Source organism: Culex quinquefasciatus, chromosome 3, assembly GCF_015732765.1.
Source record: "Culex quinquefasciatus strain JHB chromosome 3, VPISU_Cqui_1.0_pri_paternal, whole genome shotgun sequence".
Lineage (NCBI taxonomy): Eukaryota > Metazoa > Arthropoda > Insecta > Diptera > Culicidae > Culex > Culex quinquefasciatus.
In genome coordinates this window covers 176531669-176658155 of record NC_051863.1, presented here as the reverse complement: position 1 = coordinate 176658155, position 126487 = coordinate 176531669, and the positions used below count along the sequence as shown (strand labels likewise).

General features: G+C 36.0%; 4 protein-coding genes, 1 long non-coding RNA gene and 1 other non-coding gene across 7 annotated transcripts; 5 read left to right on the top strand and 1 right to left on the bottom strand.

The window, feature by feature from the left end:
• Positions 1-13546: 13546 nt before the first annotated feature.
• On the bottom strand, positions 13547-32961 carry LOC6049012. The gene is made up of 5 exons (XM_038265547.1): positions 32721-32961; positions 22046-23180; positions 21646-21985; positions 21443-21584; positions 13547-14237 (listed from the first exon to the last, which is right to left on the bottom strand). The coding sequence occupies exons 1-5, from the start codon at positions 32785-32787 to the stop codon at positions 13768-13770; spliced, it is 2154 nt and encodes a 717-aa protein (XP_038121475.1). The 5' UTR covers positions 32788-32961; the 3' UTR covers positions 13547-13767.
• A 980-nt stretch (positions 32962-33941) lies between these two features.
• LOC6049008 lies at positions 33942-85071 on the top strand. Of its 2 annotated transcripts, none has more exons than XM_038265549.1 (3): positions 33942-34073; positions 60185-60348; positions 83449-85071. In XM_038265549.1, the coding sequence occupies exons 2-3, from the start codon at positions 60229-60231 to the stop codon at positions 84667-84669; spliced, it is 1341 nt and encodes a 446-aa protein (XP_038121477.1). In that variant the 5' UTR covers positions 33942-34073; positions 60185-60228; the 3' UTR covers positions 84670-85071. The 2 variants fall into 2 exon arrangements, with proteins under 2 accessions (XP_038121477.1, XP_038121476.1); XM_038265548.1 differs by lacking the exon at positions 33942-34073 and adding an exon at positions 51997-52468.
• LOC119770876 lies at positions 38205-38368 on the top strand. The gene has a single exon (XR_005279035.1). It is a non-coding gene; the product is annotated as a U1 spliceosomal RNA (small nuclear RNA).
• Positions 85072-90462: 5391 nt separating the features above from the next.
• On the top strand, positions 90463-91357 carry LOC6049009 (serine protease SP24D). Its single transcript, XM_001865807.2, has 2 exons — positions 90463-90730; positions 90785-91357. Exons 1-2 carry the CDS (start codon positions 90519-90521, stop codon positions 91293-91295), a joined length of 723 nt encoding a protein of 240 aa, XP_001865842.2. The 5' UTR covers positions 90463-90518; the 3' UTR covers positions 91296-91357.
• A 5070-nt stretch (positions 91358-96427) lies between these two features.
• Positions 96428-97313, top strand: LOC6049010 (serine protease SP24D). Its single transcript, XM_001865808.2, has 2 exons — positions 96428-96682; positions 96750-97313. Exons 1-2 carry the CDS (start codon positions 96465-96467, stop codon positions 97273-97275), a joined length of 744 nt encoding a protein of 247 aa, XP_001865843.2. The 5' UTR covers positions 96428-96464; the 3' UTR covers positions 97276-97313.
• Positions 97314-105377: 8064 nt separating this feature from the next.
• LOC119770051 lies at positions 105378-106296 on the top strand. Its single transcript, XR_005278631.1, has 2 exons — positions 105378-105892; positions 105951-106296. It is a non-coding gene; the product is annotated as an uncharacterized LOC119770051 (long non-coding RNA).
• The last annotated feature ends 20191 nt before the right edge of the window (positions 106297-126487 follow it).

The following is a 126487-nucleotide window of genomic DNA, read 5'->3' as shown; positions in this document are numbered from 1 at the left end:
CATCGTGTGATGCAATGCTCAAAGCCTCGCTTTTCCATATTCTTTTTTATAGACTTATATGATGCATTATCAAAAGCTCCTTCAATATCGAGAAAGGCAGCGAGGGCAATTTCTTTTGCACTCATATTCTTTCCCAATCTTGAAACTAGCTCGTTTAATGCTGTAACTGTCGATTTGTTCTGCTGGTAAGCAAACTGAAACCTACTGAGAGGTTTCGTGTGCAAAAACTTTGATTTAATATATTCATCAATTATCTTTTCCATTACTTTCAGCATTGTGGATGTGAGACTTATTGGCCTAAATGATTTAGGAGCCGTTTTGTCTCGTTTTCCAGCTTTAGGTATGAAGACAACGCGTGTTTGACTCCATATCTTTGGAATGTGTCCTAATTCTAGACTTGATTTGAAAATATTCGTTAAGCATTCAATCAGTTTGCCACCTCCTTTTGAATAAGGGCGGGAAATATTCCATCTCTGCCTGGAGATTTGAATGGTTCAAAACAACTCACTGCCCAAGCAACTTTAGCCCGCGTGAAGATGCTTTTCGGTACAAAAGATTTTTCCATGGTCGTGTCACGGCCATAGTCAACGCTTTTCGTTCCGAGATCTTCGTTTGCTGCCAATATTGATCCTGGAAAGTGGGTTTCCATCATTATTTCCAGTGTTTCTTCATCACTCTTAGAAAACGATCCATCATTCTTTTTTAAACTTCCTAAACCATTTGAATGATCCTTCGAAAGCACTTTCTGTAATTTTGCCGCATCTGGGGTTTTTTCTACCTTTTCACAGTAGAACCTCCAGTTTTTCCTCTGGGATTTACGCAATTCTCTATTGTAGGCTGTAAGAGCTTTCTGATACTCTTCCCATTGCTTTGTTTTCTTAGCTTTATTGAAAAGTTGTCTACTTTTTTTCCTTAGGTTCATCAACGTGTTATTCCACCATGGAACATCACGGTTTGAAATTTCATTCTTTTTTGGACAGCAAGATTCATAGGTTTTCATTATTTTTTCCGTAACCTGCAAAGCTAACTTGTCCAACTGATTCTTAGTTTCAATTACTTGAAAATTCAGAATATGGTCTGATTTAATCATATTTTCATATATACCCCAGTTGGTATTCCTAGGATTTCTATACGAAGAAGTTATCATTTCACCAGAGTTGTATTCAAAAATGATATGTCTATGATCAGAAAGTGAAATCTCATCAGAAACATGCCAATTATCTATGTGTGTGGTTAAGAAAGGACTACAAAGCGTTATGTCAAGAACTTCTTGTCTATTTTTAGTTATAAATGTAGGATGATCTCCTTTATTACATAAATCGATATTATTCGAAGATATGTACTCATAAAGGCATTCACCCCTGGCGTTGATGTCGGTGCTTCCCCAAATAGTATGATGGGAATTTGCATCGCACCCGATGATAAACTTTTATTATTCTTTTACAAAACGCAATGAATTCAGCAACACATAGTGGAGGGACGGAATCGTCATCCCCTGGGAAGTAGGCCGATGCTATGTAAGCTTCAGTCGTCCCTCTAGCGGTTGGGATTACGATTCGTACTGCAACTATGTCCTGTGATATAAATTCTGTTATCGGCACGAATTTGATGTTCTCTTTGATTAAAATTGCAGTTCTTGGCCTGTTAACTGTTTCATCATAAATGATTCTACTGTTTTTTAAGCTCATTCCAAAAATTCTACCCTTGTTTGACCAAGGTTCTTGCACAAAAGCAACATTCATATTTTCTTTAACAAATCTACGACAAAGTACAGCTGTGGCACCCTTTGCATGGTGAAGATTTATTTGGATAAATTTTATATTCTTGCCCATTCCTGTATCATTTTTTTCCTTCCATTTATGATCTCACGCAGAAGGGCTAATATTGTCCCTTCCTCTGAATTCCTTTTGGTGAACCATTCTTACGCCTTTGCTTCGAAGGGTCAGAATTGCTCCGGTTCGCAGAGGACCCAGAGTAATTCCCTTGCTTCTTAAACGTTGGCGGATTTTGGTTCTTCCCTGGCACAAAATAATTCTTATTTGTTGATCTCCCATCACCATTCTGGTCCAGTGAGTAGTTCAAGCGTCTTCTGTCGACCAATTGGTCAGAGCTATCACGACTCGACTGTTCCGAAAAATTTGATTGGGTACCTGATATCTGTGTAGTATTCTGGATGGACTTTCTTTGGGGGTTGCTCTTGAATGCCTTGCTCAATCCTTGGTCCGCTTTGGGCCCAGAGGATTGTTTGTTTTGGTTGAGGTGACTGGTTGATTCTCCTTCGGCGTTTGACTTATGCGACTGACTTGTTCCCGGGACTTGTTGCTCTTCTCGATTCTCCAAGAGAGCGTTATTCCCAGGACTCATGCAGATCACATTGCCGGTGCATCCAGAATCATCAACCATGCCGACCTCCTTACCTTTTTTATTCTTATCATCATTCCTTTCTGCGACTTCACCGATATGCTTGCGGATTATAGTCTGACCGAACTTGTAGTTGAGCACGTAATCGTTGTCCTTGAAGAGCCGCATAGTCGCCTCGTCCACGGTGAACAACAGCCGCACGTGCTGCTCGCGCAGTACTTTCCGCTGAATCACCCGCCAGTTGCCGGTGCTAAGCCCGTCATTTTGGCTCTCCAAGTACACCATGATGGTGTCGTTATCCACTGCTACGCTGCGGTAGAAAAGTCCCTCCATCACCTCCAGTCTTGGGATCACGTCGGCATCTACAGCTTCGAGTACGGCACCCTCCCATGGCGATAGGATTGCCATAAGAGATTCGAGCCATTCTGCCGTCTCGACGTCCTGGCAGTTGATGATGAGGTGGCCCGTTCTGCGCCAGCAATTCATGAACTTCGGCTTAAACATTTCCCTTCGTTGCTGTGTGACGCGGAACAGGATTGTTTCCTCCAGAATGTCCATCTGCTGAGCTGTGAGCTGCTTTTGCGGAAAGCCGACTGGAAGGATTCCCACCTGCACCCACTTCGCCACTTCCCCGTACGTGGGTTGATGCTGCTTGGCTGCTGGCACTGTGGCCGGGCGGCCATCTCTGATGTTCTGCAGGCGGTAGTTGACGGTACCCCGAGCGGATGAGTCCTTCTTCCGTTTCGAATCGGGATTATCGTCCCCGCCCCCGCTGTTGTTGCTTTCGTTCATGTTCCTCACACGCTTAGGAGTCGAAGACGAACCTGAGCTTTGGACCAACAAAAATGCATCTGCTCTCGATAGGCCATCCTGAAGCAGTTTGGCAAACCGTTTCTTCTTAGCACCGCTCAGCTTTCCTTTCTTCTCCTCCATTTGGTTTGTCGGGGTGCTGGCCGGCACCTCGTTCGGAACCAGTGGACGGATTGTGACGTTGATTCCATCGTTGTCATCGTCGTCCCCCAGGAGGAGAATTGAAGAGGACGTGGACCCGGTTTGTTCGGCGGAGCTGCTCATCAATAGCTGCTCCTCATTTTCTTCCCCAAGATCCATTTTTTCCGGACGTTTGTCCTCCCCATTTCCTTTTTCTCCGGCCATTCTGATCACTTGCGACAATTTCTTTCACTTTCAACACGAATTTTAGACTGTCTACACTTTGCTTTTTTCCCACGGCTTTGCAGTCCAATATACCGCGTATTGAATTATGGCAAGTGCACTACCACTAATCGGCGAGTAGCGTTACCAACGAAGTTTATTCCGTGTGCGTGCGATAATGACGCCAAAGCGTCCACGCGCTATTCCTCCGCCGTTCTTCCCCCTTCTTCACTTCGTCGTCCAACTACACAATGCCTCTCGAAAATCACTTTTAATATTCACGATTTAAAGCAATACGCGAATAATCTTCACGTTCCCGCAACTGAACTAATAGCACAGGTGTTTCACCGATATTTTCCACTCGATTTCACTCTAGGAAGAGTTACTTTTACGCGAAAAACCCAGAAAATTAGGGAGCGCTATAGAAAATCACTTGCTTCTATTCTTCTCACCAACACTTCAAACCGAATACTCTGGATACCTATAAGATATTACCTTACTGATGCATTAGCCAAATTAAAATATCTAGATCGTCAAGTTATCACTTAATGCAACAGGGAAGATTGATTGCAAATATTCAACTGCCAAGGTTTAGTAACCGAACATTATTTCAGTTACACAAACTTTGGATTTACCATGTTGTTTCATAATTTTATTGTTTTTTAGTAAAGAAAATATTGCTCGGATTTTTGTTTCCAAGGTGAAGCCGTTGATCATTTCCGAAGAATTATTATCATCTGTATTGAATTCAATTTAACGAATTTCTGCACCAAAATGAATCAACATTTGCCGGTTGATGCCTTCTTGAAGCCACTGAAAGAATTTTTGATCTTAATCAAATGTGTTTTGAAATTTATATAATTTTGTGATGCAATCATTGACGTCCTAGTTGGCAATTAATGACGATTTCCATAACTTTGCAAGGAATGAGATAGTCGTTACCAAAAGGAATCAGCATGTGTTGGGCACTATTCTAAACATTTGTAGAAGAAATTTTGTCAAAATATTAATAGGGGCTTTGAAAGAAAAATCATGGCAAGTTATATTCGTTAAGTAATATTCAGAAAAAATATAAGCCTTCAAAAGGGTCTAAAAATTTTAACTGAATTAGAGAACTTTTCATCGAAAACATAATATATTTATTAGCTTAATGATTTTTCACACTCAAAAATAGGAAATTTCACGGGGACCATGATTATGAAACACAAAATTTCACGAAAAATTCGCGGTACGTGGAAAATGTTAAAATAACTCTAAAAATCTTATTTTAAAATCACAGAAACTACTAATTTCCAAAAAAGTTTCCACGTGTTTTATGGATGGGCTCTTTGAATATTTTGAAACGAAAAGTAGGCCATGCATGTTCTCATTTATTCAACTGCTATTTGAAATATTCGACTTATTAGATAACAAAGTTTTCACTGATTTGCATACATTTTATCCATTGAATTTCATATCAAAGCAAGATTAAACAATTTTGTCCAGCCAAAATGATTAAAATAATATGAATTTTCTACGACACATATTTTTTAAGGGTTTTATCTAACTTTTCAAAGACTTTATCAAAATTAATATTCCAACATAATTTAATCTTTAAAATTTTAATCAAAATCGGAACAGAAAACAATAAAATGTGGTATTTTATTAACTTCCACGGGAAACCCTAACAAACAAAAAACGTAAAAAGTAAACAGGACTCAGAAAAAACTGAAATTTTTCAAAATAAAACTGTCTAATTAATAAAAACCTGTGGAATCTTTCCGAAAATTGTCACAATATACGTGTCCACACTATCCACTTTTGGCTAAAACGAGATATTAGCACCAGGTGGTAGAGGATGTTCCAACGCATCTTCTGGAACTTGAATTTCACTGAAATAGTGTTTAGACTTGGCTGCCGATGCGAAAAACCAAACGGCTAATATGCCACTCTTATGGGAAATTGCCTTGACAGAGATTTTGTGACAAACACTAAAACGCGTTTTTCTCGGAATACTTGATTTGGCATAATAGCCGAATTTTCAATTATGGGCAGTGGAAAATTGATTGATGTTATCTTCCTTATGATAAATTGATGATCCTAGAATATGTTTTTTTTTTTGAATAATTTTTGTTAACATGAGTTTAGTATTCGCAGCATTCACTTCTCAGTATTTTTGTTGTTAGTGTATGTTTGGCAAAAAAATCTTCAAATGGTTTATATAACGCTTTTCAATAGAAAACTAATATAATTTACATAAAAAGTCTTTATAGATAAAATTTTAATTGTGTTGTTTTTTCGGAGAAGAGCAGTTCTCTACGGAATCGGTCTTTTTACTTTGATTCTAATTTTTGTATTTTTTAATATGGCTGAAATTCTTTTGGTGCCTTCGGTATGCCCAAAGAAGCCATTGTGCATCATTAGTTTGTCCATATAATTTTCCATACAAATTTGGCAAAAAACAAAAATCTGTATCTGTATGGACTACACTGAAAAAAAAACACGGTAAAAAATCATTTGATGATTTTCAATTTCACTTTTTGTCACTAAAACTTGATTTCCAAAAAAAATACTACTTTTATTTTTTTATTTACTGATATGTTTTAGAGGACATAAAATGCCAAATTTTCAGAAATTTCCAGAATGGGCAAAAAATCTTTGACCGAGTTATGATTTTTTGAATCAATACAATTTTTTTCAAAAGATCGAAAAAATGGTCGCAACATTTTTTTTCAATTTCATTTTTCTGTAAGGAACTGTAAGGAAATTTTGATATAGATCACCGCTTTCAAGTAACTTTAGGTAACTTTTTTCAAAATAGTCACAGTTATTCATTTTTTTTTAAATTAGTGCCCATGTTTGCCCACTTTTGAAAAAAATATTTTTGAAAAGCTGAGAAAATTATCTATATTTTGCTTTTTTGAACTTTGTTGACCCTTAGTTTCTGAGATATTGCCATGCAAAGGTTCAAAAACAGGAAAATTGATGTTTTCTAAGTCTCACCCAAAAAACTCACTATTTTCTAATGTCGATATCTCAGCAGCTGATGGTCCGATTTACAATGTTTTAAAATGTTATTCGTGAAATTTTCGAAAATATTCGAAAACATTATTTTAAAGAAGAAATTTTCCGATCTTTTCGAATACAGTATTTTCAAAAAAAATTAAATCGAGACTAACATTTCGAAAGAACCAAACATTCAAAATTATACTCTTTTGAAATGTTAATCTAGATTTTTTTTTTGAAAATACTGTATTCGAAAAGATCGGAAAATTTCTTGAATGTTTCATATTTGAACATTGTAAATCAGACCATAAGCTGTTGAGATATCGACATTAGAAAATGGTGGGTTGTTTGGATGAGACTTAGAAAACATAAATTTTCCTGTTTTTAATCCTTTGCATGGCAATATCTCATCAACTTAGGGTCACATCAACAATGTTATAAAAAGCAAAATATAGAGAATTTTCTTAGCTTTTCAAAAGTATTTTTTTTCAAAAGTGGGCAAACATGGGCACTAATTAAAAAAAAAAAACGAATAACTGTGACCAATATTTAAATTTTGAAAAAAAAATCAGTATTGATTCAAAAATTCATAACTCGGTTAAAGATTTTCTGCACAACCTGGAAATTTCTGAAAAGTTGGCATTTGATGTCCTCTAAAACGTATCAAAAAATGAAAAAAATAAAATAAAAATAGTGTTTTTTTGCAAATCAAGTTTAAGTGACAAAAAGTAAAATAAAAAATCACCAAAAAACTTTTACCGTGTATCATTTTTTTCAGTGTAGTCCAAATCCATACCTACAACTTTGCCGAAGACACCAAATCGATCATAAAATTCCTTCAAAAGATACAGATTTTTGAATTTTCATACATCATTTTTGTATGGACAGCTGCCAAATTTGTATGCAGTGTTGCGTTCCTCACGCGCTCACGCGCTCATGAGCGCTCACTTTTCGCTCATTCGTGAGGAGGAGCGCTGCGCGAGCTAGCTCACGTTTGCCCGCGCTCACGTTTGCTCCGATTTTTTCAGCTCGCGTTTGCTCCACGCTCGCGCTCGCGCTCATATTTCGCTCACGGAGCGCTCATTTTGGACGTGTCGCTAATCATTTAACGTTTTTGAGAAAGTTTTTTTTTAATTCTAGATGGATTTTTTGCGTAAGGTGCAGTAGGGCTGTGGAAATATGACTTTGTGAACAAATTTTATGATATATGAATTGGAATAGCTTATTTTCATCAATCATGTTTTTAAATAAAAGGTTGGATTCGCAAGGGTCAAATTTTTTTTAGACTTACAGTCGAATGTATAAATATTTTAGAATTTAAAGGCCTTATTGTAGCAGAGAGGGGCGGAGGGGTATAGACGCCTAAATAAAAGGGCCTGTTAACCTTAGAGTAGGAGTAGGAATCTCGTAATCGAGAACGCCAAGGCAATGCTGTAGAGCGAATAATTTGATTTTTTTTTTTTTTGAAACCTTAGAAAAACTTACAAAACAATGAATGGATTCAAGAGGATTTATGCTTTGGTAAGTTCGATTCAAGGTTAAATGCTTGGTTGATTAAAATATAACTGTAAAAGGTGGAGCGGCAGTAGAAATAAAACCGCGTGTACGTTTGTCAAAGTTATATTCGAGAGTGTTTACAGCAGAGTGAAAATATCTGACAGGAGTTGAGCTACACGCTAAAGGGCGTTTACTCATTTCTTCTTGTTTACTAATCTACCACAGACAAGTGGACAGCTTAAATCTCCAACACACCTCCTTAAGCTGATCCGCTGATCCCCATCGCTGATCGGTTGCGCTCCAGCTTGATCCGTTCCAGAGACTTTGTCAGGCCGTCCGCCGTCTGTTCGTCCGTGCTGACGTAGGTCAGCTGCACGATCTTCTTGTCGAGGGCGTCACGGATATAATGGTGACGAATGTCGATATGCTTGGTACGCGGCGTGTAACCTCCATTCTTGGCGATGCAGATGGCGCTCTGGTTATCGCAGCGTAGCTCGATCGTTTGCTTTCGTCCCAGTTGAGCCAACAATCCGTGCCACCACGAAGCTTCCTGAACAGTGGCAGCCAGAGCCATATACTCGGCTTCACAGGTTGACAGCGCGACAGTCGGCTGTCGTTTGCAGCTCCAAGCAACTGCACCTCCTTGCAGCATGAAGATGTAGCCACTTGTTGACTTCCGGTCGTCCAAATCCGATGCCCAGCTTGCGTCGGCGTACCCGACTAGCTCTGTGTTGCCGTGCTTCCTGTAACGCAGTTTGAACCCGCACGTGCCTCGTAGGTACCGGAACAGGTGTTTGACTGCTTCCCAGTGCTTCGGCCCAGGATTTGCGTTGAAACGACTCAGTTGGTTCACTGCGTGCATGATGTCCGGCCGGGTACAGGTGGCCAGGTACATCAGACTTCCTACGGCTTCGGGGTAGGGAACTCGTTTCATCTTCTCCGCCTCGTCCGCCGTTTTCGGCGCCATCTCCTTGATCAGCTTCACGCACGGGTTCGATGGTGTCGACACGGGCTTGGCGTTCTGCATGTTGAACCGGGTGAGCATCGATTCAATGTATGCTTGCTGGTCCAGCGCGACACAGCCTTGTCCGCGGGTGACGCGGATGCCCAGGCAGCTGCTGACAGGTCCCAAGTCCTTCATCCGGAATGTGCTGCTCAGCTTGGCCTTGATCTCGTTCTTCACCCCTTCGTCATTGGAAACGATCACGACGTCGTCGACGTAGATTGCGACGAACAGTATCTTTCCGTCGGCGATTCGGTTGTACAGGCACGGGTCGTACTTCGAGGAATGCAGACCAAAACGTTTCAGTGCGGCGTCCAACTTTCCGTTCCACACTCGGCTTGACTGCTTCAATCCGTAGAGCGCTTTGTTCAAGCGGCAGACCAGGTTGCGTCTGGTCGGGTCCTCGAAACAGGGTGGCTGCTCCATGAAAATTTCCTCTTCCAACTCGCTCTGCAGGAAGGCGGTTGTGGCGTCCATCTGGTCCATCGACAAGTCATATCTGGCGGAGAGCGCGAACAGATATCGCAGGGAACTGTGACGTACGACTGGCGAGTAGGTTTCGTCATAGTCTTCCCCTTTCGCTGCGAAAATCCTTTCACAACCAACCGCGCCTTGTGCCGATCTACATTACCACTCGCGTCGTGCTTGGTCTTGAAGACCCACCGACACTTGATGGCCTTTCTGCCCTTCGGTAGTTCCGTCAGCGTCCAGGTGTCGTTCGCCATCAGCGCCTCGTACTCGTCGAACATGGCCTTTTTCCAGCTTGCAGAGTCCTCTCGAGACAGCGCATCCTTGTGGGACAAGGGATCGCCGTCGACTGCCAGACTCCTGGCTGTGGCCACCACGCAGCTCGTGTCGCGACTCGGCGGGACCGGGTCATCGGATTCCTCCGGCGAGTTGTCCTCGCTGGCGTCGTCGTCGCTGGTATCGGTTGATTCGACCGCCTGTAAGGGATTGGGACGCGGCAAACCTCTGAGCGAAACATGGAAATCATCGTACTTGCCTGGAAGTTTGTGCTCCCGACCGCTGCGCCTCAACTCCGGTGACAACGGAGGATTTGAAGATGATTGCGGTGGGAGCACGGAGGTCACGTCGGTCACTGAGCCAGCTGTTTCCTCGAACCCGAGAAACTCGTCCTCGCTGTTGTCGACATCCGGGACACAGTCCGTGTCGGGATTCTCCAGCTCGTTCTCGGCGGCGTCGTCGATTTCCACAAAGCGATTCGGCGAACCACTTGCTGTCGGCGGCACGTACGGTTCGATGTCCAGCCGCACCACTTGCTCTTGACGTTGATCCTCCTGCTTCTCCAGTACGCCTTCGTTGATGAAGCGGACCTCGCGGCTGCTGAAGACTTTCCGTGACTGCGGGTCGTAGAACCGATACCCTTTCACGTGTTCGTCGTAGCCGACAAAGATGCACTCGTGCGACTTCGGGTCCAGCTTCCGTCGCTTCTGTTTGGGGATTTGGACCATCGCGTTGGTGCCGAAGATTCTCAAGTGCGACAAATCCGGCTTCTTGCTTGTCCAAACCTCTTCCGGCGTCGATTCGTGACCTTGCGTGGGAGACCGGTTGAGCAGGTAAACAGCTGTGCCCACGGCTTCCGCCCAGAACTTCTTCTCCAATCCAGCTCCGAACAGTAGACATCGAGCGCGCTCAACAATTGTGCGGTTTCCGCGCTCGGACATGCCGTTTTGTTCTGGGGTGTAGGGGTTCGTCGTCTGGTGCACGATGCCGTGCTGTTTCAGGTAGCTTCTCATACCGTTGTTCACGTACTCCTTCCCGTTGTCACTTCGCAGCACCTTCAGCTTGCGCTCGGACTGGCGTTCGACCATCAGGTGAAACTCCTTGAAGGTTCTCAAGACTTCCTCCTCCGACTTCGTCTTCAGGAAGAACACCCACATCTTTCGGGAACGGTCGTCCACGAACAGGATGTAGTATCTGCTTCCAGCCATAGATGGTACTTCGAACGGTCCGCAGATGTCGGTGTGAACCACATCGAGCATCCCGGTAGCGCGCGAACCCTTCTTGTTGAACGGCTGTCGTGTGCTTCCCCATCGGGCACACCTTGCAGTCCTCCTTGTCGGTTCCGACGATCTTGATCCCGTTGGCGAGTCCACTGGCTAGCTTTCGAACGCTCGGCAAATTCAGGTGTCCCAGGCGCTGGTGCCAGACCTCGAGACCAACCGCAGACGAGCAAGCGAGTGCGCTCTTCGTTTCCTGCGATCGCAGATCGAGCTTGAACAGTTCCCGGTAACGAGTTCCAGTTGCCATGACGTCACCGTCCGAGTTCAGCACCTTCACTCCAGCGGAGTTGAAGATTACCGTGCAGCCTCGCTTCACGATCTGGTTGACTGACAGCAGGTTCGATGACAGCTCCGGGATGACTTGCACGTCATTCACGACGATCGGGGAATTCGGGCAACTTTTCGGGGTGAGCTGCATCCGCCCCTTCGCCACGACCTTCATCGCCCCTCTGTTGGCTGCAACCACGGTGCCTCCACACTGCTGAAGATCCTCCAGCATCGCGTCCGACTTCGAAAAATGGTTCGATGCGCCGGAGTCAAAGTACCAGTTGTCATCCTCCTCGTTGAGTGCCGACAACACGGTGCACCTAGCACTTCCGTCCTTTTTCGGCTCCTTCATCTTGCAATCACGAGCGATGTGACCGTAGTTGTGGCAGCGCCGACATTTCGGTCCTTTGGATGTGCTCGGGTGACTGCTGGGTGGATTGCTCTGGTGACTTTTCGTCGACTTCTTGTGCTGCTTGTTGCTGGCGAACGCGGCCCCCTCCGACGGAACAGACACTTCCTGCAGCAGCTTCGTCTTGATTAGATCCCCTGTGATTGCTTGGCCGCAATTTTCCAAGGCCATAATCATTGGACGATACGATGCTGGCAATCCGTTGAGCAGGAACGATCCGACCCACTCGTCCGTCACGTCAAAGCCGATTCCGCGCAACTGGTGTGCGGCATCCAGGATGTCGGACACAAACGCTTGTATCGACTCGCTGTTGTCCAGCCTCGTCGACGTCAGTTTGTTGATTAGCGCCATCCGTCGAGTCAATCCGGAATCCTCGAAGACATTTTCGAGCTTCGTCCAAGCTTCCTTCGCCGTTTGCACCCCCCTGAGGTGGTGGAAATTCGATTTGTGGACCATAAGGATGATCCGCCCCTTGGCCAACTTGTCCATCACCGGGTCGACCACGGCGCCTGCTGCCGGTTCAACTGCGTCCCAAAGGCCTTCAACCTCCAACATCGTCTGCACAGCGAACTTCCAATCCGGCCAGTTTTCACGGCCCATCAGGAGCTCCATCGGCGGCAGATTCGACAGGGTTTGCTTTGTGGCAGCGCGCCCGGGAGCATCAGCTCCGTCTCCGCCCGTGGACATTTCGATCGCGAAACTTCCGAAAAAACTCGCGGCGAAAACTTTTTAACTCGAACAAACGCGTTCGAACAGGCCCATAACCTGTAAAAGGTGGAGCGGCAGTAGAAATAAAACCGCGTGTACGTTTGTCAAAGTTATATTCGAGAGTGTTTACAGCAGAGTGAAAATATCTGACAGGAGTTGAGCTACACGCTAAAGGGCGTTTACTCATTTCTTCTTGTTTACTAATCTACCACAGACAAGTGGACAGCTTAAATCTCCAACAATAACATTAAACTGTTTTTATGTACCTAATCAGTGTTTCCAGATTGCGGGTCATAATGAGCTACCATTAAAAAAAAGTTGTTCCGTTTATTAAATCTTTCAGTGATTCAGTGATTAGAAACGGCTAATCATTTTTATAAGGTTAGTCTCTTTTTGGCAAGCATTTTAGAAAAAGGGTAATATTTTTGAAACAGTTCTATTTTTAAATATATGCCTCAAAATTTCTAAGGGTTGAAATTACCCTTTTAACTCAAATCAAATAAATTGTCAATATTTTTCACCACGAAAAGGTTGTTTCTACTTCCAACAAGTGGATTTTATTGAACACTTTCGCAACCAAACCTCTGAAAATATTCAATTACAAGTTATATATGATTTTTTGAACATGGATGATTGTAACTGTTTAAAAGATTATTTAAAAATAAATAAAATATACATAAATTGTCAATATTTTTGTACATAACAACAATACAATATGGTCCAATATGGATTTGATTTGTGAACAAACAGTTCATCTCTTCACGTAAATGAATGTTTACATTATGAATTTAGTTTTTTGTTCCTTGTTCGAAAAATGTCTAGATTTTAAATAGAACGTAAATTTCGGTTCACTGATCAAATCCGTTTCTTGTTTGTTTTTGCTGTCTGTGCTGAGATAGTTCTAGAAACTTTGTTTCAAACAGACAGATGCTTCAACAGGAAAAAACAACTACCTACTTTGGCTCACCGGCTCACGTGAGCGCAAAACGCTCCGGTGAGCGTGAGCGAGCACGAGCTACCTGATAAAAACTCACGCTCCAGCTGGAGCGAGCAAGCTTTCCGTGAGCGCTCGCTCATTCGCAACCCTGTTTGTATGTCAACTTCGTCGTGTTGCTTTCGAAGATAGAAAAAAACATCGTGTTTCAGTTTCATTTTCATTTTATAACTATGATTTCAACAGAAATTATTGAAACACATTCAGTGCTTATTAATGGATATCAAAAGCATTACCATGTTTAATCGAGCAAGATTTTACAAATCCTTTGTTGGTACGGTAAATTCAAATGAATGTCATTTCAAGATAAGGAAAAAACTTAACAAAACAGCTTCTGACTACAGCTACCACCCGCGATCCCACCCCTCTATCTCATCGGCAGATTGAGCGCCTCAACGACCGTGAACACCCTGGAGTTGATAAAATCCGACGGCAGTTCCAGCTTCATGACGAACCGCTGAACAAAGTACCACGGTGCGGACACTTCCTCCAAATACCGCACCCCGAGGGCCGCCCCAATCTTCACGCACACCTCGATCGCTTCCGGCAGTGACTCGAACCGGTAAAAGGTGTCCTGGATGACGATGTAGGCTACTTCGATTGTTGAGATGGTCGGTCCGATGGCCACCACGGTCGGGTTGATGCGTTTCTTGAAGCGTTCCAGCTGCTGCTGGCGGCGTTTTAGGGCATCGACGGCCTCGCGGAATTCACGGGCGTACAGGACAAAGTTGTGGCAAACGTCCAGCCGGGAGGGGGCCCACTTTTTCTCGTTGCGCTTGGACATCTTGAAGAGGAGGGGGAGGATGATCAGGCAGGACGTGACGATGTCGGTTTGGACTGTGGAAGGTGATTGAGAAAAATAGAAGTTATTATTTTTGAAGCCATTCTTTGATGTATTTAATTTTTGAGACCCTACAAGTTACAAGCACCTATGGTTGAAATCGGAGAGGGTCCGGTACAACCGATTCCCTATTTGGCACGGAATTTCTCTTATATATATTTTTCAATTGATCGTGAGAACCACTCTTAAACAATTTTGTCATTATATACTTAAACAGTCTAAATAGACAAGAAATACATATGGTGACACAAAAGCTAGCTCTCCAGGTTTTTAAGCGAAAATGGCGTTCGAATGGTGAACGCCCGAAATGTCAAAATCACGCAGTAAAAAAAACTAAAAAAAAAAACTTCATCATCCCGGTACGAGAATCGAACTCACGACCTCTGGATTGGAAACCCAGCACGCCGTTAGTCGAAACTCATCCCCTACCGGTCAGTATTCCCAGTGAGCAGATTTGCTCTTTGAAGGGATCTGACTTTGCCGAGCCAGACAGGAATCGAACCCATCACCTTCCGCTTACAAGGCGAAACCCGTAACCTCACGGCCACGGAAGCTCGGCAGTAGCACCAACATTAGAAAAAAATGTGGCTGTCATGTCATTGCACACTTTTTCCGTAATGTTGGTACCACTGCGTGATTTTGACATTTCGGGCGTTCACTATTCGAACGCCATTTTCGCTTAAAAAGCTGGATTGTTCTATCACAGACAACAGACGCAGCAGCTAGAACAAAATAATTCGAAAATCTAGTGTAAACCATGGCGGGTGATACACTAACGCCATCTCGTAGTCTATTACCACTTGCAAGAATAAGCCTGGATGTAGACTGCAGTGCACCACAGTTTTCGCAGGAGCCGTATTCTGATTCTCACCAACTTGATTTTGATGATGCTAAGTTTTTTTTTAAATAAATTTAATTTTATTCTCTGAAATTAACTAACACTTATCTGAAGCGATACTCAAAATGATTACTTTCAACATTTCAAAACTATTTTTGATCTATACATCAATTTCCTCGTCGGGACCGTGGTGTAGGGGTAAGCGTGATTGCCTTTCACCCAGTTGGCCTGGGTTCGATCCCAGACGGTCCCGGTGGCATTTTTCGAGACGAGATTTGTCTGATCACGCCTTCCGTCGGACGGGAAGTAAATGTTGGCCCCGGACTAACCTAAAAATAAAGGTTAGGTCGTTAGCTCAGTCCAGGTGTGGGAGTCGTCTCCCTGGGTCCTGCCTCGGTGGAGTCGCTGGTTGGCAGTTGGACTAATAATCCAAAGGTCGTCAGTTCGAATCCCGGGGTGGATGGAAGCTAAGTGTAAAAAGAGGTTTGCAATTGCCTCAACAATCAAGCCTTCGAACACCTAGTTTCGAGTAGGAATCTCGCAATCGAGAACGCCAAGGCAATGCTGTAGAGCGAATAATTTGATTTTTTGATTTTTGATCAATTTCCTCGACGAAAAGAGGCATGCAACTTTTGATGAGAAAGAGAATAGGCCAACCACGTGCTTTCCAATGTTGTTGTTTACACAGGAGAGTTGTCAAATCTCCTCTGCGACGACAGCGCCACAAATGGCTTGCCATTCTCAATAAAACCGTTGCATGTTTTTACACAAGGTGGTGATCGATCCAAAACGTCTGGTGTCTGTGGTTCTATATACATCGTCAGATCTTAAAAACAAAAGGCGACGAAAAGATACATTTTAATGCAAAAAAAAATGTCAAGACAACATTTTTTCGATGGATCAACTATGGACCCCTTGGCAAGAACTGTCAAGTAGGACCTTTCCTGTCAAGAAGGACCGCGAGGTTAATTTTTCACAAATGATTTATAAATCCATTTTGAACTCTTTGTGGTCGTACTAATGGCCTATCTACAATCACTTAGCTTAGAATAGTTAAGTAAAGTGAAACTTAGAAAATGTACACAACTTACGGCCGTCATCCACAAACAACTTAGAAAATTTGCTGGGCTGATATACGTTGCTATGCAGTTGTTTGTTTACCTTTGATATGGAAACGTCAACTTATAGTAGATTTTGAAATTTTCCAAACCATACGTCAAGTTTCTAATTTTATTCCTTTTCATTGTAGAAGATCAGATTCATTTTCATTGATTCAAACTCCTAAGCTAAGTGAAATTTTCTAAGTTAAGTGATTGTAGATAGGCCATAAGGGTCATTGTACTCAGAAAAATAAGCTTTATCGTTGTGAACAATAATATCAGCAATCTTAGCTTAATTTTTGGACCAAACTGGTCGTCGTGGAAGAAAATTTAAATCCCAAAAAATTTTATTCGTTCATCTCTTTTAATCTGTATCAAATGCTAACGGTCTCTTTTAGGCTGCAGGGTTTGAAGACCAGCTGGGCCAATCCGGTTTTGGAATCTATTGTTTGTCATTCCTAGACTGGTTGATCAGATTGATTTTTGATTATTTTGGAGATGTTTTTGCAGAAACAATTGATATTTTAATCGGTTTTTTCAGCAAATTTGCTTGTTTTAAAATTGAAATTCGTTGTTTCTGTGAGATTTAGCATTTTGAAAAAGAGCAATTCTATGCATTGTTTTTTTTTCTTTATTTTTTGGAATATAATGCACCGCTTTAAAGATTTTCTTTACCTGAATGTATCCAGTTTCTCGATGTTTTTAAACAGTGTCTATGTATGATTCCTGGTTGTTTTTTTCGTTGATTTTTTTATTTCTTTATTTTCTTTTACCCAAGCTCGCATCTAAACGGGCTTCGAACCAAAAAATCGCTAAAAAATCAATTTTCAACAAATTCTGATCTCCAAAAGCGTTGGAACAAAGAACTTTTAAACTTTTTAGAAAAAAAAAATTTGATTAAAAGTTTAACTTATTGTATGTGACTTTGTCACTTTTGTTTAGGGCTTTGGCTTTGGCTATGTTTTTTACTAAAAGTTCTTTGGTTTAGGTAAAAATAAGTATGCAGTAATTTTCAAAGTGTCCCACACTATGCCTCTAAAATGCGTAGAGACAATTAGAATGATAATATTATTATTCTATTGCTGAGAATGTGAAAAACAAGCAAAACATTGAAAAGGTGACTGTAAAAATATGAAAAATACATAAACTAAACAACATAAATGCAAATTAAAATACTAAAAATTAAACAAGAAAAGCATAAACAAGAGAAGTACAGTTTTTCGTAGAAAAAAAGTTGCTCAAAATTACCTCCTAAAAAAGGGAAATATAAAAAATTTCGAAAAAAAAATTTGAGCAGTAGAAGGTTAACATTGAATAAAGGACCATTGCACAGTGGTCCAGATCGCAAAATTAAGTGGAAAATGGACTTTCCGAAAAAGGTGAATTTTTGGAGCTTTAGTGTTTTTTCAGAAGAGTTGTTGTAAATGAATGGGGGCAATTTTTGGTTTGGTTGAAAATTAGGGTGATTTTGAAAATCTAACATTTCAGGAATATTTTTGGGATTTTTTGCCTTCAAAAAGTTGTTGGACTTGCCAATCCAAGCAATTTTGTCGAAGACACGAAAATTTTATCTCGTAATCAACGCCTTCTACTACCAAATGTAAAGAAATCATCTGTTACAGCCAGGAAGGAAAAAAAAAGATGCAAATTTAAAACTTAAATATCTCGAAAAGGCGCAAGCCAGGTTATATTTGAAAAAGGATATCCAGGACTTTAAACGCTGAAAAAAATCAGGGGTATTTTTTTTTAAACTCGAGATATCTTCATTTGATAAAGTCTTATTTTCAAGGTAAAAACATTTCTGTCCACCATAACGAAATTTGAAAATTGCCCAATTATATGTCTTTTCATGAAATTTTTATGTTTTATAAGTGCTCCGAACATCACTTTTCTCTAAAACGTAACCCTGAATTCACGTTCAAAAAACTGATTTTTAAGTTTTGCTCAGACACTATCAATACTTTTAGTCGTAGACGGCGTAGATTACGAGATAACATATTGGAGTCTTGAACAAAGTTGCTTGGATTGGCAAGTTCATCCTAATCGTGAACCACCCTAATTTTCAAGCAAACCAAAAATTGACCCTTTTTATTTACAACAACTCTTCTGAAGACCCCCAAGCTCCGAAACTTCACCATTGATCGGAAAATCCATTTCCAACTTTATTTTGCGATCTGGACCTCTGTGCATTGCACAGTGGTCCGAAACCGAAATCTAGCGTGACAAAATTGATACCGGCCACACGTTAAGATTTAGAGCTTTGGTGTCTTCGGGACAAATAATCAGGGTCAATAGGGGCATCTTTTGGTATGGTGGATATTAGGTGGTCCAAATTTTAGGTGGTTCAGAATTTTTATTTTGGCGGGATGACGAGATAGCGCTTTGGTGTCTTCAGAACACCATTCTGAGCAACTTTGCTGAAGAGCACAAAGCTCTATCTTCAAACGGAGCCATTTTTGTAATTTAGGTTGAAGTGTTTATGAAAATGAGTTTTTGAATTTATCAACTCAGGCTTGTGTCAGCGAGTCTTCTAGAGTAGAGCTTATCAAAACACATTTATCTTCCAAGAGCAAAAATCGGACCTTTCAAACGAATGTTATAGCCAAAATACGACGAAAGACGCCATTTTGAAATGTGAATAACTCGAAAGGTGGTGGAGTTTGACCTCGCTCTTAGAGTACACATTTTGTACATTTGCTGAAAATATCTCGGGGGTCTTTTTTGTTTAACTTATTTAATCTCAATTTGAAAATGAGCATTTTTTATTCGTTTTTTGCCCATAACTTTTGATAGAATTGGCCAAAATTCATTTTTCAAGAATAGAAATGTTAATTTTGACAAGCTCTACAATTGTCTAGAAGGGCTCAAAAATGTACAAAATGATCTAGTGGTTGTAAAAGGAGAAACAAGTTTTGGCTGAAATATTTCAGGAATCAACAAAATAATTAAATTTATTCCTGAAATATTTCAGCCAAAAGTTGTTTCTTCTTTTACAACCACTAGATCATTTTGTACATTTTTGAGCCCTTCTAGACAATTGTAGAGCTTGTCAAAATGAACACTTTTATTCTTGAAAAATGAATTTTGGTCAATTCTATCAAAAGTTATGGGCAAAAACGATTAAAAATGCTCATTTTCAAATTGAGATTAAATAAGTTAAACAAAAAGACCCCCGAGATATTTTCAGCAAATGTACTCTAAAATGTGTACTTTCAGATGCTTCTAAGAGCGAGGTCAAACTCCACCACCTTTTCGAGTTATTCACATTTCAAAATGGCGTCTTTTTCGTCGTATTTTGGCTATAACATTCGTTTGAAAGGTCCGATTTTTGCTCTCTTGGAAGATAAATGTGTGTTTTGATAAGCTCTACAAATGTCTAGAAGACATCAACTCGCTACGACACAAGCCTGAGTTGATAAATTCAAAAAACTCATTTTTTCATAAACACTTCAACCTAAATTACAAAAATGGCTCTAGAAACTTCCCGTTTGAAGATAGAGCTTTGTGCTCTTCAGCAAAGTTGCTCAGAATGGTGTTCTCTACAACTTTTCTGAAGACACCAAAGCGCTATCTCGTCATCCCGCCAAAATAAAAATTCTGAACCACCCTAAAATTTGGACCACCCTAATGTCCACCATACCAAAAGATGCCCCTATTGACTCTGATTATTTGTCCCGAAGACACCAAAGCTCTAAATCTTAACGTGTGGCCGGTATCAATTTTGTCACGCTAGATTTCGGTTTCGGACCACTGTGCATTGGTTTCTGAGCCTGTTTCGATGAGAATTAACCAGCCCGGGAGCATGTTGACAGCTCCCATACAAACTGAGCGTACCCCGTTTAGTGGGCCCAGTGGGCCTAAGATGGCGGCCTTCGATATTATCTAGCCAAATTTTTGAGAATGGCGAATAGTTTAATTAAATATAGTTTTTGCCTTGTTTTGGTTTACTGCCGTTCTACGCATAATTGTCCCATGTTCAAAAAAGTGCAACTGAGAAAAACGCGATTGAAATTTTTCGACCGATTTCTGTGTTTCTACGCATAATTGTCCCGTGGGTTCCTATTCGCCCTATGTGTCCCTAATCGTCCCAGTTAGCAGTTTATCACCCTTATTTGTGATCCTCTTGCTATACAACAGGAAAACAAGGCATAATGCTTAGTAAAACTAATGATTCCGTGTAAGAAAATACTTGGTGGGACAATTATGCGTAGAAGTTCAACGATGGGACAAACAGACTTGGTGTTGTTTTTGGTGAGTTTCCGAACAAAGTACCAGATTTCATGTGTTTTCCTAAAGTACACATCAGACTAAACTTAAAAATGGCATGAAGTCAAAATCGTCAAAAACTGACATGGGACAATTATGCGTAGAACGGCAGTTTAAAACGACAAAATAAGCATTATGGAATCATTTTCTTTAAAAACTTGTTTAGAGATACGCCACGTTCAAATGTTAGTCTAGAACTGTTGAAGTGAGCGTGCCACAAAATCCGTCACGAAAAAAAAGTTTCCTATGCAAATTTTTAGTTGCGTATTTGATGGACGTACTCCGACGAGGCCCACCTGCCATCTGTCGGTGGATACGCGCAACTCACGAAAACTGTCATGTTAGGGGACGGTTGGAATTACCGGTGCATATTAACCACAGCTTTTGCACCCAGATTTTTGTTTCAGACATTTCAGTATCTTCAAAATTATTCTTCCTCAAAGCTACTATTTCCGTAAAGATTTAAAACCAAATTTGTCAATTTTTATAATCAGATTATTTCAGGATTATAACTTAGAACAAGAACTCAAAAGTGATGAAAGTGCATATGGGACATCCATGCGATCAGGGGCAGTTTTCGTCTCTTAACATTCCACGCCCTAGGCTCCAAAAAAGTTGGAACGGTAACTTCAACTCGCTAGTTCTCGGGCATAACTCAACCAATCGGGACGATTCTTGTTTCCAGGGATTTGTAAGAATGATCCTAGATTTTTGCAGAACTCAATTTGATCAAATCTGTAATCGACTCATAGGAAAGGCCTTAGGAGAGTAAAGTTGGTCTCTTTAAATTCGAAAAATATAATCTTCAGAGGAAAAGTTCAAAGCTACTTGATTTTACGACAAATTGAAGCTAATCTCAAGACCGCGTGGCTTATCAGATAATTCTTTCGATCACTCCAAAAATAGGAAAGACATGGGAAAAAGCGTCCACGTTGTTTGTGATTCGTCTTGAAGGAAAGTTTTTGATTAAATAAAAATAAGCCTTTGTTGCACTTACAATCTTCTACGTTGAACTCGGAAATGCCAACAAGGAAGTTGGTATCCAGAACGTAACGGAAGATGCTGGTGGCCGTCTGTGGCCAGTGTTCCTGGAAGGTGTTCTTCATGTCCGGAAGCTCTCGCTCAAAGTCTTCCAGAAGCTAAAAAAAAGTAGAGCTGTTAAATTTAAACAAATTTCTCCCAGAATTTAAGTCAACTCACCAACTTGTACCCCTCCGGCTCCTTCAGGAACGTAAACGAGTTCAGAATCTTAACCGGACTAAACTTGCGCGTCATCTCCTGGCGCACCTTCAGCGACTCGGTCCACAGTGGCCGCGCCTTTTCCAGGTCTTGCATCTCGCGCAGCTGCCCGTACTGGGTGCGCTCGTCCAGGAAATCGTCCCACGCCTTGCCCTTGCGCTTCACGTACGTGTACCGGTCGTACAGCTTGCCGTTGACCCGGGCCCGGTTGCACGCCCGCCGCAGGTAGATCGACGCGTTCTCGTTCGGGTAGAGCCGCTCGATGGCCTGCGCGTACGTGACCATTTCGTTGATGGAGATGCTGGATGGTTTAAGGGTTTTGATTAATTTTAACTGATTTTAAGTTTGTTTCAACACTTACGGTCCACCGTTCTTGTCCATCAGGTAATCGACGATCGCACTGGCCAGCGAGTTCCGCTGATTTGGCGTAAGAAACTGCGCCTTCAGCGTGTGCTTGAGCACAAAACACTTTGAAATGACGCTCCTCAGCTCGGCGACGGTTTGTTCCTCCTCCTCGGGGCTAGCCTCGATGCCACCATTACCATCGCTGGTTCCGTCCTGTCCATCCCACGAGTCATCCTCACTTCGCTGGGCCGAGGACGATCCTTCTCCGGCAGAGGGAGCCGCCGTCGCCGCCATGGCTGCAGCCACGCTGTCCACCGCCGACGCAAAGAGGTGCTGCTCGCGCACCCGGTTCAGTTCCTCCTTTTTTGCTCGGTTCACGTAATGGAACCGGTCCTGGAGTCTTCCGTTGCCTTTTCTGAAGTAATCACTCATCACTTGCGTTGGCCACAGCGACAGGATGGCGTTGCGCCAGTACTGAAAGGTTTTGGTTGGAATTCTGCCATCCTTGCTGTTGGAAATCAAATACTGGACCACGGTGTTGGTCAGCAGAATCCGCTGTGATTTATCCAAACACTTGGCCTCCAGCAGCCCCCGCGTCAACGGCGACTGACTGAGCAACGTGCGCAACCGTTCCGCTCCATCCCCCAGCTCCGTGCAATCTCCCGCGTGAAACGATTCCTCCGAAAACGACTCCATCTGGCCACCGTCAAAGCCGTCGTCCTCCTGCCCATTTTTGGACAGTTCTTCGCCCTCGTAAATCTCCAGCTTGATCCGCTTGATGGTGGGTTCGTCGTCGATGTTCAGCCCGAACGAATCGTTCAGCGGTTCCGGTACCAAAGGTGGCCCACTGTTGTGCGGTTTCAACTGCTGCAGAAAGTACGACTCGAAGCTCTGGGCGCTGCACTGCTGCTGATCTTTGGGCTCGACGCTGGGCATTGGGTACAGGGTTGGGGGGGCCGGTAGCTGGTCAACGGTTTGTTGCTGGTCAGTGGTCAGTGGAATCGATGGCGGTGCTGCTTGTTCCTGCTCCAGGGTTTGTTTAAACTCGGCGTACCGGGCGTTGAAGATGGCCCGTTTGCCCAGCTTCGGGACGAGCTCCTTGATGATGTCCGGGGTGAGCACGGAGAAGGCTTCCTCGTTGACTTCCTCATCTGGGAATTGAAAAGTTACCATTTTAGTCATATAATCAGGTTTAATAACAAAACAAACTAAAAAAGTTGGAGGGCATAATCAATATGAAAGAGTACTTGTAAATTCATATTCAATTTACTGATTGGAATCATTTCTTTGTAGGTTCGGTTTTGATGGTTGATTTGAGAAATGAAAGTCTATATTAGGGTTATGGAACATTTCCTGAACATTTATGTAAGCTGACATTGGAAAAATTGCACTTTCGTAAAACGATGAAATTTTTAATGAACCGGAGACTGAGGTAAAGTTCTAAAAATCTATACAAAAAAATTCGACGGTATAAGTCCAAGGAAGGTTCTTACTCCAAAAAGAACTTTGGCCACTCTGGAACCGAATCCGGAAAATCTGCAGATTGTATGGGAAAAGTTACGTAAAACCAAATTTTGATCAAAGGAGGCTGAATAAGTAGAAAAGTTAAAAACGTCAACAAACGAAAAAAAAAGGCAGAACGAACTTTGTCGGGTAAGGCTTGTGTTTAATAAACAATTCTAAATAATTCAATTAATTTTGAAGAAGACTTAAAAAATGGTCTTAGTATCAGCGAGCCGACATCGAAAAAAGTAAGTGCGAAAAACAGCAAAACTGCAAAACGCTTCTTCGGCAACCCAAAGCTAACAGGCCACAACGTGGAACTGGTTCAACGTTTTTCAAACAAATATCGATGGCTTTGGTGTCCAAGCTGCCAATAAATGTTGTGATTTCCACGGTTTAAAAGAAGAAGCTAGAGTGCCACTACATGGTGTCGATCCAAACCCCAAAATAAAATTCCCTGACTTTTCCCTGACCTCTCCAGACCACAATTTTTTTTATTTTCTATTTTTTACTAACATATTGTTTGGAGTGTTTTTATGGTTTCATACATTTTCCTTTTTGAATATTGCAAATTTAAGATATAAAAAAAATCAATGACTTTTTTATATTATTTTTCTATTGATGGATTCTGCAAAAACTTAAAACCTTTTTTTTTGTCAATCATTTTTTCTAATCGAACATCCAAAATGAGCAACTATAAAATTGTCCTATTTTTTTATCTGGTGATGCCATTTTAAATGTTGTCAAAAAATCTAGAGTTTTTTTTTAATGGGTCCTATAAACATATGAAACACATTAGCTTATAGGACCTTTAAAAAACTCTAGAAATAATTAATTATTGCAATTGTTGCAAATTTCAAATTGCGATTAGTTAGTTTCACTTCATTTCCTAAAGCAAATTTAAAGTTAAAAGTTTTCAAAAAATAAGCAATTGAAAATTTGAATTAAAGTAAAAAGTCATGTTTAATTTTAAAATTGTTGCCTTTTGGCGGAACTTTCAAACGAACTAGGCCGATGCCATTTTTGATTGTGTTTTTATTAAAAAAACTAAAGGTTTTGGAGACAAAAACATAAAAAATATGTAATTTTGTAGATCCTTAAGAAAGATTAAAACAAAACTGAAAAACTAAGAAAAATATACAATTAAATGTAAATTTTTCAAGTACATGTTAACGGTTTAAAAAAAGATCTACGTCTTTTTCAACAATGATTGTATTTAAAGTAAACGATTTTCTGGACATTTGAAGAAAACATCTTCTTAAATAATTTTACAAAAAAAAAATATGTTTGCTATAAAATTTAAAAAAATGGTTTCTGCCTTGACCAAAGCCTACAGGCGATCATTCACACAATCAATACATTTTATAAAAAATAAAAACAAAATCGAGAAATTAAAAATGAGAGTGTGTGCAATATGGAGTTAAACTTTCTGTGCAGTTGCTGTGAAGCTTTCCATGGCACTTCGAAAAGTTTAACTCCATGTTACACGCACACACTCTCACTTTTAATTTCTCGATACAACCTGCTCGAGCTTTTCAAAAGGTCAATGTTTATCAAACTTAGACATTTGAGTGTTTTGGAATAGATTCCAAATTTAAGCTCGATCTGACCATGGGAACTCCTCCTTGTAACCCCTTGAATGTTGTTTGGGGAAAATATGTGAAATGTAGTTGTACAATCCCTATGAAATCTCGGATGCTGAAACAACTTTTCCGAAGAGACCACATTTTATAAATTCTTGAACTCTCAAATTCCTTTATTCAGAATTGTTACGGAGAAATCGAAAAAAACTTCGCGCCATCCTAAAATCCAATCCACGCAGAATCCGCGTCATTTTAAGAAAAATAATTTTGCGACAAACATACAAAAAAGTTTCATATTAATTCAATTTTGTAATCTCAGAACGCAGAATCTTGAAACGCTGAAAATGTATTTTTGCTAGGATTAGGTAAACTAGAGGAAAAAGCCAAAACAAATATTTTTGCAAAAAGAAAACAAACATTTAGAAATTTAGATCTGAAATGAAATCTTAATAGAAAAATAATAAAATTTAAAAAAATGTAATAAATTCTCGATATTGAGGTTTTAAATTTAAGATACAGTTTATACTCGATGATCTTACCAAAGCGTCACTTGAAAAAATCGAAACAATGTTTTCTACATCTTCTTCTCAAAATTTCTCTAACCGAAAAAAACTCCAAAAACACTTCAAATTTTATCAATATGCAATCTAAGATGGTAGCAAAAATGGCAGCATTTAAGCAATTTAAGAATTTAAGAATTTAAGAATTTAAGAATTTAAGAATTTAAGAATTTAAGAATTTAAGAATTTAAGAATTTAAGAATTTAAGAATTTAGGAATTTAAGAATTTAAGAATTTAAGAATTTAAGAATTTAAGAATTTAAGAATTTAAGAATTTAAGAATTTAAGAATTTAAGAATTTAAGAATTTAAGAATTTAAGAATTTAAGAATTTAAGAATTTAAGAATTTAAGAATTTAAGAATTTAAGAATTTAAGAATTCAAGAATTTAAGAATTTAAGAATTTAAGAATTTAAGAATTTAAGAATTTAAGAATTTAAGAATTTAAGAATTTAAGAATTTAAGAATTTAAGAATTTAAGAATTTAAGAATTTAAGAATTTAAGAATTTAAGAATTTAAGAATTTAAGAATTTAAGAATTTAAGAATTTAAGAATTTAAGAATTTAAGAATTTAAGAATTTAAGAATTTAAGAATTTAAGAATTTAAGAATTTAAGAATTTAAGAATTTAAGAATTTAAGAATTTAAGAATTTAAGAATTTAAGAATTTAAGAATTTAAGAATTTAAGAATTTAAGAATTTAAGAATTTAAGAATTTAAGAATTTAAGAATTTAAGAATTTAAGAATTTAAGAATTTAAGAATTTAAGAATTTAAGAATTTAAGAATTTAAGAATTTAAGAATTTAAGAATTTAAGAATTTAAGAATTTAAGAATTTAAGAATTTAAGAATTTAAGAATTCAAGAATTTAAGAATTTAAGAATTTAAGAATTTAAGAATTTAAGAATTTAAGAATTTAAGAATTTAAGAATTTAAGAATTTAAGAATTTAAGAATTTAAGAATTTAAGAATTTAAGAATTTAAGAATTTAAGAATTTAAGAATTTAAGAATTTAAGAATTTAAGAATTTAAGAATTTAAGAATTTAAGAATTTAAGAATTTAAGAATTTAAGAATTTAAGAATTTAAGAATTTAAGAATTTAAGAATTTAAGAATTTAAGAATTTAAGAATTTAAGAATTTAAGAATTTAAGAATTTAAGAATTTAAGAATTTAAGAATTTAAGAATTTAAGAATTTAAGAATTTAAGAATTTAAGAATTTAAGAATTTAAGAATTTAAGAATTTAAGAATTTAAGAATTTAAGAATTTAAGAATTTAAGAATTTAAGAATTTAAGAATTTAAGAATTTAAGAATTTAAGAATTTAAGAATTTAAGAATTTAAGAATTTAAGAATTTAAGAATTTAAGAATTTAAGAATTTAAGAATTTAAGAATTTAAGAATTTAAGAATTTAAGAATTTAAGAATTTAAGAATTTAAGAATTTAAGAATTTAAGAATTTAAGAATTTAAGAATTTAAGAATTTAAGAATTTAAGAATTTAAGAATTTAAGAATTTTAGAATTTTAGAATTTTAGAATTTAAGAATTTAAGAATTTAAGAATTTAAGAATTTAAGAATTTAAGAATTTAAGAATTTAAGAATTTAAGAATTTAAGAATTTAAGAATTTAAGAATTTAAGAATTTAAGAATTTAAGAATTTAAGAATTTAAGAATTTAAGAATTTAAGAATTTAAGAATTTAAGAATTTAAGAATTTAAGAATTTAAGAATTTAAGAATTTAAGAATTTAAGAATTTAAGAATTTAAGAATTTAAGAATTTAAGAATTTAAGAATTTAAGAATTTAAGAATTTAAGAATTTAAGAATTTAAGAATTTAAGAATTTAAGAATTTAAGAATTTAAGAATTTAGAATTTAAGAATTTCAGAATTTCAGAATTTAAGAATTTAAGAATTTAAGAATTTAAGAATTTAAGAATTTAAGAATTTAAGAATTTAAGAATTTAAGAATTTAAGAATTTAAGAATTTAAGAATTTAAGAATTTAAGAATTTAAGAATTTAAGAATTTAAGAATTTAAGAATTTAAGAATTTAAGAATTTAAGAATTTAAGAATTTAAGAATTTAAGAATTTAAGAATTTAAGAATTTAAGAATTTAAGAATTTAAGAATTTAAGAATTTAAGAATTTAAGAATTTAAGAATTTAAGAATTTAAGAATTTAAGAATTTAAGAATTTAAGAATTTAAGAATTTAAGAATTTAAGAATTTAAGGATTTAAAAATAATATTTTTCTGTTCTCTTGATTATTTTTATTTTACTTTTTTTTGAATATTGATATCTTTGATTTTTGTTTTATTTATTTTTTTATTTTTGATTTAAAAATTTCGAATCTTTTAGTTTTTTAATATGGATTTATTTTTTTGGGATTTTGAAAACTTTTTTTTGTTATTTTACTTCCTAATTTCTGAATAATCAAATTTTCAATGTTGGAGATGTAATTTTTGAATGTTTGGATTTTTTTTATTTTTCTTCAAGAATGTTCAAATTTAAAAAAAAATCTACTGGTTGAATCCCATCTAAAATTCAAAGGCGGAGAAGCTTCTGTTACGTCCAATCGAGCTCATATTGGGGATAGAAGCACAGTACACCCACTGGAACATGCCCAATAATAATTTTTGTTACATCCAAATGTCTGTATCTTCAGGAAAAGTTTGAAATATGGTTAAGATTCACAAGATTAAAATTGAATGTATCCAGTATAAAAGAACAATAAATAAGGATAAATAACATTGCTCAAAACTTTAAAGAAATTAATTATTCAGAGTCAGTATGTTTAAAAATGAGTTGAATGTAGTCCGTAACAACCATGTCTTTCCATAAATTTTTGTTTTATTTCTTTAATTCTTGAATTTAATTCTTTATTTTTAATTCAATTTCATCATCACTATTTTACTTACATTTTAGATTACACAAAATTAGACTAGTTTAATGTTGAGAAAAATATAAATTTAGATAACGAATACTAAAGTGAAATTTTGGAAAATTTTCTAGCCTTACATTTTTTTAGAATTGAAGAATAAGAATTTAAAAAAATGAGATATCAACAATTCCAAATTACCAGAATTTCAAAATTTTAAAAACTTTGAATCTTTATGCTTTAGAATTTTAGATTTTTTAAAATTTTCAAATGTTCGAATGTTTTAACTTTAGATTTTTTAAATTATTCAATTTTTCTGACAAAATGTATGATTTTCTCTATGGTCCCTATATGCTAAGCAATCGACCAATTTTAGAACAAATCTCTGGTGGGGCAACTGCCTCATATTGTCCCACCCTGTGTGCGCTAGTAATTTGTAATTTTCAGTTGAACGGAAATCCAAATTATTTGATTTTTAAACCTAAACATATTGCAAACAAGCTACGCGATTTTCATCGTGACCCTTTTCTTAAGCATTTTTTATATGGAGTTCTGCGTTCCTTCCGGACTGACCAATAAAAAAAATAAATATTATCAATGTTGCAAAGTTTGGCTCGGAAAACATTCAAATACATCATCAAGGGCGAATTTTCAAAATGGAATGAAATTTTGTAGTAATATTTTTAAGATCATCGAAATTCCCAGCTTAAAATTCCCTGACTTTCCCTGACTTTTCCAGGTCAAATAAAATTCCCTGACAATTCCAGGTTTTCCCTGACTTTTCCAGAAATCGACACCATGCACTAGCCACAAATAATTGAATATATACTCAGGCCCAAAATATTCATCGCAACCTATTCCATAGCCATGGCAATTGTAATTGAACGATGTGAATTACCAAAAGGAATGATGTCCGAGGAAGCACAGAAATTTCACCGAACGCGTCCGTGTTAGGGATGCGCTATTTTTGCATAGTCTCAGTATTTAAACTATTATAGAATTTAAGTGTACACTGTTTATTGAGGTTATGGGATATTGTCCAAACATTTCATCTTGACTGACATTGGAAGAATTGCGAGTTTTTAAAAACGATTAATGGTACGATGGTACAATAAGCTCGGCACCGGAGAGAGGAAATACAAACGACGGATATATACCGAACGCTTTTTCAGCAATCAACTGGCAATTACTACCTTTAAATATTGTTTTTCAAGTCGGCAAAACACTAAGGCTAAACAATTCAACAGGGATGAAGAAGATCAGCTCCGGCCTAGAGAGCTTTATTAGGTCACACAATTAAATTCAACCTGGGGAAAAGAATCGACTTAGCATCACGAGGCGAACATCAGCGCCGGGTTTTGATCACTGCAGCCAACTGGAATGATCTTGACAAGGTTTCAAAATGGTTGAAAGAGGTGTCAAGCACTAATTCAAGTAGGTTTTTGAGTGACGATTCCCATTTCGATACTTGATGTTCCCGTCCGTGTTCGGGAAGTGGTCTGCAACGCAACAAGGAACATCGCCTCTGTTTGAATGTTTACCTAACCATGCATGTTTAGGTAGTATGGCAATCTAACTTCATGATTTTGAATTCTGGACATGAAAATGGAAGCCAGCGAGTTGGGCAACAACGGAAACATTCAAACAGTGGCGATGTTGCACATCACGCATGCAGACCGTGTTGACATAGTGTACGTCAATAACTCATATCAAGAAGATATTATTTTCATTGAACAAGAATGGGAAAATCTATTTCATCATGATGAAACATCCCATGGAAAAACTTCGAAAAATATAATTTTTCAACCGTGGCAAGATACTAAAAATATATCCGAACTAGCGATGAAAAATTCTTCATCAATAGTAAATAAGTTTACCTTCACGATGCACAGATGACAAAGAACTTTGGGTAATAAAGTAATACGTCCCAAGATGGGAAAGGGTGTTCCATCTTTACACGTCGAAAAATGACCAGTCACTTTCCTTAGCTACAATATTTGTAAATACAGCAAAATGAGATTCATGAAAAATCTTCGACTGATTAATTTTCTTTTGCATGTTTCGCCTCCTCTATCTTTTGCAGGTGAAAAATGTTCGCTAGCGAAATAGAAACTTTTACGATAATTTCATCCCTGCTCCGAGTAATATAAATAAAAGTATGAAAAATAATTTTATTTCGAAATAACACTCCCCCATTTCGTGAATTAAATGAAATTAGTTTAACATGAAAAATAAGCAAAGACTAATGAAAATAAAAAGTTAACTTTATTTTTCAATTCAATTTGTCTGATGGTTTCCTTGTCCATTTGTCAGCTATATTTTATGGTTTCAGCTTCTCTTTATGTTTCTAGCAATAAAGAAAAAGGTTATCATTGTTTTTAAAATAAGACAAAATCATTGTAAGTAATTTTCTTCCATACAAACTTTGAGCAATTCTCTACGAAATCGGTCTTTTTTCTTTAATTAAATTTTTGTATTTTTTAATCCGACTGAAACTTTTTTGGTGCCTTCGGAATGCCCAAAGAAGCCATTTTGCATCATTAGTTTGTCCATATAATTTTCCATACAAATTTGGCAGCTGGTCATACAAAAACGATGTATGAAAATTCAAAAATCTGTATCTTTTGAAGGATTTTTTTTGATCGATTTGGTGTCTTCGGCAAAGTTGTAGGTATGGATATGGACTACACTGCAAAAAACATGATACACAGTAAAAAAAATTTGGTGATTTTTTATTTAACTTTTTGTCACTCAAACTTGATTTGCAAAAAAACACTATTTTTAATTTTTTTATTTTTTGATGTGTTTAAGGGGACATAAAATGTCATTTTTTCAGAAATTTCCAGGTTGTGCAAAAAATCTTTGAGCGAGTTATAAATTTTGGAATCAATACTGATTTTTTCAAAAAATCGAAAAATCGGTCGCAAAAATTTTTCAACTTCATTTTTCGATGTAAAATCAAATTTGCAATCAAAAAGCACTATAGTGAAATTTTGATAAAGTGCACCGTTTTCAAGTTAAATCCATTTTTAGGTGACTTTTATGAAAATAGTCGCAGTTTTTCATTTTTAAAAATTAGTGCACATGTTTGCCCACTTTTGAAAAAAAAATATTTTTGAAAAGCTGAGGAAATTCTCTATATTTTGCCTTTTTGAACTTTGTTGATACGAACTTTAGTTGCTGAGATATTGCCATGCAAAGGGTTAAAAAACAGGAAAATTGATGTTTTCTAAGTCCCACCCAAACAACACACCATTTTCTAATGTCGATATCTCAGCAACTAATGGTCCGATTTTCAATGTTAAAATATGAAACATTCGTGAAATTTTTCGATCTTTTCAAAAAAAATATTTTCAAAATTTTTAACCAATGCTAATATTTTAAAAGGGCGTAATATTGAATGTTTGTTTCGGAAGAGTTGTTCAAGACATTCAGGGCTATACTTCTACGGTGTTAGTTTCATGAAGTATTAAAACATGAATTTTGTAAATTTAAAAGTGTGAAAATGCAAGTTTTCCCATAGTAATTTCCATACAAATTTCATTCGCTTTGCGCCAATCGTGGGCTTAGCCAATCGCTACTAAATTTTGGGAGGTTGTTTGGGACCCTAAAAGGGACCCAAAAAATGTGTTGCTGAAAAAAACAATTTTCGATTCCACCCTATTAGTCCACTCTACATATATTTTTCTTTGTTATGCTTATTGTTTTATTCAAATAGTTAAATTTTAATATTTATTATAAATTTAACCATGGCTCATTATTTCAATTTTCATAGTTTTTTTTCATTTTGTTGCATTTTTTAAATAAACTTTTTGAAGACCGGCTTTCGTCATGCACATTGGACCAGTTTAACGAGGCTACACAAAAAATTTGAGCCAATTTGTCCAAAGCTGAGTTGAGAATATGGGCACTCGTATTTTGAAACAGCTAACTAATTTTTTTTTCTCAATGATTGAACATGTAAAATTTGTTCCCATCATGCAAGTAAAAACTTAAATTCACACACTCAAACGAAAGCTTTACGTGACATGAGCCTACAACAATAACACCACAGCAGCAACAACAACAACCCTGTACTTTTACCGAGCGAGCACGTTCCTCCATCCGCACATCACACGAGTACTAATTTACATACCGCCCATTTCAACAAGATTTCCCTTCAACTTACCCCGAAAACGTTCCACCAAATCAGCGAGGTTCCACTTTTGCAGCGTCTGCATCACAAACTCGTCCATTTTGGGGCGCACTTTGCAAACATCCAACACGCGAATTACCACATCAAGAAGAAAAAATTACACGCAGCAAATTTACTGTCAACCATTTACAGCGAGACTGACGGAAAAAGTGACGGCGAGTAACGAAAAACAGCAAAGAGAGAGCGAGAGCGCTCGCTGAGTTCCTGAATATTTACATGCATGTAGCGGTAAACAACAACACACGGCAAAGTCGAAGGGGGCACTCACCGCGTGTCGTCGGGTGGTTGGTGAGTTACCGGACGAGATGTCAGTGAAGTGCGGGACTCTACTGTAGAGGATTGTTTACGTTTAGGTAGGTAAGTAAGTTGTTTAGAGAATTTGTTTTTCGATATTTTGGAGCTGATGAAGTTATCAGTTTCGCATTTTTAAGGCAAAAATGAAATAACATTTAACTAAACAAAGCAAAATGGACCAATTTGTTCGATCATATCTCAAGCAGTGGGAGTTAGAAGAACTTATTCCTAGATTTGAAGGTAAGCTTTAATTTTTGTTGCATTTTGAATATCAACAATGTTTTTTTAATGAAAGGGGAATATAATTATAATTTACTTAATATTTATTTAGATGAGGAAATTAACGAAAGAGCCTTTAAATGTCTATCCGATGATATCATTAGAGAACTGATTCCAAAGTTGGGAAAACGTGCCATTTTCTGCTCAGCTTACAAAGAATTTCTAGAAAATGTGAAAACTAAACCTGAACCAAAACCCGAATCAGTAGATTGTAAAGTAAGTTTGACTAAAAACAAGTTTTATTCTTTTTTATGAAAATTTAAAATATTAAATTGTAGATTGAATCAACTTCATCCACGAGCATCAAACAAGAACAAGAACCATCCAAACTTGATGAAAATCTCGACTCAAGTCAAAATGTACCTTCCGTACCAAGCGTCGCCGAAGTATCGGAACTTCCAGAGCCCCACTCCACCTCTCCAGAACCACCACCACCTGCGGAAACCTTCAGCATCGCCCCGCTGACGGACCTGACCGACGTGGACCACGAGACGGCGCAAGCCCTGCGAAAGCTGCTGGAGCAAAGTCCAACGGCAAGCCACCTGCGAGATAAGAAGTTTCTCACTCGATCCAGCCGGAACCTGCTAAGTGAGGAGATCGTTTACTATTTGTACTTTCAAAACAACGGAGCCCTGACGGAGGAGGTGTTGGTCAACTGGGCTAGGGCGGTGGAGGTGGTCTTCAAGGATGAAGTGGCCGCCATCTACTACAGAAAGCAGCGGGAAGGTGCCTCGTTAGGAACGGGGAAGTTGTGTGAGTATTATCAGAGGATGAAGTGCACTGAAATTTGTTAAACTTTTGGAATAAATTATATTTCTTTTGAACTTAACCTGACAATTTTAAACCTTTTATTTTATTATTATTTCTAACTTGGTTAGATAAACATCAAATGATGAGTTTAAAACTATTTTTTTTATATAAGAGTTGCATTTTCACACAAAATCTAGCTCAAAATTCTGCCAAAGACAGAAGTCCAATCATCAAAATTTCTTTAAAAATTGTATAGGTAATTATCAGAAATAGAAATGGACAATCATTGAAACTTTTTTTAAAATACAAAAGATGTTTTTTTTCATAAAAGCCATTGTTTTTAATTCAAGTTTTTTTCTCGCCCCCTCTCTTTTTCTTCAAAATTTCCTATCAAAAATTAGTTACAAAACAATAATTATTGACTAAAATTCAAATTCTAATTGAAAGCAAAAATGTAAAATCGAATGTAAATTATTCAGAATGCCTTGTCATGGCTTACTAATGCAAATAAATAACAACTTTTCATTCATCTTATAAATTAAGAATTTTGATAATATAGAAGAGTAAGAGACGAAAAAACAGTTCATTGATATTTTGCACATGTCTTGCTAGCAACATGACTGAAATGATGTATGAAGCATTTTCTAATCCTTTTGTTTAGAAAAATTTAGCTTGAAATTTGAATTTTAAGGACCTCACGAGTGACAAAAACTTAAAATACAATTTTGACCAGCCTTAACACAAACATGTAGTGAAAGCATCTCAAAAACAGTGCATATTATTAAAATTTCTGTAAAGTTAATTTCAAACAAACAAATTTAATTTATGGGTCATTCATAAACCACGTGGCCATTTTTTTGGAAAAAGTTTGTGGAAGGCACCTTTACATTGAAAAATAAGTAAATAATTTTGTTAAAATTAGTGATCTTTATAATTATAGTAAAAATATGGTAATAATTTGTGAATTTGTCTTTAATTTTTCATTTGAAGAAAAATAATGAGCAAGATTTTTTCATAATATTAACATTCTTTATTAGGGACCATCCACAAACCACGTGGACACTTTTTTGTAATCTCAAACCCCCCCCCCCCCCCCCATCGTGGACAAATTCCATACAAATAAAAACTTTTTTGTATGGAGCGTGGACAATCGCCATATCCCCCCCCCCCCTAAGTTGTCCACGTGGTTTATGGATGGTCCCTTAAGATCAAAACCAATTTAATTACATGACATGACCCTAAAAACTCCCTATTATTTGTATTTTTTTAAGCTGAAAGTAAAAATAAATTTGAACATACTTTTGAAGAACTTGTTATTAGAACCCGCATAATCAAAAACCATCGGGGGAATAGTCCAAACTATATTACTACTAAAAGAGATGTAGTTACCACATACTTAACAATTATCATATAGTTACGGCACTATACAAAACCATAACGAAACTGATCGTCAAATGATGACGTTTTTATTGAAGTAAATCTAATGATTCTAACTATTTTTGAACTATTTGGGGTACAATAACCTTACACTAAACAGTTCGGATTGTTTAGACAACGTGACTCAACGAAAAAATGTACAAGTCCAAATAGTTCAAACAATTTATCAACTTTATTGAGAACAATATAGCAAAATTCCACAGATTTTAGATTTTTATAGTCAGAACCTGTAAGAACTAAAAACCTACTATAAATGCTATAGTAGAACACAATTGATGGCGGCCACATTTTTTTCGATAAGTTTGTATAATCCAAATAATTTGTCAACTTACATGAAGTAAAATTACTATACACCATACTATTTTGAATTAAAAATTTCTATAAGTCCAAATAGTTCAAACAATATTTCAACAGTATGGAGTACAATTACAGTTTGTTATATAATCCAACTATATGTTAAACGATTGGTACAAAAATTTCAACTTTTATCAAGTAAATTGATCACAGTCGATTCCTCTGGATGATAGAGAACCTTCAACACCCCCACTTCTCCTCAGATTATCAGAAAACTCCCCAAAAGAAGAAAAATGTTACGAGGGCTCATGAAATTGACTTTCACTATTCCAGAAAAAGTAGGCATGCTGTTCTTACCATACACCAAAAATATGTGTACTACATGGTGGACTATTACTGTTCACTATAAAATGAGTCAGTTGTTTGGACTACTTGGACTTATCGAAAAATACTTGCCCCCGAGCTTGCTCCTTCTAACACAACATGTCACCAAAACCACTGAAAAACCACCAACAGATATAGATCAATCGGATAAGGCGGCAGCAGTTCGGCAGCAACGTAAATAACATCACATATAATGGCGGTAAACATTCACCAACTATCGATAGAACTTAAAATCAAATTTGATTATATCCGAAGTAGTTATCACAACAATTGTAGGGTTCATTTTTGCGGTCTTTTTTAAAGTGTCGGCAAAGTAGTGTCGGTAAAGTAGTTTTTCAGAAACTATATAGGAATAGTCAATTTTTGGGCAATGACTATTTGACATAAAATCCAAGTTTATAAAAATATTTACATATGTATGAAAACCTCATATAGTTTTCTGCCTAACAACTAATTTCTCATATAGTAAAATCGACCAAAACTATTTTGGGAATGGAATTAATGGTTTGATATATCGTACATATATAGTTGGGTTACAATTTAATGAATAGTAGAGACCATTTGATAAATAGTTGAGTAACTATTTGTCATAAAGTAGTTATATAGTTCATGACTATGCGGGATAGAGGTGTAACTTCAATCGCTGTGTTGTTTTTTGTTCGTTTCTAACACGTCCAACTTCTCGCGAACGGGCAATTCTGGCTCGCGAGAAAGCCCGTTCGCGAGCGGAGGAGAGCACGGGCAATCGGTGAGTTTCTCTCGGCAGCTCGAGACTCGCGGCGAGAACTCGAGAGAGAGAAAATTTTCTCGCGAGAGCGCGATAATACCAACACTGGTTATAGGGATGCTACCGGCGACATTTTTTCATTATGTTCTAAGTTCTGGAGCAACATTTAAAAAAGGGCGCATAAGCATTTGACAGCTGGATTTATTTTGCAAATTTTGGAGCAACAGGCACCTATTTTAGTTGAGTGTAGCTGAGGAGGCAAATAAATGTTTCACACTTTGAATTTTGTAAAAAGTTACCTGATGCTTGAGATTCAACAAAATAGTTAAAACTGTGGTTCGAGATATTATTGTTGATGTAAAATTTAAAATTTTAAATCCCCAATTTGACACAAATGTGATTTTTTTAAAAGAACTATTTTTTATAAATTCATAGATCTAAACACATCCACGCTCGTGAAAAGTCGAAAATCCATCTTTTTCACGAGCTTACACCCTTACCAAAAATCATGATTTTTTGAGTTCCAAATCCCAGTTTTCATACGATTTTTTGAGTTCAGGTACTACAACCATAAAAATGGTTATATGGGTTGAACTGGAAAAATCGTATGAAAAGTGGGATTTGAAACTCAAAAAGTCAGGATTTTTGGTAAGGGTGTAGTAATTAAGGTGTGAATAAATTTTTCAATGTTATAAATATTTCTCTACCCTAGTAACACTAGACCATAAAAGGCTATTTAGGCACTTTGAGGGTTTTCAGAACCATGATATAACCTGTAAGTTTGAAAATGTCACTAAGGTAGCTCAATTCTTATTCATTTGTTAACAAAACTTGTGAAAAGAAAGAGTAATGGAAATTGATAAATAGTTAAAAAAGATCCTACTTAGGATCCTTTACTTCACTATTTCATTCTGGTTAATTTGTTCAATTGCCTTGATCCTTGTTTTGAGTGACTGTCATAATCCTGTGATTATTGTAGGCCCGATGGAGGTCGAACCGTCTACATCGGCCCTACATTCCTTACTGGGTTGTGAAATGACACTCATAACTTGAATGAAGGCAGTTGAACATCATCATGTGAACCTGGAAAATGAGGTATGTCTCAAAAATCAATGTTCCGATATAAAATTAAATAAATTTTCAACAATCATTCATTTCACAAGCAACGTCCCCCAAAGGGTCAATCTCACTCCACTCTTTTTTCTCTCCTTTTGACTGCTCTCTTTGCTCTTCACTCGCTAGCGCACCATGCGCGCTCGCAGTCTAGAGCTCGCCGGTCGCATTGCCAAAGCATACTTACCTGGCATAGGGGTTACCGTGATCCTGAAGGCGGTTCCCCCAGGGCGAGGCCTTTCCATTGCACTTCGGTCGGGCTGACCCCTGCGATTATTCCTCATGTGAATAACTCGTATGCGCAATTTTTGGTAGCCGGGACGTGCGTACGCGCACATCCCGATCCTAATCTTTGAAAAAAAAATCTAATTAAGAAATAGCCCTTCCTAAAAAACAGCGAAAACTAACTAAAAGAAAAACACTCAAAAGATTCAAAGAAAGAGTTGCTTACTCTCCCGGCACCATGACACAGCAGCATGAGCTCTGGGAAGGGAGGGAGAGAAGATTCTAGGAATGATACGAATCTTGGGATTCACTCACAGTTGCCGGGCGGAATGAGATTGTTGGGTGGTGGAATATTTAACGCAGCAAAAATATCCCTCTGAAATGAATCATCAAAACTGAGTTTATCACGGCCCGATGTCTTTTGGATTCTGTGTTCTTTCTTGCCTTGCAGATGACGACGATGATGGGGGTTTGGATTTTCTCTCGAGTTGATAATGAATCGGAAGGGGATTTTCTGAAAGATTTCTGGGAAGATTGAAGTCAATTCATTTTTAAAAAAAATCATGGCTTGTGATTTTAAGGGAAATCACAAGTTCTCAGATTCTTTTAACATACAATAAATTAAAAAAGAACACGATTCTTGTAAGTTTTAAATCAATGCTACAGCCTATCTCAACATTATTTTTCTACACACAAAGCCTCATTATTTATTTCTAACTGTATTTCTCACAATTTCATCGCACACCAGTGCGCGCACATTTCTCCGGATGCTTATTACAATCCCCCCTTTCGAATGGGAATATCGTTTGAAAACAGAAAACGTGATACATTCTCTCGATCCACTCTTCTTTGACGAACTGACTGACTTGTCTACAACAGTCTTCATCTTCATCAAGCTCAAAGTCTGGATTCAAAGTCAGATTCTTCCCTCTCCCATCCCACCCCCACCCCCGGTTATTCGCCGGTCTGACCATCGGGCTTGATTGAGAAGAAACAATTGTGAGCCTGTAAGCCGCTTAAAACTCCAACCAAGAAACTCTTTCCAGCTCTCCCCATGTGGCTGAACTTCAACTCTATACCGAGTTTCGATTACGAAGTTACGAAGTCGGTTTTCACCAGATGGTTTTCTTGAAAAGTCGGACTTTTGTACTCTCTTTTTTTTTGTTCGCTGCTATTATGTGATGTTTGACTCGCTGTGTGTGAATATAACGATGAATAGTCCTCCGCCGTGTAGTACTGAGCAACCACGAAGAGGAGAAGGGCGCTTGGGAAGAGCTTGTTCAGCAAACAACTCAAAAGACTCGAGCGTCTGGAGGAAGAGGGGGAGGGGGTGCAAGAATACCAACTTGGAAAACATAGGCTAACCGACCGAGTGGATCGGTAATTTGCATTCACATGCGATACGGCTACGATCGTGTAGTTTCTCGTATCATGAATATCATAATCGAAATGCTCATAAAATAAACCAGCTGCAGCCAGATGGAACGCAGTACAGCACATGACTCTGAGGAGGAATTGGAATTATTGTGAAGAAGTTTGATTTTATTGAGTTTTTACCGTTTCAAGAATGAATGAATGAATTTTTGTATTTTTGTATTTTTGTATTTTTGTATTTTTGTATTTTTGTATTTTTGTATTTTTGTATTTTTGTATTTTTGTATTTTTGTATTTTTGTATTTTTGTATTTTTGTATTTTTGTATTTTTGTATTTTTGTATTTTTGTATTTTTGTATTTTTGTATTTTTGTATTTTTGTATTTTTGTATTTTTGTATTTTTGTATTTTTGTATTTTTGTATTTTTGTATTTTTGTATTTTTGTATTTTGTATTTTTGTATTTTTGTATTTTTGTATTTTTGTATTTTTGTATTTTTGTATTTTTGTATTTTTGTATTTTTGTATTTTTGGTTTTTGTATTTTTGTATTTTTGTATTTTTGTATTTTTGTATTTTTGTATTTTTGTATTTTTGTATTTTTGTATTTTTGTATTTTTGTATTTTTGTATTTTTGTATTTTTGTATTTTTGTATTTTTGTATTTTTGTATTTTTGTATTTTTGTATTTTTGTATTTTTGTATTTTTGTATTTTTGTATTTTTGTATTTTTGTATTTGATCAGTAGTGCGGTGCCTGTGTGGACGCTCAGTCCTGTTTTTTCGTGTTATTTTCCATCTCTTTTGTGTCGCTATTTGTGTACATGGGGTGATTGGTCATTATAATTAAATAATGGCATCAGTAGTGCGGTGCCTGTGTGGACGCGCAGTCCTGTTCTTTCGTGTTATTTTCCATCTCTTTTGTGTCGCTATTTGTGTACATGGGGTGATTGGATTTCTTCTGATTCGTGTTGTTTTCATCTCTTTTGTGTCGTTGTTTGTGTGCATGGGGTGATTGGTTTCTTCTTCTTCTTTTTTCTTTATTTTTAGTTCACGCGTTCGTTGGCCAATGAGTTTATTTTTGTCCTCTTTACATAGTTTTCGATAGAAACGATCCGAATTCTTTTTTTTCGAGACAAGCAAGTCGTATTGCTGGATTAAGTCCTTTCTATATCATCGATGATCGGAAGGCACGCCGACGAATATGTTTTAAGGCTTATGATATAAAATCATTTTAATGAATAAAGCCCTTCTTACATCACCGTTGATCGGAAGGCACGCTTACGAAGAATTTCTGGAGGATCGCGGTCGAATTAATACTATATTTAAAATTCTAGATAGCTATCTTTCGGATTCGATTGTGAGTAGCGGGACTTCGCGGTTACTATGCAACGCATTTTTTGGAGTCTTTTTATATTTTAAATTTATAAGTCCTTCTTTTATCATCGTTGATAGGAAGGCACGCCGCCGGTTAAGTTCGTTTAAGTTATTGTTTTAATTTCATTACAATCGGTTACGTGGTGTCCTGTTTTCTTTTCGTTTATATTCGTTGATCGTAATAATTTATTCCAACTGGCAGCTTTAGTATTAACTCATCTACTATTTTTGACATTTGCTCGCGTTATCTTAATTGTACCAACAGTAAAAATATACTGATAAGTCCAGCCCATAGCACTACTGCTCGGTTGGCACGCGTTCGATTAAAACAAACTTTTTCAATAATCAATTATTTATCTTTCCGCAGCCGGCTGCCTAAGATTTAAAATTTCAACCGATAAACAAAATGCTCATGGTCACATCACTGCCACTCGTGAATCCTGACCTCATACCCATCTACTAACCCCCTCAAAACTCATGTGATACTTTGTCGGAGAAGCAGTCGATTGGGCGGTCTCTATCACTCAAGTATCGGACTAACATTCCCATCAACTTCCCCGTGACCCTACCACTGGTCGTGGCCGGCGCCGGTATTGATCAGCATGATAGGGGCCTTTGAGAAGTTGCGAAGCGAGGAAAGATAGCACCCACTTATCTTCCACGGCTCGTGGATGTAACTTCTGGAGGTCCTGGTCAATAACGGAGTAGCAACTGCGGGTGGGCACCTATGCTTATGCTTATGCTTATGCTTATGCTTATTTTTGTATTTTTGTATTTTTGTATTTTTGTATTTTTGTATTTTTGTATTTTTGTATTTTTGTATTTTTGTATTTTTGTATTTTTGTATTTTTGTATTTTTGTATTTTTGTATTTTTGTATTTTTATATTTTTGTATTTTTGTATTTTTGTATTTTTGTATTTTTGTATTTTTGTATTTTTGTATTTTTGTATTTTTGTATTTTTGTATTTTTGTATTTTTGTATTTTTGTATTTTTGTATTTTTGTATTTTTGTATTTTTGTATTTTTGTATTTTTGTGTTGCATGTGTTTTACTTTGAAAGAAGCTTAGTTTAGCATAACTAATCACACTTTTGTTTTCGCACGTCATCCAAAAGTCATTAAACCAACTCGAAAAGCTCCCATTCAAGTTCAAATCGATAAATTCGTTATTTGGTGCAAAAACCTTCATCGCTTGCACAACTCGCTGCTGAACTCAGCAGAACTCAAAGTGCAAAATATTATTCAAAAATTGCCCTTTCCTCGCCGCAAACTCCGCTCACACATTTCTGTATTGACGTCAAGCTTAACCTCAACCGACTTTGGCAGGTCTTCCATACTATAATACCTACTACAGCTACTACTCTGGCTTGGAAAACTGCTTCTTAAAAGTGGCTGGCACATGAAACACGCGCGCTGCTCGTCGGTCGTGCCTACAATTTCATTTTCATAAATATTAATGGATGCATGAATATTCCGAGGTGGAATACATGGAATAAATTGAATGCCGAACACTTTTTTCCCCCTCATTCCCTCGATTACCTGCTCTGTACCAGGTACCCTTACAAAACCATCATCGCCAACCTGTTTTAAAAAGTTTTTTGTTCAGTTGCGATTGTGTTTGTGAGTTTGTACGTGTAGTGTGTGTGTGGCCTGAATAGTTCAAACGATTTTGTTGAAGTTTTATGTAGACCATATTTCCAACCTGTGTATCACACCATCATCGTCCTCGTCATCATCATCATTGGCATCATCGCCGGTTTGTAATCATCGTCGGAAAATCAATAGCTTGGAACGGCGAGCCGACTGGTTGGGGAACTAAATAGATCGAGTTGTGTGTATTTTAAAGTGCATTTGATGGCAAATTGTATTTCAGGGAAAAGGGGTGGTGATTTTCCCCTGCCGAGAAAGCTTGTATGGATGCACTGGACTGAGTGGTTGTGTGCGTGAATGAGTTTGCTTAATTTTTATTCGAATATTTAATGATTGATTTGGTTTCTTGAAGCTTTTGATGAATATATTAAGTTTATATGAATTTTCCAATTTAACCCAGTAATCTCAGAAAATTTGTTCTATTGAAAAAAAAAAACTCAAACAGTTTCGAGCAATTCCATGCCAAATAGGGAATCGGTTGTACCCGACCCTCTCCGATTTCAATGAAACTTTGTAGACATGTTATCCTTCGCTTATATAAGCCATTTTTGTGTATATGGAGCCAGTTCCACTCGATAATGACATTTGAGAAGGGCGTAAGTGTTTTAAATATTTTTGTAATTCGGAATTTAAATATTTCTGTATTTCGAAGCCGTTGCATCGTATCAAATAGTGGTCAAAGACAAACTTGTAGGAAATTTGACGGGCTTTTCGATAAAAATACACTGAAAGAAAAAAACACCCAACTTTTATGAGATTTTTTGATTTTTAAGTTTAAAAGTCAAATTTGAGGGGGAGCCCACGATTTTTTTTCGTTCAAAATTTTTGTGAAGATAGCCTAAGATGTTACAAAAAGACTCACGAAAAATGCAGGATGGAGCAACTGTTTTTTTGAAAAGTGCTCTAAACGTCAAAATTTTCAAAAACCGAATACGGGAATCGATTCTCCAGACAATTTTACATAAAAGTCTCCATATTGACTATTGTCCTAAGTCCAATCCTTGTTAAGTTACAGCGGTTTTAAAAATAAAAATGTAGAAAAAATAGGGTTTTTGATGGTTTTTGGCAATTTCTATATGACAGACTTGATTTTTCAGTCTCGTAAATATTTTTACCGGAAAGCTCGTCAAATTTCCCATAAGTTTGTCTTTGACTACATTTCAATTGGATCTATGGGCTTACAGATATAAGCTAATTTACTATCTAGGTTACTATACTACACTGAAAAAATATGATGTTTTCAATTATGGGCAATGTAATTAGCTTATATCTGCAAGCTCATACATCCAATTTAAATGTTGTCAAAGACAAACTTATGGGAAATTTGACGAGCTTTCCGGTAAAAATATTTACGAGACTGAAAAATTAAGTCTGTCATATAGAAATTGCCAAAAACCATCAAAAAACCTATTTTTTCTACATTTTTATTTTTAAAACCGCTGTAACTTTACAAGGATTGGACTTAGGACAATAGTCAATATGGAGACTTTTATGTAAAATTGTCTGGAGAATCGATTCCCGTATTTGGTTTTTGAAAATTTTGACGTTTAGAGCACTTTTCAAAAAAACAGTTTCAGTAAATGATTTTTGTATTTTTTTAGGTGAGTTGCTCCATCCTGCATTTTTCGTGAGTCTTTTTGTAACATCTTAGGCTATCTTCACAAAAATTTTGAACGAAAAAAAATCGTGGGCTCCCCCTCAAATTTGACTTTTAAACTTAAAAATCAAAAAATCTCATAAAAGTTGGGTGTTTTTTTCTTTCAGTGTATTTTTATCGAAAAGCCCGTCAAATTTCCTACAAGTTTGTCTTTGACCACTATTTGATACGATGCAACGGCTTCGAGATACAGAAATATTTAAATTTCGAATTACAAAAATATTTAAAACACTTACGCCCTTCTCAAATGTCATTATCGTGTGGAACTGGCTCAATATACACAAAAATGGCTTATATAAGCGTAGGATAACATGTCTACAAAGTTTCATTGAAATCGGAGAGGGTCAAGAAAAAAGTACCTGAAAAATTCCTGTTTTGGGCTGGAATTGCTCTTTCAAAATTAAGAGGCATTTAAATATTTATTTTCAAAAAGAATAAAATATAGAATTAAAATTGGGATTTATGAGTGTGACCATGAGTGTGGCGATTGTCCACGTTCCATACATATTACTTATTTAGAAAATAAAGTGATTTTGAATATTTTTTTTAATTAACTGGGTAACAAATCCAGAACCTTTTATGGATTTAAAATTAAAGGCCTACACCCAAAGTTAAAGAACGAGGGGATAGTCCTCACGAAAAGAAACGTGAGGAAAGTGCTATATTGCGAGAGTATAGTCCTCTCGCGTGTTCATTCGTTCATTGGAACAGTTCATCCTATGAGTGGCTTATATGGACAAACGACCGCCACTTAGTTACCGAGCCATGGTGGCTCATACGGCAAAGGCATGGTTCAATATGCCGAAGGTCTGGGGTTCGAGTCTCGGTACCGGTACTTTTTTTTATAGATGAACTTTTTTGGAAAATGAACCATGAGTAAAGTACTCTCGGTAATTTCGGGATTTATCCTCTCCGTCCGCACACAGTACCATTTTACTACCGAATCGTGCTCTTTATCCTCTCGTATGCCGATGCCCAGTTCTGGGTGTATGCAAAGTTTATTTCTAAAGTTTTTCTAGAAGGTTCTATAGAGCTGTACAAATTTGAGATTTTAATTTTTGTCCCAGCCTCCCTAGAAAATTTGCATTTTTTTTTAACCAAATCGACGTCGTCGTGCTATCTTGTCGCACCCGCCATTTTGACGTTCCGAGGAAAACGCGTTTTAATGTTTGACCTTGAATAAACAAAAACGAAAGCGCGCAATGTAAACAATAACAAACACGTTTTGTTTGGCTGACCATTCTGTGCATTGTCCGGAAGTTTGGTTGAAGTTGGTTGGTAGAGACCCGAGTTATAATTACAAATGTTTACGGTAGTCTAACTTGTACGTGCGTCAAACGCGTTCTGACCTGAAATCCCTTTGTCCTTTGTCGCACTTGCATCAATTTTCAGGGAGTGACAAGATAGCACGACAAGATTGGAACTGCTTTCATATGAAAAGTGACAAAAATTTTCGGAGCTTTTAAGGATTTCATTGAATATCTCAGGATTGAAATCGAATTTTGGGGATCTGTGAAGGTCAAAAGATGAGGCATTGTGAGCTGCACCAAATGGCGTTCTTAACTCAATTCCCCACGAAAACAGCAAGATTCGAAAAAAAACTTTTGTTTGGAGGTTTCTGGCCAAAATAATAAGACCCGTTTTTTTGCCATTAGGGTGACCTACGCCACGTTAGGGTGGTTCAAAAATTGATCATTTTCGTCTATTTTCGCAAAAACCACATTTTTCAAAAAGTCACCATTTCAACCAATTTTAGTTGTCTTGGACGCGAAAATTAAAAAAAAAATAACAGCTTTTTTCACTAAAACTGCGATAGCTTTAAAAATTAGGCGATGACTACACCCAGAACTGGACATCGTCATACGAGAGGATAAAGAGCACGATTTGGGAGTAAAATGGTACTGTGTGCGGACTGAGAGGATAAATCTCAAAATTACCGAGAGTACTTTACTCATGTGTATATCTTAAAAAAAAGTTATCTATCAAAAAAAAAAAAAAACAAAAAAGTACCGGCACCGAGACTCGAATCCAAGACCTTCGGCAAATTGAGCCGTGCCTTTGCCGTATGGGCCACCATGGTTCGGTGACTACACACCTAAAAAAAATCGTGTAATTTTCTGTTTCTTTGATGCACATAACTGGAGCGTTCCTTTTGACACAAAATTCCATCCGATTTGAAAATTACACGACCTTTCCGAAGCTTTCTGCCGCATTGAATTTTACATGAATCAAAATTACGTTGATGTAAATTTCAAATTGACGTAATTTCACTGGGATGATTTAGATAGCAGTGCACGATTTCCAGGTTATGAGTTAAATAATTCCACACAAGCTAAATAACATTAAAAATCATTGTTTATTTCCATGTTTGCATGAATACAAAACATTGATCTTCATTTGTCACTGTAATTCACATCGTCAGATTTCATCACGGCACCATGAACGAACCTCAGACTGACATCATCTGACATTTTACAATCACTTTCGGATCATTCCACCGGGAAACGCCAAAGGTGATGTTCATCTTGCCTCAGCAACTTTTTAAGATAACAACTACATGCAGGACTCTGGTGCTGGCTTCTTCCTCTTGGTTGGTCCAAGCCGCTGATCGTGATAATCCTCTTCAAATTTTTCACATGAACTTCTCCCGTGCGGGCGGGGTGACTGCAGTTACAACCGCAGATTCACTACACGTTTGTCTCATGTTGTTCCACCAGAATTAATGCGATTTCTTGAAGTGGTTTGGTGCGTCCCAATATTTTGAAAACTGCCCTTCCGGATCCTGCTGGCACTCAATGCTGATGGGCATTTGACAGTGTTTATCATTTGGATCCTGTTGAATGAAACAGTTAGTAAAGAAGCTACTTCAATTAGAACAATCCTACCTTAAGATAAACACCAAAAACTGCTTGTTGAAAAGACAGTTTGAACGGCCCTCCGGAGACGATTTTGATTCGATTTGGCGAGAAGTTTGATTTCAAAAATAAAACTAACTTAATCCACCTATGTGGTTGGAGCCTTCCTCACTTTTTACCAACAATGGGTAATATGAGTGGTTTGTACACATACTTCAGCTATTTTTTTAGATCCAGAAAATAAGTACACAGATATAATTTAAGTGGTAATAACTCGATACAGGGTTGCCAGTTCTTCAATGTTTTGAACTCGTTGGAATGGTCTTTTGATTACCCAACCAACGATGGGTCGGATGATGGAACCGGACATCGTTGACATACATTTAAGTGAGATCCGGCAACAAAAAAGTACAAATATATCACTAAAGTGGTCATAACTCGAGACAGGGTTGCCAGATCTTCAATGTTGTGGACTCGTTAGAAAGGTCTTTCAATTACCTAACCAACGATTGGTCAGATGATGGATCCGGACATCGTTTACATCCATTTAAGTGAGATCCGGCGTCGAAAAAGTACAAATATATCACTTAAGTGGTCATAACTCGAGACAGGATCGCCAGATCTTCAATGTTGTGGACTCGTTGGAAAGGTCTTTCAATTACCTATCCAACGATAGGTCGGATGATGGATCCGGACATCGTTTACATACATTTAAGTGAGATCCGGCATCCAAAAAGCACAAATATATCACTTAAGTGGTCATAACTCGAGACAGGGTTGCCAGATCTTCAATGTAGTGGACTCGTTAGAAAGTTCTTTCAATTACCTAACCAACGATTGGTCAGATGATGGATCCGGACATCGTTTACATACATTTAAGTGAGATCCGGCATCGAAAAAGTACAAATATATCACTTAAGAGGTCATAACTCGAGACAGGGTTGCCAGATCTTCAATGTTGTGGACTCGTTAGAAAGGTCTTTCAATTACCTAACCAACGATATGTCGGATGATGGATCCGGACATTATTTACATACATTTAAGGGAGATCCGGCATCGAAAAAGTACAAATATATCACTTAAGTGGTCATAACTCGAGACAGGATTGCCAGATCTTCAACGTTGTGGACTCTTTGGAAAGGTCTTTCAATTACCTAACCAACGATAGGTCGGATGATGATCCGGACATCGTTTACATACATCAAAGTGAGATCCGGCATCAAAAAAGTACAAATATATCACTTAAGTGGTCATAACTCGAGACAGGGTTGCCAGATCTTCAATGTTGTGGACTCATTGGAAAGGTCTTTCAATTACCTAACCAACGATATGTCGGATGATGGATCCGGACATCGTTTACATACATTTAAGTGAGATCCGAATATATGTGAAAACACATTTTTATACATAACTTTTGAACTAGTTATCGAAACTTCAAACAATTCAATAGCGATGTATGGGACCCTAAACCAAGTCGAATGCAACTGGTTTGGTCAAAATCGGTTCAGCCAGTTCTGAGAAAACTCAGTGAGAATTTTGGTCACATACATACATACACACACACATACACACACACATACACACACACATACACACACACATACACACACACATACACACACACAGACATTTGTTCAGTTTTCGATTCTGAGTCGATATGTATACATGAAGGTGGGTCTTTGAGCTTTTAATAAAAAGTTCATTTTTAGAGCAGGATTATAGCCTTACCTCAGTGAGGAAGGCAAAAAGTTCAATCCGCCAAGTTGAATCTGGTCACAGCGACCTAAATTTTTCGATTCTAATGCGCTCAGGGTTGCCGGTAGATTTTCACGGTGATCTCTATCAAAATTTTACTAGAAATACACTAGAAAACGGTTTTAAAACCCGTAAATAAAAATAAATGTTCTGCTTGAGAAGCGTTCGCTTTGTTTTGCAACTCAAAATGGCTGACGTTGACGTTTATGCACGCTGCACTGCGAGGAACCATTTTCTCAGTTGAAAGTGGGTAAATTTGCCATCCGTTGAATGTAAAATTGAGTAAGATGATTGAATATTCTGTTCAATGTGATGCTCCAGTTATGTGCATCGTCTGAGATATAAAATTACATCAAATTTGTGGTGATTTTCAAACGCTTCTCACATTTTATTGCAAATCTATTTTTTAATGGTTCTGATGATAATTAGGTTTCACGAGATGTAATATTATGTTAAATTTGTGATTACATGATCTATTTTTCTGTCAGTTTCCGAATTATGTGAAGTGTAACTTTCATATTTTTTTAGTGTGTAAGTGACATTCATTTGTCCATATTAGCCACTCAAAAGGATGAACTGTTCCAATGAACGAATGAACACGCGAGAAGATTATACTCTCGCAAAATAGCACTTTCCTCACGTTTCTTTTAGTGAGGACTATCCCCTCGTTCTTTAACTTTGTGTGTAGGCTTAGTGATTTGTCAGGCTCCAAGATTGATAATTTCACGGGGACCCAAATTTTAAAACACCAAATTTCACGAAAATTTCAAGGAACATGAAAAATATTAAAATAATCTTGAAATGGTAATGTAAAAATCACATAAACCAATGTTCATGCTTCGTTTTATTTTATTTCTCAATAAACTTTCAATTTAGGTTACTTTTTTAAAACAACCAATGTGGCATGGGTTTCCTATGTAAATTGGATATCTTGAATAATTAAGCGAGAAATGTTCTTTACCAATTCACGTTCAACACTGAAAGCTATCTTAATTATTATTTTTTTTTTGCTTTTTTAAGTCACGTAAGATTGTTCTTAACAAGTACTAATACAAATCAAGAATTTTTTAAAGGGTCCAATTAGCTATTGTATTTCATATGTTTATAGGGCCTATTCAAATAACTCTAGAAAGATTAAGAATTCAGTGAATTTATTGAATTATTCTTTATTTATGTTCCGTACCTAGATTTTTTTAAAAGGTTCAATAAGCTTTTGTGCTTCATACGTTTATATGACCTTTTAAAAAAATCTTGATTTTAATACAAGATTTAAGTTTTGTCTAGCCAAAATTTTGCCCAATACAAATATTTTTATAAGTTTTCATTTTTCTTTCAAAAAGGCAAAAAATTAATAAAATAACGGCAAACATAAAATAAAATGTATCTAAACCTTTAAAAAACAAATCGAGATCGGAAAAGAAAGTTTAGAATTAGCTAACAAAAACAAAGTTCCATTTATTTTTACACTAAAAATTTGAAAATTCCTTGAGAACCATCAATCCAAATCATCAAATATCGTGTAATTGAACATGACTCAGAAAAAAACTTCAATGTTCTAAAGGGACCTGAAATATTCCTTTAAATTTTAAATCTTTAAATTAATATAGTAGTCTTAATTCCTTTTTGTTTTTTAATCTATTTTTATTTTTATTTTTTTATTATTTTTTTTATTACATAGGGCTTTGTTACCCGTGACTCTAAAATCTATTGGAAAATGTTATTTCTCTCTGAGATACCATATTTGCAGATATTTTAAGCTGGTTGCAGACATTTTCCCATAGCAGACTTTTGTCTGATATTTTTGAAACCCAAATTTCTTTCATTTTGCTTGGGATTTTCTTGGGAAAATGTATCACAGCTGATTTTGATTTGAGGACTTTTGCAGACACGCTGAAAAAAAATTGCCAAAAAAATTAAATTTAGCTTAGGTTGACTGTCAGACGCACCTTAATAAGGAAGCGTTATTTAATTACGTAACAAAAATGTGGGGAGGGAAGTCAAAGTTCGTGTTACGCTCCATACATTTTTTTTAATTTGTATGGAAATTTTGTTACAAGGGGGGTGGGGGGAAAGGGTCTAAAAATCTTATTTTTTTGCATAACGTAATAAAAGAACGCTCCCAAAAGCTGTAGTAAATCCAAATTTGCCGTGGTGAGTTTCTGATAATTCAAGTTGACCGTTAAGATGCTGATAAATGAATTTTAAATTCGATTTCCTACATCCGTATACGTGTGCTTTAACTATGGACGTACTAGAATTTTGTAGAAATGTGGTTTTTTAGAATCAATAATCTATGATTTTATAAATTCAGTCCTTTCGTTGACAAATTGCAAGTTTCACCCCACTTGATATCAACTCACTCAAATTGCACACCGTGTTCCCATTCCCTAACCCTATTGATACCGTTGTCACCGGTAATTTCATTGCAGCCAACTTGTAATTACATCCAGTTGTCGACTATGTCGCCGCCGTCCGTCTTCCTCGGAAGTAACAACTTGGCGCGCTCAAGCTCGAGCACGGCTTGTAATTTCTCCTTTTAAGTGAATATCTACCTGTCTATTCGCTCTTGATGCCCAAACTACCCGATTCCCGTAGGCAACCTTTTTTTTAAATTTCCTAGAAATACAGGCCGCGCTAAACCAGCTCGTCAAACTAAAAAAAAACCAAGCGAAACGGGCAGAATTGTCGATGGAAATACTAACTGTAATCCGAGATTATGCGCATTCCCCCTCTCTCTCTCTGTCTCGGGTCAGACCCCGCAGCCGTCGGTGCTTTCTTCGCCGAGGGGAATATAAAAATTGAACGCTCGTTTCTTTTTCGGTGAGTTTTGAAAATATGAGCATGACTCACGGACGAGAGCGCGCGAGTGCTCACGAGCGCAAACGCTCGCGAAAGAGCGTTCGCTCACCCTGCCATCACTGGTCTCGCTCTCTCTTTTGGACTGTGGTTCGCGGGGTGCGAGCGAGACGGCAGGCAAACAATGCGATCGGGAGAGGGGCTCTCTCAGGTTTTAATCTCTCGTTTTAAGTTTGAGAGATATTCTGTTATAAACAAAACCTAACTGCTGAAAACACTTTGCTCGCGACGCGTTTCTTCAGTTTATACCGAGAGCTCGAACTTTTCACTGTGCCGTCCGCCTGACGTTTGCTTTAGTTTTGTTTTTTTCCGCATAAATGGAGTGCTGTGAAGTGTGATTACAACCGACTGCACATAACATAACATTTTTCGGTTCTCCGTTTTGCGCTCCGCGCTCGCACTCTCTTTCTATTATTATTTTGTTTCGCACGCGGGGCCTAAGCTGTCATTTTTCGAAATTATATCAAAAAGGAAAAAGCTTCAAAATAATTTCCGCGTGCAAGTGTGAGTGAGCAGTGTTTGAGCGTGTGGTATTGGTGCATGTGTGCACCGTGTGCAGTGTTTTGGGTGCACACTGTAATCCGGGTGGAATTACGGAATTTTCCAGCCAATTCGCCTGTCATTCCGCCATTATGGATACGTACGTCAAAAATCTACTCAACGGGTGGAACCTGCCGGAGCTGATCAAGGTGTTTCAGGGTAGGTGGCGCAGTTCACGGTAGCGGTCAGGGACTTCCGGGAAATCCGACACGTCGTCGGAACGGTTCCCACCTTCTTGAAAAAAAAAAAAAAAAATACAAACAAAGCTGTTTAGGTTTACAAAACCTTCGACAAGGGTAGCGCAAATTAAATTCCACCGAAACGACCAACTCTGTTTAGCTGTGTACGGTTGACGTCTGTCAACGGCGCGTGGTTTCTATTGTTCTCGTTGGAGTTTGGCGGGGAAGCTAGCGTGTATAGCCCCTCGTTATTACGGCATAGATTTAATGGTTGGTTTAAGCGAGTTGTTCGGTTGGTTAAGCTTACACACACACACGTGCACCGACATTGCCCCACGTGTATGTGCGAAGTCAGTGGTAGCGAATTGAGCCAGTTCGCAGCGTTGGGTACAAATATTATGGTTTCTATATTTTTGCTCTACCTTTCCATATTCGCTGACGCTTGGACTTTGCTGTGTTGAGCTGGTTTTGGAGTTCGGTGGCCACTCCGTCGAACTGTACCGTAATATATGTATTTCAAAGCCGGAGTCGATTGCATGGAACTTTATGGTGTAAACTTGCTTGAGAGTTTCAATCGCTTTGATGTTTCTTTTTAATTGAAAATGAATTGGTAATGTTTACCACAGACAATCGGACGAACATCGATTTTAAAATCATTCATTCAATTATTGTAGTAGCAATTTTAAAAAGGTCAAATTTGCAATGATTTTAGTCTGTCAACCACTTGAAAACTAAACATTTCTTCTAAACTGAAGGATACTGTCATACCCCGTTTAAGTTTTCCGATCAAAACACCAAACGCTTACTAAATTCCTAATCTGAGTCGGTGCTTTTTTCTTAGAACTCACTGCACTCATATCCCTTCTTATCGATGCACCCCAACGATAACAAGCGGCGCCGCCGCTCAAACTGACCCGGTCATCCAAGGGGATGTGATTCAAACTTCCGGTTTGACAACAACCACCTCCTCAACCCCCTTTCAAATTCCAACACACACACTCCCCGCGAGAGAGGGAGATTGCAAGTCATGGTGGCGAGAGACAACGCCGCGCTCTCCGAAAAACGGACGCGCGTGAATCACTCCACGTGTGGTGAACCCCCCCTTAACACACATGGAGGACGACGTAGCTGAAAACCCAAAACAAGCCAAACGTCTAGTCATCCGTGACGGAGGCGCGAGAATCCTGTTGCTGGCATGAGTCTGGTTTGTGCGAAATTCGTCAATGGATTCTCATGGTGGAATCTAATTATTTTGCAAAACTTTTGAGAGAAATTTTCTAGATCTTTTGCTTGATCGAATTCATATATGAATGACAGGGATTCTGTCCAATTATCCAATTTTCACTTTTTAAAAAAACTTATTTTTTAAACTATAGAATGAAAATGGCTTGCTCACTTCCGACTGTGATAATCGATTTCAATCGAAAAAAAAACTTTTGAAGGCTTTAATGGAACGCAAAAGTGCTGATATGCCAACATTAGGAACCCAATGTAATTACATGGGGCCATCCATAAACCACGTGGACACTTTTTCTGAAATTGTCAATCGGTCACAAGACCCTAGTTAATATTATGAAGTTTAGCAAAGTACTTCAAAATTATGATAAAAAAAAAGATTTTGGCCAAAGTCCGGAAGATTGAAAAAAGGGTGGTTTTTGCAAGAATCCCCGTCTTGTAATACATTTTTAGGAAGGTATTTGAAAGACCTTTCCAATGATCCAAAAAAGTGAAGATCTGACAACCCTATAACAGGTTATGAGTACTTAAGTGATATTTTAGTACCTTTTGGAGGCCGAATCTCAGATATTCGGATACATCATGCAACCTGTCATTAGATGGATAATTGAAAGACCTTTCAAATGAGCCTTGAGACGAGATTTGTCTGATCACGCCTTCCGTCGGACAGGGAAGTAAATGTTGGCCCCGGACTAACCTAAAAAGAAAGGTTAGGTCGTTAGCTCAGTCCAGTTGTAGGATTCGTCTCCCTGGGTCCTGCCTCGGTGGAGTCGCTGGTAGGCAGTTGGACTAACAATCCAAAGGTCGTCAGTTCGAATCCTGGAGTGGATGGAAGCTTAGGTGTAAAAAGAGGTTTGCAATTGCCTCAACAGTCAAGCCTTCGGACACCTAGTTTCGAGTAGGATTCTCGTAATCGAGAACGCCAAGGCAATGCTGTAGAGTGTAGTGGTCCAAATCGCAAAAGCCGAAAATGGGTTTTCCGAAAAATGGTAATGTTTTGGAGCTTTGATGTTTTCAGAAAAGTTGTAGCAAATAGAATGGAGCAACTTTTGGTTTGGTTGAAAATTAGGGTGGTTCACGATTAGGGTGATTTTCAAAATCTAACTTTTTAGGAATCCATCAAATATTTTTGGGAATTTTCGGAAACTTTTCCCTTGAAAATCAGACATTTCCAAATGAAGATATCTCGATTTTAAGAAAAAATACTCATGAGATTTCTTTAACGCTTGTAGTGCTAGATCTCCCCTTTCGAATGAAATGTGGCGCTTAAAATTTGGCCTGCGCTTTTTTGATATATTTAAGTCTTAAATTTGCATCTTTTTTACCTTAAATTAAAATGGCTGTAACTTTTGACCTTTAAGCTCAAATTGATGTGTCAAAACATACAAATGCTTATTTTAGAGCTCTTAAAGTGCCCTCAACATCACTTTTCTCTAAAACTTTATCCTGAATTGATACGTTAAAAAACATATTTTTGAAGGTTCGCTCAGATGTTTTCTCTAAATTAAAAGATCGCGATTTTGGTGTCAACACTTTTTTTTTCGTTTGATCGCGATAACTTGTGATGGTTACAAGCAAACACCTTATGTTTATACATAAAAAATTCAAATTGTCTGCTCACATTGTTACATTTTCAGAAATAACTCTGCAAAGTTAGAAAAAATACGAAATTTTCAAATGATTTTTTTAACTACCCTTCTGAGTTAATGTAGATTCGAAAAGTACATTAAGTTTTTCTTAAAATCACATGTTCCAAAAAATGTACAGTTGAGTAACAAAAAATTGCAGAGTTAGAAAAATAATGTTTTTTTGTTCGATGAAAAATTCGTTTTTTTTTTGAAATTTTGAGTACGCCATCAAATCGGGCGTCCAATTTTTCATGAAAGTCCCTGTGACACCAAATTTCTATCCTACCACCGTCTGCAATTTTTTGAATTCACCTCTTTTTCCGCATGTTCAAAAATGAAGGGGATGTACCGCCCCTCCGTCACGAGATATCAAAAAACGGACCTCGAATTCGTGATGACGGACAAAAGTTACCCTGAAGGACGAAGTTTCATGAAAATCGAAGAGTGTTCGGGCAACTGTCGTGTGAGTTGACGGAGAATTACCCACCTATCCAATGCGTCAAAAAGATAGATGATCTGACAACCCCATCGAAAGTTAAGACCACTTAGATGGTAATTATACGCTTATTTGAAGCCGGATCTCAGATATTTTGATGAAAATCATGTCTGGACCAATAATGTGACTAATTGTATGATGGGTAATCAAAAGACCGTTTATTAAAGGTAAAAAAAGTGATTCTTTAAATAAAAAAAAAAAGATTTTTTTCAAAAAAGTATCCACTTGGTTTATGAACGGTCCTAAAAATATTTCTAGATTGTTTTTTTATTTTAAAGTCTTATAAACAAAATTTTAAATTTTTGCTTTTTGGGTGTTTTGAGTACCCCTTAAATTTTGTTCATAGGACCTCTTCAAAAAAAATAAATAAATAAATAAATAAATAAAAACTCTAGATTTGTTTTATCGGAGTATTGATTTTTGACAGTTAAGTGTTGAGTGAGTATTCACCTGAGAAATTAATTGTCAAATAAGCTACATATTTAAATATTTACTAGATTTCTGAAATTCAAGATGGTGGCCAAAATGGTGGTTTTGAAATATTGAGTAAAATGGACTTTGTAATTTAATAAGCAATCATCTATTTAAATTTGACTGAAGTTAAAAGTAAGCGAATAAAAAATAATCAGTTTTGAAATCACCTTAAAGCTTTAAATTTTGTAACAGATGTATCAATTTTGCTTGTCTGTGTCTGTTTTAACCGAAACCAATCAAAAATATCAAAATTTACTTTAAAAACGTTACTTAATCCACCTTAAGGTGGTTGGTGCCTTCCTCACATTCATGTTGTATTTTAGGTTGTATTTTCAAATTAATTTACGAGTTTCTTTTTATTTTTTTTTAAATTTTCTTTTTCATTTAATATTTTTATAATTATTGATTTTACCAGAACAGCAATTTTCAATTCTTTTTTACCAACTCTCCAAAATATAGAAGCAAAGGGGGGGCTGTAATTGAATTTAAAAGTTCGGATATGCCAACATTAGGTGCACGATTGCATGCTGTCCCCCTAGTCTTAGTATGTCTCATGAGATGTATATTTCAGTAAAAAGTTCGTGTAAATCTTTGTCGAGACAAAATGATGTATTCAGAACCATAATTATACAGACTTTTTCCATAAGAGACGCAGACACTGCTTAAGCAATGTGGCAACCGGGCGATATGCATGCTGCGTAACATGGCTAAACTTGCTGTCCTTATTCACCCTACGCACTCTTTTCATCAATTTCACAAGACAGTTTTGATTTAGCAATGTATTTTGAGTTTCATTTAAATTTCAAATCTTCTGAATATACTTTAATCAAGCTTTAAGGTGAAGCCGTTGATCATTTTCGAAGAAAATTGATCATCACTATAAAATATTCTGTATTAAACTCAATTTAACGAATATCGGCACCAAAAAGAATCAGCATGTGCCGGTTGTTGCCTTCTTGAAGCCACTGAAAGAATTTTTGATCTAAATCAATTGTGTTTCAAAATTTATATAATTGTGTGGCACAGTTATTGACATCTTAGTTGGCAATCATTGATTAATTACGATTTCCATAACTTTGCAAGGAAAGCGACGCAAAATTTATAACTTTGAACGAAAAATCATGACAATGATGGAAGTCTTCACTTTCAGCTGTAACTGAAGGAATTCTGCAAAAGTTGAGGCAAGATTTGCAAAATACTGGACAGCATTTTTTTGCAGGTTTGATGATTGAACTCATGGAAATGATTAGTTTTCATTAGTTTTTGGTGAATATTCATCAGATTCCGATTTTGACACATTTTTTATGTAATATTACTCAAAAAAAGGTAATATTCAACCTACCAAATTTTCAAAATTCCAATATTAATTTTTTTTCTGTGTTTGAAATTGAAATAAAAATCAACCTTTCCATTTTTACACATTTTTTATGTAATATTACTCAAAAAAGAGATAATATTCAACCTACCAAATTTTCAACATTCCAATATTCAACTTTTTCTGTGTTTGAAATTGAAATAAAAATCAAATGGATATTAGAACGCCACTTTAAAGTTTTGCCTTCCTCACCTCAATGAGGAAAGGCTATAAAATCACTCGAAAAATGAACTTCTTTATTTGACCTCGTAGACCAACCTTCACGTATACCCATCGACTCAGAATCAAATTTTGAACAAATGTCTGTGCGTGTGTCTGGATGTGGGTCCGTGCACCGAAAAATATGCACACGATTATCTCCGGACTGGCTGGACCGATTTGGACCGTTTTAGTCTCATTCGATTCGTCGATCCCACAAGACCCTAGTTATTATTATGAAGTTTAGAAAAGTATTTCAAAAGTTATGCTAAAAAAATGATTTATCTAGAGTTTGAAATATTATAAAAAGGGTGGTTTTTGTAAGAGCTACATATTGTTAGAAAAGTATTTGAAAGACCTTTCCAACGCGTTCAAAAGATTGAAGATCTGACAACCCCATCAAATGTTATGAGCACTTAAGTGTTATTTATACACTTTTTTGAGGTCGGATCTCAATTATTTTGATGAAAAAGTTGTCCGGATCTATCATACGACCCATCCTTGGATAGGTAATCAAAAGACCTTTCCAACAAGCCCAAAAAATTAAAGATCTGACAAGCCTATCAAAAGTTATAAGTACTTTAGTGTTTTTAATAAGCTTTTTTTGAAGCCGGATCTCAGATATTTTGATAAAAATATGCAAGGAAGGCACCAACCACCTAAAGGTAGATTAAGTAACTTTTTTTTAATATCAACATGGGACATTTAAACATTTTAAAAATTTGTAATTATTTTTTGTAAATGCTTAAGTTTAAAATTTTGTAATAATTTATAATTTTAGCAGTTTGTCATTAAGCCGTTTTCTATTATTTACACAGCAAAAAACGTTGAATTTTGGAATGTTGAAAATTTGGTAGCATTAAGATTACCTCCTTCCCAGTCAAATCAATCCGAATTCTGAAACGGAATCTAACTAGAATCGTATACAAATTCCGTTTGCGTTGTTGCGTTTGAAACGGAATTTGTATACGATTCTAATTAGATTCCGTTTCAGAATTCGGATTGAGTAAACTGGGTTTATGAATAATATTACCTAAAAAATGTGTAAAAATGTGAACCTGATGAATATTTCGATATCTTGTGACAGTGGTTCGATACAACACCTTTCATTGATTTGGATTTTTATTAGGACATGTTTTTCATTGATTCAACTGTCAAAAATTGTGATATAATTTGTTGGGAAATTGTTGTTCTTATCGAATCTGCAATAACGCGAGGAGATTACTTTTTATAGTATACTAAAGATCTGCAAAGTTGTAGCGACGAACCGCCCTAATTCTCTATACAAACTTTGGAGAAAAACCATTCGGCGCAGTAATTTTTGTCATTTTTTTTAGGTCAGTGTAATTAATACATGAATCTAGCCGTACCCCGGGTAAATGGATTAAATCCAACTTGTATTGATAAAGCTACTATCATCGAAATCAAATATAGATAAAATAGATCCCGGGACATTTGTGATCCCAAAGCTTCAAGTGTGCATTTTTGAATGATTCATCACTTGACTGTTAGGGAAGGACTTTTTTTTGTTTCCAAACATAGGTATTCGCTTCCAACCCGATTCGATTAGTCAAAGTTTAATTTCGCATGAATCATCAGTTCGTGATTCAATCAAATATTCCATTCCACACCAACAGATATTACGGAAGCTTCTCTCATATACTGCTCAAAGAGAATATGCCGACCGAATACTCACTTGTTTTGACAATCTCTTGACTAAAGTGGATCTGCGCAATCGCTCTGCCATAAAAAAAATACCGCGCCATTATCACGAGGTTCAACTTTGCGATTACGAAATATTGGCAATGTCTCTAGTCTTTGATTCGCGGCGTAATTTCCAGTCTCGCTTGCGTAATATCGATTGCGATTTTGGAGTTTTTTTTTTTGGTGAGACAAACAGGTTCGAATATTTTAACCCAAATCTCCCCTTTCAAGCTGATGGAAAGATAACAATAAAATGGTTTCGAAAAACGAGACTCATGCTTTTCACAAAAATTTCCATGGAATTCCAGGGCCATTTCAGGCTGGGAAGAGAAGCGGGGGGGAATCGTTCTTCTTTTATATAGCCTTGGTACGTTCACATAAAAGTTTAATACCGAGGTACATTAAAACTTTGCTTTTATATTACGATTCTTTGGTATTATAGACGATATTTCCACCCTGCTGCTCCTATATACTTTTAGAATATAAACGTTATTTTTTACGTTGATGACCTGACTTGATGATTCCAACTTTTTAACTTTTCTTTTCTCACTTTTTATTCGCATATATTCCACAACACACCAACAGAGGAAGAAATCGATGAGGGCGCATTCAAGTGTCTCAAGTACGACATGATTAAGGAGATAATCCCAAAGGTGGGCAAGCGGGCCAAGTTCGTCCAGAAGTACGAGGAGTACAAAGAGAACCTAACGGAACGGCCGGCGTTTGGCGAGCTGCAGCTGGATGAAAAGGTAACTTTGGCTAACACTTTTTTTCACATCAAATACTACTGGTTAGGGTGACTACTCAATATGGATAAATGGTAGAAAACAGATTCCCAAATAAAATAATAAAGATTTTTTTATTAAAGAGTTTAAATGATATTAAAACCTTACTCCACAAAAATTTACGAAAAATCTAACTATTGTTCTTATTAATTTATCAAATTTAGAATTCTATTTACAAAAACGTGTCTTTTTAGTAATGCTTTACTCACTAAGAAAGGGCAATAACATCACTCGAAAAATAAGCTTCCTTCCTACCTTCAAGTATAAAAATCGACTCCGAATCACATTCTGAGCAAATGTCTGTGTTGGTTTGTGCAGACATGAATTTTTTCCCTTAAATTTCTTGAAACGCTAAACGTCTTTGGCCGGATGTGTTCCATTCGGTCCGGATTGTTGTTCCATAAGTCCATATTGAAAATTGTAATGTTTGGTAAAGTGCTTTAAAAGTTATACAAAAATTTTTTTAATGTTCTGAACGTTAATTTTCATATTTATCTTAAAAAAAAAGCATAAGCAGATTTCATGGTTCAAGCTTTCGTGTTATCGATTACAATCAAGCATTTCAAATCAGAAACGAGTTGCAACCCTGTTACAACCTAGGTTTTACGATCGTTGCGGGGGCTCTCTAGCGTGGTTTAGGCTTTCTAGGTTTAGCTAGTTTGGGCTTCAGGTTCTCCTCCTAAGTCAGCAAATGCAAGAAAAGAAACGGCAGCACCATTAAACGGGAAAAGGAGGGGTAATCAACTTTGTGAGGTAGTTGTCGGGGAACAGCAACCTCGGGAGAATGACCGGAGAAACTTCGAGGAATACATAATATGAGATAATACCGAAACGATGAATATCTTGGAAGAGTGGAAAAACAGACGAAAAAGACAAGTAAGAGGTTGTTGGTGAGAGAGACAAAAGTAATCTCGCTCTTTCTCACTTTCTCATCTGCTCTCTCTCTAAGCGCAAAGTAGTCTCTCCCGGAAAGGGGGAATGGAAAAACGAAATTCCTTGTATTTCTCATGAAAACGTTGTGTTGTTCACAATGAGACGACACGGTATTCCAAGTTCATTAGACCTGGAATACATAAAATGTTGTTATTCAGCGCATTTTGTTTTGCTCTCTCTCTCTCTCACTCGATGACGGATGATTTTTCGTTGATGACGATGACGGTGCTGATTTGCTCTCTAGCCTCTTTCTAGTTTCATGTGGCTTAAATGTTGCTGGTTGGTTGGCGATGGTTTGTAATTTCCGGAAATATGTTTGTGCGCTGCCTGGAATGGAATAATGTCGAAAGGAACAACCCGTATAAACTGGATTGGGTTTCTTTTATGGGACGTCGTTGAGCGACGAAGAGGAGATTTCTTCGCCGAGATACAACGGAACATTGAAATGGGGCGAAGTTTTTGTGATTTTATGATATTTTTTTTTATGGAGAATTTGATCAGATTGTGATAAAAGGGAGGATGACAATCTTGTTTCCCTGTTCAAATATGGAGGTAATTTTGAACATTGTTGAGTGAGTATATTTGAAAATAATTTTTATGAATTTGGTTGTAGGATAAAAAATATTCAAATGTGGGCCTTCAAACTGCATTTTTATACAAGTAGTTCTAGTTCTCTTTAGACCAAAATACTTCTTGTTTTGTGGATAATGACAAGTCGTCTCATATGCTTAACATTCGGTATTTGTACTATCGAAACAGGCAATAATCCAATTCCAATAATCCAATCCAATTCTTAAAACTCCTCTTTTTTTTACCCAAAGTTCAGCCTTTCTGCGAAATTTGCAAATAAATGTTCTGATATTTTTTCCATTCCAATTTTTTGCATCATCCGTTTGTTCCATACAAATTTGGCAGTTGTCGTCCATACAAAAATGTGGTATTAAGCTGGTACAAATTTAATTTAAAATTATTATTTTTTTATATTTTTGAAATGTTTGAAATTTTTAAAATTTTTGAAGCTTTTGAAATTTATAAAATTTTTAAAATTTTTGAAATTCTTGAAATTTATAAAAAAATTAAAATTTTTAAATGTTTTGAAATTATAGAAATTTTGAAATTTTTGAAATTTTTGAAATTTTTGAAATTTTTGAAATTTTTGAAATTTTTGAAATTTTTGAAATTTTTGAAATTTTTGAAATTTTTGAAATTTTTGAAATTTTTGAAATTTTTGAAATTTTGAAATTTTGAAATTTTGAAATTTTGAAATTTTGAAATTTTGAAATTTTGAAATTTTGAAATTTTGAAATTTTGAAATTTTGAAATTTTGAAATTTTGAAATTTTGAAATTTTGAAATTTTGAAATTTTGAAATTTTGAAATTTTGAAATTTTGAAATTTTGAAATTTTGAAATTTTGAAATTTTGAAATTTTGAAATTTTGAAATTTTGAAATTTTGAAATTTTGAAATTTTGAAATTTTGAAATTTTGAAATTTTGAAATTTTGAAATTTTGAAATTTTGAAATTTTGAAATTTTGAAATTTTGAAATTTTGAAATTTTAAAATTTTGAAATTTTAAATTTTGAAATTTTGAAATTTTGAAATTTTGAAATTTTGAAATTTTGAAATTTTGAAATTTTGAAATTTTGAAATTTTGAAATTTTGAAATTTTGAAATTTTGAAATTTTGAAATTTTGAAATTTTGAAATTTTGAAATTTTGAAATTTTGAAATTTTGAAATTTTGAAATTTTGAAATTTTGCAATTTTGAATTTTTGAAATTTTGAAATTTTGAAATTTTGAATTTTTGAAATTTTGAAATTTTAAATGTTTTGAAATTATAGAAATTTTGAAATTTTGAAATTTTGAAATTTTGAAATTTTGAAATTTTGAAATTTTGAAATTTTGAAATTTTGAAATTTTGAAATTTTGAAAATTTTGAAATTTTGAAATTTTGAAATTTTGAAATTTTGAAATTTTGAAATTTTGAAATTTTGAAATTTTGAAATTTTGAAATTTTGAAATTTTGAAATTTTGAAATTTTGAAATTTTGAAATTTTGAAATTTTGAAATTTTGAAATTTTGAAATTTTGAAATTTTGAAATTTTAAAATTTTGAAATTTTGAAATTTTGAAATTTTGAAATTTTGAAATTTTGAAATTTTGAAATTTTGAAATTTTGAAATTTTGAAATTTTGAAATTTTGAAATTTTGAAATTTTGAAATTTTGAAATTTTGAAATTTTGAAATTTTGAAATTTTGAAATTTTTGAAATTTTGAAATTTTGAAATTTTGAAATTTTGAAATTTTGAAATTTTGAAATTTTAAAATTTTAAAATTTTGAAATTTTGAAATTTTGAAATTTTGAAATTTTGAAATTTTAAAATTTTGAAATTTTTGAAATTTTTGAAATTTTTGAAATTTTTGAAATTTTTGAAATTTTTGAAATTTTTGAAATTTTTGAAATTTTTGAAATTTTTGAAATTTTTGAAATTTTTGAAATTTTTGATATTTTTGATATTTTTGATATTTTTTATATTTTTATTCGATAGGGAGTCGAGAAATTACTTTCGAAATATTACGATGGAATGCAATTATCAGATTTCATGTGATTGATGATTTTTGAATGAATAAAATAATTATTAATTTATTTGAATTTTAAATCACGTTTTGAGGTGGAGAAAAAAAGAGCGAATGAACCATGGTTCACAAAAAAAGAATAATTTTTAAACTTGTTATTAATATAATTTATTGATTTTCCAATAAACTGTAGTGTTAAATTTGTTTTTAAGAATTGAAAAAAACAATTTCAAATATTTCAATGCTAATAAAAAAATAATCCCAACATTGTCCCTTAGTGTACTTTTTCAAGTATTTTAGGACAAAAACGGGAAAAAGAATATTTCCTGACATTTTCAAAACGAATATGACAGAATATGACGATAAAATATTTCATTGGGGAGTCTAAAGCAACTTTCTCATCAATATATCGTCGCTTCTGTGCTATCTTGTGACAAACGCCATTTTGGTCGAAAATGAGTTAATGATGGCGTTTCATTAAACTTAACAAACGCTACAAGATGCCATCACCCAATTTTTGAAATTCATTTCCGTTTCCGGGATATCGTTGGGCACACTTGTGACATAGACCAGTTTCTCAACAAATTTTCTGTGCTATCTTGTGACACGTGCAGAGGCAAAAGCAAGCTATAAAACTGTATGGTACCAACAGATGTCACTACACATTTATGTCTAATTTTATAACACCACGTATCACAAGAGAGCACAACATTTTTGAATTGAAAATGTACTACGTGTCACAAGTGTGTTCTTACGAATTAATTAAAGGGCTATTTGAATGTTGATGGAGTTTTGTATGGCGGTTGTCACAAGTGTGCCACCAATATTTTGATGGAGTTTTGTATGGCGGTTGTCACAAGTGTGCCACCAATATTTTGATGGAGTTTTGTATGGCGGTTGTCACAAGTGTGCCACCAATATTTTGATGGAGTTTTGTATGGCGGTTGTCACAAGTGTGCCACCAATATTTTGATGGCGATTTGTATGGCGGTTGTCACAAGTGTGCCACCAATATTTTGATGGAGTTTTGTATGGCGGTTGTCACAAGTGTGCCACCAATATTTTGATGGAGTTTTGTATGGCGGTTGTCACAAGTGTGCCACCAATATTTTGATGGAGTTTTGTATGGCGGTTGTCACAAGTGTGCCACCAATATTTTGATGGAGTTTTGTATGGCGGTTGTCACAAGTGTGCCACCAATATTTTGATGGAGTTTTGTATGGCGGTTGTCACAAGTGTGCCACCAATATTTTGATGGAGTTTTTTGATCAAGTATTCAAAAGGCCCTTGAGTTGCATTGATGGCTTAGGTTTATTTTCAACATAGAATTAAAATCAACAAAATGCATTTATCCAGCAACAGTTCATATGAGAGCAGTTCTCTACGAAATCGATCTTTTTTTTTAATTTATTTTTTTGTATTTTTTTCAATCCGGCTGAAACTTTTTTGGTGCCTTCGGTATGCCCAAAGAAGCCATTTTGCATCATCAGTTTGTCCATATAAACTTCCATACAAATTTGGCAACTGCCCATACAAAAATGATATATGAAAATTTTCAAATCAATTCTAACATTTCTAAAGGGCCAAACTGTCAATATTACGCCCTTTTGAAATGTCAGTCTTGATTTAAAAAAGCCTTGAAATTCCAGAAAAGTTGGCATTTTATGTCCCCTAAAACATATAAAAAATAATGATGGTGATTTGTATGGCGGTGTAACGAATGTAACGGTGTAACGAATGTTACGGTGTAATGAATGTTATATTGGTGGCACACTTGTGACAACCGCCATACAAATCACCATCAAAATATTGGTGGCACACTTGTGACAACCGCCATACAAATCGCCATCAAAATATTGGTGGCACACTTGTGACAACCGCCATACAAAACTCCATCAAAATATTGGTGGCACACTTGTGACAACCGCCATACAAATCGCCATCAAAATATTGGTGGCACACTTGTGACAACCGCCATACAAAACTCCATCAAAATATTGGTGGCACACTTGTGACAACCGCCATACAAATCGCCATCAAAATATTGGTGGCACACTTGTGACAACCGCCATACAAATCACCATCAAAATATTGGTGGCACACTTGTGACAACCGCCATACAAATCGCCATCAAAATATTGGTGGCACACTTGTGACAACCGCCATACAAAACTCCATCAAAATATTGGTGGCACACTTGTGACAACCGCCATACAAAACTCCATCAAAATATTGGTGGCACACTTGTGACAACCGCCATACAAAACTCCATCAAAATATTGGTGGCACACTTGTGACAACCGCCATACAAAACTCCATCAAAATATTGGTGGCACACTTGTGACAACCGCCATACAAATCACCATCAAAATATTGGTGGCACACTTGTGACAACCGCCATACAAAACTCCATCAAAATATTGGTGGCACACTTGTGACAACCGCCATACAAAACTCCATCAAAATATTGGTGGCACACTTGTGACAACCGCCATACAAATCACCATCAAAATATTGGTGGCACACTTGTGACAACCGCCATACAAATCGCCATCAAAATATTGGTGGCACACTTGTGACAACCGCCATACAAATCACCATCAAAATATTGGTGGCACACTTGTGACAACCGCCATACAAATCGCCATCAAAATATTGGTGGCACACTTGTGACAACCGCCATACAAAACTCCATCAAAATATTGGTGGCACACTTGTGACAACCGCCATACAAAACTCCATCAAAATATTGGTGGCACACTTGTGACAACCGCCATACAAAACTCCATCAAAATATTGGTGGCACACTTGTGACAACCGCCATACAAAACTCCATCAAAATATTGGTGGCACACTTGTGACAACCGCCATACAAATCACCATCAAAATATTGGTGGCACACTTGTGACAACCGCCATACAAAACTCCATCAAAATATTGGTGGCACACTTGTGACAACCGCCATACAAAACTCCATCAAAATATTGGTGGCACACTTGTGACAACCGCCATACAAATCACCATCAAAATATTGGTGGCACACTTGTGACAACCGCCATACAAAACTCCATCAAAATATTGGTGGCACACTTGTGACAACCGCCATACAAATCACCATCAAAATATTGGTGGCACACTTGTGACAACCGCCATACAAATCGCCATCAAAATATTGGTGGCACACTTGTGACAACCGCCATACAAATCACCATCAAAATATTGGTGGCACACTTGTGACAACCGCCATACAAATCGCCATCAAAATATTGGTGGCACACTTGTGACAACCGCCATACAAAACTCCATCAAAATATTGGTGGCACACTTGTGACAACCGCCATACAAAACTCCATCAAAATATTGGTGGCACACTTGTGACAACCGCCATACAAAACTCCATCAAAATATTGGTGGCACACTTGTGACAACCGCCATACAAAACTCCATCAAAATATTGGTGGCACACTTGTGACAACCGCCATACAAATCGCCATCAAAATATTGGTGGCACACTTGTGACAACCGCCATACAAAACTCCATCAAAATATTGGTGGCACACTTGTGACAACCGCCATACAAATCGCCATCAAAATATTGGTGGCACACTTGTGACAACCGCCATACAAATCACCATCAAAATATTGGTGGCACACTTGTGACAACCGCCATACAAATCGCCATCAAAATATTGGTGGCACACTTGTGACAACCGCCATACAAAACTCCATCAAAATATTGGTGGCACACTTGTGACAACCGCCATACAAAACTCCATCAAAATATTGGTGGCACACTTGTGACAACCGCCATACAAAACTCCATCAAAATATTGGTGGCACACTTGTGACAACCGCCATACAAAACTCCATCAAAATATTGGTGGCACACTTGTGACAACCGCCATACAAATCACCATCAAAATATTGGTGGCACACTTGTGACAACCGCCATACAAAACTCCATCAAAATATTGGTGGCACACTTGTGACAACCGCCATACAAAACTCCATCAAAATATTGGTGGCACACTTGTGACAACCGCCATACAAATCACCATCAAAATATTGGTGGCACACTTGTGACAACCGCCATACAAATCGCCATCAACATTCAACGAGCCCTTTAATTAATTCTTAGGAACACACTTGGAACACGTAGTACATTTTCAATTCGAAAATTTTGTGCTATCTTGTTACACGTTGATCTGCCATAAATCATAAAAGGTTCGTGTCTAGAATGAAATAATTTTCCATCCGGGGTTATTGTCTGTGCTTTTCGGATATGGGGAAAACCTTTGATTTTCAGGGTTTTCTTGATTTTTCCAACTTTCTTTTGATTGTATTTGTTTAAAGCGTGTTAATGGTTTGATTTTTTGTACTTTTCAATAATTTTTGTATTAATTTAGTTGATTAAAATTGCTTATAGAGCCATTTTACCAGCAATCACGAAAATAGCTGGAAAATCCAAGAAAATCGGGAAAATTTTAACCTTTTATTCCAAATAATAAAAATTTAAATAGTTTCTGATGAATGACAACATTGGATTTAAAAATAATATTGTTTAAGTTCATAAAAACATCAATTTAATGTTAACTTAGTTTGTATGGGAATTTGGGGCACACTTGTGACACGTAGTACATTTTTTACTTTCAGGGCACACTTGTGACACGTGCTTTTCTGATTTTTGTATACTTTCTGTACTATATCTTTTAGTAGGTGTTACTAAATGAGTTCATACTTGGAGCGTTTGTTGAGTGATAGTGTACGAACCGATCGCTTCATTCAGAATGATTCTATCAGTAACTGATGTGAAAATATTCAACTTTAAACTTTAAAAATCGATTTACTCGAAAAGTACTAAATGGCGTTTGTCACAAGATAGCACAGAAGTGACGATATATTGAAAGACTCTTAATAGCATTGATGTCAATCTTTGAACACCACTTAATAGTAATAAATAATTGATTATTAAAACAAAATTAAAAAAAAAAAACTTTGAATTGTATTCATCGTACATTAAAGTATAACCCGAATACAAATATGAGCATTTCAAATTGCTTAACTTGAAAAATATTATCTAAAATCTACTAAATAGCTTGGAGAATTAGGAAAAAAATAAATCCTTTTGCCCGGATAAACTTCAGCTTTTATAGACTTTATCTATCAAATCAGAAAATAGTTAACAGAATATTTTGTCTTAATAAAATATCATCATTAGTTCAATTTTGGCAGAAATAAACGCCATTCAAATATTAATAGCAAATTTCTCCAAATTCCTGCATTTAAGTTTGGATGCCAAGCACCAATCTGTTGCAAACACAGCGAAAACTGAGAGAAGTTTAAATTTAGTGTCTTTTTATAATTTTTTTGACAAAAAATCTATTTTTCATGTATATTTTACATTTCAACGAATTGGAAAATTTAGTTTTCCTGCGCCATTTTTCAGTTTAATATTTAATACATAAATGATAAGAATTAGTTTCAATTATAAAGAATGTTAGATTTTGAAAAAGGAAAGGTAAAATTTAAATAATACGTTAAATCAGCAACATTTTATTAGAGCAAAAAAAAAAGAAAAAAAAAAAACAAACAGGATGTTTCTTATTTAATTTAAGTTAAATCAGTTATTTTAAATTTATACACTCATTTTATTAGTTGAATATTTCATGAACAGCCTTGAGTTGAGGGCCGGTGATAGAACTATTTTGAAAAGCCGTCGTGGGCTGGATGAAATGGCTTTACGGGACGGATCCGGCCCGCGGGCCGGACGTTGGGCAAACCTGGTATAAAATATTGCTTCGATATTTTTTGCATAGGTTCTCTTTTAGTCAATACATAAATTTTAGTTTATTTTTTCTTCTATTCTTACATAACATTTGAAGTCGTTCTGATGATGTTTTATTTCAACCACATTTTAACCACATTCTCAACAAAAAAACACAAACAGACACACACAAAATATAGCATTCTCCATTTTACCAGATAGCCGATCTTGGAAAAACCACACGAATTCCAGCGATAACGAGAAACCGTAATATCCTCTTGTGCCTTCACTTCCCATCCAATCGCAATCGCACAATCCCTCGCAAAACCATCTTCCATAGTAAGAGAAGGGAAAGACAGACCAAGAAGATAACACAAGTTGTTTCTTTTTCTTTTTTTACATTATTTTGTCGAAGACTCTAAAACACTCAAACCAGACTTTTAATGCTTGTCATCATGTTCAGGAAATTGTTGTTTGTGAGTTTTCTACGAAATAGGGGAGAGCGACATGATTTCATTAATTGATAAAAAAAAAACTTTTTTTGGGCTTTTACAAGTACAAGTACAAGTAAAGCTTTACTTGAAAAATTCATAAAAATGTAAAGTTTAATAAAATGAAAAATGATGATTTTTTTCTCTCTAAACTACGATTCACCATCGTAACCACACACACTCACCGCAGTCATCATCGTTGTCGTCACTACAAATCATCATCGTTATGGAAAAGACAATCGCTTATCGCTCAAACGATACTTCGTCGTATTTTCTCCCAGTAACTACGACCGTTATCGTCCGTATTCGTCTTTCACCAGAGTACTTCATGTTCCAATGAATTTCGACTTCAAGTGTGGGGTAATTTGTCATTTTCCGTACAATATTTCTACAAATCATTATCTTTTACCTTTCCCTCTTCCTCGTAAACACAACCCTCGTTTAGACCTACGGTTGAGTGTTTTAACTTTTTCAAAGAGTTTCACCTTTCCTTCACCAAGCTTCGCGTTTTTATCTATATCTTCGGGAACTGGAATTTGTTCGTTTTCGCTGAATATGTGCTTAACGTGAATACCCCTTCATCTGTGTGTGTGTGTTTCAGTATGTATTACTACTGAAAAATTGCAATCGAATTTTGCAAACGTTGCCGCTCTCCTCTCCCCCCAACCCGTCGACACATTACCCACCTGAGGTGAGCTGCGCGAGCAAAAGTGTTGCACTACTTTCTGACTCTTGTGCTCGCGATTTTCTCGCGGAAATTAGTATTCGCGTGGTACAAACCAAACAGCAACACGCGGTGGGGCACAGAGCTGCTAGCGTTATGCAAGGCTTCTTCGCAACGGTTGGTGCAGCACTGACTGGAAGCGTACAGCGAGTGTGCCGTGGTTATTAAATAAAATATGGGAAAAATGTGTATTAAAACCGTTACTTCAATAAGGTAAAAGCCAACTATTTTGAAATGAAAAAGAAATCAAAACTATAATTTTAATGAACGAAAACTGATAAACTTTAATTTCCATCGTAAAAAAAACATAAATTTTGATAAACTCTAGATGGACGAATTTCTTTTTATTGAAGCCCTAAGGGCAATTTTTTTGCCAAACAAGTTAAAAAAAAATCTTTTTTGAAGATCTTGAATTTACTATAACAATCCTTTTCAAATTAAAAATTCCATAAATACAAAAAAAAAAATCATTTTAGTTAACCCTCTACCACAGAGAACAGATGTACATCTAGCTTGTGTGTAAACACATATAACTTGTGTGTAAACACTGTTGCACTAATAAAATGCGTTGCATACAACCTTGCATCAAAGAAATTAGAGTGTGCAGGATACGCTTGGCGGCGCCACCGTCGCGGCTCAGAATACTTGACTTAACAATGAAAAAGACTCAATAATTTCGAAAGAAAATAAATGTAAACCTCGCTTAAATATAAAATTCACTTTTGTATAATTCCAGTTGACTAAAAATAATGAAAAAATGATTTAACATTAACGAAAACATAATAGAACATTCATTCAAAAATGATTTTTCAAGCGACAACTTAAAATAGTCCCTTTACACATATTATGTCTGATTTCGTTTTGTTTACCTTCTTTGGCGCGTAAAATTGCAACCCTCTGATGAAGGACAGTCAGACATTGGTCTGATGTCGTTCGTACGGAATGTTTTATGCAGAGATTAGATGGTCCAACGTTCTGCTACTGTAGGCTATCATGATTTTGGAAGTGGCGCTATCTAGGCGAATGGTGGACACCCTAGCTCTTTTCAACGTATTTTGGTTTGAATTTTTACACACTGTACAGTTCTTACCGCGGACCAGCTGGGGAGGACGCAAGCGGACGACGTCGTTCGGATCGGCGGAGATGTTCGTTTTCCGGCACACGCACGTGCTCACGGTGAAGACGGTCTTCGGGGGGTTTTCAACCCCAGTTTCACCCTTTTCGGGCCAAAAAAATCCAACACACGCGGCGTTTACGATAAACTACACTTTATTGCGCAAAACACGTTTTATTGGGGCAAACCACTAATTTTATTTGGTGTCGAACGACACTGATCGAGGATCGCGTAGATGTTCTTGCGCGCGTGGTCGGTACACTAATAAAGCTGCTCTGATATTCTCGCGCTATCACGGGTCAAGCTAAAGGTAGTGTGCGTGGCAACTGACCGATCGCTATCGATCGTGCCTTTTATCAGTGGGGGTTGAATACAATACAAGTGATCGCGATAGAAAGAGGAACGTGATCCACAGATCAGGGCTTCTAAACCTAACTAATACCTTAAGCCTAAACATGCCGGCCGCCTTGAAAGGCCATGCTTTTCAAACCTAAACCTATACACAAATTTCATACGGCACTGTTATCATTTTGTTTTAGTTTCTAGTATCTAAGTGTGAGTGTTCTATAAAAAGATTTGTTTGTTATCACTGTGCGAGCTCTACACAATGCCTAAGGTTTTTCTTATTTTGTTCTTTTGCACCGATCTTGAGGCAAGGCCTGCTGCGATGCAACCCACCAAGGTTGTTACGAGTGCTGCGACTGCTACAGTACTGCGACGGTACTTCTACGGTTGATTCTGCTTGCTGAACTGGTTCTAGGTGTTTTTGGTGTCTTCTACGATGCTCTGCTACGCTCGAGTGCACTGGCCGGTGCACTGGAGTTCTACGTCGATGCACACGCCAGCAGCGCTGGGTGCCAGGTGGTGTCGATGGTGACGATTGCTGCGGATGAGAAAACCCGCTTTTTATCACGAAATTAACAAAATGGAAACAACTTGCCTGGAGCGGAGGCCGTGGAGGCCTCCGCAGCCGCCTCCAGCACCGTTGACGACGACTGGTACGCCGCTGATGTGCTGTCCAAAGGTTCTACTGCGCTGATACTGCGATGACGGGGGACGTCCGGGTGATCAATCCTTCCGTTTGTTGGTCGAGTACAGAATCAGCTGGCCAAGCAACGCGTCCGCTGCCGGGCTGAGTGTTCTGGATTGTCTTGCTGCTTGATTTTGAGGCGATTTAGGGCTTATCATTTGCGTTTGTTACCATGCACCGAAACCAGAGATAAAACATGCTTGACGATACGAGACTAGGGCAACCATAACCAATTCGATTGATGTGGAAAGCTTGGACTTGGGGTTGGGCGAGTTTGTTCAAAATTGGTTCACCGTATCACGGGCGTGATCGGGTTGGACATCAAAAAGGTTGCAAATTGTGTGGGTGAACCCTACATAGAGTGACCGATAAGGTAGCGCCGGCTGTCATGACTTGCGCTCCGCACAGCCACAACTAGTGGGAATTACCACTCCGACACGCTTGTACCCAACGAAACGTGGCCGATAAGGTAGCGCCGACCGTCATGACTTGCGCGCCGCACAGTCACGTTCGTGGGATTTACCACTTCTAGTTCTCGTCAGCTGCTTCGTCGATGTTGTCCTGAATCGGCAGGACACAGATCTTGGAGATGCTTCTGTCGAATTTGCCATCATGGGTGCGGACGGTTACTACTCGAATGTTGTCGTCCGAGCCCTTGTAGACTGCTACTACGCGTGCTAACTTCCACTTGAGCGGGGGCAGATTGTCCTCCTTGAGTAGGACCATGGTTCCGATCTTGATGTTATCCCGCTGTTTCGTCCATCTGGTTCTGTTCTGCAGGTTCGACAGGTACTCAGTCTTCCACTTTCTCCAAATCTGCTGTACGAATGCTTGAGTTCTCTGCCACAGCGCTAAACGATTCTCTGGGATCTCTTGAAGATCAGGCTCTGGAACAGCAGCGAGCGGCCGTCCAGTCAAAAAGTGTCCGGGCGTTAAAGCGTCGAAATCGTCCGGATCGTTACTCAGCGGAGTTAACGGACGCGAGTTGAGAATTGCTGCTATTTGCTGGACTACGGTGTGCAACTCGTCGTACGTCAACGTTCTGCTGCCTATCGTTTTGCGGAAATGTGCCTTGAATGATTTTACCGCCGCCTCCCACAACCCACCAAAGTTGGGGGAGCGGGGCGGAATGAACTTGAATTCTATCCCATCTTCCTCTGCGGTGCGTACTATCGTGTGCTGTGCAAGCTGATCAAGCAACTGTTGAAGTAGCTTCTGCAGTTCTCGATTTGCTCCTACAAAGTTGGTAGCGTTGTCACACATGACAAGCTGTGGTTTTCCTCGGATGGCCACGAAACGCTTGAACGCGGCCAGGAACGCCTGGGTTGACAAATCTGCTACTACTTCCATGTGAACCGCCTTCGTGACCAAACAGACAAAAATTGCCACAAAGCACTTGACCGGTACACTGCGCCGAATTGGGTATCGGATGTAGAACGGTCCGCAAAAGTCTACTCCGACCTTCTGAAAAGCTGCTGCAGGACAGACGCGTACCGACGGCAAGTCAGCCATGAGCTGCTCGTGCACACGTGGCTTGGTCTTGAAGCAGTCTACGCACCGATGGATCGTCTGGCGAGCCAGACTTCGAATGTTCGTTGGCCAATACTTCCCTCGTACTGCGGCGATCAGCAGCTGCTGACCGGCGTGATATAGCATCCAATGGTAGTACGCCATCACGATCTTGGTGAATGGGTGCTGATGATGCAGGATGATCGGGTGCTTGCGACTCTCAGGAACTGGTGCGTTCATCAGCCGGCCGCCGACGCGCATTACTCCATCTATCAGCCGAGGGTTGAGCGCAAGCAGCTTCGACGAGGGTTGAATCGGCTTCTTCTTGGTCAAATCCGCTACTTCTTCGGGAAAACTTTCTGTTTGTGCCACCCGAATCAAAAACGTCAATGCTTCTCGTAGCTCCACGTGCGACAATTCTCCAGTTCTCCGGCAATCTCGATTTGTACGTTTGGCGTTATGCGCAAAGCGACGAACCCACGCGACCAGACGGATGAGCTCGTGGTAGTTGGAACGCAGAGAAAAGAGTTCGTTCGGTGGACGAGCTCGAGCGGGCAATGAAACTGTAGATCTCTCCTCCTTCAAAGCGAGCTCTGACTCTGGTGCGCGGTTGCCGAGCTTTGGCCACTGTTCTTGTTCCAAAAGTAAATATTGCAGACGACCGTACCATTCTGGCTTGTACAGCAACTCGGCCGGAGTACAACCACGTGAAATAATATCAGCGGGATTGTCTACTCCGGCGATGTGAGACCACACGCCGTCTACGGTGACGTGTTGGATCTCCGAGACCCTGTTAGCGACAAACGGTTTCCAGCGGGACGGAAGTGAAGCTAACCAACATAGCACTATCATCGAGTCCGTCCAGAAAAATGCTTGAATCTCCTGCTGAATGCTACGACGGACCAGGTCATAGAGATGACAGAGCAGTAGTGCTGCTGATAGTTCGAGTAGAGTGATGTCACGCTTCTTCTTCTTTCGAGCTAGGTCTTCAAGAGGCGCAACTCTGGACTTCGACGTGATCAAGTGCAGCGTGATCAGTCCGTCGACCTGAACTGCTCGCAGGTACAGACAAGCTCCGTAAGCTTGTTGTGAAGCATCACAGAAACCGTGAAACTGTACGCTTGCCAAGCATCCACTAAAACCAATCCAACGGGGAATACGGAGTGTATCCAACGCCATCAGATTCCGACGATATTCCAACCAGTAGTTTCGATGGTCCTCTGCCAGGGTTTGATCCCAACCGTACTTCTCCTGCCAAAGCTTCTGGATGAATATTTTAGCCTGCACGACAACAGGTCCGATGAGTCCAACTGGATCAAAAATGCTCGCGGTGTCCGAGAGAACAACCTTCTTGGTGATTGGCGATTCCGATTTCCACTTCGGTGCCTTGAATCGGAAGCTGTCCGTGCTGGGCTCCCAAATCAATCCTAGCGTTTTGACGAACGACGAAGATGAATCCAACTCCAAAATATTCCGTTCATCCCTAAGCTCTGGCGGAATTGTTTCCAAAATCTCTGAACTGTTCGAAGTCCACTTTCGTAGGGTAAAACCCACCGTGTCCAGAAGATCCACAAGTTCCTCGACGAGCGCTATTCCGTTGTCGATGGTTGCTGCTCCCGACAGAAGATCATCAACATAAAAATCTCTCCCAACGACTTTCGCCGCCAAGGGATGGCTTTCTTGTCCGATTACGGATAGCTGCTGGAGACATTTGGTGGCCAAGTAAGGCGCCGACGCAGTGCCATAGGTTACTGTGGTCAACTGGTAGGCCTTGGCTGGATCGCTAGGGTTGTCACGCCACCAAATCCGTTGAAGAGGTTGATCTGCTTCGTCCATCCGCACCATACGATACATTTTCGCTACATCCGCAACCAGCGCGTACTTCCAGCAACGGAACCGTAGAATAATCGGCAACAGATCGTCCTGGACGACTGGTCCAACCATCAGTCCGTCGTTCAGCGAAACACCCGTAGTTGTGCGGCAAGAGGCGTCAAAGACGACTCTGAGTTTTGTTGTTGTGCTCTCCGGTCTTAATACGGCGTGGTGAGGTAGAAAGTACGTGCGCTGAGCAGTATCATCCTCTGGCACTTCCACCATGTGTCCCATGGCTAGATATTCCTGAATGAACTCGGTGTACAGTGTTTTTAGCGTGCTGTTCACTGCGAACCGACGTTCCATGCCTTCCAACCGTTTCAGAGCGATGTCCTTGGAGTCCCCTAATCTTTCCATCACGTAATCCTTCTTCGGCAGCTGAACTACAAATCTGCCTTTTGCATCTCGAACTGTTGTTTTCGCAAAAATCTCCTCGCACATCGACTCCTCTACGGAGTGTGCGCTCCGGGTGTTGCAAGACTCCAAATCCCAAAATCTGCTGACTAGCTCTCGTAGGTCGACGTTGTGACAGGAATACGCAAGCGTTTTCGGAATGTTGCTGTAGCTGCTGGGAATCCTGCCGGAAACTACCCAACCTAGCACGGTATGCTGAAGTGTGGGTCCTTCGTCTGAGAGCTTCAATCTTCCATCTGCCAGTAGATCGTAGTAGAACTCTGCGCCTAAGATGATGTCAATCGGACCAGGCTTGTAAAACTCGGGGTCCGCGAGCATGAGATCATCTGGAATGTTCAGCTGTTGCACGTTGATCTTCTCAGTTGGAAGTCTAGACGTGAGCTTCGGCAGCACGTGCAGCTGAATGTTGTCCGAGTACGGCGAGATACGCAGAGATCGCGGAAATACTGTTGCTTCTACGACCTTCGTTGACTGTACCACCGAACCTCCGATGCCTGCGACAGACAGGCAGCTGGCAGCTTCGACCAGCTTCAACTTTTGGGCAAGGTTCGTCGTGATGAAACAGTATTCCGAGCAAGAGTCCAGCAGGGCTCTCGCGTATTGAGTGTTTCCGTAGCGATCAGTAAGACGCACTACGGCCGTTGAGAGCAGAACTTGGCGGTATGGTTGTTCGGTTGTAGTTGATAATGCAATTGCGTTCGAGGGGGAGGGGCGACCTGTGGTGTTAGGTGGTTGTGTTTGCGAATTTGTGCTTGCTATGGAAAGTGATTGTGATGGTCGGTTGTTCTGAGTGGGTTGGTTGTGTTGGGTTTGGCCAGTTGGCTGTGTCTGTGTGTTGTTCTGTGTTCGATTCTGTGAGGGTGGGACGGAGGAACCGTTATGCTGCACCGCTGATGCTGCTCCACCATTCGTTGATCCGATGTGCAGCATAGTATGATGCTTCTGCCTACAATGCCTGCAGCTCCCACTTGTACAGTTCCGAATCAGATGCAACGGCGACAAACAATTCAAGCACAGCCCGTTTCGCTTGACTGCTTCGTAACGTTCTTGGACAGTCATTTGCTGAAACTTCTGGCACCTAAAAGCTGAATGGGGATACTCCTTACAGAACGGACACCTACGCTGTTGTTGTTGATGTTGTTGCTTCGCCTGCACAAACGCGTGACCTGTTGTAAACTTCTGCTTCTTCACCTCAGGGTTGTTGGATTTGACCGCCTGGAGAATCGAGCACTGGCTTCTTAAGAACTCGACCAAATCCGTGTATTTGGGCACCTCTTTGGACTTGTGATGATTTTCCCAGTGACGGATAGTGGCAGGATCTAATCTGGAACACACCATGTGCACCAAAACGGTACTCCACTGTGCAGTGTTCTCCCCGATTTTGTCCAGCATTTGAAGGTTTCGGTCAAACTCGCTGATGAGGTGATTCAACGCATTGTAACTCTCCTTTTTCATCGGTTCTAAAGCAACCAACGCGTCAAGATGAGCCTTCACGATGAGCTTTTGTGCTCGTATTTTTCTGCAGCAAATCCCACGCAATAGAGTAGTTTTCGGAGGACATCTTGACCGTCTCAATCTCCAGCAACGCCTTGTCGAACAGCGAAGAACGAAGATAGCTAAATTTGTCCATTTCTGTGAGCTGATCGTTGTTGTGAATCAAACTCAGGAACATGTCACGAAATGTGACCCATTCGCAAAGTTCACCTCCGAAGCTGGGCAGCTTAATTTCTGGTAGCTTCACGTGAGACAGTGCGTTGGTGTGCTGCTGTACGGGGACGTTCTGCTGAGTTTCGGCCACTTTTGACTCCACTGGCTTCGGCAGCAGAGCTTTTAGGGAAGACTTCAAGTTACAGTACATGTCTTCAACCTCCTTGGATATGTGCGCATTCTCAGCATTACGTTCGTCAGTGCGTACAGACAGGCGAGCCTTCTTTTCCTCTGGAGTCTCCTTCACAGCCACCACTTCCTCTTCATCAGTCTCCTCAAGAATCAGCTCAATTTTCCTCCGAACAACGTAAAATTTCTTCATCGCTGCATCCAACATCTCGATCCTAGTCACAAGTTCACCAGCATGCACTTCCGGTTTGTAGTTGTTCTTGAACTGGCTTACGGACTCGAGAGTATTCCGCAGCTGCTGTTCTTGCTTCCTCAAATCTCTAAGCTCACTCATTTTTGCACACTTTTCGTCTGGTACGTAAAATAACAAATTGTGTTCTGACTAGACACTGAACATTTAACACAAAACGAAAAGAAAACTTCACTGTAATCTACGAAATAACAAGTTGTGTTCTTATTGGCACTTTGAGCACTGATTGATTGATTTTAAAGTCCACTTTTCTGCTACACTTTCTACCGCAAATCTCCGACTGGAACGCTCCAACCGGAAACAGCACGACCGGAACACGACCGCGATTCTACTCAACGTCCCACGATTGACAGAGTGACAGAACAACAGATAATCAGACTGCAGCGAAGGGGAACCGACCCAGCGAACATCAAGCCAAAAATTGCCAGCAGAACCCAAGACCATCAATCTGGAGAACCCAACTCAAGGACTAGTAGCTTTCCATGAAATGTGCAAGCAAACGGAGTTTCAAATGAAGTTGTCGTTTATTTATTCGCAAAATTGTACACGATCCACCTTTCAATCCATCTAATTCTTCAGCGTACGTCTCATGCTTGACGTGCCACAGGTCGCATGCAAAACCTCCCTACACCAAAACCAACCAAAGTTCATGCTCTTAATCTAGTCCTGTTTCTGTTAAACTGCTACTCCCTCGCTGATCTCGTTCCTGCTCCACACCAGCTTCGAGCCGGCGTCAGCGACGCGGCGATCGACGATTCCCACTGGAACGCGTGGCCGCCAACAGCAATGGCGGTTTTCCGCGGCGCGGCCTTGCCGCCGCTTATTCTTCTTCAGCGCCTTCTTCGTTTTTATACGCACTTTTTTCGCGCACCACTATTGTTCACACTCGCACTTTTGTCCCTTTCGCGGGTCACTTTTGTCCGATGCGAGCCTATTGTTCGCGACGCGCTTCTCCCGCGGCGTCACTCCTGTCCAGCGGTCTTTGGTCCCCGGATGCCCTTCGACATCCGGTTCGAAGGACCACAAAATGTACAGTTCTTACCGCGGACCAGCTGGGGAGGACGCAAGCGGACGACGTCGTTCGGATCGGCGGAGATGTTCGTTTTCCGGCACACGCACGTGCTCACGGTGAAGACGGTCTTCGGGGGGTTTTCAACCCCAGTTTCACCCTTTTCGGGCCAAAAAAATCCAACACACGCGGCGTTTACGATAAACTACACTTTATTGCGCAAAACACGTTTTATTGGGGCAAACCACTAATTTTATTTGGTGTCGAACGACACTGATCGAGGATCGCGTAGATGTTCTTGCGCGCGTGGTCGGTACACTAATAAAGCTGCTCTGATATTCTCGCGCTATCACGGGTCAAGCTAAAGGTAGTGTGCGTGGCAACTGACCGATCGCTATCGATCGTGCCTTTTATCAGTGGGGGTTGAATACAATACAAGTGATCGCGATAGAAAGAGGAACGTGATCCACAGATCAGGGCTTCTAAACCTAACTAATACCTTAAGCCTAAACACACACGTTTTTCAATGCTGTTTGTTCAATGATATACGGGTCATTCCAGGTCAAATGAGTACACTTTTGGACTCGACCTTCACCGATTTGGATCAAACTTGGAGGGAACGTTTATCTATCGATAGTTAACAGAAATCCCAAATTTGGTGCTGATTAGACCATCCCTCTATTTTTGGCGATTCTCTAAAAAAAAATTTTTTTCTTTTAATCATAACTTTGCAACTATTTAAGCAAAAGACTTTCTACAGGTTGCATTTTATGGAAAATTGTCCAAGGAATTCGATAAAAATAAAATTTTGACCCTCAAATGCCCACTAATATTATATTTTATCGTTTTAAGTATAAAAATTCAGTTTTGACCAATTGCTTACATTTTAATTTGTTTTATTTTATCACCATCGTGTTCCCCGGACAATTTTACATAATAATCAATGTAAACTTCAAACTAAAATGAACTATTGACGAGATACAGCGATTTTACTGAAAAAAGTTTGATTTTGCGCAGCACTCGGAAGTTCATGGTGTACTTTTTAACAAAAAGGAATGAATCTCGCATAATTCGGTTTTTATATGTGAGAAACATATTTCGGATTTGAATTCATCGGACAGAGTGCAGTGCAAAATCAAACTTTTTTCAGTAAAATCGCTGTATCTCGCCAATAGTTCATTTTAGTTTGAAGTCTATATTGATTATTATGTAAAATTGTCCGGGGAACACGATGGCGATAAAAAAAATTAAAAAAATATAATCAATTGGTCAACACTGAATTTTTATACTTAAAACGTTAAAATATAATATTAGTGGGCATTTAAGGGTTAAAATTTTATTTCTATCGAATTTCTTGGACAATTTTCTATAAAATGCAACCTGTAGAAAGTCTTTTGCTCAAATAGTTGCAAAGTTATGATTAAAAGAAAAAAAAGTTTTTTAGAAAATCGTCAAAAAAGAGGGCGGTGCCAAAAATAGAGGGATGGTCCAATCAGCACCAAACTTGGGATTTCTGTTAACTATCAATAGATAAACGTTCCCTCCAAGTTTGGTCCAAATCGGTGAAGGTCGAGTCCAAAATTGTACTCAGTTGACCCATACATCTGTTCTCTGTGCCTCTGCTGCCCAAATTTTTTTCGGAAATTTTTATTTTCTTGTTTAGTGAGGTCATTTTAAGAAACTTTTGTTCTACGAAAAACTTCACTTCTCTTGTTTTATGTTTTCCTTGTTTTAATTTGCATTTGGTTAGTTTATGTTTGTTTTTGGTTTTATTTGTCCTATTTTACCTCTTTCTATCATTACATTTTTCATTTCTAACTTTTTCATATTTTTACAACAACTTTTTTTTCTAATTTTTTGATCGTTTTTAATATTTTCTGTTAAAGAATGGCACCATTTTCATTTAAAATTTAAAAAAGGGAATACTGCAAACTTCAATTATAGGAAATGTTAGTAAAAATACAGCCAAAGTTGAGTCAAATGAAACAAGTAAAATTTTCTAAAATTTTAAGAGTTCTTCTTCTAATACTTTTTAAAGATCAAAGATAAAAGATGGATTTTTGGAGATTTTTCAGATCGAAGCCCGTCTAATGGCAGGGTTAGGTTGTAGAGGGTTAATTTAATGAATTGAGGGCATCCTGCTCTCGGTTGATTTGGATTTGGATTTGGATTTGGATTTGGATTTGGATTTGGATTTGGATTTGGATTTGGATTTGGATTTGGATTTGGATTTGGATTTGGATTTGGATTTGGATTTGGATTTGGATTTGGATTTGGATTTGGATTTGGATTTGGATTTGGATTTGGATTTGGATTTGGATTTGGATTTGGATTGGATTTGGATTTGGTTGGATTTGGATTTGGATTTGGATTTGGATTTGGATTTGGATTTGGATTTGGTTGGATTTGGATTTGGTTGGATTTGGTTGGTTGGTTGGATTTGGTTGGATTTGGATTTGGATTTGGTTGGATTTGGATTTGGTTGGATTTGGATTTGGTTGGATTTGGATTTGGATTTGGTTGGATTTGGATTGGATTTGGATTTGGATTTGGATTTGGATTTGGATTTGGATTTGGATTTGGATTTGGATTTGGTTGGATTTGGTTGGATTTGGATTTGGATTTGGATTTGGATTTGGATTTGGTTGGTTGGATTTGGATTTGGATTTGGATTTGGATTTGGATTTGGATTTGGATTTGGATTTGGATTTGGATTTGGATTTGGATTTGGATTTGGATTTGGATTTGGATTTGGATTTGGATTTGGATTTGGATTTGGATTTGGATTTGGATTTGGATTTGGATTTGGATTTGGATTTGGATTTGGATTTGGATTTGGATTTGGATTTGGATTTGGATTTGGATTTGGTTGGATTTGGATTTGGATTTGGATTTGGATTTGGTTGGATTTGGTTGGATTTGGATTTGGTTGGTTGGATTTGGATTTGGATTTGGATTTGGATTTGGATTTGGATTTGGATTTGGATTTGGATTTGGATTTGGATTTGGATTTGGATTTGGATTTGGATTTGGTTTTGGATTTGGATTTGGATTTGGATTTGGATTTGGATTTAGATTTGGATTTGGATTTGGATTTGGATTTGGATTTGGATTTGGATTTGGATTTGGATTTGGATTTGGATTTGGATTTGGATTGGGATTTGAATTTGAACTGAAACTTTGAATTAGTACAATTTTATTAATGCGCCGCCGAGCGCACGGACTAAGTCCGGTGCATAAATTCATATTTTTTGGGTCTACGAACACATTTTTGTAGAATTGGAATAGTTTATTGCCTATTAAATTCCAAAATGCCGTTTTGCAACATTTAATCACTGCCATTTCGGCAGTCATCTTAGATTTATAAATTCTGAATCACTTTAGAAATTCTGAATCACTTTAGAAATTCTGAATCACTTTAGAGTAGTTAATGGGCCATTTATGTTTGCTACTTTGCTCTAGGAATAATAACATTTTAAGAAGAACCAAAATTCTATTAAAAGATGCACGAATCATCCACTAATAACAATCTTTCTTTTCCAGGACCGTTCCTCACCCGCCACAACCAAAAAACCCTCCAACATCAACTGGCCCCGCATCGAGCGCGTCTGCGGCACCGTGCCGATCTACCTCAAGAACCTGCTCAAGATGTGCGGCTACGAGCAGGAGAGCAGCCTGCGCAGCCTCAACGACGACGACTTTGTGGACATGGAGCGGTTCGCGCGCGAGGAGCTGATCCACCTGGTGCCGCTGACGCAGTTTTACTTTCACATCTTCTGCAACGATCCGGCGCGCGAGTTCCGGCTGGTGCCCGGCCACCGGAAATTGCTGCTGCAGATGAGTGCCTACCTGAACTACACGACGGCAGCGAACGAGCTGCAGCGGATGGATCCGATGATTAACAACAACAACAATGGGAGTGTGGTGAATCATAACAACGGGGGAAGCAATCACCACATTAGCAGTAGTCGGATGGAACAACGGCCGGTGGCCGTGGAGCGGATGGAGCGAATGGAACGGGTTGAGAGGCCACCGGTGGCCGTTGCGCCTGAGAGGACTGTGGCGGACATGAGTTTGGTACGGGAGTTGAGGGAGCAGCGAGCGTTGATGCAGCAACTTCAGCTTCAGCAGCACCAGCAGCAGCAGGAATTGGCGAACCAGATGCCGGAAATGCTCCAGGAGCACATTCCGGACATCAAGACGATATCGGTGAAGAACCCGCCGTTTGCGTTTGAACAGGCCACGGTCTATCCACCGTTGAGTGACGAAGCCCGCGTCAAGAAGATCCAGAACATCATCATCAAGCTGATCGAGATGTGGAGCGACAAACAACCGATCAAGCTGCAGCTCACCGAGGAGATGATCAACGTCACGTACGAACTGAACGGGTACAACGCCTTCATCAAGTGCCCGATGTGTGCCGTCCAGATCAAGGTGTCCAAACTGCCCACCAAGAAGGGCGACCGCTTCGTGATCTCCAACTTTTCCAAGCACGTCATCAAGATGCACTTCTCCCAGCAGCAGCAACAGCAACTCTCCCAATCCCAGCAGCAACAGCTCAACGACAGCAGCAGCCGGTCCAGCCTGGACAATTCCGCCTTTTACGGAGGAGAGAACTCCGACTCGAACAACTACCCCTTCGACGAGTTCCAGATCAAGCGGGCCCGGCTCGAGGATGAAGAGGACGAAGAGGGGGAAGTTCTGCCCCAGATGCTGCATCCCTACGTTAGCATAAAGGACGAAGTGATCGACCTGGACGCGTAGCTTTAGCTCCCGTGTACTGAAAGAAAGAAATAGCTAAAATTCGAAACTCACTAGGCGATAAGATGGAGGAATTTATTTAATACAGGACAAAACAAACAAAAGATTCTATTAGATGTTAGGAGAGCGCGCGATTGCGCAACATTCAAAAGACTTTACACCCACGTTTATTAGATTGTTTTTTTCGTCGTTTAGCTTTAGTTGGTGCACGATCCAAGACAGACATTCACACAACGTGCGTGTAAATAGGCTGACTTAGTTAGTTATTTAGTTTTTTTTGTATACCGATTAGCATTATACACCGATCGATTCCGACATATTTTTTAAAACCATTATTATCATCTTCCAATTCCAATAAATTATGCACTCCCCACATTTCATATAATGAAAGCAAATTGAACAACAGTGTTGGCCTGTTTTATTTTATATGGACAATCACAACTCCCGGAAAGATATTGATTGCTTAGTGGGGCGGCTAGTGTAGACAAACTATTAATAGTTTCTTTGACTGTGATAAGTTATTTATGAGTGGCGTGATTTTAACCGAGATCGATATTTTAAAGCAGTGGTTGACACATTTGTTCGCTTTGATGTCGTACTTCATAAGGCACTGATTAGAAAATAATTCTCCGTTTGAATGCGTTTTTACTCAAATTTCACCTAAAATTATTTAATGAAAAATCTGTATTTTAAAATGCATTTTAGAGTCGTTTAAATTTTATCATATTCCGTTTTAAACAACATTCTGTAAGCGGAAGTTCAAAAATATGTTGATTGATTAAAAACTGTAACAGAAAATAGTGTGTTCATTACGATGTAACAAAACGGGTCAATTTTGTTGACATTTCAGGGCATAATCTCCTAGATGAGCTGAACCCGAATCCCGAATGGTTAAATGAGATTTAACCAGTGAAATCGGTTCGGTTTGGTTTTTGCCAGTTTTGAGCCTATTGATGATTTTTGCAATTCCTAATTTAAAACACCACCGCTGAAAATTTTAACTTTTTCTTCAAGCACACAACCATCAGCAGGAGCAGCAAGTGCTTGAGATGAAAACTAAAGTTCTTTTCCTAGAGTCAGTCTGAACTTGTTCTTTTTAATTAAGTCTCCAAATAAATTATGTTTCCTAAAATAGTAAATAAAAATTTGATTGAATTTTATTTGATTTGTCTGAAAAAAATAAAAATAATAAGTAAAAAAGTTATTTAAAAATCTTTTTTTAACAATTTTGCTACTATCGAAAAATTTGCAAAGTATTAAGAAATCTTTAAAAAAAATTTGAAGCCTGAAGTTTTTAATACACCTGACTCAAGGCGATTTAAAACTAAAACTTAAAAAGCAAAAACTGGAAATTTGGTTCATTGGACCTTTTTAAAAAAAACTCCAGATTTAATAAGGGTACACAGCATTCAATGATTTTGTTCCCTGGAGATGGAGCCACACGTTGCCGTCGTTTCAGGCCGATGTTGATATATATCACACATTTATTTTATATTTATATACTTGTGTTGATAGAAATCACAGCTTTTATAATATGTAAAATTGCAAGATATTGAAATTTTTTATTTGAGTCTCAATATTCTTGTTCGTGAAATCTGTTAGGAACAGGTTTAAAACCGTTTGATATTAGGGATGAATAGTTAGTTTTTTTTTGTAACTCTTCTAGGTTGTTTAATACTTCCAGACTCCAGTTATGTGTAAGCCAGTTTAGTAATGCTATCAGAATCTCTGATTTCAATTCAAGTGGTATACTAACCATTCTGAATTGTCATAAAATCCATAGAGTCTCGATCAATCAATAATGAAATGATATCGGACAAAATTCGTTAATCTGTTGAACTAACGGTTTTCGGATTGTGGTTGTATCGACCATTGTTGCGAATCGAGGATCTACTGGAGTTTTGACGACCAAACAGAGCCTAACATTTCAAAAGGACACACAGGTGTGAACAGGATTGTGTCTCTTTCACTCAAAAGATAGTTTACATAAGGTATGATAGGGATACACTCTTGTTTGCAAAGCTTGTGTGCCCTAATGAAATGGAAGGCACGAAATAGTCGTATTAACAACGAGTGTTCAAATTGTAAAATATGAACGTTTCATTAATGTTTATTGTTTTTGGAAGCAGCAAGACAGGTTTAACAAATAGGTAAAGGGATGTTTGGCTTTGTAATTAAAATTTCGGGGATTTGAGATTCAAGTTACTTTAAGTCAGTTTAGTTGAGGTTGTTGATTCAAGTTAGTTAGTTTTCTGAAATGAATAATTGGACATAAATGATCAGTTAAATTAAAGTTAGTTGCAATGTACGACAAGACTACTGACGGACGCGACAGGACGAAGCCCAGAAAAAATGCCATTGACAAGTTAGTTTTCATCTTTCATCTTCCAGTAAATTTATTTGATTTCCTTTAAATTTGAAATACATCATAGGTTCCCTTTGTATAAATCTCAAATTAGTTTTTGATTAAATCATAATTTCATAGTTCCTTTATTCAGTTTTAGTAAGAAGTTAGATTAACGTAACTGCTCATGTCATGTCAAGTTCTTACTACTCACACCTACACTAATTTTCTTTCACCTTCCCCCTCCCGATCCCCTATATCTTCCGGTGGTGTTCATTTGGTATGCAATACTAGTTCGGCCACTACCCTTTTTTCCACAAGAAACCGGACTTGGACTGACTTGAGGCCGCGTCCCCCACCTTGCTCCGTAAAACGAAAACGAAACAGCATTCAATGATTTTGTTGACTTCTTATTCCAAAATTGTCAAACTTACAGACCCAATCCTTTGTTGTAAATAATTTTGTTGGAGATGAATAAGAAAAAAAATCGTTAGTGCTATCGATAGCAAAAATATCGGTCCTACATATTCTGGTTGAAGTGCACTGTTAAATGATAACTGATGCATAACATATCATTTTGCAATTCCGTCGTGAAACTATTTACTTTTCCTGTCATTCTTGAACGACGAAATAGCCTACTTTTCTGTACCAAAAATAACAAAATCGAATAGCAACACTTTTCAAAATAATGCTGAAAAGTAACAATTTTCATTTTTTTTTATTTAAACGATTTATTGACAAAATACATGAAAATTTGACATAAAATTTCACTCAGTGTGTGTTTTTTGGAATTGCAAAAAATGTTGTATGGAACTCGTTGCAAAACATGATTTTTTCAGCACTCTTCGTATTTATCCAACTCGGTGAACCTCGTTTGATAAATGTACGACTCGTGCTTAAAAAATCCTCTTTTTGCAACTTGTTGCATAAACTACTATTATGTTTAAATACTTTCTCCATGTTTTTTTTTTGAAATTTATAAACTATCTTCCCTTTTTCGGGAAAATCAATACTCAGTAAAATATCTGACTTATTGAAAATAGCATTAGGTATATTTCAAGAGTTGTTTCAATAACTATTTAGTAGAAAAATCAGTAAATACAACAATAAAACAATTTTAAGTTTATTATTTACATTTTTCCATTACAAAATAACGGATTAAATGAAATGATAAAAAAAACTTATTTTATTCGAAATCCCATTTTATGAAACACATTTTTTAAAACGCTTCTAAAAGCTTGCTAAACTGAAATGGAGTAATAATTAGCTCAGTAGGAAGTGGTAGGTAAGTTTACATAAAAAGTTTTGCAAAATAATTTGTTTTAATTTGGAGAAACAGCTAATTTGATGAAATAAGTAAAGACTATTATGTGAGCTTATTTAAAGCTTTTTTAAGCTATTGTATTTCATATGTTTATTAGACCTTTTCAAAAAAAAAAAAAAAAAACTCTTGAACTGTTTTAAAATATCTTCCTGATTCTGTGTGATCAACACAAAACAAGACAACAACAAAAAATGTTTCAAAACCGAACTGAAACTTTGTTCACACAAAATTGATTATTTTAGAGCAGTTTGAAATATTTGTGCTCGCTTTTAATCATTCCTCATCACATATTGATGAGGACTACTCGGAAAATAATTTTGTCCAAGCAAAAAAATAAATAAAAATAAAACCGATTTTATAATCAATTTAAAAAAACTATTTCTAATTATTCCTATTTGTTAATTTTTGTTTTTTTCATGTGTTTAAGGAGGCAAAAAACCGCAACTTTTGAGCCATAGAAAAGTATGGACAAAAAATTAGCCGCCAAGTTATGATTTATTTTATGATTTTTTGACTTCAGTTTTCAATGTAAAATCAAATTGTCATCGAAATGTAGTTTACAGAATATTGAACAAAATTAAACAGTAATTTTAGCTGAAAAGTTTCAGTTTTTTTAAAAAGTTTCCATGATTCGCCAATTAAAAAAAACAAGTTATTCCAAAAGTTGAGAAAATTTTCATAAAATTTCGAATAATGAAAAATGTAACTTTTGAGAAATTTTATGACCTTTTCAAAGCAATATTTTGAAAATTTTGAAATCAAGATTATCAATTCAAACAAGCTTATTGTTGAATATTTGGCCCTTTTGAAATTGTGATAAATAAAATTTCAAAGTTATTTTTTGAAATGATCATTTGATTTCCATACAAATTTGGCACCTGTCCATACAAAAATGATTTATGAAAATTCAACAATCTGTATCTTTTGAAGGATTTTTTTTATCGATTCGGTGTCTTCGGCAAAGCTGTAGGTATGGATAAGGACTACACTAAAAAAAATGATACACGGTTAAAAAAATTGGTGATTTGCAAAAAAACACAATTATTATTTTTTTTATGTTTCAGGGGACATAAAATGCCAACTTTTCAGATATTTCCAGGTTGTGAAAAAAATCTTCAAACGAGTATTGAATTTTTTAATCAATACTGATTTTTTCAAAACATCGAAATATTGGCCGCAACAATTTTTCAACTTCATTTTTCGATGTAAAATCAAATTTGCAATCAAATAGTAAACACTTTAGCGAAATTTTTAAGAAGTGCACCGTTTTCAAGTTATAGCCAGTTTTAGGTAACTTTTTTGAAAATATTCGCAGTTTAATTTTTTTTTAATAAGTGCACATAATTGCCCACTTTTGAAAAAAATATTTTTGAAAAGCTCACTCAAATAACCCACCATTTTCTCACGTCGTTATCTCAGCAACTAATGGTCCGATTGACAATATTAAAAAATGAAACATTCGTGAAATTTTTCGATCTTGTCGATAACAATATTTTACTTTTTTTTTAATCAAGACTGACATTTCAAAAGGGCAGTTGCCAAATTTGTATGGGAGTTTATATGGACAAACTAATGATGCAAAATGGCTTCTTTGGGCATACCAAAGGCACCAAAAAAGTTTCAGCCGGATTAAAAAATACAAAAAAAAAAAAATTAAAAAAAGATCGACTTCGTAGAGAACTGCTCTCAAGGGTCAAAGCACCTCTGACGGGTTTACTCATAATCAAGGTATTGCCACAAAATGGTCAAAATGGTGAGTCTGCGCATTAGCGTATTTAGTTATCCTTTATTGAAACTTTGTATCCTTTTTTTCACCTCCTTTATCTAAAAGCTTTCAACTTATCCCTTCTGCTAATGTTTCTATAACGATTTTTCAGACAATTCCGTAAGATGTCTCTACCTATCAAACTTCCAGGTTTCAAGTATCTGTTTGGAGCCATGACTTGGTCCCTAAACTGCGTCATTTTTCGTAATTAACGTTTGTAGAACCCCACTGATAACTCGCCCATCGAACTTCTCGACACGTCACAGTTTCAAGTAGCACGTGTAAACGTTTCAAGTATTTTCACCTTCACCGCCCAGCTATGATGTTAGAACACCGGTACTATAAAACCTTCCAACTTTTGCCAAACTCGTCCACTATCGTTCCCCATCGAAGTCGGTTCAGTACCTGCCCGGATCATCATGAAGAAGTTCGCGATCGTTTGCCTCTTCCTAGGAACCCTTGTTGGTCCCAGTTTCGCTCGTCGGATCTTTGGAGGCCAGTTCGCAGAGGATCGCCAATTTCCCTACCAGGTAGCGCTCTTCCACAACGGACACTTTGACTGCGGGGGATCGATCATCGACAACCGGTGGATCTTGACGGCGGCGCACTGCGTTCTGGAACTGAATGGATCGTAAGCACAGTCATCTTCAGAGATACAATAAATTTAATCATTACTCTCTTCTAGGGTTGCCGCGAACCTCTCCGTCCTTGTAGGTTCCCAGCACCTGGTTGAGGGTGGCCGCCGCTTCGAGCCGGAAGCGATCTTCGCGCACGAATCGTACGGGGACTTCCAGAACGACATCGCGCTGATCAAGCTGGGCGAGTCGATCGAGTACGACGAGCTGAGCCAACCGATCGCGCTGTACGAGGGCGATGATCTGCCCAAGGACTCCGTGGTGGTCATTTCCGGGCACGGTCGTACCGAGGATCGTGACTTCTCCGAGCTGCTCAAGTTCAACCGGATGTTGGTGGACACGCAGGAGTCTTGCGGGAAGGACCGGGAGGGGCTGATCTGCTTCAACGAAAAGGTTGGGAACGGAGCTTGCCACGGGGATTCCGGTGGTCCGGCGGTGTTCGAGGGACGCCAGGTTGGGGTGGCCAATTTTGTGCAGGGATCCTGTGGAACGAAGTATGCCGATGGATATGCCAAGGTAACGTACTATCGGGAGTGGATCGATAGGACGATGAGAAATTAGAAGTTGTGATAGCAAAATAGATGTCTGGAAATGATCGTGAAATAAATGTCTGCTCAGCGAAATCCTTGTTTGAATTTAAAAATTAAAATCAACATTGGGGTGGTCCAAATCAGCTACCCCCTGAATTCAAAGATTGACCATCACTAGGCTATATTCCAAATTTGATCTTGTTCTGATCAGGTAACCCGCCGCAATAACTATTCTCTTCGAGCACTTCAAGGCCCAAGCAATAAAAAAAAACTTCAAACCCGAACAGACGGTAATAACTAAATTCATGCCATTTCAATAACAAATACTGTTAAAATAACAGAAAGTGTTATGGAATAATCTTGAAAAATCCATTTTTGCATAAGAGTTCAATAACAGTTTATGTTATCATAACAAAAATTGTTATTGGTCTGATATTGATTGACAGCAAAAACAACTTGAGAATAACATTTTTTGTTATGGAAGAATAACTCCAAACGTTATTGGTATGATCGGATTAGTTGTTAAAATAACAAAAAATAATAACAAAGATATGTTCGAAAAATAACGTAAAATGTTATTAGTCTGTTATTACAATAACAATCCAATAACAAAAAAATCATAACGACGAATAACAAATCTGCTTATTAATAACATAAAATGTTATTGGCCTAGTATTTTCAAATAACAAAGAATGTTATTCCCAAGTTATTTCCGTCTGCTCGGGAAGTTTATTTCCGTTGACCTACGCCAAAATCGAGTGATTAGGGGCAAAAATGAACCATGGAACCAAAAAAAAAATAATAAAAATAAAACTGACATTACATTTGAGTAGATTATGAATGAAGTTATTCTGCAATCATTAGTTAATATAAATTTTAGTTTTGGCTCCCGATTTATTTTGCAAGATTTTTTGGTTTCCAAGATTCTGGTTTCTATCGATTCCTTAAACCAGGGGTGACCAAAGTATAGCCCGCGGGCCGAATGTGGCCCACGAGGTGATTTTTAGAGGTCCGCGGATCCATTTTGAATGATTACGTAAAATGGCCCGTTGGCCCAACTGTAAAGTTGTTTGATGATAATCAAAAATTATAGTTAGGTTTAATTTTTGTTATTTATGATTTAATTTTATGTATGACACAAATATCTTGTTCATAAATCTTTGCGAAAAAAATAAACCATTTATTGTGAGTTATAAAACTTTTTTTAAGGTGTGTTATCAAATACAGTATAAATGACAAAAGAAAGCTTTTAAATAGAGCAAAAATATATGGATTCCTTGTTAATTGTTGAACATTTTATCAAAAATAATATAACTTCCTCTTTTTAAACTAGTTTATTTAGAAAAAAAAAAATATTTTTAATTGATTTTATTTATTGACGAAATGACGAAAATGGCCAACAAATACTTGAAATTTGCAAAAAATAAAAACAGCTGATGGAATTTAGTTTTATTTTATAGATAGAAATAGCTTCATTTATTTTTTTTTTAAATAATTTTGCGCCCGTAAGTTCATACAAATTTAGCCCGCCTATCAAAATTTCACAACAAAATAAATCGATTTCATGCATTAGATTTTTTGGTTGGAAAAACATGTAAGGTGAAAATGGCTGTATCTCGAAAATTACATCAGCAAACTTTCTGAAACTTAGCCCAGGGATACCTGACAATTATATGAAGCAAAATACATCATTATCTCAAATTGCATATTCATTTAAATGCTGAATTTTTTGCGATTGTTGCAAAATCTCTGAAATCCCCAATAAAAAGCTCTCCAACAAAGTGCACACCTTAACTATCTAAGACACACTCCCCAGTGTGAAACTGATCTAAAGTGGTCGAAAGCATAAAAGCTCAGTCGAGACGCACACCACTCTAGGCGAGCGGGGAGGAGAAGGGGTATGATTTTCAGTGTGCAAATATTTTGTGTGCATTTATTATCTGCACAGGCGGAGAATTTGGTGCAAGCTTTCCAATAAATGATTGATTGTAAGAAAATGCAGTTTCAATTGTTTTATGTTGATTGCATTTTGTAAAATTTCTAAAAAAAAAAAATTTCCGCTGGATTTTCAAGCCAACATTGATTTAAGATTTTATATACGTTTCTGAATAAGAAATTATGAAAAGCATTATTTAATTTCAAACTAAATGACATTTTTTTTTAATTTTTTATCTTTTTGGGTCAAATTTGTTGGGTATTTGTCTCTTAAAACATGTTAAAGTTCTTAAAGTTTTAATGTATGAATTTTAGGAAATTCATGTGAAATGTCATTTTTTGAGATAAAAATGCATGAAATTGATTAATATGTTGTGAATTGCTCAGCTATTAAAACTAGAAATGCTAATAAAAACACTGAATACTCTTTATTTAATGCACACATATTAATAATTATGCAATTCGCAATATGCAAACGACGCGAAATTCAAAGTTTATTTAACTGCTTAACAAAAAAATCGTTAAAAAAAATCTATACAAGTTTGGTGCCCACGTAAAAATTAAAAGAAATTGGGACTACCAAGGAAAAAATAATGATTTCATTTTTTTAAGTAAAGGCTTGAAAAGGCATTATATTACATTTTTTAGGAATTTAAATGATTTGATAACATTAGTTTTTTTAAACCAATTTTTAAGTAGCAAAAAGATTTTTTTCAAATCAGTAGAAACAATTTACTCGTGACATTAAAAAAGTTCTGAGAATTTTCACAAAAAACTGTATTTTTTATTTTTTTGAATGAACCATTTTTGTTTCAGGGGTTACACACATGTAGAAAATCATAAAATTTCATATTACAGAAAAATTATTAAATCCACCTTAATGATGATTTTCAAACACTCCTGAAAGTTTCATGAAGATATTTCAAGTTTAAAATGAGTAGGAAACGATTTAAGCTCAAAATTTTGCCATGCGCAAAGCGAACTGTCAAACTTTGTGAGCGTTTTTCTCTGAACACCGAGTTGATTTACGGGTGCCACGATATCTCGAGATGGAATGGACCAAATTTTGGGTAAAGACACCCAAGACATATCCCGTGTGCACGACGAAGCCCGATTTTGAAATTTTATAATTAAAAAAATTACAAAAATCTGAAACTGGCGATTTTAAATGAAAAACTTAAAAATATGTTTATCTTTTTTTTTTTCAAATAAACTTTTTGAAAATCGGCCTTCGTACTGCAAACCGGACCGGTTTAGCGAGGCTTCACCAAAATTTTGAGCCGATTCGGTCAAGGCAGTGTTGAGATATCGTGGCACCCGTTTTTTAAACTGCTAACTTGAAATTGCTGTATCTCGGCAATGATGCAACCAAATATCTTCAAATTTGTTTTGTTAGTAGGTGAAAATGTATACTTCAATGCTCTCCCAGGCAGACGATAATAACAAAATTAATAATTTTTCAATAACAAATCCTGTTAAAATAACAAAAAGTGTTATTATTTTATCCTGAAGTTCAACTTCAAGAAGGAAAAAAAATAACAGTTTCTGATAAAATAACAAAATTTGATATTGAAGTGATATTATATTGAAAATGTTTAATAACACGCTAATAAGAGGAAATGTTATACATTTCAAAAACTCTCCTAATAACAAAATTTGTTATTCGTTCGGTATACTGACTTAGAAATAAAATTACCATAAATCGCACAAATGGAAAAGTTTCTAAGTGTCCATAACACAATATGTTATTATTTTTTCTTTTGTTAAATATGTTTAGATCTTTGGGATAATTTTGTCTAATTTCGTCGGGGTCATTATTTTGGCCATGAAATGGGGTCCTTAAGCTAAAATTATTTAAAAAAATTGAAATTTTGAAAGTTGATTTTTTTAATTATTTGATATACCCCTTACAGGACTTTGTTTGAAATGGTTAGAACTACGGGAATAATTTTGACCAATTTCGTCAGGGTCATTATTTTGTCCATGAAATGGGGTCCTTAAGCTAAAATTATTCTAAAAAGTTGAAAATTTGAAAGCTGATTTTTTTTAATTATTTGATATACCCCCTAAGGGACTTTGCTAAAATTGGCTAGATCTATGAATTAATTTATTTATTGAGAATATTTGAAGTGTGAATAACAAAAACTGTTATTATTTTCACAGAGCCAGGAAGTCGGAGCTGACGTTGAAGTTCGAGCTGGAATGAGACCTCGGAGACTGCATCGGATTCATCTAATTTTCAGCAACTTTTACTTGGAGTTGGAATCTGTGAAGTCGTGTATTTTTGGAGAGCTGAAGTCGTCGTTGACGTCATATCCTGCATCCAGAGTCGGAGTTGTCTTCAAAGTATGGATTCAAAGTCGCTTGGAGGTACCCGACTCTGCAGCCCTGACTAGTACAGAGGAGTTATGGCAACTGCAGGTTTATTTGCAAATTACAAATATACCAAAACAATAACTTTTTTTGTAATGGAGACATACCAGTTCAATAACATTTTTTGTTATTATGCTGCTCCACCTCTCCCGGGCAGACGGTAATCCCGAGCAGACGGAAATAACTTGGGAATAACATTTTTTGATATTTGAAAATACTAGGCCAATAACATTTTACGTTATTTATAACAAGATTTGTTATCCGTCGTTATGATTTTTTTTGTTATTGGAATGTTATTGTAATAACAGACTTATAACATTTTAAATTATTCTTCGAACAAATCTTTGTTATTAATTTTTGTTATTTTAACAACTAATCCGATCATCCCAATAACAGTTGGAGTTATCCTTCCATAGCAAAAAATGTTATTCCAAAGTTGTTTTGGCTTTCAACCAATACCAGACCAATAACAAATTTTGTTATGATAACATAAACCGTTATTAAACCATTATGCAGAAATGGATTTTTCAGGAAGATTCCATAACACTTTTTGTTATTTTAACAGAATTTGTTATTGAAATGGCATGAATTTTGTTATTACCGTCTGCCCGGGGTGTGTGAAAAGTTAAATTTCCTTCAAAGTACCTTATTTTTAAATATTCATAAAAATGTAAAATGCACAAATTATGTAAGAAATAATCAACAAACTAAAAGCATGCGTAAATACCCTTTGAAATACTTGCCTTATGAACCACTAAAATCACATTCTTCCAAAGTTCCCCCTACTTCAAACGCTTAATCATGGATTAAACTTCTAGCAGTTTGAAGTACTTTGCTGGTATAAATACACGCCCAAAGACCTAAACAATCTATTCAGTCCCACCTACCATCGATGAAGTGCGCTACAATCCTCCTGGCTGTGGCCGTGGCCACATTCGCCCCTTCGATCGCCGAGTCTCGCCGCATCGTCGGTGGCCAGTTCGCCGAGGAGCACCAGTTCCCGTACCAGATTGGGCTGTTTCTGGATGGCAACTTCCGGTGCGGTGGCTCCATCATCGATTCCCAGTGGATTCTGACCGCGTCCCACTGCGTGCTGGACGGCGTTGATAAGTGAGTTTTTGTAGATAAGTTGAAGTAGTTCAGGTGGTAACAGTTGGGCTTATTTTCTTTCAAATAGAATCCCGGCCAAGGGTTTCAAGGTGCACGTTGGTTCGGCCAACCTCGAGCAGGGTCAGCTGTACGCCGTGGCCGAAACGTTCGCCCACGAGCAGTACGGAAGCTTCCAGAACGATATCGCCCTGATCAAGCTGCAGCAGAAGCTCGAGTACAGCGAAGGCGTTCAACCGATCGAGCTGAACACGGTGGAATTGCCGGTGGACACTCCGGTCATCATCTCCGGCTACGGGCGCATTGGAGACGGCCAACCGATCTCGGAACAGCTCAAGTACAACACGGCGTTCGTCGAGTCGAAGGAAATTTGTCGCAGCATGACGGGACTTTCTGGGAAGGGATTGATCTGTTTCAAATCTCCGGCTGATAATGGTGCCTGTAACGGAGATTCCGGTGGTCCGGCGGCCCACAACGATAAGCTTGTCGGGGTGGCCAACTTTGTGCTGCAGGGATGTGGAACTCAGTATCCGGATGGGTACGCCGAGGTGGCGTACTACGTGGACTGGATCAACGAAACTAAGCAGAAGAACTAGAAAATTCAATATTTACAGCAGTTTTTTTTAACAACTGGATTTTTCACTAAAATGGTAAAAAAAAAGTTCAACAAGTATCCAACAAGGGTTATTTACTAAAGTTTTCGTGTATTAGTAAACCTTCGAACACCTTTTTTAACACTCAAAATTGTAAAACAATGTGGTTAGAAAATAAAAAGTATTTATTAAGATTCGTTTGTCTTTAAAATTTTACAAAACATTACAATAATTACTTTCTGTTAATAAAATAAATATTGAGCCATTTTGGGAAAGGGTCCATCCCTAAACCATGTGAAAAATGTTGGGTTGACAGCTGCCCCTTTTTCGTCTTTTCGTCTTTTCGTCTTTTCGTCTTTTCGTCTTTTCGTCTTTTCGTCTTTTCGTCTTTTCGTCTTTTCGTCTTTTCGTCTTTTAGTCTGTTCGTCTGTTCGTCTGTTCATCTTTTCGTCGTTGAGCAATTCCATGCCAAATAGGGAATTGGTTGTACCCGACCCTCTCCGATTTCAATGAAACTTTTTGTAGACATGTTATCCTAGCTTATATAAGCCATTTTTATGTATATGGAGCCAGTTCCACACGATGATGACATTTGAGAAGGGTGTAAGTGTTTTAAATATTTTTGTAATTCGTAATTTAAATATTTCTGTATCTCGAAGGCGTTGAATCGTATCAAAAAGTGGTCAAAGACAAACTTGTAGGAAATTTGACGGGCTTTTCGATAAAAATACACTGAAAGAAAAAAAAAACACTCAACTTTTATGAGATTTTTTGATTTTTAAGTTAAAAAGTCAAATTTGAGGGCTCCCCATGATTTTTTTTCGTTCAAAATTTTTGTGAAGATAGCCTAAGATGTTACAAAAAGACACACGAAAAATGCAGGATGGAGCATCTCACCTAAAAAAAAAAACAAAAATCATTTACTGAAACTGTTTTTTTGAAAAGTGCTCTAAACGTCCAAATTTTCAAAAACCGAATACGGGAATCGATTCTCCAGACAATTTTACATAAAAGTCTCCATATTGACTACTGTCCTAAGTCCAATCCTTGTGAAGTTACAGCGGTTTTAAAAATAAAAATGTTGAAAAAATAGGGTTTTTGATGGTTTTTGGCAATTTCTATATGACAGACTTGATTTTTCAGTCTCGTAAATATTTTTACCGGAAAGCTCGTCCAATTTCCCATAAGTTTGTCTTTGACCACATTTCAATTGGATCAGATATAAGCTAATTTACTATCCAGGTTACTATACTACACTGAAAAAATATGATGTTTTCTGTAATTAGCTTATATCTGCAAGCCCATACATCCAATTGAAATGTGGTCAAAGACAAACTTATGGGAAATTGGACGAGCTTTCCGGTAAAAATATTTACGAGACTGAAAAATCAAGTCTGTCATATAGAAATTGCCAAAAACCATCAAAAAAACTATTTTTCAAACTTTTTTATTTTTAAAACCGCTGTAACTTCACAAGGATTGGTCTTAGGACAGTAGTCAATATGTGGAGACTTTTATGTAAAATTGTCTGGAGAATCGATTCCCGTATTCGGTTTTTGAAAATTTTGACGTTTAGAGCACTTAAAAAAAACAGTTTCAGTAAATGATTTTTGTATTTTTTTCAGGTGAGATGCTCCATCCTGCATTTTTCGTGAGTCTTTTTGAAACATCTTAGGCTATCTTCACAAAAATTTTGAACGAAAAAAATCGTGGGCCCCCCCTCAAATTTGACTTTTAAACTTTAAAATAAAAAAATCTCATAAAAGTTGAGTGTTTTTTTTCTTTCAGTGTATTATTATCGAAAAGCCCGTCAAATTTCCTACAAGTTTGTCTTTGACCACTTTTTGATACGATTCAACGCCTTCAAGATACAGAAATATTTATATTCCGAATTACAAAAATATTTAAAACACTTACGCCCTTCTCAAATGTCATTATCGTGTGGAACTGGCTCCATATACATAAAAATGGCTTATATAAGCGTAGGATAACATGTCTACAAAGTTTCATTGAAATCGGAGAGGGTCGAGAAAAAAGAACCTGAAAAATTCCTGTTTTGGGCTGGAATTGCTCCTTTTCGTCTTTTCGTCTTTTTCGTCTTTTCGTCTTTTTCATCTCTTTTTTATGTCAGTTTTTAGTTTTTAGTTTTTAGTTTTTAGTTTTTAGTTTTTAGTTTTTAGTTTTTAGTTTTTAGTTTTTAGTTTTTAGTTTTTAGTTTTTAGTTTTTAGTTTTTAGTTTTTAGTTTTTAGTTTTTAGTTTTTAGTTTTTTTTTAGTTTTTAGTTTTTAGTTTTTAGTTTTAGTTTTTAGTTTTTAGTTTTTAGTTTTTAGTTTTTAGTTTTTAGTTTTAGTTTTTAGTTTTTAGTTTTTAGTTTTAGTTTTTAGTTTTAGTTTTTAGTTTTTAGTTTTTAGTTTTTAGTTTTTAGTTTTTAGTTTTTAGTTTTAGTTTTTAGTTTTTAGTTTTTAGTTTTTAGTTTTTAGTTTTTAGTTTTTAGTTTTTAGTTTTTAGTTTTTAGTTTTTAGTTTTTAGTTTTTAGTTTTTAGTTTTTAGTTTTTAGTTTTTAGTTTTTAGTTTTTAGTTTTTAGTTTTTAGTTTTTAGTTTTTAGTTTTTAGTTTTTAGTTTTTAGTTTTTAGTTTTTAGTTTTTAGTTTTTAGTTTTTAGTTTTTAGTTTTTAGTTTTTAGTTTTTAGTTTTAGTTTTTAGTTTTTAGTTTTTAGTTTTTAGTTTTTAGTTTTTAGTTTTTAGTTTTTAGTTTTTAGTTTTTAGTTTTTAGTTTTTAGTTTTTAGTTTTTAGTTTTTAGTTTTTAGTTTTTAGTTTTTAGTTTTTAGTTTTTAGTTTTTAGTTTTTAGTTTTTAGTTTTTAGTTTTTAGTTTTTAGTTTTTAGTTTTTAGTTTTTAGTTTTTAGTTTTTAGTTTTTAGTTTTTAGTTTTTAGTTTTTAGTTTTTAGTTTTTAGTTTTTAGTTTTTAGTTTTTAGTTTTTAGTTTTTAGTTTTTAGTTTTTAGTTTTAGTTTTTAGTTTTTAGTTTTTAGTTTTTAGTTTTTAGTTTTTAGTTTTAGTTTTTAGTTTTTAGTTTTTAGTTTTTAGTTTTTAGTTTTTAGTTTTTAGTTTTTAGTTTTTAGTTTTTAGTTTTAGTTTTTAGTTTTTAGTTTTTAGTTTTTAGTTTTTAGTTTTTAGTTTTTAGTTTTTAGTTTTAGTTTTTAGTTTTTAGTTTTAGTTTTTAGTTTTTAGTTTTTAGTTTTTAGTTTTTAGTTTTTAGTTTTTAGTTTTTAGTTTTTAGTTTTTAGTTTTTAGTTTTTAGTTTTTAGTTTTTAGTTTTTAGTTTTTAGTTTTTAGTTTTTAGTTTTTAGTTTTTAGTTTTTAGTTTTTAGTTTTTAGTTTTTAGTTTTTAGTTTTTAGTTTTTAGTTTTTAGTTTTTAGTTTTTAGTTTTTAGTTTTTAGTTTTTAGTTTTTAGTTTTTAGTTTTTAGTTTTTAGTTTTTAGTTTTTAGTTTTAGTTTTTAGTTTTTAGTTTTTAGTTTTTAGTTTTTAGTTTTTAGTTTTTAGTTTTTAGTTTTAGTTTTAGTTTTTAGTTTTTAGTTTTTAGTTTTTAGTTTTTAGTTTTTAGTTTTTAGTTTTTAGTTTTTAGTTTTTAGTTTTTAGTTTTTAGTTTTTAGTTTTAGTTTTTAGTTTTTAGTTTTTAGTTTTAGTTTTTAGTTTTTAGTTTTTAGTTTTTAGTTTTTAGTTTTTAGTTTTTAGTTTTTAGTTTTTAGTTTTTAGTTTTTAGTTTTTAGTTTTTAGTTTTTAGTTTTTAGTTTTTAGTTTTTAGTTTTTAGTTTTTTTTTAGTTTTTAGTTTTTAGTTTTTAGTTTTTAGTTTTTAGTTTTTAGTTTTTAGTTTTTAGTTTTTAGTTTTTAGTTTTTAGTTTTTAGTTTTTAGTTTTTAGTTTTTAGTTTTTAGTTTTTAGTTTTTAGTTTTTAGTTTTTAGTTTTTAGTTTTTAGTTTTTAGTTTTTAGTTTTTAGTTTTTAGTTTTTAGTTTTTAGTTTTTAGTTTTTAGTTTTTAGTTTTTAGTTTTTAGTCAACATGATGCATTTATAGAGAAGCAGGAATTTTCTGTGTATGTTACAAGTAGAATAAGCTGCAAATGTGCCATGGCTTAAATCATCTTTTTATAAGATTTTAGATGTTTATCAAATTGCTGAAAGCAACAATTTCCCAATAACTTAGCGTGATGGACAACCCATTTCCCCTGGAGGGAAATAAGAGCTCTCAAACCTTTTTGCAACATCACTTCAGACCCTCCGGAGGCGATCCGCAAGTTATCTTAATAATCGAGATGAATCGCCACCCTCGGCCGTCCATCCGAGCACCATAAGTCTCCAGCTGGTGTGATGGCTTAACTCACTCTTCAGTAAAGCTGCACTGCCTTTCGGTCCAAATCAAGTGGTCCTGACAAATGGTGGCTGCCTTGGGGCGATATGTGCCATTATTTCTCACATTTGTTCTAATCAATTTCTTTTCATCTGGAAAAGTGTCGGGACCAAGTTCGCATCCTCCTCTCCCTACGCCTCCTTCCCCCGGGGTGATTTGGCACAATTTTCCTCTCGTGATGATGGTGCGAAAATGCGTCGGAAGAGGGCGTGGTAGAGCGTTCTTCAAGTTAATGATTTCCTATAAATTGAAATGAAGCACCTTAAGGTTATTAACTGCTGGTTTGTGGGAAATTTACTGGGCTTTTATGGCTCAATCAACAAATGATTTTGGGAAGGATCACCATGTTTTACTTTTTATTCAAATGTTTTTGACTTCCTTATTGAGGCTAGCATATTACTTGCGAAAATTAACTTTTTATTAAAAATAAAAAAAACTGAACAAAGATTTTTTTATTCTGATCACTCTTTCAATCATCTCTTGAAAATGAAGTTAGTTGCACAATACTTTTGGTGGTAAAGTTTTTCAACTCCAAGGACTTTGCTTGTAGTGCTCATAGCACATGAGGTGTACATGAACGGTAACAACGGTAACAACGTGTTGCATTGATAAGGACACCGAAGGTGTACTCAACCGTTGTCAGAGGAAACGGCACGATTGATGATTCTGACAAGGATGGATTGACCGTTGCTGATGTGCTCAAGATTGAACAGTAGAAAGGTATTTTTATTATTTAAAAAAATTTTAAATTACAATTTCTTAAAAACGATGTCTGCTATTAAATTCTTGTCTTCTTCTAAGGACAAATTTCAACGAAATTTTTTAACTGTTCCTCCAAACCGTGTCACTCTTGAATCCGACCCGGTCCTGTTGACATGGTCGTCCTTCCGAAAAACCAGGACACAACCAAAAGTACTACACGAGCAGACAAAGCGCAAACAACTCATCAGCCCGTTGCCATCAGCAATCAAACCCTGGCCGGATGGATGGACAGCAGCGCAAACGAACCGGTTTCCTAAGCTTGGAGCTTGGTGAGAAACACAAACCACGTGTCAGGTGTACACATCGCAACCGTCGCCGTGATCGGGCCCCGTGACAGCGAGAGGATGGGAGGTCCTGATTCGTCCAACTGTGGCTGGGTAGTTGGTTTTTTTTTGGGAGGGGAATTAGAGTTATAGACTGTGATTTTTAATAAGTGTCTTAATAAGATAATATCACCTCAGATTTCAATGTTTAGGATATTTTAATTATCATAACTTGTATCATAACAAAAATCAAACCTAAACTTATTTTCACCAGACTATAACAAAATGGACAGTAGATTTACTGTGGTTGACAGACAACCTTCCGGAAAAAAAACTATTCCAACTCTCATCGTGACATGGATGACAAATTAAGGGATGGTGTTTCCGTTGAAGGAAAATCAGATTACAAAAGCTTGGAAAATACAATCCTGGTGCTTAAATGGAACGTAGAAACTTTGCAGAAAATTGTTAACGATAAAATTATTGAGGTTCAATAACGATAGTTCTATCGTTATCGTTGAGACGATTGCGGGTGATAATTCATTTGAGCAGCTCTCTAGGATTTCGGTCATTCGATTTTTTTTTGTATTTTTTACTCCGACTGAAACTTTTTTGGTGCCTTCGGTATGCCCAAAGAAGCCATTTTGCATCATTAGTTTGTCCATATAATTTTCCATACAAATTTGGCAGCTGTCCATACAAAAATGATGCATGAAAATTCAAAAATCTGTATCTTTTGAAGGAATTTTTTGATCGATTTGGTGTCTTCTACAAAGTTGTAGGTATAGATACGGACTACACTGAAAAAAACGATACACGGTAAAAAAAATTTGGTGATTTTTTTATTTAACTTTTTATCACTAAAACTTGATTTGCAAAAAAACACTATTTTTTATTTTTTTTTATTTTTTGATATGTTTTAGAGGACATAAAATGCCAACTTTTCAGAAATTTTCAGGATGTGCAAAAAATCGTTGACCGAGTTATGAATTTTTTAAATCAATACTGATTTTTAAAAAAAATCGAAATATTGGTCACACAAATTTTTCAACTTCATTTTTCGATGTAAAATCAAATTTGCAATCAAAAAGTACTTTAGTGAAATTTTGATAAAGTGCACCGTTTTCAAGTTAAATCCATATTTAGGAAACTTTTTTGAAAATAGTCGCAGTTTTTCATTTTTTTTAAATTAGTGCACATGTTTGCCCAATTTTGGAAAAAATATTTTTAAAAAGCTGGGAAAATTCTCTATATTTTGCTTCTTCGGACTTTGTTGATACGACCTTTAGTTGCTGAGATATTGCAATGCAAAGGTTTAAAAACAGGAAAATTGATGTTTTCTAAGTCTCACCCAAACAACCCTCCATTTTCTATCGTCAATATCTTAGCAACTAATGGTCCGATTTTCAATGTTAATATATGAAACATTTGTGAAATTTTCCGATCTTTTCGAAAAAAAATATTTACAAAATTTTCAAATCAAGTCTAACATTTTAAAAGGGTGTAATATTGAATATTTGGCCTTTTTGAAATGTAAGTCTTGATTTGAAAATTTTGAAAATATTTTTTTTCGAAAAGGTCGGAAAATTTCACAAATGTTTCATATATTAACATTGTAAATCGGACCATTAGTTGCTGAGATATCGACATTGAAAAATGGTGGGTTTTTTGGGTGAGACTTAGAAAACATCAATTTTCCTGTTTTTAAACCTTTGCATTGCAATATCTCAGCAACTAAAGGTCGTATCAACAAAGTCCGAAGAAGCAAAATATAGAGAATTTTCCCAGCTTTTTAAAAATATTTTTTCCAAAATTGGGCAAACATGTGCACTAATTTAAAAAAAATGAAAAACTGCGACTATTTTCAAAAAAGTTCCCTATATATGGATTTAAGGTGTAACGGGCCATCATTAAATATGGCGAAAAAACATGGTTGGCAAATTTTCCGGTTTCACCCTAACGATGATACTTTTTTGTTCCACCCTAATCTGCAAAAAATTGCAACGTTTTGGAAGTTTTCTATTTTTTCGAAAAATATACATGCAGCATACAACAAAACATAATCACCATGCACAAAACGTTCCTGGGAATCCAGAAAAACAAGCAGAATTGGCGTAAAATACCTATTTTTCCTTTAATTTTGACTATTTTTGAGCACTATATTTTTCCCATACAAAAAACACCGCTTCGGCAATCACCTCCAAAAAGACGTTTTATTCACTTTACCTTTACGAAACAGCAATCACCGTACGTGCTGCAGCCAGGAGAATCTGCCAGTTTCCACCAAATGCCACAAAACCCGCGAATTCCGTCAAAACGTCGTTCTAAACTTGCGAAGTGAAATTTTCCACGAGATAATTTGCATTTTTCGACACGATTCAATACCAGCAACAGTTGCATTAGTATGTGTAGTCATCAAGATTCTTACCACAGGTTGTTGCCAGAATTTATTTTCGAGCACTTTATATTAAAATACCTCTGTATGGTTTTTTTTCCTTTTGTTCATCAAAAAACACTTGAAAAGTGATTAAATATTTAATTATTGTTTACTATGGAAACTTTAAATAGCAAATGAGCGAAATAAAATGATAAAAATCAAGATTCGATTATACCGAAGAAAAGTTGATTTAAAAATTGTAACATCTTTGGCAACACTTTCGTTTGACACGTCTCGCACGCAACTGACAGTTCTGTTTGTTTTCGTTCGTGCTATAAATAATCTCGTCCCGTTTCCGTCCGCGAAATCTATTTCGAGTCAAAGTTACGAGGTCCGTTCCGTTCTAACTCGCCCTAATCGAGACCATGTTCCGGCGCTCTGATCGTAGGGGAAATCTCTGTGCGAAAGTTAAAAGTCGTCGCTCTTGGTGAAATTTAATCGAGCATTATCTGCGGTTGAAGCTGCTGTCGCCAAAGGAGCTGCTGCAGCTACCTGATTTGATATGAAAGGTGACTTATCTCCACGAAGGGCATCGTGCTGGTCCGGGTGCTTCCGGTACGGTGCAGGCGAAGCAATCGACCTGATTGAGAAAATGCTCAATGTTGCGCCGCAGACGGTACTTTCAAATTCCGGATTTGGGCCACGAGCAACACGACGATTCGAACGCGATCTAAACGGCGTACAATATCGTGACGTAGAACTGTGGAACGGTTTGCGACGGGTTGCACGTTCACCGGGGTGCTAAATAGGGTAAGCTTAACCTTGTTTTAAAGAAAATCTAAGATATTTATCATCCTTCTTTTTTCAGTTGAACTATCTAATCTAAGGGATCCACACCATAATTTAAGCAAATTGGACGACTTCGACTTAACGCCTTCATCTCAACTATGTTAAGGTAAAGCTACATATTCCTGTTTTGCTGCTGATTCCTTAATTCCGTTCATCGAGCAGCGGGAAATTCATTTGAAGTGACCCTTGCTCATTTCGTTCAAAAATCAACACGTTCCGGCATGTTGCGATCCTTCGCGTGATGTCAAAACTCGTTAAACCTGGTCAAAAGATGTCATCAAAAAACGAATCTTAAAAAATAGTAAATAATAAAGTGGCGGCGACAAATTTTCCAATTCCGAATGCCAGTTTTGGGTTACAATAAAGTTTGTATTTATTAAAAAAAAATATAACTCTATGGTGACAGCTTCAGAAATATTCTGCCGTAATTTATCATTTAGTCAAATGCTGGAATAATTTGGTTTATTAATTTTACAAGATTGATTCTGTAAAGGACCTTTTAATCTGTCGTCTTTTCGATCTTCGTGTTCAAAAAACGTGGTAAATGGCTTTTATTTTATTTTTTCTATATTTTTCTGCTCTTATTTATTACAGATTATTTGGCATTTAAAAATTTGATAAGGGGCCAACCAGAAACTACGCGGATACGCGCACTCGTAGTTTGTGGAAGCCCCTAACGTGTTTGTTTACATCAGTTATGTAACCAAACTGATACTTCACCAATACAATTATAAAAGATTGACACTTACTAATACAGGCAAATTTTAATGATAATCATCACACCAATACTTTTACATTGCACTAATACACTGATACTTTCGATGATGAGGCGTTTCACCTTAACTTGAAAACGGTGCACTTTATCAAAATTTCACTAAAGTACTTTTTGATTGCAACTTTGATTTTACATCGAAAAATGAAGTTGAAAAATTTTTGCGACCAATATTTCGATTTTTTGAAAAAATCAGTATTGATTCAAAAATTCATAACTCGGTCAACGATTTTTTGCACAACCTAAAAATTTCAGAAAAGTTGGCATTTTATGTCCTCTAAAACATATCAAAAAATAAAAAAAATAAAAAATAGTATTTTTTTGCAAATCAAGTTTTAGTGATAAAAAGTTAAATAAAAAAATCACCAATTTTTTTACCATGTATCATTTTTTTCCAGTGTAGTCCGTATCCATACCTACAACTTTGCCGAAGACACCAAATCGATCAAAAAATTCCTTCAAAAGATACAGATTTTTGAATTTTCATACATCATTTTTGTATGGACAGCTGCCAAATTTGTATGGAAAATTATATGGACAAACTAATGATGCAAAATGGCTTCTTTGGGCATACCGAAGGCACCAAAAAAGTTTCAGTCGGATTAAAAAATACAAAAATTAAAATTGAAGAAAAAAGACCGATTTCGTAGAGAACTGCTCATTTTCAAAATATTTCTGAAATTCACTCAATCCAACCAGATCATGTTAGTTTTTGATTTTTTTTCGATAATATCGTAAAGCCATTGGAAATATTTTTTTTGAAGTTTATTTCCCTCTGCTCTGACCAAAGTCTAGCGGGGGCGGTGGTATCAACATTTGAATAAAAAAGTGTTTTAAAATGCATTTTACCCCAGATATTATGCAATCATTAGTTTAAAAAAATCTAAGGTTTGATGAAAACTAATTTTTTAGCAAAAAAAATCTTTTTGCGGTACTGTAAATTGGAATTCCACAATAAATCAAAATATTTCCAATCGAGTTAAAACATGCTAAATATCTAAATATGATTTTTATGCAGAAAAACGCATTTCATTTTTTTAGTTGATTATACTTCTAGTTCCATTAACAGTTTTTGATAAAATATGTTTTTTTTACCCCAGATTTTTCAGGTTGATTTTAAAGGGAGGATGGGGAGGGGCGACATAAACCTTGAAAATTATTTGCAATGGCCTGAGTGTCAAACTATAAATGATAAAAAAAAAATACAAATATGGGTCATTCCAGGTCAACTGGGTACACTTTTGGACTCGACCTTCACCGATTTGGACCAAACTTGGAGGGAATGTTCATCTATCGATAGTTAACAGGAATCCCAAGTTTGGTCCTGATTGGACCATCCCTTTATTTTTGGCACCGGCCTCTTTTTTGACGATTTTCTTGAAAACTTTTTTCTTTTAATCATAACTTTGCAACTATTTAGAGCAAAAGACTTTACAGAGGTTGCATATTATAGAAAATTGTCCAAGAAATTTGATAAAAATAAAATTTCAACCCTTAAATGCCCTTCTAATATTTTATTTTAACGTTTTAAGTACTAAAATTGGAGCAATACATGTCTCATGGTGAGAAACATTGGAAAGTGATAAACATTGAATTGCCAAAAATAGAGGGATGGTCTAATCAGGACCAAACGTGGGATTTCTGTTAACTATCGATAGATGAACGTTCCATCCAAGTGAGGGACCTTTAATGTGCTTTTCGAATCTACATTGACCCATAAGGGTCATTTTTCCATATAGGACAATTTTTTTCATTTTGAAATTTCGTGTTTTTTTTTCTAAATTTGCAGGGTTATTTTTTAGAGTGTATTAATTTTCAACGAATTTATAGAGCAGACAATTACAAAAATTTTGATATGTTAACACAATGGGTTTGCTTAAAAACATCACAAATTATCGCGATTTTACGAAAAAAAGTTTTGAATAAGTTGGTCGTCGTCAATCATGGCCGTTCATCGTCACCCGCGACAGACACGGACGACGAAACCAAGAGAAACGCAAAAAGTAACTTTTTCAAAACTTTTTTTTTCGTAAAAATGCAATAACTCGTATGTTTAGAAGCAAACCCCTTAAGTTTGTTTAAAACTTTTTTAGTGTTTTTTTCGATGATAAATACGTTTTTTCGGAATTCATCACCGTTTCAGGCTGCAAATTATTAAAAAACACCTCTTTTTACACATGTTCAAAAATGAAAGGGGTCGTACCGCCTCTCCGTCACAAGATATCAAAAAATCTTAGCAGAAAGTTTCACGCTAATCGAAGAGGGGTCGAGGCAACTTTTCCCGATTTCGTGTGAATTGGTAGAGAATTACCCTATTATTTTCATAGCGAAATTTTGTGTGTGTTTTTTTTGTAAAATATAAAATTTTTATAACACAACTTATTTTTATTCCAAATTCTAAAATTTTCATGATTTGTTGTATGGGTTTAAAACGAAGCCAATTTTTTATGCAACACGGTATTTGTGTTAATTTTACCAACAAAAAAACTCAATTGAAATAAAAATGCACACAAAATTTCGTTTCAGTTTGATTCCAAAACTGCAAATTATGAAAGTTTTTGCATTGAAAAAATACCTTTGTGAAAATTTTAACACTTTACAAATAAAACTCTCTTAAAGTAAAAAGGCACACTAAATTTCAATTGGTTTGATACTCATATTTAAAATTTTGAAATTTTTAGTATTTGAAAGCTTTGATAATTTAACACGTTACGGTTGGATTAAGTCAATTTTAGAAAGATTTCTAATATGTGTTATCGTCGATAGAGTTATCCAAATAGTGATAGAGCTATATTCTTTGTGAAGAAAGCCATTTTTTAATTTATTTTTTTGTAACTTTGTAAAAAAAAAGATACTTGTTAAAAAATTGGGGACACAAAAAGGGTAAAAATAATTGACCTTGTTATGAATTTTCGAAAAAGGTGTAATTGAAAAAAATTACATTGCGACACAATTTTTTTTTATTTTTAAATGTTTAATTCGAATTTACAGTCGAAAAAAAAATTTGCATTCCCGCTGTGAAACTGTCAACTTTTCCTGTCCTTCTGGATTAACGAAACGGCCTACTTTTATCTACCAACAGATTTTAAAATCAACACCTTTTAATACCAGTGCTGAAAAGTCCTACTTTCCAACACTTGTATTGAAAAGTAACATTTTTCAATATTTTTTTTGTTTTGAACGGTGAATTTACTACTTACTTTGTGAGATTTCCAAAAAAGTGTCCACGTGGTTTATGGACGGTCACATTAACGATGAAGATAGATTATCGTTATCTTAACTCGCTAATGTTATCGAGTGGCAGCCTTGAGTTGAGTTAAGCTTTAGAATTATGTTAGTCAAGAATAAAACAAACATGCATGGTCATGATTATATAGAAAAAATATAATAACTATTACACTGATATCAAAATGATTGAATACAACAAGAAAAAAATCAACTCAACTGATTTGAACTGTCTGAAGAAAGTGCCCATTGATTCTATGTTATTTCAATTAAAACCAAATTATTATTTATTTGATTTCAAATGTTAAGTTCTCGAATAAAAATTTCACTGGAGAAATCAATTCGTGAATGACTGAAACATCGGACTCAACCCCTTTAATCAACTTCTCCCTGAACTAAACTAAATTTCCTGAGCGTTTAACAGCCAGAACCCTCTCAATCACAATTTGGGGCTGAGGAACGACAAAGTCGACAACACCGGCAAAAGATGCGAAGAAAAAGTGGATGACGGGGAGAGGTTTGCGATGGCTTGTTTATTGTTGACTTGTAATGAAAAAGGGATCCCTGTTCTTTTACTACCCCCGCCAAATGCCACGCCAAGTGCTGCCAAGTGTAATTAAAAGGATTCGCTGGAGTCGATCTACTTAACTGGATGTGACTTGATTTATTTTTTAATACCTGTTATATTTCATCAAACAATATGAATACTCAACAATTTCAATACCTCACCACGGCGCAAAAGAACTTTAAAACCAGACGGTTTGTACTTTTAATTAGAATTTCATTATTTCCACTTGTTGATTTTCGGTTTCACTTTACGAGGAGGGCGTATTCCCACAAAGTCTGTTTTGAAGAGGTTTGTACGCGAGCTTTTTTTGGGCAATAACTTTCAATCCTGGCTTCCATTTCAGAAGATTGAAATGGAACTTTCAATCCTGGCTTCCATTTCAGAAGATTGAAATGTTCCTGCCGTTAATGATCATCACTTTGGATTTTTTTTTGGTTTAGGTTGAAGCACTCTCAAAAGCTAACTGTAGATAGATAAACTGGAAAAAAAATACTTTTCTATGATGCATTTGACACCATGCTTTCAAAGGTACTTGAGTGAGGTGATTGGAAAGCACTTGAGTGATTAAAATGATTTTTTTTTCTCGAGAAACTGCAATTTTATTCATTTTAGTTCGCGGACTCATATTTGTGTTGAACTGTATTAGTATTAAATGTTGAAAAGCACGTAAAATATCGAAACCAACTTCTTTTTAGGTTGAAAATAGACCCATTCATAACATTTATCAACCACATTGCTCAACGATTGAAATAATCCTCTTTCACTATAAAGCTTTTCCTGGAACACGTGCACCCACAATCACTATCGTCGTGTTAAACGCTGAAAAAAAAAGCTAAAGTAGATTCTATATTTGTACCTCCTAAATGGACCACTCAAGCGATCAGTGCTCCCTTCCGGGCCTTTTCGTGTTTTTTTATCTCTCTTTTGCATGAACTCTTGAATGATGGTCCTCACACACACACACACACACACACACACACACACACACACACACACACAGCCAGCCAACAACTGTGTCAATGAGCAGCCCATGAATGAATTATGACGCCCTGGCAGAACATCGAGGACCTCGTCGTCGGAAGCATGCTCACCAGTGCAGCGTTTCATAATTACAGCTAAAGGTGGGTTCAATCGAGAGTGAGGGGTTACCTTTTTTCAATCTAGTCTAGTCCTATTTCTATTAAAATGTGTTTTTATGAAACTTCTGTTCTGCTGTTCCAGATTAGAAAAAATGATTTTTAAGGCAATTCGATCGATCTTTCTTTTAATTTTAAAAGTTGATGATTTCAACGGCGATGGTATAAATGCTATACCATTCCTAATAGTTGACGAATCTTTTCGCACTCTTTGCCAAAGTTGTTCCAAAAATCGTTCAAGGGCACCGATCTTATGGGTTGAATCCCATTTTAATTTCAAAGTCAAACCGCCAGGTCCTGGCGCAACCTATCAAGGTGATATTTGGGACTTGGGACTCGGGATCGTGCCCTGAAATGCCCGAATCACCCCTTTCAAAAAGTGAATAAATATTTTTCCACGGGAAAAAATCGTTAGCATGTGCCAGATAATTCCAATTCCTTCTGACATATTTACATATCACTAGGAAAATTGCTTTCTAATCGAATTTAGTCGATTGCCTTTTCAATTTTATTTCTGTGTTGTCTTTCTTGAAATATATTATTTGCTTTTTCAATTTTAGAATGTTTCAAAAGATAGTGCTTCTAGAATAAACTTAAGCAAATATTTGAACCATATAGGTCTTAGAAATCTATCTCGCCAACCGTGCTGAATATTTAAGTTTTTTTAAAGTTCAAATTAAGGTGGTAGATGTAGTCTTTCACTTTTGGGGCAATTACTGTCAAAGATGATTCCGAATTCAGGGTCCAGAAATAGTAAAATGAAAAGAATGATTAAAATGTAAAACGCTTCTACAAAAAAACACAAAACAAAAGTTTTTTTTAATGATACATTCTGCATCAAGATTTTAATGTTTAATAAAACAAAGAAGGTCAACAAAAGGCAGATCGGAAATGATGCCTTTCGGAGTCTTAAAATCATAGATAAAATGTTTGTTGAAATTCTTTTAGCAAAAAAATAAATATTTTTATTTATTCGTTGCATTTTTAAAAATGTTTCATTATTTTTCCTGGAAAGTTTTTCAAATCAGTTTTCGTAAAGTAAATGCCCAAAATTGTACATCAACTTTTGTTAGACCACCAAAAAGCCAATGAAACATGTTTAAAAAGTAAAAAGGGCAAAGTGTGAAAAAATATTGGAAACTGGTTGAAGTTTTTTTTTTTTGTACAAATTTGCACTGCTTTAAGCTGTCATCCCAGTTGAAAAAAATAATTTACAACGAAAATATAATTCAAGACCAAAAAATGTTTTGAAATATAAACCTTGCGACAAGTCTGACTTTTTCAAAATATTTGAAATAAAAAATCCAATCTTATCAATGTCGTCCCGGTTAAAGGTATCAATCAAGTACACAATAGAAAGAAATCATTTAGCAAAACATGAATAATAACTCAAACCAAAGCAAATATATCATTGGTTCTGGCCAATAAACTAATTTAAATTCCAGCCTTATTTTCATTTATTAATGCAAAATGCCTTATGTATCATCACACTTATGCTGCAAACAAAAATATTCTAAATATTAATGAATTTGGATGAATATTATTTACATACATTTAACGATTCAAAAAATACGCTGGAATAATAATTCAAAATTGACCGTTAAACAATATATTATGAAAAGTTTAAAACAAATTTCACAAGTTTTTCAATAAAAAAACTCAATTTCAATCAAAAAACTTGAATTAACATTTGCAATAGCCTAAACACTTTTTATAAATAGGGAGGAATTGTTTAAAAATAACCATAAATTCATTTTTTTTCAGGGGTCAAAAACAATATTAATTTTTTGCCGTATTTCTGGAGCAGAACACGAATAAGCCTAAAAAACAAATTGGTTAGCTATATAAACCATATTCTGTTTGAAAAAAAAAACAAACTAATTTAATCCACCTTAGTGGTTGGAGCCTTCCTCACTTCTAACCGACAATGGCTGATATGATGTAATTGTACAAAAAATTCATATATTTTTAAGATCCGGAATAAAAAAGTACATAAATATCATTTAAGTGGCCATACCTCGAAACAGGGTTGCCAGATCATCAATGTTTTGGACTCGTTGGAAAGGTCTTTTGATAATCTAACCAACGATGGGTAGGATGGTGGACCCGGACTTAGTTTACATACATTTTAGTGAGATCCGGATATATGTGAAAACACATTTTTATACAGCAATTCCCCACGAAAACAGCATGATTCGAAAAAAAAGTTCTCCGATCGGGCTCAAAATTTTTCTGGGGGTTCCTTGGCCGATATAATTAGACCCGTATTTTTTTTGTTTGGTCATAAGGGTGACCTTCGCCGTCGATTTTCGCAAAAAACACTTTTTTTCAAAAAATCATATTTCCGTGCCATTTCATCCGATTTTAGCTGTCTTAGATACAAAATAAAGGTGATAAGTTTGACTATTTAGGAAAAATAGTTAGAAGTTTCAAAAATCTAGCTTAACATTTGAAAAGGTCGTATGAAAACTTAATATGCTGTTTTGATGGTCTCGGGACCAAAGAGCATATGCCTGAAAATATTTTTTTCGGATTCCCCAAAAAATGTACATAACATATCAAAAAATGGTGAAGTTATGTTTTCGATACTCTGAGATACGGGAAAAAATCGACTTTTTTCACTGAAACCAAAAGTTGCGTATTTCAATTACAATATACATAACTTTTTAACTATTTATCGAAACTTCAATCTGTATAAAACTCGATCTATGGGACCTTAAACCAAGTCGAATGCAACAGGTTCGGGTCATATCGGTTCTGCCAATGCCGAGAAACATGAGCTATTTTGTTGGTCACATACATACATACACACACACACACACACACATACACACACAGACATTGGTTCAGTTTTCGACCTGAGTCGATATGTATACATGAAGCTGAGTCTACGACGTTTTTATACAAAGTTCATTTTTAGAGCAGGATTATAGCCTTACCTCAGTGTGGAAGGCAAAACTGCATAAACCACTCCCTCCCCCCCATCGAAACCGCCTCTAAAAACAAAATCGGCTTAGTTAAAAAATTCAAAAAAGTTAATAAATTTTAATAAAAATTCTAGTTGAATCCACTGAAATCAATTTAAAATGCATTCCCCTCCGTTGGGAATCAATTAAAGCTTGTTTGGGATAACTAAAAAAGCTGCCCCTCCTCGTCCTCAACCAGAGTCGAGGAACAAAAACTTTGAAAATAATTTCTTTTCCCTAATAACTCAAGAACAAAATACATGACCTCTATTTTATAGGGAAGGTTTTGTTTAGAAATATTTGTTTTTCGTAATTCGTTTTTTTTTGTTGTATTTTTTAATCCGGCTGAACCTTTTTTTGGTGCCTTCGGTACACCGTTTCCAAGTTATAGCAATTTTTTGGAAACTTTTTTGAAAATAGTCGTAAATAATAGTTAATTCATTGTTGAAATTTAGTGGCCATGTTTGCCCACCATAATAAATTATTTTTTTCAAAAGGGCCATACATTTAAAATTACGCCCTCTTGAAATGTTTTCGAAAAGATCGAAAAATTTCACGAATGTCGTCATTAGAAAAATGTGGGTTGTTTGGGTGAGACTTATAAAACTAAACTAAAGGTTGTTTCAATAAAGTTCACATAAGCAAAATAAAGAGAATTTTCTCAGCTTTCAAAAATATATATATTTTTTAAAGTCGGCTAACATAGGCATTAATTAAAAAAATGAATGACTTCGACTTTTTTCAAAAAAGTTATCTAAAAATGGCTGTAATTTGAAAACGATGCACTTTATGAAAATTTCTCTGAAATACTTTTTGATTGCAAAATCGATTTTATATCGAAAAATAAAGTTGAAAAATTGTTGCGTCCAATATTTGGATTTTTTTTTTGAAAAAAAAACTCAAAACTCGGCCAAAGATTTTTTTTTCACATTCTGGAAATTTCTGAAAAGTTGGCAGTTGATGTTCCTCAAAACATAACAGAAAATATAAAAAATAAAAAAGGGTTTTTTTGCAAAAAAAATTGTAGTGACTAAGAGAAGAAATTGAAAATCACCATAATTTTTTACCGTGTTTAATTTTTTTCAGTGTGGTCCTTACCTACAACTTTTCCCAAGACATTTAATTGATCAAAAAAAAAAAATGCTTTAAAAGATACAATTTTTTAAAGCGGGATTTAAAAATAAAAAAAAAATCGAATAACCGAATTCTCTGAGAATTGCTCTTCTACTTTATGAAAATAACTGAAAGGCAACTCAAAATTACAATAACTACTGTAACTTTTGCTTGTTCTTAGCATTTTTGGGATATTTTTATCAGATTCTTTCAGTTATATTTCTGTAATGAAAATTACTTATCTTTTTCAGGATCAATAAATTTGAAAAAAAATTACTCATTCTACCCAACCCCTCAAACTGAAAGCGATGCACAGGCCATTATGGTTACTGTCATTATGGGCCCTGCATGTTCCTGTGGGTGACGTCTCATTTTCCTACGGTGCCTTTTGGGGTCGCCACGAAATGGCACAACCCGACTCTGGATGATGGGGTGCCGCCGATGTGAATACGCGCTCTGATGGTGTAGGAGTAGGAAAAAAACCCCGCCAAAAGCATTTGTGCAAATTTTTCAAAAGGAAATGCGTCTGATTCGAACCCACTCGGTTGGAAAGGAGTATTTGTGGACGTTTGTGTGTGTGTAAGGTTCGGGAAACATCGGATCTCGTCATCATTTGTCGAGCAAGGATGCTTTTACATTGAATTTGCATACGCTATCAGGATGTTCAATTGATTTTTTTTTTTGATCATGCAAAGTCAGCTTTTTGTTTGAGCTTTATTTAAAACATAAATTTTATTTTTGCTTTGTAGTGGCGAATTAGTATTTTTTTTAAAATATAAAATCAGCTGAAAAAATTATGATTTTTTGAACAGTGCACATTTTTACAACCTTTTTTTCCCTAACACATGTTCCATCACCAGTCCAATCGAAAATCGAGTACCGTGTCACATACCGTCTAGGGTTTCGTTTTTCGACCGATTTTTGCCACTCTGGGACTCATCTGCAAGCAGCAGGATTTATTCGCAACCGGAATGGCCATACTGGTCAAACGAACATGGTTTGGCTAGCGAACCGGAGTTTGACTGGTAGACCGATTTGAAAAATTCAAGAGTTAGTCTTCTCAGGGCCAGACTTTTTGATGGTTCTCTCGATGGAATATGTTTGGAAGTGGTGAATTTAAGCTCTTGAAAATTGTTTTTTTTTTTTTTGTAATTTAATCAATGCCTTGCTTTCATATTTGTTTTGCAATTAAATTGATCATTTCTTCATAGTTTCATACGGACTTTAAAATTTAAGGTACATCCCTGACAATTTGGAGCCTCACTCAATCGTCCGCAACCACCATCAATCCAACTTTACAAGAGGAGGGTTCTCAAAAAAAAAAAACCTTCAATTGAGAATGGCGAGCTTTTTTTACCCCCACTTCACAGAACTGATTCCGGCCGTGGCTCGTTTTCGAACCGCTCGGGGTTAAATATTTGAAGACGCATTCCGGAATCCGGATCTTGGATTTATTCCGGCCCATCGAGTCGAGTGCCCACACACAGGTCAGGTAGAGCTGTCCAAGTCAATCGACGAGAAATAAGCACATCCAAAAGATGCTTCCAACGAACTTTTGATATTTCGATGCCAGTGGCAGTTGAGAACCGGGTGGCCAGATTGCGGGCTCCGGAGAAGGGGCTTTACGACCGTTTGATGGTTGCCTTTTTATTGGGAATTGCGGGCAGTCGGTTTCCCGGTGGGCGGAGGGGGATTTACAGTTAATGTGGCAGTCAGAGCAGGGCACTTCACTTGACGGCCTTTATTGGGTGCGTAACATTTGGTCGGCACATTCTGGTCAGAAAAGGGCCTTTGTTTATGAGTAGATTACAATTGAGGTCAAAACTGTTAAATTCTAATGGAGACGAATGGTACTTGAGTAGGTTGTTTGAGCACCATGTGATTGCTAGCAATCGTTTTGAGGAATTTCGAAAAGACAATATGATTTGAAGAAAAGCATTCAATCAGTCTTAACCTTTACCAAAATAGGCTAATTATGGCTAATTTGATACAAAATTTCCGTGTGATAAGATAGCATAATCATGACGACATGATTTGAATCTAAAGGTGAATCTCCTTTTTACACGGAAGCGTTATGTATTGTAATTTGTCGATTGCTCTGGATCGACGAAACATTTTTGCAATATTTTAAAAGCAACTGGATGAAAATGAATTAATTAAATTGACAATATAACAAGCTTTACGCCTCTACCTAAAAAGATGTTTATCTGTAACTTGTCCGTAATATTGATCGTTTTTATTTTGTATTTATTTTGAAAAATAGCATTTTTGATTTTAACCTTCTACTGCCCAAATTATTTTTCGAAAATTTTGATTTTTCCCGTGTTTAGGAGGTTGTTTTGAGCAACTTTTGTTCTACGAAAAATTTCACTATTCTTGTTTTATGTTTTTCTTGTTTCATTTTTAGTATTTTAATTTTCATTTATCTTGTTTGGTTTTTGCTTGCTTTTTGGTAGTATTTGGCCTATTCTACCACCTTCTATCATGACATTTTGCCTATCTAGTTTTTTCATGTTCTTAAGTCACTTTTTCAATTTTTTGATTGTTTTTCACATTTTCTGCTATGGGTCATTCTCCGCCAATTTGATGGCGTACTTAATTTTTTTTATTTTTCGTTAAAAATAGTTTTAAAATCACTGCCATTTCTCGTTGCTCAACTATCAAAAATCGTGAGACATGTCATTTTATGGGAAATTTAATATACTTTTTGAATCTAAAATAAACCAGTCATTTTTTTAATTTAGAACAAACATTTTCATTTTAAAACAACGTGTCTTTTCTAACTTTGCAGGGTTACATTTTCCTTATTTCCTTTAAAAATAAATTAAAATTTATTGGAAATTTTATTTTAATGAAAAAAAAAATAGGTACAATCTTTTTTTTAACTATTCAAGATGAGCAATTCTCTGAGATTTCGGTCATTCGATTTTTTTGGTATTTTTTAATCCGACTGAAACTTTTTTGGTGCCTTCGGTATGCCTAAAGAAGCCATTTTGCATCATTAGTTTGTTCATATAATTTTCCATACAAATTTGGCAGCCGTCCATACAAAAATGAAACGTGAAAATTCAAAAATCTGTATCTTTTGAAGGTTTTTTTTCATCGATTTGGTGTCTTCGGCAAAGTTGTAGGTATGGATATGGACTACACTGAAAAATAGTGATACACGGTAAAAAAAATTTTGGTGATTTTTTATTTAACTTTTTGTCACTAAAACTTTATTTGCAAAAAAACACTATTTTTATTTTTTTTTTATTTTTTGATACGTTTTAGAGGACATCAAATGCCATCTTTTCAGAAATTTCCAGGTTGTGCAAAAAATCTTTGAGCGAGTTATGAATTTTTGAATCAATACTGATTTTTTCAAAAAATAGAAAAATTGGTCGCAAAAATTTTTCAACTTCATTTTTCGATGTAAAATCAAATTTGCAATCAAAAAGTACTTAAGTGAAATTTTTATAAAGTGCACCGTTTTCAAGTTAAATCCATTTTTAGGTGACTTTTTTGAAAATAGTCGAAGTTTTTCATTTTTTTTTAAATTAGAGCACATGTTTACCCACCTTTGAAAAAAATATTTCTGAAAAGCTGAGAAAATTCTCTATATTTTGCAATTTTGAACTTTGTTGATACGACCCTTAGTTGCTGAGATATTGCCATGCAAAGGTTTGAAAACAGGAAAATTGATGTTTTTCAAGTCCCACCCAAACAACACACCATTTTCTAATGTCGATATCTCAGAAACAAATGGTCCGATTTTCAATGTTAAAATAAGAAACATTCTAAAATTTTCCGATCTTTTCGAAAAAAATTTTTTCAAAATTTTTAAACCAAGACTAACATTTCAAAAGGGCCAAACATTTAATATTACACCTTTTTAAAATGTTAGTCCAGGTTTGAAAGGCAAACATGTGCACTAATTTAAAAAAATGAAAAACTGCGACTTTTTTCAAAAAAGTCACCTGAATATGGATTTAACTTGAAAACGGTGCACTTTATCAAAATTTCACTACAGTACTTTTTGATTGCAAATTTGATTTTACAACAAAAAATGAAGTTGAAAAATTTATGCGACCAATTTTTCGATTTTTTGAAAAAATCAGTATTGATTCAAAAATTCATAACTCGCTCAAAGATTTTTTGCACAACCTGGAAATTTCTGAAAAGTTGGCATTTGATGTCCTCTAAAACATATCAAAAAATAAAAAAAAATTAAAATAGTGTTTTTTTGCAAATAAAGTTTTAGTGACAAAAAGTTAAATAAAAAATCACCAAAAAATTTTTCACCGTGTATCATTTTTTTTCAGTGTAGTCCATATCCATACCTACAACTTTGCCGAAGACACCAAATCGATCAAAAAAATCCTTCAAAAGATACAGATTTTTTAATTTTTATACATCATTTTTGTATGGCCAGCTGCCAAATTTGTATGGAAAATTTTATGGACAAACTAATGATGCAAAATGGCTTCTTTGGGCATACCGAAGGCACCAAAAAGGTTTCAGCCGGATTAAAAAATACAACAATTAAAATTGAAGAAAAAAGACCGATTTCGTAGAGAATTGCTCAGATACATTGAATTACGTAAATTTTTGCTTGTATTTAAAATGTCTTCAACTTTGAAACGATGCATATTATTGAAACAAAGTGCTGTAAATTTTTTTAAGTTAGTATAGTAAATTTTCTTTGTTTTAGAAATATCTTATTTGTTCAATGATCGTTTTTTTGCCCTGCTCATAAAAATGATTTTTGGATTTTTTGTCATAGTTTATATCCATTGCCTCTGGCCAAACACTAGTGGAGCAAATATGTTAAATAATAAAACTAAAAATTTAGATTAAATGTGACTTTTGATAATTTGATTTGATTTTTTTGTGACTTTTCAATGAAAAATGCGTTGTAAAATGCTTTATTCATCAATATAGTTGTTTGACAATCATTAGTTTTAAAAAATCGTAGTTTTTCTAGAACTGTACATTAATATTTTGGAAAAATACAAAATATTACATACGTATAATTTAATTGATATTTTGAAGAATCTTAAAAAAGGAATTCATATTGATCCAGGAAGTCTTAATTTTTCACTGTTAAAGTTATAACATATATTTTCTTCATCAAAAAAATAAAACGGTCTCCTTAAAAATACTTGAAAAATGTCATTTTAGTTCCGTTTGGTTAAATTTGTTTTTTTCGTTATAGCGTTTGAGTCACAAAGTCAAAATAAAGAAAATTATTTATTTTACTTGTAACTTGCTATTATTCAGAGAATTTTTATAATTCGTTATGTTTATTCAGCTATTCCCCACGAAAACAGCATGATTCGAAAAAATAGTTCTCCGATCGGGCTCAAATTTTTTCTGGGGGTTCCTTGGCCGAAATAATTAGACCAGTATTTTATTTTGTTTGGCCATTAGGGTGACCTACGCCGTTAGGGTGGTTCGAAAAATGGCAATTTTCGTCGAACTTCGCAAAAACCACTTTTTTCAAAAAATCATATCTCCGCGACATTTCATCCGATTCTAGCTGTCTTAGACGTAAAAGAAAGGTGATTTGTTAGGCTATTTAGAAAAAATAGTAAGAAGTTTCAAAAATCTAGCTAAACATTTTTAAAAGGTCGTATGAAAACTTTAAATGCTGTTTTGAAGGTCTCGGGACCAAAGAGAGTATGTATGAAAATATTTTTATCGGATTCCTCGGAAAATTTCACAAAACATATAAAAAAATGGTGAGTTGCGTATTTCAACTACAAAAATTTTGGTACCCTAACATGTATAGGTCATCGCTGAAATGTTCAAGTTATCGCAGTTTTAGTGAAAAAAATCGTTTTTTTCTCGTTTTCGTCATTTTCCCATTTTTGCGCGTGGCGCGTCGAAAAACCCAGTTTTTATTTTCAAAAAATCGTATCTCAGTGTATCGAAAACATAGCTTAACCATTTTTTGATTTCTTATGTGAAATTTTCCGAGAAGTCCGATAAAAATATTTTCAGACTTGGGCTCTTTTGTTCCGAGACCATCAAAACAGCAATTTAAATTTTCATACGACCATTTCAAATGTTTAGGTAGATATTTAAAACTTTTTACTATTTTTCTCAAATAGCCAAACTAATCACACTTCTTTTGCGTTTAAGACAGCTTAAATCGGATGAAATGGCGTGGAGTTATGATTTTTTGAAAAATGTGGCTTTTGCGAAAAATGACGAAAATTGCCATTTTTCGGACCACCCTAACACGGCGTATGTCACCCTAATGGCCAAACAAAAAAATACGGGTCAAATTATTTCGGCCAAGGAACCCCCAGAAAAATTTTGAGCCCGATCGGAGAACTTTTTTTCGAATCATGCTGTTTTCGTGGGGAATTGCTAAAAAAGACCGCGAGTTTTAAACTTTTTTCTTTAAAAAAAATAAAAATATATCCATATCGAAAAATACAACCAACTTTTTAAATATAAATTTCTTAAATGTTATGTTTGTACAAGCCTAATGATTGGAAACTACTGTAAGGTGTATGATGTAACCCTTTTCAAATTAATTGTTTGAACCATGGCATTTAATTCAAATTTTACTCAAAGTCAAGGCCCATGACTAAAAAAAAATTTGATGCGGCCTTAGGCCATGGTAAATTTTATTTATGATTTTAGTCCTATCCCCCCTTCAATTTTTTTATCAAGAATATCAATAAAAAAATACATAAATCTATCAGAAAAAATAAAGATTCTTGATTGCAACCGAAACAATCTTAATTTTATATTACTAGTGGAAATTTGCTACCAATACATAAAACTGAAGAATTAAAAAATTGCAGTATCACTCTAAAGGAGATTTCTTAATGTTTTATTTAAAAAAAAACATGAACCTTTCAGTCCTTTTAAAGAAATGTTTAAAAAAAAATCAAGACGTTGGACCCGAGATAACAAATCCAGCTTTTAAAGATTTCGTCCATTTTTTTAGGTATTTTCCATAGAAGTCTTATTGATCACTTTTCTTATGCTATCCTTAATAATTATAAAGGCTAGGATTTCGAGTTGTTTTTTTTTCTCGATGATGTTTGCGAATAACGAATAACGGATTTGAGTTTAATTATTTTAAAGTACACTGCACGGTTCAAAATTATACCCCATTCACTGAAAAAAAAAACCCATTTCAAAAACATTTTCAAACACAAAATCGAGCTAATTCCACCATTTCAACCTTTCATTAGCAATTTGATTTCCAGCTCGCATATTAATTAGCATTATCGATTCGAGTTTGAAAAGCTCATGCAAATCGAAATTTAAATCAATTATAACCCCCAGACCTCAGCGGTTTGTCGACTTTCCGATAATCATGCAAATAGCTCTCCTCTGCCCTAGATAAAGTCAAATCTATTAGCCAACCAGGCTCAACTTCCCCCCCCCCCCCCACCTTCCCCTAGGCCAATTGAATTTAAAGCATTCCCCTGGGAAAGGTCGGGCGGGAGGGTCGAGGCCGGGTTTTCCATCCTCCACACTTCATCAATTCCGGTTCATTCGGCGTGGTCATCCCGGAGGGCATCCATCAACCCCAACAACACACTGGGCCCCGGTCACAACCCGAATCCAGGTCATGCATGCTCCCAATCCCTGCCCGAAAACGCATGAATAATAATCAAAAAATCGCGCTCCGGAACCCCGGAAATCAATATATCATCATCAATCATTCATTAGAGCTTTAGTCCGAGAGGGAAAATTTTCAATTTAAGGGATGGAAATTTAGTCCGAGTTCAGAATCCTGCATGGGGATGAAGAGATTGAGGTTTTGAGATTGCTAACGGCTTACTGACAGAGAACATATGTAAGAAGATGGCGCTGAAAGGTTGAGTTCGGATGTGATACTGGCCATTTTTATCTTGTCTCTTTTTGCTCCTCAAAAAGGGTTAACCCGAAGGGGGCGGGGGTGGTTGACATGTTGGAAAGTAATTAGGATCATCTATTATTGAGAGCGGATACATGTGCTTTGGCTGGCGTTGACAGAAGACGACGTTCTTGTCACGTACGTTAGATTGAATACAAAGGGTAAAGTGGTGAGATTTTAACACGAATCTACAATTGAAAACAAAAAAATTATAACTACAAATTAAAAACTGTGAAAATGAGGAAAAATCAAAAAGTACCCAACACCAGTACTTTTACCCCACTTTAAGAAACCCAGTCTCTCTCTCCATCTCTCGTCCCCGGGTAGTCCTTGATAAGCCACTGTGACAGGGTGAATACACCCCCGTCCTTGCCATCGGCGGTACCGGCGTCAGGATGTGGAGATTCGCCGCAGGACACGGCACGGCACGTACACTCATTTAACTGATCGAAAGCAAAGGACGTCAGGAGCTAACCCAGAGAGAGAGTGATGGGACAAAAAAAAAAAAAAAATCTCCGCCAGTTGGTTAGCTTAATAGATAAGGTGGCAAAAAGGACTTATTCTTTAGTGTTTTTTTTTCTTCTACTCTGGCTTTGGTTGAATGTTGTTTTTTTCGTGATAAAAGCTTCATGGGTGGAACGAAACTGAGTTTAACTACGTAAAGTAACATAAATTATTGACTCATAACTTGATATGATAAACAATTCATAAAATTAAAATTACAAAATTGTTCTTGTTCTTGTTCTTGTTCTTGTTCTTGTTCTTGTTCTTGTTCTTGTTCTTGTTCTTGTTCTTGTTCTTGTTCTTGTTCTTGTTCTTGTTCTTGTTCTTGTTCTTGTTCTTGTTCTTGTTCTTGTTCTTGTTCTTGTTCTTGTTCTTGTTCTTGTTCTTGTTCTTGTTCTTGTTCTTGTTCTTGTTCTTGTTCTTGTTCTTGTTCTTGTTCTTGTTCTTGTTCTTGTTCTTGTTCTTGTTCTTGTTCTTGTTCTTGTTCTTGTTCTTGTTCTTGTTCTTGTTCTTGTTCTTGTTCTTGTTCTTGTTCTTGTTCTTGTTCTTGTTCTTGTTCTTGTTCTTGTTCTTGTTCTTGTTCTTGTTCTTGTTCTTGTTCTTGTTCTTGTTCTTGTTCTTGTTCTTGTTCTTGTTCTTGTTCTTGTTCTTGTTCTTGTTCTTGTTCTTGTTCTTGTTCTTGTTCTTGTTCTTGTTCTTGTTCTTGTTCTTGTTCTTGTTCTTGTTCTTGTTCTTGTTCTTGTTCTTGTTCTTGTTCTTGTTCTTGTTCTTGTTCTTGTTCTTGTTCTTGTTCTTGTTCTTGTTCTTGTTCTTGTTCTTGTTCTTGTTCTTGTTCTTGTCTTAAATTTCTTTAAAATTTCTTTTAAAAAAATTATAATTTAAAATTTCTTTAAAATTTCATTTAAATTTTTTAAAATTCCTTAATTTTTTTTTAATTTCTTAAAAATTTCTTTAAAATTTATTTGAAATTTGTTTTAGTATTTATTTTTATAAATTTCTTTAAAATATCTCTTCTTTTTTAAATCTTTTTAATTTTTTTAAGATTTCTATAAAATATCATAATATCTTTTTATTCCTTTAAAATTACTTTAAATTTTAGTATTTTTTTATTCTTTTATAGTTTTTTATACTTATTTTTTTATTTTCTTTTAATTTTTTTAAATTCCTAATTTTTTTTACATTTCTTCACAAAAAGTTTAAGATTTTGTTTTTAAATCTTTTTCATATGTATCTTTAAAAAAATCTCTACAATTTATTTATTTTTTCGTTGAAAAATTTATCAGTTTTGTTCAAATTTTGCTTGATTTTTTTAATTTTCTTGATTTTATTTTTTATTTTCTTTTGATTTTCTTTAAATTTTGTCCAAATTTTGTCACAAGTTTTCTCTTGTTTGTTTTATGTTTTTAAAAAAATCTTTTTATTTTCATTTGATTTTTTTTTGAAATTTGTTTCATTTTTTTTTAAATATTCTTTCTTAAAATTTGTTTTGATTTTTTTTTGAATTTTCGATACATTTTCTTTTTATTTTCTTTTAATTTTCTATAAATTTTCGTAACTTTTTTTTAAAGTTTTATTTAAAGTTTCTTTTTATATATGTATTTAGTTTTCTTTAAATTATCTTTAATTTTTTTCAATTTTCTTTTAGAGTTCTTAGAATTTTTTTTAATTTTCTTTAAATTTTCTAATTTTTTTTAATTTTCTTTTAATTTTCTTTTAATTTTCTTTAAATTTTCTTTAAATTTTCTTTAAATGTTCTTGAAATGTTTTTTAAATTTTCTTCAAATTTTCATTAAATTTTCATTTAATATGCTTCAAATTTTCTTTAAATTTTCAATAAATTTCCTACAAATTTCTTCAAATTTGCTTTAATTTCTATTTACATTTTCTCAATTTTTTTTATAATTTCTTTAAATTTTCTTACAATTTTCTTTAAATTTCCTTTAAATTTTCTTCTAATTTTCTTTAAATTTTCTTACAGTTTACTTTAAATTTCCTTTAAATTTTCTTTAAATTTTCGTTTAATTTTCTTTAAATTTTCTTGAATTTTTTTTTTCAAATTTTCTTTAATTTTTTTTTAATTTTCTTTAAATGTTCTTTAAATTTTCTTTAAATTTTCTTTAAATGTTCTTTAAATGTTCTTTAAATTTTCTTTAAAATTTTATTTCAATTTTCTTAAAAATTTTCATTGAATTTTCTATAAATTTTCTTTAAATTTTCTTTAAATTTTCTTTAAATTTTCTTCAAATTTTCATTGAATTTTCTTTAAATTTTCTTCAAATTTTCATTGAATTTTCGATAAATTTTCTTTAAATTTTCTTTAAATTTTCTTCAAATTTTCATTGAATTTTCTATAAATTTTCTTTAAATTTTCTTCAAATTTTCATTAAGTTTTCTATAAATTTTCT

Coding starts and splice junctions, on each gene's coding strand:
- LOC6049009 (XM_001865807.2), top strand. CDS start 90,519: ATGAAGAAGTTCGCGATCGTTTGCCTCTTCCTAGGAACCCTTGTTGGT. Junction 90,731..90,784: donor GTTCTGGAACTGAATGGATC/GTAAGCACAGTC, acceptor ACTCTCTTCTAG/GGTTGCCGCGAACCTCTCCG.
- LOC6049008 (XM_038265548.1), top strand. CDS start 52,402: ATGGATACGTACGTCAAAAATCTACTCAACGGGTGGAACCTGCCGGAG. Junction 52,469..60,184: donor GCTGATCAAGGTGTTTCAGG/GTAGGTGGCGCA, acceptor ACACACCAACAG/AGGAAGAAATCGATGAGGGC. Junction 60,349..83,448: donor AGCTGCAGCTGGATGAAAAG/GTAACTTTGGCT, acceptor TTTCTTTTCCAG/GACCGTTCCTCACCCGCCAC.
- LOC6049012 (XM_038265547.1), bottom strand. CDS start 32,787: ATGGACGAGTTTGTGATGCAGACGCTGCAAAAGTGGAACCTCGCTGAT. Junction 21,986..22,045: donor ATGGACAAGAACGGTGGACC/GTAAGTGTTGAA, acceptor TAAACCATCCAG/CATCTCCATCAACGAAATGG. Junction 21,585..21,645: donor AGCCGGAGGGGTACAAGTTG/GTGAGTTGACTT, acceptor ACTTTTTTTTAG/CTTCTGGAAGACTTTGAGCG.
- LOC6049010 (XM_001865808.2), top strand. CDS start 96,465: ATGAAGTGCGCTACAATCCTCCTGGCTGTGGCCGTGGCCACATTCGCC. Junction 96,683..96,749: donor GTGCTGGACGGCGTTGATAA/GTGAGTTTTTGT, acceptor TCTTTCAAATAG/AATCCCGGCCAAGGGTTTCA.